Genomic DNA, 144179 nt, shown 5'->3' with positions numbered 1-144179 from the left:
TTATTCTGCTGCTTGCCATGGGCATGCTGGGAACCATCAGAAATATAACATGCTCTTAACTAACGTGCCCTACTTTTCAAACCCCGAAGGCTGTACCGAGGGCCTCATCCATGGTAGGGAAGTGCTGTGCCCACTGAGCTGTATCCCCAGCCTTCTTTTTGCTTCTTGAGATGAGCTCACCTGTTGCCTGGGTGGGTTTGAACTCACCACGTAGTCCTAGTCAATCTTGAACTTCCCAAGGAACTATAGTTCTAGACCTGTGGCCACCAGGCCCGCTATAGTTTCTTCTCTCAGTTTGTTGGTAAGAGTAACTCCCTCAAGGGTTTTTTGTTTGTTTGTTTGTTGTTTTTTTTTGTTTTGTTTTTGTTTTTTCGAGACAGGGTTTCTCTGTGGCTTTGGAGCCTGTCCTGGAACTAGCTCTGTAGACCAGGCTGGGCTCAAACTCACAGAGATCCGCCTGCCTCTGCCTCCCGAGTGCTGGGACTAAAAGTGTGTGCCACCATCCCCCCGCTTCCCTCAAGGTTTTTTTTTTTTTAATATTTATTATGTATTCAATATTCTGTCTGTGTGTATGACTGCAGGCCAGAAGAGGGCACCAGACCTCATTACAGATGGTTGTGAGCCACCATGTGGTTGCTGGGAATTGAACTCAGGACCTTTGGGCAGGCAATGCTCTTAACCACTGAGTCATCTCTCCAGCCCCTTCCCTCAAGGTTTTAATGTAAAGGCTAAACACTGTAGTAGAAGAAAGGACATGGCCCCGGCCCTGGGGGATTTTAGGGACTCAGTGAATGAGTTCTAAATGCAGCATCTCCCTGATCTAGAAGCTCACACCAATAAAGAAATGAGAAGACAGATCCAGAATCTGAGTTTTCTGCATCTGGAAAAAGCTCAAACTCCTGCACTAAGACGCGGGTAAATGCAAATCATGTTTGCCTGTGTTCAAAGCAAAGACTGCTTTAGATGAAGGAAGCATTTAAATGTGTCACTACTGGGCTGACATTCAGCTTCTCTGTTGTTCCAGCATAGTGGATGACAGACTCCTTGGGGTTGTTCCTAGCACTTTTCTCACACATTTCTTCCCAAACCCCCACACACTCACGGCCCCATCTAACTGCATCTTCTTCTTTCCAGAAGCATCTTTGTGAATCCCTCCCGCAGACCGCAGACCTAGGCTGCCCACCGGCCTCAAGATTCATGGCGGGCAGCAGGAAGGGGCCACGCACTGAAAGAGACGGTTGGCTTCTAAACAAACCCAAGTCTGAGAAGGCAGCGGTAAAGAGTGCAAAGCAGAGTGAGTGGATTTTCTGGTTAGCGGTTCCTTACTCCACCTTCCACCCCTCCCCCAAGTCTTCTTCCTACTGCTGAATTTAGAGAGAGCCACGTGCCGACTGCTCAGCGCCCCAGGGAGGGAGGATCCGAGCGAACTGGAGGATCTGCCTGCTCGGCCTGCTTTGCGCAGTTGGCCGCCGAGGTTTAATAAGAACACACCGACACATCAGAGATGCCTCTAGGTACTGATGACCTAAAACTCTGAGCAGTGGATTTGTAAGACTGAACTGAATGCAGACAAACCAGCCGTTTGGGTCACTGTTTCTGCATTCCTCTGCCTTGTCCCTCCCTCCCCTTAACTACCAGAAGCCAATGGACATTCCTTCCTCTCTCCTTTTTTTTTTTATTCCAATCCCTCTCTTTAAATAAAATTACCACAGCTTCACAAATCTGTAATGTTTGATCCCAGAGAAGCTCAAAACCCCTTAAACCTAAAACATTACTATTTCCAATCTTTTGGGGCGATGTTTTACCCGATTCCATAAGAAAATTCCTTTGGGCTGTTTCCCATCCTCTCAAAGGATTGCCTTATACCTAGCTTTTAAAACAAACAACAAAGCAAACAAACAACAAAGATGTCTTATGAATAGAAACAAACGTTTATTGAAACTACTTAGTTTGAATATAGGGATTCAGTAGTGCTAGGTAAATTCTGTACTATTCACGTTAGATCTCAAACCCAGGACAAAAGGGTAACTGAGGGGCTCATTAACATATCAAAGTGATTCCTGGCAGCCAGGATCTTCTTCCATCCTCAATCCCTTTCTGTTGTAATAGGAGCGTCGGGGCTGCCTCCCCAGCACCCCGGCCCCTGGCTAGCTTATGCCCTGAAATAATTACACGGAAACTGTATTCTTTTAAACACTGCTTGGCCCATTTCTATCTAGCCTCTTCTAGGCTAATTCTCACATATTAATTTAGCCCATTTCTAATTATCTGCATAGCACCGCTAGGTGCGCTTACCGGGAAGATTCTAGCCTACGTCCATCCTGGGTGGGAGCTGAATCGCGTCTGCCTCAGAGAGCAGAGCTGTCGAGTCTTCCTGTTAGAGGGTCCTCCCAGCTGGCATACTCCATCCCGTACCCTAAACTTCTCCAGTCCAGGAGCTGGGCTGTCCTTACTTTCGCTAGATAATCCAGCCACTTTAATTTCCTGGTCTTTTATTTTAAATTTATTTATTATGTATACAGTGTTTTGCCTGGGTGTATGCTTGTACACCAGAAGAGGTTGTGAGCCACCATGTGGTTGCTGGGAATTGAACTCAGGACCTCTGGAACAATAGTCAGTGTTCTTAACCTCTGAGCCATCTCTCCAGCCACAGATTTCCTGGTCTTTTAAACTACCCTTTACCCCCTGGCTTCTTGATCTGACTCTCTCTTCTCTCCTCTCCTCACATGGCCCAGTTCAATCTGGTCCTGTTCACTCTGGACTCTCCCAGATGTCCCTACCTCTGCCTACAGTCTTCCTTTTACAATAAACTTTCTCCTCCACCATACCTAGGAGCAGCCATGTTTTTTTTCTTTTTTCATTCAACTGAGTTACAGCTACAGCCTCTCCTGCTGAGAGCATAGACCCCAGCCCCTAGCATCTATCCCAGCCCCCCAGGCCAGAGAGTTGTATTGGTCTGGACTCCAAATCCCAGGTTGCCAGGTCCTGACTATTCCCGCAGGGTATTTAAATGAACTCCCAAAAGAGGAACACTTGGTCCCTTTTTCTCCCTCCTGGTGGTCCTGTTCTTCGTCTCCCGGTTCCCCCTCGGGACCACCCGAGAGGGCAGAAATCCCATTAAACCTGAATATTTTTTAATTTGGTTTGTTTTGATTTGGCTTGATTGAGAATTTGCGTTGGCAGAGAGCTCGTGTTAGGAAAAAATTCCTAACACCTCCCATTTAAAGTATATATAGATATTGATTTATTTGTTTGTTTATGTGTATAAATATTTGCCTATATAATTATGTATGTGTTATATGTAGCTGAATGTTTGTATTATGTTATGTGTACATAATATGTTATATGTATATAATATAGAATATGTATATAATATATGTATACATTACATGTATATATAGTATATTATATGTATATGTAATATATAATATATGATGTAGCTGGACGTTTCTCTCCTGCTTGCCAGTTCCTGAATAATCACTCAGAGTCTTAATATTAATTATAAATGTTTGCCTCAGGTTTATTATTAACTAGCTCTTTCAATTAAATTAACCCATTTCTATTAGTCTGGGTTTCACCATGAGGCTCATAGCTTATTATCTCACATCTTGTTTCCCTGGTGTCTGCTGGCATCTGCTCTGACTCCACCCTTCTTTTTTGTTCTTTTGGGACAGGGTTTCTCTGTGAAAGTCCTGACTGGCCTGGAACTCATTTTTGTAGACCAGGCTGGCCTCGAACTCGCAGAGATCCGCCTGCCTCTGCCTCTCGAGTGCTGGGATTAAAAGCGTACACCACCACAAAAATGAATAATTTACTTTTATGTGTAAAGGTGTTTTGCCTGCATGCATGTCCATGCATTACCTGACATCTAGGAAGACAAGAAGAGGATGTTGGATCCCCTAGAACTCGAATTTCAGAGGGTTGTTGATGTGGGAGTGTCATATATCAATCTGTTGATTTCATTAGCTAAGCAATAAAGAAACTGCTAGGCCCATTGGACAGGCCCACCCTTAGGTGGGTGGAGTAAACAGAACAGAATGCCGGGAGGAAGAGGAAGTGAGGTCAGACTCCACAGCTCTGCTCTCCTGAGCAGACGCCTCAGGAGAGACGCCATGCTACCTGCTCCAGGGAAGACGCACGCTATGAAGCTCCGACCCAGGATGGACTTAGGCTAGAATCTTCCCGGTAAGCGCACCTAGGGGCGCTACACAGATGATTAGAAATGGGCCAGAGCAGTGTTTAAAAGAATACAGTGTCCGTGTAATTATTTGGGGCATAAGCTAGCCGAGCCGGGCAGGCGGCCTGGTGGCGGGGACACAGCCCTGCCGCTCCATATTACTACAGGTTGTGAGCCACCACGTGTGTGTTGGGAATTGAACCTGGATCCTCTGGAAGAGTGCCAGCGCTCAGTAACCACTGAGGCGACTCTCCAAGTGCTCTAGTGTATCTTTTTATCCTGCTTCCGTCTTGGGCTAAAATTAGCTAGATTCAGTTCCATTTTTAGCAATGCTAAAGCAGCCTACAGTCAGAATTACTAAGAACCTTAAAAAAATGTGGCCTCCACCAGGCAGTGGTGGTACAAGCCTTTAATCCCAGCTCTTAGGAGGCAGAGGCAGGTGGATCTCTATGAGTTTGAGGCCAACCTGGTCTACAGAGCAAGTTCCAGGACAGCCAGGCCTGTGGGGGGAGGCTAGTGATGTAACTTAATAACAGAATGTTAGCCTAGTCTGAAAGAGGCTCTAGATTTTATCCCCAGCACTAGAAAAATTAAAATTAAAATCTGGGCACTTGAATTCTTTCCCAAAGTATTGAATCTAACTTCTGGGTACACAGTCCATGAATTTGCATTTTCTTTCTTTTTTTTAAAATATTTTTATGGTTTATATAACTTTATTTTATGTGCATTGGTGTGAAGTGTCAGATCCCCTGGAACTGATCTTCAGACAGTTGTGAGCTGCCATGTGGGTGCTAGGAATTGAACCCGGGTCCTCTGGAAGAGCAGTCAGTACTCTTAACCACTGAGCCATCTCTCCAGCCCTGCATTTTCATTATAACGATAAGCATCATAGTCGGCAACCCTCTAATTTAGTGAATAAACAGCAAAGAAGAGCTGTCATCCTCCCCCCCCCCAAAATATATAGGTAATTTTTTTTTTTTTAAAGATTTATTTATTTATTATGTACACAGTGTTCAGCCTCCATGTATGCCCTCAGGCCAGAAGAGGGCACCAGATCTCATTACAGATGGTTGTGAGCCACCATGTGGTTGCTGGGAATCGAACTCAGGACCTCCGGAGAAGCAGTCAGTGCTCTCAACCTCTGAGCCATTTCTCCAGCCCTATAGGTAATTTTTAAAAAATATTTATTTATTTATTATGTATACAATATTCTGTTTGTGTATATCTCTTCAGGCCAGAAGAGGGCACCAAGTCTCATTACAGGTGGTTGTGAGCTACCATGTGGTTGCTGGGAATTGAACTCAGGACCTTTGGAAGGGCAGGCAATGCTCTTAACCACTGAGCCATCTCTCCAGCCCATATATATAGGTAATTTTTAAAAAAATTGTTAGCACTCCTGTTAGAGGCTGGGAACCATAAAGGCTAGAATTCATTCTTCTAAGTTCTTTTCTTTTTTGGTTTTTTGAGATGGGGTTTCTATGTGTATCTTTAGCTATACTGGAACTCACTCTATAGACTAGGCTGGCTTCAAACTCACAGAGATCCATTTGCCTCTGCCTCCTGAGTCCTGAAATTAAAGGTGTGTGCACCCAATTCTTCTAACTTATTAATTTAACAATTGTTTAATGCAGGCTGTCAAGTGTGTCCAGCATGGGAAAAACCAAACACATTGTTTTTGAAATGTACCTCAAGGAATGGCAAAGACTGGTTGAGAAGGAGATTTGAAGGCAGTGGTCAAAGTCAAAAGCAATCAGCTTTGGACTGGGAAGGTCAGTTGGTAGAGTGCTTGTCTAACATGCATGCTGCCTTGAGTTCAATGCCCAGAACCTCAAAAGCCAGTATGGCGGAACATGTCTGTAATCCTGTCACTTCGGGGGAAGAGAGAAAAGGATTAGTAGTAGCTGGGCAGTGGTGGCACACACCTTTAATCCCAGCACTTGGGAGGCAGGGACAGGCAGATCTCTGTGAGTTCAAGGGCCAGCCTGGTCTACAAGAGCTAGCTCCAGGAAAGGCTCTAAAGCTACAGTGTAACCCTGTCCAAAAAGAAAGAAAGAAAGAAAGAAAGAAAGAGAGAGAGAGAGAGAGAGAGAGAGAGAGAGAGAGAGAGAAAGAAAGAAAGAAAGAAAGAAAGGAAAAGAAAAAGAAAGATATATTTATTAACCTGGCATGGCAGTACACACTTTGTTAGCAAAACACTTAGATTTTTCTTTTTTTTTTGTTTTTTTTGTTTTTTTTGTTTTTGTTTTTTGAGACAGGGTTTCTCTGTGGCTTTGGAGCCTGTTCTGGAACTAGCTCTGTAGACCAGGCTGGTCTAGAACTCACAGAGATCTGCCTGCCTCTGCCTCCCGAGTGCTGGGATTAAAGGCGTGCGCCACCACCGCCCGGCCACCTCCTTTCTTAATAGGGCGCTATGCTAATCTTTGTTCTAGTGCCTTTTGCTGTTGGCTAGCTTCCGCATATATGCACAAGGCCAGTGGTTTGGTTGATTTGGCTAGGGAGCGGACTTGACAGAATGAGCCCAGATGCTGATGAGGTAGATATAGGAGGAGAGGAAATGGGTCGTTGGTTTTAATTATTCTGCTATATTCATTTTGGGGGCTCTCTAAGGAACAATGGGGAATGTGGCCATATAGTGTCTGTGTTTGCTATAACTGGACACTGAAAAAAAAAAAAATATATATATATATACTTGTCTTGCACAGGTTAATTCTGTGAGGTTGCAAAAGGTTTCTTTTCTCTCCTATGTTATTCAGAGGCTCATCCTGGGTGTCTTAGGGTTTCTACTGTTGTCACACGCTCATCAAAAGCAACTTGGGGAGGAAAGGATTTATCACTCACACTTACATATAGCAGGGTATCATCAAAAGCAGTTAGGCAGGAACCTGGAGGCAGGAGCTGATGCAGAGGCCATGGAGCAGTGCTCTTTAGGGCTTGCTCCTTGTGACTTGCCCAGTCTGCTTTGTTAAACAACGCAGGGCCAGCAGCCCAGAGGCGGTATTATCATTAAAGGCTTACCTATAATTCAGCCTTCTGGAGGTATTTTCTCAACTGCGGTTCTTCCTCTTAGGTGATTCTTCATATGTCAAGTTGACATAAAAATGTAATTCTGTATGAGTGATAAACACTAAGAAAGAGATTAATTTCTTCTCTCTCTCTCTCTCTCTCTCTCTCTCTCCCTCTCTCTCTCATTTTCCGAGACAGGGTTTCTCTGTGTTACAGCCCTGGCTGTCCTGGAACTCACTCTGTAGACCAGGCTGGCCTCTAACTCACAGAGATCCGCCTGCCTCTATGTCCCAAGTGCTGGGATTAAAGGCTGACACCACCACCACGCAGCCTTTTTTTGTTGCTGTTGTTCTGTTTATTTTTCTTGGTTTTTTTTGAAGTATGTAAATCTTATCTGGATGTTTCCTAAAAGCTTCAAAGTCTTTGCAAAACTTGGCTGTGGAAGGACCCAGAAAACTGAGATGTCCTGTGACTGGGAATATTTGGCTTTAGTCTCTTTGGGGGAGCTTCAGATAAAAGGCTTTGGTATTCAGAATTTGATTTGCTAAGGTGTAAATTGCATAACAATAAAAAATCATCCTAGCCGGGCGATGGTGGCGCACGCCTTTAATCCCAGCACTCCGGAGGCAGAGGCAGGCGGATCTCTGTGAGTTCGAGACCAGCCTGGTCTACAGAGCGAGTTCCAGGACAGGCTCCAAAGCCACAGAGAAACCCTGTCTCGAAAAAAACCAAAAAAAAAAAAATCATCCTAGAGTGACCCCATGAACCGAATACCCGACACAACACACTTATTTTTAGTTCTGTGTAGACATGCGTGTCTGCAGGTGGGTATGTGAACGTGAGTGTAGGTGCTGGCAGAGGTCAGAGGCTTCACATTCACGGGAGCTGGAGTTTCGAATAGTAGTGCGCTCCCTGATGTGGATTGCTTGGGCTGGGAACCAAAGACAGCAAGCACTCTTAACTTATAATCCCTACGTTATTTTTGTGTGCACATAGCTTATCATTTCTTTGCGTTGAAAATGTTCAACATATCTATTCCAACGACCTTGGAATATACAATTAGTTGTTATCACTATAACGATCCCACGGTGTTGTTGAACATTAAGTTCTGTGTGGGGACACACTTGAGAGATGACACATCTATCGATCCTTTCAGAGTGCTTGTTGCACCATCAGGGCCAGAGCTTTGCATGCAAGATGGGTAACAAGTCAGGTGTCACACAAAGTCTTGTGCATATACACATGCATATACATTTATAGATATACATACACACAGATGCATAAATAAAAAAAATTGTAGCTGCTCATTGTACTTACTTACCTGTGATCCCAGACTTTGAGAGGTGACAGCAGCAGGAAGTTTAAGGTCATCTTTGGCTACACAGTGAGTTTCAATTCCATCTGGGGGTGGTAGCACAGGCCTTCAATCCCAACACTGCAGAGTCAGAGGCAGGTGGATCTCTGACTTCAAGGCCAGCCTGGTCTACAGAGCAAGTTACCTGACAGCCAGGGTTACACAGAGGAACCCAGTCACAAACCCCTGCCCCGCCCCAAAAGAAACAACCTGTAAACAAAAAACAAGGGGCTAGAGAAATGGCTCAGTGGTTGGGAGCAATGGCTGCTCCTCCAGAGGACCTGGGTTCAATTCCTAGTACCCACATAGCAGATCAGAGCTGTCTGAAACTCTAGTTCCAGGGCTTCTGATGCCCTTACACAGACACATATGCAGGCAAAACACCAATGCACATGAAAGAAAACAAACAAAAACCAACCAAACAAACAAAAAAATGAGAACGAAGAAAACAAGAAGAACACCAAAATCAAACCCCCAAATCAGTACCTAGTAAACAACTTTCCAAGCCAGCCAATATTCCAGCACAGAAGTCCCACCTATCCTCTGCTGCCTAGTTATTGGCCATTCAACTCTTTATTAAATCAATTCTTTTTTTTTATATTTTATTGATTTATTATGTATACAACATTCTGCCTCCATGTATGCCCACACACCAGAGGAGGGCGCCAGATCTCATTACAGATGGTTGTAAGCCACCATGTGGTTGCTGGGAATTGAACTCAGGACCTTTGGAAGAGCAGGCAATGCTCTTAACCTCTGAGCCATCTCTCCAGCCCTATTAAATCAATTCTAAGCTGCCTCTGCAGAGTCACATCTTCAACAGCGTACAAAAAGATTATCCTACTACACTGCCCAACCCCATCGTGGTTCTTACACTATGGGAGCCATAGCAATAAGTAGTAGGCACTGGGGCAGAAGCAAGACTCTAAGATATCACATTTTCAACTACAAGCATGAAGCAGAGAGAAAAGTGGAAATAGGGTTAGACTACGAACTCTCAAATCCCACTACCAGTGATATACTTCCTCCTGCTAGACTGTACCTACCAAATCTTCACTCACTGAGATCCAAGTGTTCAAATGCTCGGGTCTATGAGGGACATTTCTCATTTAAGCTACCACAGGGATTTAACCCTGGAATCTGCACTCTGCCACTGATGCTTTCACCATGGCTCATGTCCATGGGGCTCTACATGGGGAAAAGAAATTAAAAAAAAAAATAAGAGTAGAAATCTTAGTCCTATTGGAAGGTATCTGATTTCTCAGGAGGGTGTCCATTGCCCAAATGTCGGGAACACCAAATAGGAGATTGCCCAAAACCCAGGGGCAGCAGTGTGGCTAACTTGGCTGTCTGAAAAGTGATCCTAGAACCAGTGAGGGCCTCTCCAGTCTTGGTAGCTCTGCTGGAGCCCCGTTTACCATACCCCAGGTGAGAGTGACCGGGCCACACAAGAACTGACTGCACAAGACAGACAAGGATTGTGTCAGGCAGCTTGGCAGAGAATGCCATTGGTTACGGTTCCCCACCAAGCTACTCCCTGCTGAAAGCTGCCGACCAACTCCTCAGCCCCAGGGAGTACGTTTCAAATGTGCAAAGCCTGATTAAAGATACCACTTCTAGATGTACCATCTGTGCTTGGTAAAGCCCAAAGAGGGAAGGAAGATCCCACATAGGATCTGGGCCTAAAGAAATGGGCCTATGAACTTTGGGAGCTGGTCTTTACTAGAATCTGTCCTTCTGGTTTTTCCTATGAATATTTGCTGGTGTTTGTAGACGCCTTCTCAGGATATGTGGGAGCCTACCCTGCCCACTCAAAGATGGCTCCAATAGTTACTAAGAAACTTCTACAGGAAATAATTCCTAGATTTGGACTGCCCCTAGGTTTGAGCTCTGACAATGGTCTGGCCTTCATGGCCAAAGTGTTGATATTTCTGACAAAAGAGCGGGGCAATGGTGGTGCCTGCCTTTCATCCCTTTCATCCCAGCATGGGAAGCAGAGGCAGGTGGGTTTCTGAGTTCAAGGCCAGCCTGGTCTACAGAGTGAGTTCCAGGACCGCAAGGGCTACACAGAAAGACCCTGTCTCAAAAAAAAAAATCTGTCAAAGGTATTAAATATCAATCAGAAATTACACTGTCGGCATATAGGCCACAGGGCTCAGGTCAGGTACAAAAGATGACTGGAACTCTTTAGGATACTCTGACCAAATTGGTCCTGGAAACTGGCAAAAATCAGTCCAGCCTCCTCCAGTCCTCTCTTCTTTGCCCTGCTCAAGGCTCTATGCATTTCCTGCTGGGAGAGACTTATTCTTTTTGAAGTTTTGATTGGAAGACCACCTCCAAACCTCCACACACTCCAAGATATTCTCCTGGTAGAAATGTCTGATTAAGTTCTTGCAGGTTTTATAGGGAGCTCCCCAGGCCTTTGACCAGACCATCTCCCACCTCCAACCCCACCTACCAGTTCCAGCTAGGAGACTTGGTTTGGATAAAGACTCTGGAACCTTCCTGGAAGGGACTCTACCCAGTTTTCCTCCCACCCCAACTGCTGTGAAAGTGGCTGGTGTCATCCCATGGACTCATCACTCCCAGCTGAAGAAGGCTGCTAAGGACTGTGGCAGATAGGCTGTCCAGTGGACTTCAGACTCTTAAGGATAAGACTGACCTGAAATCACTAATCCAGAATAATATACTCATTCTTTTCCTTTCTCTTTGTATGGAGACAGGAACCTACAAGCCTCACTGTCATCATCCCCTACCCACAATCTGGACCTGAGAATTTAGAAGAGACATAGGGAAGGGGATAGGCAATCCATATAGATCTTTTTTTAATTAATTTATTTATTCTGTATATAGCATTCTGCCTCCATGTATGCCTGAACACCAGAAGAGGGCATCAGATCTCATTACAGATGGGTGTGAGTCACCATGTGGTTGCTGGGAACTGAACTCAGGACCTCTGGAAGAGCAGTCAGTGCTCTTAACCTCTGAGCCATCTCTCCAGCCCTAGACCTTTTCTTTTATGCCCACTTTTGGAGTGGGCATAAAAGGGACAGTTGTGGAGGCCTATCTTTTGAGAAAGAAATACAGGTGTCTCTGTTTACCTGGCCCTCACGGCTGATGACCTTACTGTCAGCATTAGCTGGACCATTGATTCTTTTTTTTAAAAAATATTTATTTATTTATTACGTATACAATGTTCTGTCTGTATATATGCCTGCATGCCAGAAGAGGGCACCAGACCTCATTACAGATGGTTGTGAGTCACCATGTGGTTGCTGGGAATTGAACTCAGGACCTTTGGAAGAGCAGGTAATGCTCTTAACCGCTGAGCCATCTCTCCAGCCCTGGACCGTTGATTCTTATCCTGCTCAGGCTAACAGTAGGACCCTGGCTCTTTAACTGTATAGCTGACTACATCAAACAGAGTATAAACTCAGTTGAGCTGCTGGTCCTAAGGATTGACTATACCCCCAGAACAGCATGAGTCAGTAATGTCACTCATGCCCACAGAACCAGGAGAGAATGTGATAGGGCAAGACAGTATAAAGATTCTTCCATTTTGCATGCTTGTTGAGGCCATTTTAGGTTTAACTAGAATTTGATCTTTTTTTGTTTGTTTGTTTGTTTTTTGAGACAGGGTTTCTCTGTGGCTTTGGAGCCTGTCCTGGAACTAGCTCTGTAGACCAGGCTGGTCTCGAACTCACAGAGATCTGCCTGCCTCTGCCTCCCGAGTGCTGGGATAAAAGGCGTGCGCCACCATCGCCCGGCTGATCTTTTTTTTTAAAAAAAATATTTATTTATTATGGATATAACATTCTGTTTGCATATATGCCCGCAGGCTAGAAGAGGACACCAGACCTCATTACAGATGGTTGTGAGCCACCTTGTGGTAGCTGGGAATCGAACTCGGGTCCTTTGGAAGAGCACACAATGTTCTTAACCGCTGAGCCATATTTCCAGCCCGAATTTGATCTTTTTGATGGGAAACCCCATCGAAAGAAATTTAACCAATTCTATTCTAGGAACCTGAGGACAAGATGCTTCAGTTTGCTGGGCGGTAGTGATACATGCCTTCAATCCCAACACTTGGAAGGCCGTGGCAGGCAGTTCTCTGAATTTGAGGCCAGTATAATTGGACTTCTTAAGGGACTGACAGCTCCCAAATAATGACACTTGTTATTAGTTATGGAAGCTTGGCCTTTAGCTTAGGCTTGTCCCCAGCTAGCTCTCATAACCTAAGTTAACCTGCTTCTGTTAATCGACATTCTGCCGCATGGCTCTTTATGTCTCCTCTGTTCTGTACATCCAACTCCTGTGTCTGCTGGTGAAATCCACTATGTCCCGCCTACCCTCTTCTTCCTAGCTATTGGCCATTCAGCTTTAAAGCCAATCAGGTGTCTTAGGTAGGTAAGGTAAAATAGCGACACATCTTTAAACAATTTGATCAAATATCCCACAACAAGCCAGCTTGGTCTACACAGTGAGTTCCAGGACAGTAAGGACTATGCAGAGGGAAACCTCCCCTCCCTCACCCCCCAACATATACACACATGTACCCCCCCAAACAAAAAAGCCCAACTAACTTTACTTAGCTTCTGTTAAACTGCTTGCAAAAAACTTTCCCCTGCATTGCTAAGTGAGATACAAGGATGTGGTTTTTGTCTTTAAAAACTCTTACTATGCTGCTAGGTGGTGGGGGGGAATGCCTTTAATCCCAGCACTCAGGAGGCAGAGTGGATCTCTGTGAGTTCAAGACCAGCCTGGTCTATAAGAGCTAGTTCCAGGACAGGCTCCAAAGCTACAGAGTAACCCTGTCTCCAAAACCCAAAAACTATAAACAAACAAACAAATCTAATCCAAAAAACAAAAAATGAAACTCTTACTTTGGGGCTGCAGAAATGATTCAGAGGTTAAGAGCACTGATTGTTTTTCCAGAGGAGCCAGGTTCAATTTCCAGAACCCACATGGCAGCTTACAACTGTCTGTAACAGGGGATCCAACATATGTTGGATCACAGACATAAATGTAGGCAAAATACCAATGCACATAAAATAAAAATAAATTATATAACTATATATATTTTATATAAGTCATATTTTCTATAAAGTATAAAATAATAAATCTATTTTATAATTATACTGTTATTATATTTTATAGTAATAAATTATATATACATATATGTATATAAAACAAAAAAACTTTCATTATAAAGACTTGGTGGCACACTTGGGTGCCAAATGTCTGAGTGTAGTTGCAGTTGCCTGGAATAAAGACTTATAATTGGGTATAGACGGTGTCTGAGTGGTCTTCTCTGGTGGGCACCCCATAGTCGTGCAGTCATAAACAGAACACTCAGTAGGATGAAATTTTATGGGTACTGCCTGTGATAGTTTGAATGTAATAGGTCCCCGTAATCTCACAAGTAAAGACACTATCTGGAGGTGTGGCTTTCCTAGAATGGATAAGACCTAGGTGGAGGAAGCAGGTCACTGTGGGGGTGGGCACTGAAGTTTCCTATTTTCAGAATACCACCCTCTGAGTCAGTCAACTTCCTGTTGCCTGCGCTCTCAGCTCCAGCACCACCTCTGCCTGCATGTCGCCATGCTTCCCGTCATGTTAATAGCCTGAACCCCTGACACTGTAAGTGAGCTACCCCTAAATGTTGCCATGGTGGCCGGCCAGTTGTAGTAATATGGGCAGCGGGGCTGCGTCCCCAACACCCAAGCCGCCTGCTTGGCTAGCTTATGCCCCAAAATAATTACACAGACACTGTATTCTTTTAATCACTGCTTGGCCCTTAGCTCTAGCCCTTACTGGCTAATTCTGATATCCCAATCAACCCATCTCTAATAATCTGTGAGCACCGGTCTTACCAGGAAGATTCTAGGTCGGAGCTTCATCGCGTGTGTCTGCCTGGGAGCGGGGCATGGCGTCTCTCCTGAGGCGTCTGCTCCCGAGAGGAGAGGTGTTGGGTCTGACCTCACTTCCTCTTCCTCCCAGCGTTCTGTTCTGTCTATTCCTCCCACCTATCTTCTAACCAATGAAATGGGCCGAGGCAGTTCCTTTATTAGCCAATGACCTTCCTCCATCAGCCAGTGGTGGTGCACGCCTTTAATCCCAGCACTTGGGAAGCAGAGGCAGGTGGATATCCTTGAATTTGAGGCCAACCTGGTCTACAGAACTAGTTCCAGGACAGCTAGTGCTATTATTACAGAGAAGCCCTGTCTCAAAAAACTAAAAGAGAAAAACCAAAAAACCAAAAAACCCTGACTTTTCTTATGTATGGTGATGAAGAGAGGCAGGGATAGCTGGGAGAGTCCAGAATGTGCAAGACTCTGAGCCAGAGGCCATGTTTGGGGAGGGGGAATGGATGGGAGAGGGGAAAGAGGGCAGGTGCAGCAGCTCAGAGATCCAAAATACAAAGATGGCGTGTAACCAAAATGGTTGGATTATATAGGGAATAGCAGCCTAGCCCCCGGGACGGAGAGTTTAGGGTAGGGGTGGGGTATGTTCCAGGAGGACCCTGAAACAGGTAGGACGGGGGGGGGGTGGCGGGGAGAGGTGTGGGGTGTGGGGGGTTGTGATACAGGAAGAACCAGTTGGAGGGTCTGCTTTGATATGTTAAATAGGCACCTCATTCACTTATCCCAGGTTTGAAACCTAACATCCCAGCCTTTTTGTTGATAAATCGCAAATGAGAAGGGGCCAAATTTAATCTTCTCTCTGACTACTTGCTGTTGACAGCAGGATGTCATTGTTCACTGGCTGGGCGGGGGCAAGAAAGCTGAACTGCTGGTCCAGGTGAAAGACCCTCAGAGAGGACCTTTCCTCTCTGATGAAGACCCCAGAACCAGGACACTCCGAGACCAGGCCACAGGATGCAATTAGCAAGAGGTTTATTGAGTAAACACAGGTACCTGCGGGCAGCAAGTCTTTCGGAGGACTTGCGCACCTGCCAACTGGAGGACGGGCTTTTTATAGGGAAGAGCAAAAAGCAAGTTTACAGAAGCAAAAGCGTGGTTATCGATCGACCGGAATGAGGCGGGGGCATGAATGGTTTCCCCTCTTAGCATGGGTGTCAGCAAGAAGCAAGTTTACAGAAGCAAAAGCGTGGTTATCGGAATGTGGCGGGGGGCATGAAAGGTTTCCTCTCTCAGCATGGATGCCTGGCAACAGTCATCCTGTTCCTATCTTATAACTAACCTGCTTTGTTGACATCCTATCTTATTGACATCTTGCCTTGCAGTCTTCCTATCTCTATCTCCTGTTCTCTCAGGCACCTGGGATGTTCTTACGGGAGCAGGCTGGCTGCTGATCCGGAGATTTGTTTAAAACAAACAGGACGTTCCCCCGGGAGCATGCTAGCTGCGGGTTTTGAGGAGGGGGTCTGTAGGGTCTTTCATTTCCCCCTTTTTCTTTTGTTAATGAGTTAAATCTTTTACTCAAAGCAATTACAGAACCTCGGTATCTTGTTGTGGTAACATGTGATACTGATGGGTCAGTACTAGGGCCTGAATGACTGACAGCCTATCTTTTATAAACTGGACCAGGCGGTTTAAGATGCAAGGCCCAAACAGGAGAATCAGAAGGAGGATAATCAAGGGACCCATCAAAGAAGACAATAGAGTTGTAAACCAGGGAGACTTATTAACCCATCCGTCGAACCATCCTTGTTGTGATTCGAACAGCTTTGTCTCTGTCTTAACCTCTCTCTAAGCTTGGTCATGGATCTTCTAACCAATCCAGTATGGTCAGCATAAAAGTAACATTTTCCCCTGAGTGTAGCACAAAGACTCCCTTTCTTTAAAAGCAACAGGTCCAGGCCCCTCCTGTTATGGAGCACCACCTCTGAAAGATTTGCTCAGACAATAGCCATATGAAAACTAGTACAACTGATGGGACAAAATAACTTATACTTTACAGAGCAGTATTGGGAGAAGATAGTAGAACATCTCTAGGGTGTACATAGCTCTTAACAAAATTATCTGAATGAGGCTTGAAAGTAACTACATGGTAGACATTGTGAACCACTGTAGACCCGAGAATAGCACCCAACACTGTGGCAATAATAGTCTATTGACTACAAAGAGCTTAACTCAGCCCTAAGAAACACATGGATGCCTTCTCATAAGAGGCAAGTTCAGTATTATGAATACAAATCTCTTTTGCTGTAGACACCGGGAGTGTTGTTCCTCAACTCCAGAGAATGTGCCGGAGAGGTCAGTTTTGGTCCAGCTGGCACCACATGGCATTTACGGGTTTCCATTGCATCCTGTAGCATCAGCTTTATCCAAATGTACAGGGTTGTGTCCATTGTGAGAACTTTAACAAACAATGAGAGAAAATGCAATACAGAATGACAAATGTTTAAAACAAAACAAAAAGCCCTAAAGCCAGAGGACAGCGAATGAGGACATAAATATCTTTTTGAGACTGACTTACTCAGGCTTTACATTTGTAACTACAGCATTAAAAAAAAGTTTTAACATCCCATTGATATCTATTTTATCATATATTAAACCGTATCTGTTTATCTTTTGAAAGCCATATCATTTCATAACCCCACAGATTAAAACAAGATTTTCCTGTAGAAAAACAAAACCTATCAAGAGGTAAGGAAGCTTTAGGTGTGTTTGCTTTTTCTCTGAAGTTATCTGCACAAAACGGTCTGATCCGGAAAAATCTCAAACTGTAAAAAAATAATTCCTGTCAATAAGTCCCAGACACACAGTGGAGGAACAGAACAGAATTGCCTTTTGCTTCTGCTGTCTGATATTGTGCTTCAAAAGACCCTAAAGAAAAATGAGCAGAGCCCTGTGGGTTTCTGACTCTAGGAAAGAAGAGCCTAAAAGGTGATATAAGCCCACCTTATAGCGGATGTGCCTGCCCTGTGTAAGCCTTGAGCTCAGGATTTCATCACCAGGGTCAGCCACTGTCAGCGGATACATGAGCAGCAGCTAACTAGCCAGGCAACAGAACTAGTGGCAGCGATTGCCGGGGTGTTTTGAACCCAGGACAGGACAGGAGGGAGGGAGGTCTGTCCAGTCATTTTTGCTGGTCTCCAGGGCCAATTATGTCAATTTGTTCTTTTAGAATCTTATTTATCCTATCTATCTGACCTGAGCTTTGGGGTTGGTAAGCTTAAGTTCCAATTGATCCCCAATGTCTTGGCCACACCCTAACTTACCTGGGCAACAAAGGCAGGTCTATTATGGGACATGATTACCTTGGGCATCCCAAACCTTAGGATGATTTTTTTTTTTTTTTTTATGATCTTCTTAGCCATTACATTGGATGTCTCAATCTTGGTCAATGTATGATGGCTGTCTTCTTTGGCAAATGTGTGGCCTCCTGGAGGCTCAAAATTTCAGCAGATGTCAACAGTCCTTTTTGTCTGTATATTGCTTTGAAGCATACCTGCTGTTAGTATAGACGTTCCCTCTGCCATCTGTAGAGCTTGTATCAAAGCCACAAGTTCAGCGTTCCAGTCGGGCCGCCATCCCTGAAGGGAGGTTACTGGCCCAGATCATTTGCTTCCTGTCCACCAATGTTGCCCCCGCCTTCCGCTTACCTTCAGTCTTGTGTACCTGCTTAGCTCGGACCGCCAGCCTTGTGCCCCTGGCAAGCTTCGCCCTCATTTTCGGCTCTGCCTGGCACAGCTTAGCCTGCCATTTTGCCATTCGCCTGTCCTTTATGCAGATGCTGGCAGGATCCATAGTCCATCGACGTCAGCCCAGCACAGGAGCAGTAGTCTGGCACAGGAGGGCACCTGTGGTAGCATGGTGACTGCTGTATCACAGTCTGACATGGGTGAGGGGAGCAAGACTGTAGAGTGAGCAGTCAGAGCTCATGCAGGCTTTAGAGCAAGCACAGCACCAAGGCAGTTGCTAGGAGGTGAGGATTTCTTCAGCGGTGATGGCAGGGAGAGGTGGTCATCCTGGTGAGGAGGGCGTGGTAGAGGCAGAGGCAGACAAGCAGCCTGCGTCTCCTGCAGAACTGAAAACAGCAGCGAAAGCAAAAGTCCCTCGTTTGGTCAACAAAAGGCTTTGGTCATACATTCAGAAGTGACCAGGGAGGAACGAGTCATTTATTTGTCTTTTTCCCAAATTTCTAGTTCGTAAGGTGTCCAATTTGTATTCTTTACTCAGTTCCAGTGTTCCTCTTCATTTGTCTTTGATCTTCTGTTGCCCAGGCTCCTAATCTGTCTGAGTCCTATCTTTCTTTTGCTTCCCGCCTCTCTCTCTCTCTCGCTTCCCTTTCTCTGTCCCTCGTTTAACATTTTTTTTTTTTGGTCTCTCCAAATTTTACTAGGTATAATCTTGTGACCTATCTACTTGCTGTAACTTTTTCTTATATCTGATGTTGCCTGTCCTATGTAGGCCATGGCTACTGCTGTCTGCTGACCTCCAGAGGTTGGGTAAAATGCCTGTAAACTTTTATTAATCATTTAAGGAGCATAGATTGTAACTGGTCCTGGAGAACCTCTCTTACCTTGGCCGAATTAGTGGGGTGCCTTGCAGCCCCCCCCTGAGATTTGCCATGAGCCCAGCATTTTGACTGTCAGTTTCTCCCTTTAAGAATTAATTAGACATTATCATGTAGAAGAATGAAGATAGATCCATATTTATCTCTATGCACAAAACTGAAATCCAAACAAATTAAAGACCTTAACATAAAACCAACAATATTGAACTTTTTATAGAAGGAAAAAAAGTTTAAAATTCATTTTCAAACACAGCCTCAGTGGCATAGACATTGAGAGAAACAATCAATAAATAAGATTTTTAAAACTGAGACACTTTTTGTATAGCAAAGGATATAATCAACGGAATGTAATATCAACCTGGACAGGATTGAGTACAGACCAGTCAGTTTTACAGCCCAAACCATGTAGGAAGAGGGCTGGGCAGCTCCACAGCCATTCCAGGCCTGGGAACCTAAAGAAACAAAGGGTTCCAGCAGGTGAGACCCCACCCCCACCGCGGAAATGGCCTATAGTCTCTGCGGAGAGAGGTGTGGAGGCCTTCTAGAGAACCTCCTGAATATAATGAATGGGGAGGTATCATGAGACATATAAGGAACTTAGGAACTTAATCCTCATAAAAACAAATATTTCAGTACAATTATGTCACAGACCAAAACTGTAAATTCTCAACAAATGAACTTGAAATGACTGAAAGATATTTAAAATTTGCTTAAATATAACATCCTTAATCATCAGGGAAATGCAAATTAAACAATTCTGAGATTTTATCTTATTCCTGTAAAACTGACCAAGATTAAAAATATCATTTGACAATTTATGCTTACAGCTACTTTGAACATTAGCATGGTGGATTTTCAGAATTAGATAACATATTACCTTAAAAACTTAGCGACATCCTTTATATTATCATTGACAGAATCTGAAAACAACCCGAAATGCACCTTTTTTATATTAATAATAAATGAGAATCTTTGCCATGTTTTTTTTTAAAATAGCCATAAACATTATAAAGAGTCAAAAGGGCCATTTTAACTCAACCTCATCATTCAGTAACACCCCTTTTGCCATCGTAGTGGGGTGAGAGGCTTTAGCAGGTCTTTGCCTTGTGGGGCAACTCGGGGCCCCCACCTTATCACAAGCATTGTGAGCAGACAAGTGTTAAATTCAGATCTAAACATGGGCTGGCTTAGAAGCTCAGCTGGGCTGTTCATATGGCCCTGGCCCTGTGCCAGGCCTTTTACAGCAATAGTTCTTGAAGACAGTGTAGTCCTGCATCCATCTAAACAGAGCTGGGAATTTACTTTCCTCTGGACACACTGCATAGTAAGAAATATAGAAACCAACAATCTGTAGGTTTTTTTTTTATAAGCATATTATTTTAAAGTGACTTAATTTAATTTTCCCAATTTTTAAACCAGAGGCTTTTACCTGGATGCAGCACATGATGACTGGTATAGAGCATCCCCGGAAGACAGATGTTATCAGGGCTGGTAGGCCCTTTTAATGTCAGCTTACTCCATTACCTGAATCCACATTCACCATTTACCAACAGCCACAGGGATATTTACTTGCAATCTCTTGCCCTACTGCCAAAATGGAAAGGTCCAGGTTCTTTAGGGGACCTTTGCTTTTTAATAGGGTATCCGACCCCAGAGAAATAACCTACTGTAGGTTCCCAGGCTTACTGGGTCCTGTGGGGAGGAATTAGCACCAGCTTGGACCCAACTGGCTGGCATGTGTCTCCACAGGAGGCCTTAGTTCTGTGACCCTGGCGTTAGCACCAGCTACTTCCCCTGGGCAAGGGCCACAGATCTTTGGCACAAGGTTTTACATGGCATTTGCAGATGGGGGCTGCCATTCAATCTCTAGCACCTTATTTTCCAGGGAAAACAAGCCTTCTCCACAGGGAACCCCACTGGGGATCCTCCCAGGACCTGGCTTCAGTCTCAGCTCTGTCCATAGTGAGCTCCTAGTTGTATAGCACAAGCTTCCCATACCCCACCTCAGTACTCACAGCAATCTAGCAGCTTTTCTCTGAATGGGATTCCAGAGGCCCCAGGAGGAATTCCCTCCAGGGAACTTGTGAGGTCAGGATTGGTCCACCGTCTGGAAGCCTCAACTCAGTTCCTCTTTAGCCCTCACACTGCCAGTAGCAGCTGTGAAGACCTTTGCACTGGCTGTAGGGGGAGGGAACACCTTGGACTGTCTAAGGCAGCCCTCCTCCCCCAGTCCTCCCCTGCGGTGCTGGTGGACTTCAGGTCAGCAAGAGAGGACGTCACTCTCAGCACAGGGATTTCAGGGGGGCCATGGCTGCCCCCTTCTCTGACTTGGGCCAGGGTTGCTGCCATGCCCTGCCCTGCGTCCTGCTGAGAAGTTTGCTCAGAGGCTGGTTGCCCGCCTAGGCCTGGCCCCAGGCTGTGCCGCAGGAGATCACAGCCCTGTTCCCTCCCCCTTGCAATAGCAAGCAGGGCAGCTCAGCAGCACAGCCTCAGCAAGGCACAGCCTAGAGAAGTAAAGGAGGGGCAGACTGTCAGCGTTCCTTTTGGATTTTCATAGAGTTGGGGTCAAAGAGGTGGTTATTTACTGCCCCATGGTACCAGATTTAGACTCGAGTACAAACAGATATACAAAACAAAGAACATATTAAGCACAAAAATACACAGACAATACAGATGCGCCGGCGCAGATTCGGCGTAATGCCGAATTTCAGACGGAGACAATGGGAGTCCAGACCTCCCTTCTCCAACCAGATCCACGTATCTTTCCGACACGGGTTGAGCCCCGAAGGCTCCAGACGCCCCTGGAACGTCTTCCAAAAGGCTGCGAGGGAAAGTCCGAACTCGTCAGTTCCTTTCTACCTCGCCAGATTCAGAGCACTCAGATCTGAGCGTACAGAGCTTAACAAAGAACACAAATGACACAGACACAGACTAACGAATGGGTGCTGGCCAGCTTACCTCCCGGTGGTGGGTCGGTAGCTCCTGGGTGAAGGTCTTCAATTCCCGGCCAACGCACCAAATGAAAGACCCTCAGAGAGGACCTTTCCTCTCTGATGAAGACCCCAGAACCAGGACACTCCGAGACCAGGCCACAGGATGCAATTAGCAAGAGGTTTATTGAGTAAACACAGGTACCTGCGGGCAGCAAGTCTTTCGGAGGACTTGCGCACCTGCCAACTGGAGGACGGGCTTTTTATAGGGAAGAGCAAAAAGCAAGTTTACAGAAGCAAAAGCGTGGTTATCGATCGACCGGAATGAGGCGGGGGCATGAATGGTTTCCCCTCTTAGCATGGGTGTCAGCAAGAAGCAAGTTTACAGAAGCAAAAGCGTGGTTATCGGAATGTGGCGGGGGGCATGAAAGGTTTCCTCTCTCAGCATGGATGCCTGGCAACAGTCATCCTGTTCCTATCTTATAACTAACCTGCTTTGTTGACATCCTATCTTATTGACATCTTGCCTTGCAGTCTTCCTATCTCTATCTCCTGTTCTCTCAGGCACCTGGGATGTTCTTACGGGAGCAGGCTGGCTGCTGATCCGGAGATTTGTTTAAAACAAACAGGACGTTCCCCCGGGAGCATGCTAGCTGCGGGTTTTGAGGAGGGGGTCTGTAGGGTCTTTCACAGGACGAGCAGGCTGCTTCGCTGGGTGTCCAGGCTCTTCATAACCACCTGGGGCTAGCTGCTTTGAAGCTGTCCAGGATGCGGATTTTGAGGGAACACCTGGAGCTGGAGCTGCAACAGTCTACAGTTGATCTGAAATCTGTAGCACGCTTAGACTGGGGAGAGAAGGTTAAGTTAAGGAATTCAGGATGAAATCTTGGGTGTACATTTGAAACTTCCAGGCTCAAGGTCCTGGTTGTTGTGGGGGGCAGTCCCAAAACCTGGGAAAGGGGCAGAGATTAGGGATAGGCAGTAGGCAGGAAAACTAAAAGTTGTGTACCACCATGCCCTGCCCCTTTTGTGAATTCTGTTAAAATTTTTTCTTCAGAAGTATCACACAGGCCGGGCGATGGTGGCACACGCCTTTAATCCCAGCACTCGGGAGGCAGAGGCAGGTGGATCTCTGTGAGTTCGAGACCAGCCTGGTCTATAGAGCTAGTTCCAGGACAGGGTCCAAAGCCACAGAGAAACCCTGTCTTGAAAAAGCAAAAAAAAAAAAAAAAAAAAAGAAGTATCACACAATTTTTTGATGCAGGGTTTGAAATAGCCTTGACTAACCTTTATTAAAATCGCTATACATCAGAGGACGACTTTGAACCTCTGATTTACCTCCCTCTACCTTCCTAATGCCAGGGATTAGCAGGTGCACTTTGCCGTGACACTAATGCTGCTCTGGGAACCAAACTTTGTCGCGCTCCATGAGCTAGGCTAACACTCCATCAACTAAGCAATATGCCAGCCCAAATTACGCCTTATTATTATTTGTAGCCCTGGTTGTCCTGGAACTCATTAGATAAACCAGGCTGACTTCGAACTCACAGAGATCTTCCTGCCTCTGCCTCCCAAGGGCTGAGATTGAAGTCTTGCGCTACCTACCATGAACAACTATTATATCCCATTATTAATACATAGTTGTACAATGAAAATTCTCTTTCTAAAGAAGTGACTTAGTCTGCAGGATGACAAAGAAGTTGTGGAGGTGGATGTGTCCACTTTAAGGTTTGTGAAGGAAGAGATGGAGGAGGTAATTTGGTTGTGGTGAAAACTTGGGTGGAAGAGGGGGGCCATAAGGGTAAAAGAGGTGACAAAGAATGAATTTTGAGGCACTGCTCTGAAGCATCGCAGATCCGGGGCTTGCAGGTAGGCTTTGTGCATGCTGTAGTTCTGGTTCTAGGAGAGGGCAATAGTGATGGTGGGCCAAGATATGGAGGTCACACGGGAGCGGGTGGCTGTGGCAGCAACAGTGAAGGGGGAAGTTCTGGCGGTGCTAACAATGGTGCAGGTGGACACTGTAATAACTCTGGAACTGACAGTGGACAATCGTGATCACATTATGGACTCTGAATGGGGTAGCACTACCTATAGTGGTGGTTATCAAGCTGGTGAATGAGATAGTATGTTATTTAAAAACTATGTATTTTCTTGGAGCCAGAGAGGTGATTCAGCTGTTGAGAGCACTGGATAGTGCTTTTCTAGAAGTTCTGAGCTCAAGTCCCAGCAACCATATGGTGGTTTACAACTGTTTATAATGGGATAGACTTATTTATTTACTTATTTACTTACTTGTTCTGGAGACAGTGTTCTGCCTGCATGTATGCCTGCACACCAGAAGAGTGCACCAGATCTCATTACATATGGTTGTGAGCCACCATATGGTTGCTGGGAATTGAATTCCGTACCTCTGGAAAAGCTGTTGGTGCTCTTAACCTCTGAGCTATCTCTCTAGCCCTGGCAAAAGTTTTTTTTTTTTTTTTGGTTTTTTTTTTTTTTGGTTTTTCGAGACAGGGTTTCTCTGTGGCTTTGGAGCCTGTCCTGGAACTAACTCTGTAGACCAGGCTGGTCTCGAACTCACAGAGATCCGCCTGCCTCTGCCTCCCGAGTGCTGGGATTAAAGGCGTACGCCACCATCGCCCGGCATGGCAAAAGGTTTTGAAATGAGTAAGAGAGCCAGAATTGGTAGAGAATTGGGAGAGAAAGGAAGCAGATGTCAGGAAGATGCAGGTTACTTTAAGATCATTGTCATGAATACATTAGACCAGTGTTTCAAACCTTCCTAAGGTTGCAACCCTTTGTTTTTCTTTTTTTTTTAATTTTTTAAAAATTAATTTATTTAATTATTTATTTATTATGTATACAATATTCTGTCTGTATGCCTGAAGGCCAGAAGAGGGCGCCAGACCTCTTTACAGATGGTTGTGAGCCACCATGTGGTTGCTGGGAATTGAACTCAGGACCTTTGGAAGAGCAGGCAATGCTCTTAACCACTGAGCCATCTCTCCAGCCCTACCCTTTGTTTTTCTAACGGGGGGGGGGTGGGTTAAGACAAGGTTTCGCTGTAGGTATCGATCCTGTTCTGGAATTCACTCTTGTAGACTAGGCTGGCCTCGAACTCACAAAGATCCCCATGCCTCTGCCTCCTGAGTGCTGGGATTAAAGGCGTGCACCATCACCACCTGGCTATGCTGCAACCGTTTATACAATTCCTCATGTTGTAAAGACCCCCAGCCATAAAATTTCTTCATTGCTACTCCATAACTGTAATTTTGCTCTTGTTGTGAATTGTAATGTAAATATCTGATTATAGGGTATCTAATATGTGATCCCTGTGAGGTCTCAACCTACAGGCTAATAACCAATGCATTAGAAACACTTTAAAAGTCTGCCACAGAAGGAGTGATTGTCCACAGTCAGGTAAATTTCTTCCACTTGGATAGGAAACCCTTCTTGTTCAGAACTGTCAGAACAATAGTTGGTCAAAAAACAACAAAAAAATGTACAGCCTTTTTTTGTTTTGTTTTGTTGTTTTTGGGAGGGGGCGCCGAGGCAGAGTTTCTCTGTGTAACAGCTCGGGCTGTGCTGAAACATTGCTTTTTAGACCAGGCTGGCTGGCTGGCTTTCTTTCTCTTTCTTTTTTGATTTTTTTGAGACAGGGCTTGTCTGTGTAACAGCCCTAGCTGTCCTGGGACCCACTATGTAGACCAGGCTGGTCTCGAACTCACAGAGATCCGCCTGCCTCTGCCACCCGAGTGCTGGGATTAAAGGCGTGTGCCACCACTGCCGGGCCATTGCCGTTCCACTTATAAACTGTTACATTTTACTGGAAGGGAGTATTGTACAGCCTGTAAAAATGATGGACACCTACATGTCTTTTCTTAATCTCTCTATTTGCTTTTGCCTTGGACGTGTAACTAAAGTCTAGGATGTTAAAAAAAAGAAATTCCTTGGTAGAAATGAATATATTTCTCTTTGTTCTACCCATGAGTAAAACTAAATATAACAGTCTCAGTAAGGTAGCAAGGACCAGCATGGAAACTTGCAGCCATTTCAGTTTTCAGCAAAAGCTCTTGGGTTCAAAAACCTACCAACTGACACACAGGAGCATACTCATCCTGTGAGTATAGGAGCCGCCGGGTCCTCTTTGAGTAAGTATTGCCATGGAAAATGATACCTCTTCAGTCAGAGACTTACATTCTTTTAAAAGATCAGATTTTTGTGAATTTCCTATTATCCCAGCGCTCCAATCACTTGGATGATCAAGGCAGGAGGATCAAGAGTTCCAGGCTAGCCTGAGCTACAGAGCAACCCAGCCCGATCCAACCCAACCCCAACCAATTTCTTTGTATTTCTTATTATATGTCTCTCTTTTGTCCCTAAGCCATCACGAAGATTCCATTAGGAAAGTTTTATTCCGTGTGAGCACTTCATGACTAGCCTAGGCAGAGGGATGAATCAAGCTCTCGTTCTCCTGAGCTCTCTTCAATGTGTTTCAGAAAAGAGAGAGCCCACTCCTCTTGGCTTTTCCTGTTTTGACAGCACGGTTCTTATCCTCTAAGTCAGATTCTCCCGTTCCTGCAGAGGAAGCGAAGGATGACACACAGCAGTTGCAGGTTACCATGGCCCATCTTCCCAGGAGAGCAACCACGTTCTTGAAATATCAAGGGACTTTCCATTTTATGTCCTCTTGCCCAGTTGTCTTGATTGAAGACCGTTTCGTACATTCCAAATTCTGGAGTGACGCAACTCCAGTCTGGGTTCAGGTTCCTCACCAGCCACTCAGTATCTTGACTTAAATTAGTCTACGTCAAATGACCATACTGAAATGTTAACTTTGAAAGCAATGGAGTAGCCGGTGTCTAGGATCCTGCCCCATTTTGTTATTCTAATGACAAATAATGATTGGAGCATCTTCAGTTGTTGGTTCTGTCTTCAGTACCACCAGTGGATCTGATTTGAAGGTTGGAAGTTGGTCCTTGGTAGTCTCTATCCTTCCCCTCTTGGCAAGGTGTTGGTTTTTCCTAGAGATAACTGTCCCGTTTTCTTCTTAGTTGGGATTCTTCATGCTCAAAGGTTCCCTGAGAACTTCAACTCATCAACATTTTCTCTTTTTAGCAATATCTCTGTAGTCAGGGGTAGGGTGGTGATGTGCACCCCTCATTGTCATTTCACCTAGTCCTCCAAGCAGTCCTTTCATTAAGACCTTTCATCCTGCCATCATCCCTTGGTCATGGTCCCTTTAAGGGAGCGGCCATAGTTGAGTGGTGGGAGCAGCTGCTGGCAGCAAACAGACGAGCAGGATTTGGCCTAGTCTGGGCCACTCACCGCGCACGCTCAGGACCGGGAGCTTGGTGGGAAAGGGAGGAGGGGCTTGTAGTGCGCCTGCGCACCAGGGACGCGCGCAAGGGGCTGGTTTGGAGATCCCTTTAAGAAACCACAGGCGGAGGAATTTCTCTGAGAGAAAATAATCCTACTCACGGGGCCCCCTTGGAGGCCATTAACCCCCCGAGTCCCGGCCCCCCTGCCCCGGCAGGCCCTCGTGCCCACGCGCGCGCCAGTGGGACCCCCAGGAGCTGCGGCCGGCGCGCGGGCCTCCGCCCCCTCGTCACTCCCGCGTCAGGCGCAGCGGGGGCGAAGGGGACCGGACCGTCGCGGGTAGGCGCCGTGTCTGCAGTGTGGGCGGGGGCCGAGAGGGGCCGCGGCCGCCGCGCCGGGAGCTGCCGCGGTTCCGAGCGGGGCCCAACATGGCGGAGCGGGAGGTGGAGACCGGCCCCCGAAAGAGGGTAGGTGAGGTGAGGCCGCGGGCGGGCTCCGGACTGCGGGCGGGCGGGCGGCGGGGGGCGGGGCGCGGCCAGCCCCGTTCAGCCTCGGGCTCGTGGGTGGCGCGGTGGTCGACGGCCCGAGGGCGGGGCGGCCCAAGGCGGCCCGGGGGTCCTCTCTGCAGGTGGGACAAAGCTCGCTGGCCAGCGGCGAGGGGGAGGGGTGGGGGCCGTGGTCCGCTCGAGTCCCCTCCCTTTCCCTGCTTGGGGGCGGTGGGTGCCTACTCTGCGAGCCTAGGGGACGCAAGGTGTCAGGCTCCGCTTCTGCATCCTCGAGGGTAACGGAGTCCGTGGAAGTTTCTCTGGGGAGAGGTCAGGTGGGGGCAGCGGTGGCGGGAAGAAGTCGTGGAGGGGCTGCTGCCTTCTGTGCAGTCACCGGGAGGGTGCTGCGGGAACACCGACAGTAGCCAATTCATCTTCCTGCTATCTCTCCCCTCCCCCTTGACCGTTATCAAGATCCAAAGTGGACACGGTACTCTTCACCTCGGAAGAAGTTGGGCTGTCTCTTGATGTTGGAGGAAGGTTTCTTTTCTTTTCTTTTTTTCTTTCTTTTTTTTTTTTTTTAGAACGAGAAATACGTTGTAGTCTTCTAGCTTCTTTACCTGTAGTTAGGAGCGTGGAAGAGTGGCAAGTTTTGTCGTTAGGAGGCTGTACCCTGCCAGCCTGCCTGCCTAGGTGAAGCCTTGTCTACGTAGGAGTTGTTGGAACCCTTGTAAAAGTTTCTCTTGAAACTTTTTTTTTCTTAATATATTTGCAAGTGGTTTTCTTCAGATGGAGAGCAATACTATCGATTGAGCAATAGTTTTTGAAGGCATTTCTTTTACTTCCCCTTGCCAGCTTGTTAAAGCATCAAGTCGCCTATCTGGAGTCTTCCTTTTGGAATTGGCCTCAAATGATGGGGTAGTTGTTAACGCAACCTGATTAAAACATTGTCATGGGACCTTAACTGAAATGCTTCTTCCTTCAGCATAAAACAAGTGTCGCTTTGAAGATAGATGCTGTTAACACACTGAGTGCTGACTGTGTGCCTAACCCCATGTGAAGTGCTTTGTGAGTTCAAACTCATAGTTAAACCAGAAACACATTAGTCGCCGAGGAAATGCAGTTTTTTTTTCTTGTGTTACGTAATTAAGTCTGCAAAATCCAGGGTTTTGATCTGTGATTTGAATACAGGGTTGCCCTTGAGTTGGATTGCCACTTAGGAGTTTCTGTCTTGTCTTTTCTTTTTTTCCTACTCCTTAATTTTATTTATTTTTATCCTTGTTCTTTTTTAAAATTCATATTTATTGAGCTCTACATTTTTCTCTGCTCCCTTCCCTGCCTCTCCCCTCCCCTCTTCAATCCTTCCCCAAGGTCCCCATGCTCCCAATTTACTCAGGAGATCTTGTCTTTTTCTACTTTCTACTTCCCATGTAGATTAGATCTATGTAAGTCTCTCTTAGTGTACACATTGTTGTCTAAATTCTCTGGGATTGTGGTTTGTAGGCTGGCTTTCTTTGCTTTATGTTTAAAAACCACCTATGAGTGAGTACATTGTGGTAATTGTCTTTCTGTGTCTGGGTTGCCTCACTCAAAATAATGTTTTCTAGCTCCATCCATTTTCCTGCAAAGTTCTTATTTTTTTCTGCTGTGTGGTACTCCATTGTGTAAATGTACCACATTTTCCTTATCCATTCTTTGGTCGAGGGACATTTAGGTTGTTTCCAGGTTCTGGCTATGACAAACAAAGCTGTTATGAACATAGTTGAGCACATATCCTTGTGGCACAATTGAGCATCCTTTGGATATATACCCAAAAGTGGTATTACTGGGTCTTGAGGAAGGTTGTTTCCTAATTTTCTGAGAAATCGCCACACTGATATCCAAAGAGGTTGTACCAGCTTGCATTCTCACCAGCACAACCTTTTCCCCACAATCTCTCCAGCATAAGTTGTCATCAGTGTTTTTGATCTTGGCCATTCTTACAGGTGTAAGATGGGATCTCAGAGTTGTTTTGGTTTGCATTTCTCTGATGACTGAGGATGTTGAACATTTCCTTAAGTGTCTTTCAGCCATTTTATATTCCTCTGTTGAGAGTTCTCTGTTTAGGTCTGTACTTTTCTTTTTTTTTATTTTACTCTTCCAGTGCTGGGCTTTAACATTTGGGATACAAGCCTCTACCACTGAGGTTCACTCCTAGCCCTAGGGAATTTGTTTCTCCTCTTGAAATCATAAACGATACGCCAGCAAATGTTTTCCCTCATAGTTTATTAGGAAACTGTTTATAACTATCAAGAAAAGTAAAACTACAGCTTTAATTCAGGGTGCAACTGCATACTCAAACTCCTAGGTTCTACTATTGACATTTTTTTCTAAATGCTTGTTTACCATATTCTTTTCTTTTTCTTTCTTTCTCTTCTGGTTTTTCGAGACAGGGTTTCTCTGTAGTTTTGGAGCCTGTCCTGGAACTAGCTCTTGTAGACGAGGTTGGCCTCAAACTCACAGAGATCTGCCTGCCTCTGCCTCCCGAGTGCTGGGATTAAAGGAGTGTGCCACCACTGCCTGGCTGTTTACCACATTCTTATTCCATCTAGCAAAAACTCTTTACTCAGTCATTAGTGTTTTAAGTACATTGCATTTTAGTATTTTTAACAATTAAAATTTAATGTTGGGCTGGATGGTGGTGGCACAAGCCTTTAATCCCAGCACACAGGAGGCACAGAGGTGGATTTCTGAGTTCAAGGTCAGCTTGGTCTATAGACCGAGTTCCAGGACAGCCCAGGCTACACAAAGAAACCCTGTCTCAATAAACAAAACAAACAAACAAACAAAAAAATATATGTAAATATATAAAATAAAGGTAGTCTTAGATTTGCAAAATGTTAGTTTCTCTTAGCCAATCATAGAATGGATGAAGCTGTCTAATAGTATGTTCTAATAATTCATTTAGAATATTGATATTGAGTGCATATGTTTTGAAATTCTGAATTGTTCTTCAATTTGTGACCATTTGTAAAATGAGTCTTCATTGAGTGTGTTTAACATGTGGTCTGTTATTTGAAATAATATAGGATAAGTTAACTGTTATGTAAATTCAGAGATTCATTTGCTACTCATTCTGTTGTCATTTGCTCTATAGAATGTCTTAGAAAAATCTAAAACCGGGCGTTGGTGGCGCACGCCTTTAATCCCAGCACTTGGGAGGCAGAGGCAGGTGGATCTCTGTGAGTTCGAGACCAGCCTGGTCTACAGAGCTAGTTCCAGGACAGGCTCCAAAGCCACAGAGAAACCCTGTCTCGAAAAACCAAAAAAAAAAAAAGTGCTTTGCTAACAAATTAGACTTTTTAAGTATATTCTTTATCATGGGTTCCATTCAACAAGTGAAAAAGTGATTGTTGTCATCAAAACTTTTTGTTGTTTTAAGCAGGAAATGACCATGGCTTTAATCTCAGGACTCAGAAGGCAAAGGCAGGTTTGTGAGGTCAGCTTGATCTACACAGCAAGTTCCAGGCCAGTCATGGCTGCATAGTGAGACCCCATCTAAAAAGTGACATCTTTTTTCCTTTTTGGTGCTGGGGATTGAACCCAAGGCTTCATGCATTACCTTTGGGCCACATCCTAGATTTCAGACATTATTATTACTATTGTTTTGTTTTCAAGATGGTTTCTTTTTGTAGCCTTGGCTGTCCTGGAACCAGCTCTGTAGACCAGCCTGGCCTCAAACTCATAGAGATTCACCTGCCTCCTGAGTGCTAGGATTAAAGGCATGCACCACCACTGCCCAGCTCAAACATTATTTTTAACATCCACCATAAAACACATGGAACACCTGCACAGCTTTTTACATGATAAATTATTGAGGATATTTGTATTCAATATATATAGATTTCAAGATTTGTTATTTTGGCCAGGTGGTGGTAGCAGCATACGCCTTTAATCCCAGCACACGGGGGCAGAGGCAGGCTGAGCTCTATGAGGTTGAGGCCAACTTGGTCTGCAGAGTTCCTAGATAGATAGCTAGGGCTACACAGAGAAACTCTTGTCTCAAAAAACACACAAAAAAGAAAAATTTAAAAAATTTTTATTTTATGTGTATATGAGTCTTCAGAGTGTATGTGTGTCTGTGCATTGTATAGATACATTGTCCACAGAGGTCAGAAGATGTTGAAATCCCTGGAACTGGAATTATAGGTGGTTGGAAACCATCATGGGTGCTGGGATTCAAACCCAGGTCATTTGGAAGAGCAGCCACGTATTTTAAGTGTTGAGCTTTCTCTTCAGATGTCCTGCCCAACATATTTTTTAAAATGATTAATCTGTTTTTATTTTATAAGTATTTGCCTACATGTATGTGTGTGCCACATGCATGCATGGTACCTTTGGCGGCCAGAAGAGGTTATTAGATAACTTAGAATTGTTGTTACAGATGGTTGTGAGCTGCCATGTGGGTGTAGTTAACTGAATCCAGGTCCAGCCTACATTCAATATATAAATCTTTTTAAAAAATTTATTTTTTATGTGTATGAGTATTTTGTCTGCATGTATGTGTGCACTACATTACAGTGCCTGTGGAGTCCAGAAGAGGGAGTTGGATCAGTTCCAGACAGTTGAGAGATGCACGTGGGTGCTGGGAATTGTGCTTGTGTCCTGTGGAAGAGCAGTCAGTGTTCTTAACTGCTGAGCCATCTCTCTGGTTTTATATCTGATATTTTCAAAGTCTTTTGCATCCATAATCCATTTTATTGTTGATGTTTGTTTGTTTTGTTTTTTGTATTTCGAGACAGTGTTTCGCTGTAGCTTTGGAGCCTGTCCTGGAATTAGCTCTTGTAGACCAGGCTAGCCTTAAACTCACAGAGATCCGCCTGCCTCTGCCTCCCAAGTGCTGGGATTAAAGGTGTGTGCCACCACTGTATTTATTTTCATGCTCAAACTCTATGTAGTAAATATGAGATACTCTCAGTATGCATAAACACTATGTTTACGTGTTTGTAAAAATACACTTTCCATGACAATGTCTATGCTTGCATATATATGAACTTATTGTGACTGACACTTTTCAGGCTGTTACTTTATTTTTAGGGGATAAAGGTAGAAAGACAGGGGAGTGTAATAATAACTTTGTGAAAAGAAAAGTTAAATTATGTTAGGGGCTGGAGAGATGGCTTAGAGGTTAAGAGCACTCAAGAGGTCCTGAGTTCAATTCCTAGGAATCACAAGCTGGCTCTCGCAACCTTCTGTAATGTAGGCACACATGCAGGCAGAACACTGTATACATAATAAGTAAATAAATCTAAAAAAAGTATATTAGGGTAATAATGTTTTTTTTGATTTTCGAGACAGGGTTTCTCTGTAGCTTTTTGGTTCCTGTCCTGGAACTAGCTCTTCTAGATCAGGCTGGCCTCGAACTCACAGAGATCCGCCTGCCTCTGCCTCCTGAGTGCAGGGGTAATACATTATACAGACTAGAATGGCCCAGCAGTTAAGAGCATTGACTGCTTCTCTAAAGGACGTGAGTTTGGTTCCCAGCACCCATATGGTCTTATAACCATTTATAGCTCCAGTTCCAGAAAATCCAGTGCTGACTTATACTTTGCAGGTGCCAGGCACACAAGGTTCATAGACAATACGTGCAAAACACCCATCTGCATAAACTAAAATAGGTGATAGTGGCGCATGCCTTTAATCCCAGCACTCTGGAGGTAGAGGCAGTCAGATCTCTGAGTTAAGTCCAGCCTGGTCTACAGAGCAAATTCCAGGATAATTAGAGCTATATAGAGAAACCCTGTTTTGGAAAATAAAAACAAAACAAAGGAAAAAAATCTTTTGGACTAGAAAGATGGCTCAGTTGTTAAAGGAGTGTTACTGCTCTTCCAGAGGACTTGGATTTTAGTATCTGCATCAGGTGGTTCACCAGTCATAACTCCAGGTCCAGAGTATCCAATACCCTGTTTCCTTTTTGGGCATGTGGTATACTCTTTGGGGGTTGCCACCCAGCTCCCAAATAAATACTCAAGAGGCTTAGTCTTATTTTCTTCCTTCCTTCCTTCTCCTTTTTTGCTTTTTCAAGATAGGGTTTCTTTGTGTAACAGTCCTGGCTGTCTAGCTGCCCTGGAACTCACTCTGAAGACAAAGCTGGCCTCCAACTCATAGAGATCCACCTGCCTCTGCCTTTGGAGGTTAAAGGTGTGTGCTACCACTGCCGGGTAGCTTATTCTTTATTATGAATGAGGGGCTTTAGTTTGGCTTATTTTAGCTAGCTTTTCTTAGATTATCCCATCTGTGGTCTACAGAGTGAGTTCCAGGACAGCCAGGGCTACACAGAGAATATCTCATGTACCTTTTGTCTGTGGGTTCCCTCTGTTGCTGGTTATGTAGCTGGGTTCCTGACCCCTGATGTTCTCTCCCCCTTTTCTTGCTCCTAAATTCTCTCTTCCCAAATTTCTCCTCCTATTTGTTCTCTCTGCCTGCCAGCTCCGCCTGTCATTTCTCCTGCCTAACTATTGGCCGTTTAGCTCTTTATTCAATCAGGTGTTTTAGACAGGCAAAGTAACACAGCTTTGTAGAGTTACACAAATGTAGCATAAAAGAATGCAACACATCATTGCATCATTAAATGTTCCAGAGCTCAAACAAATGTAACAATCTTCAACTAATATTCTACAACATAAGCTTACATAAGTACACATACACATTAATAATAAAATGAAACTTAAGGAATATGTATTACATAGTATACTATGTAATATAATTCATGAAAATTTAATATATAAAAATTGAATTTCATGTAGACAGGAATAGGAAATACAGGAATAGATCATGATTTTTGATTGTATTATAAATTTGTTTTATATTTGTTTTAATATTTTATGATTAAAATAACTAAAAGGTTAATTTTTCTTAATATTTTATTTCCATTTATTTTTGTTTTAGATAGGGCTTTTCTTTTTCCTTCCCTTTCCTCCTTTCCTTTCTCTCTTTTTTTCTTTTTCTTTCTTGTTTGTATGCTGGCTGTCTTGGAACTCACCATGTAGATCAGTCTGGCCTGGAACGCACAGATTTATCTGCTTCTACATCCTGAGTACTGGGATTAAAGACTACCTTGCCCAGCCTCATTTTAATGATTTAAATAGTTAATTCATGGGGCTGGAGAGAAGACTTAGAGTTTAAGAACACTGACTGCTCTTCCAGAGGTTCGGAGTTCAATTCCTAGCAACCACATGGTGACTCACAGCCATCTGTAGTGGGATGTGATGCCCTCTTCTGGCATAAAGTCATATAGGCAGATAGAGCACTCATATACATTAAATCTTTAAAAAATGTACAATTCAATGGTTTTATAAGTATATTTATGGTGTGATGAAACAGTTACCACTTATTTTAGCCCAAATAGAAAACTTACATACTAAGCAGTCATTCCACGTAGATCTCTTCCCATCCCTGACAAACTCTTATTTTCTGTCTCTGGTGGATATTACATGTAAGTGGAATCATGCATTTGTCCTGTCACGTCTGATTGGTTCACTCAGGATAACATTTTCATGGTTACACCAGTTGTCACATGTGTCATAATTTCCCATTCCTTCTTACACCTGAAAAAAGTCCCATTGTATATATCAGATTTTATTTTTTCATTCATCAGTTGGTCTTGTAGGTTTGTTGTAATGCTTCTGTAAACATTGTTATAAAGTATCTGAGCCCTGCCTTTTTTTTTTTTTTTTAGAACACATACTCGGCATTTGCTAGGTTATCTAGGGTTCTATGTTTGTCATTTTGAGGCACACAGGACTATTGTACCTACTTGCTGTACTGTTTTCCATCCGGAAGGAGTGTATGGAGACTACAGCTTTCCCATGTCTGCATAAGCACCTCATTTTCTTTTTCCTGTTCGGCAGTGACCATACTAGTGAATATGAGATAGCATCTTATTATGACTTGGATTTGCTTGCTTCCTTGTTTTTTTTTATTCTTGTAAAGGCATCTTTTTTTTTTAATTTATTTTTTTTTAATTTATTTTTTAAGATTTATTTTATTATAGGTATGTATATTGGCTAGTTTTACGTCAACTTGACACAAGCTAAGAGTCAGAGGTGGGAGCCTCAGTTGAGAAAATGCCTTTTTAAGATCTGGCGGTAGGCAGGCTTGGAGGGCATTTTCTTTTCTTTCTTTCCTTTTTTTGATTTTTTTGTGACAGGATCTCTCTGTATAACAGCCCTAACTGTCCTGGAACTCACTTTGTAGACTAGGATGGCCTCCAACTCATAGAGCTCCGCCTGCCTCTTCTGGGTTTAAAGGCGTGTGCCACCACTGCCCAGCTTTTTTTTTTTTTTAAATCTTTTTTAAATGAAAGATTTATGTATGTATATGACTATGTTTTCATCTGCATACTAGAAGAGGGAGGCAATGGCTCCCATTATAGAAGGTTGTTAGTTGCCATGTGAGTGTTAGTACTCAGGACTTCTGGAGGAACAGCCAGTGCTCTTAACCACTGAGTCATCTCTCTAACCCCTGAGCATTTTCTTAATTAGTGATTGATGGCGGGGGAGGGGGTGGGGGTAGGTGCACCTAGCCCATTGTGAATGGTGCCATTCCTGGGCTGGTGGTCCTGGGTTCTCTGAGAAGGTTAAGCAAGCCATGGAGAGCAAGCTAGTAAAGAGCAATCTTCTGTGGCCTCTGTATCAGCTCCTGTCTCCAGGTTCCTGCTCTGTTTGAGTTCTTGGCCTGACTTATGATGAACAGTGTCTATGCAGTGTGAGCCACATAAACCCTTTCCTCCTCAAGTTTCTTTTGTTATGGTTCATCACAGCAATAGAAACCCTAAGGCCACATGTGTGTAGTTAAGTGTGTGTGAATGCAGGTGTCCAAAGAGGCCAGAGGCATTGTATCCTCTAAGAGTGAATGGTTGTGAGCTGCCTCAGTGTAGGTGCTGGGAATTGAACCCGCTTCCCTTTATTTTTTTATAATTTTTTTTATTTTATGTATATTGGTATATTACTTGCATTTATGTCTGTGTGAGGGTGTCAGATCTTGGAGTTACAGTTGTTAGTATGTGTTTATCTGGGCAGCCACATGGCCAGTGAGCCCTCAGGGATCCACCTGCTTTGCCTCCCTATTACTGGATTACAGGTAAATGCCACCATACCTGGCTATTCTTTTGTTCGTAGGTCCTAGGGGTTGGAATTCAGGTCTTCTTACTTGGAAAGCAAGCACTTTACTGACTGAGCCATCTTCCCTGTGGTAATATTTAAAAAGATATTATGTGATTTCCTTCCCTTTTCTTTGCTTTTGTTTTGTTTCTGTAACAGGAGGAGTGGGCTGCTTGTTGTCCAGGCTAGCTTGCACCCGAAATACACCCGAAATAATCACACAGAAATTGTATTAATTAAATCACTGCCTGGCCCATTATCTCTAGCCTCTTATTGGCTAACTCTCACGTCTTGATTTAACCCATTTTTGTTAATCTATATATTACCACTTGGTAGTAGCCTACTGGGAAAGATTTGGCATGTTTGTCCCTGGCAGCTCCATGGCGGGTCTCCGTCTGCCCTTCTTCCCAGCATTTAGTTTTGTCTACTCCGCCTACCTAAGTATTGCCCTATCAAAAGGTCAAGGCAGTTTTTTTATTTAACCAATGAAAGCAACACATAGACAGAATAATCTCCTACACCATGTTTCTAAAACTCAAAAGTACAATTCCATCAAAGTTTACCCTGGGGGAGCCAGGGAGTATTAAGGTTACTTACTTAAAGAGCTTGAAGTTTTTTCCTGGAGCATGAACCCCAAAAGTAGCCATGCTGAAAAGTCTTTACCCAGCATAGGGTGATGGGTTTCTTTATAGCTGCATAGATGGAACCCTTTCAGTTAACCCTAGCCCATACACTTTAGCACCTCTGGAGACCCTGAGGCCATTTTGCAGTTGGGACTATGTACAAATGGCTGGGAGGAGTGTCTGGAAAGTGAAGGTTCAGTGACTCTCCCTACCATGTCCTTCTATGAAGGAAGGAATGTCAGCAGTTGGTTTAAACTTGATTGTGGTAGTCTCTTGTAAGCAGACACAGTGGTCTGATGAAAATGGCTCTTTTGTGCAGAGATCCATTTTCTACAACAGTGGCCCATTTAGGCATTTGCAGGAAATATATTAATTGTTGGGTAGTAGGTATGCAGATTGTAGAGGTTAAGTTCACTCTCTTTTTCTTTCCTAACGCCTCTGGTTTCCTTCTTCCATATAAAACCAGTGAAACTCTTGTAATTCAACTTTGCTAAATATGACTGTAATTGTCTTTTAAGTTTTTTTTCTTTTTTTTTTTTCTTTTTCCGATACAGGGTTTCTCTGTAGCTTTGGAGCCTGTCCTGGAACTAGCTCTTGTAGACCAGGCTGCTCTTGAACTCACAAAGACCTGCCTGCCTCTGCCTCCCAAGTGCTGGAATGAAAGGCGGGTTTCACCAATGTCCAGCTCCTCCTCTCTTTAAAGATAGCATCTCCCAGCATATTCCAGGCTGGACTTGATTTCACCATTCAGCAAAGGCTGGTCTTGGTTGTAGATCTAGTGCAGTGGTTCTCAGCCTGTGGGTCATTGCCCCTCTTGGGGTTGAATAACCCTTTCACAGGGGTTGACTATCAAATGTCTTGCATATCAGAAATTTATATTACAATTCATAACAACAAAGTACAGTTAGGAAGTAGCAATGAAAATAATTTTATGTTTGGGGGTCCTCACAGCATGAGGAACTGTATTAAAGGGTTGACAGCATCCCTGTGGTTTAAGAACCACTGATCTAGTGGCAGTAGAATTGTTTTTTGTTTTTTTTTTTTTTGAATTTTCGAGACAGGATTTCTCCGTAGTTTTTGGTTCCTGTCCTGGAATAGAATTGTTAATGAGTTTTGAGGTGAATGAAAATCTTTCTGGAAGGCCTTTATGTCACAGAAAGATTAAAAACCCAGGACTTTAAAGAAAAGAATGGCAGTTCTTATGTTCAGAAGGATAAGTTATTTCTACTGAAGGTTTGAAATTGTTAGTTTCATTTTGTTACAATCACTTTATTGTGTTTCAAAGTCACATTTTTTTTCCCCTCAGTAATTGCTGTTACTCAGGTAAGGAAAAAAAAAACCAGTGAAACTGAATTCAATCCTGATTTATAATTTAGCAGTTCCTGTAATGAGCAGTGAGTGTTCAGGAACTGACTAGTACATCAGGCTGGCTTCAGACTTACAGAGATCTGCTTGTGTTTGCTTCCTGAATGCGGAATTAAAAGTCTGTTTGTGAGTTTGTTTGCTTTTTGGTTTTTTGAGACAAGAGTTTCTTAGTGTAGAGTTTGTTTGTAAGTTTATGGCAAATAGTCCTCTGTTCTTCTTGAATGTTATTTGATTTGAGCTATGTATCTAAATTTATTTTCTTCTACAACTGCTCAAGAATATATAGAGAATCCTTATAGCCTTTGTAACCACCACTACTGCTTTAACAATGAATGAAGTGTATTCTGTGTGTTTGCTTCACTTGAGCCATGTAACCATACCCAATTACAGGTGATAGTGAGGTCACCTTTAATGCCTCTGCATGCCAGGCATTATTACCACTATGGTTGCTGTTTGGGTCCTGTACTATATATATAGCCCAGGGATACAACCCAACCAGGTTACAGTTCCATTGTTTCTGTCTCTTGTGATGACAGCAGGGGACAAAAAGCATATAGTATTTGAATATGGAAAGTTTGATATCAAGAGTTAGAAAAGCTGGGCAAGGTGATGCACACCTGTAATCACAGGACATGGGAGGTGGAGGCAGGTCTGAGCTACTTAAGTTCAGTCAGCCTGGACTGCATAAGACTCTGTCTCAATCCTCCAACCCCAACAAAGTATAATTAGGAAACAACAATGGAAAAGTAACTTTAAGATATAAATAGAATTCTAAGGCATATAAAATGGTAGGTTTTATATGATAACAGGTAGCTACTGCTGTAACTAGGGTTGAGATAGAGTAGCAAAGCTGGAGTGCATTTGGACAATGCTTGACTTCCTAGGCTTGAGTCTTGAGATTCAGGTCTTGTTGGAGAGTGTGAAGTCCACTGGATGCTGGAGAGGTTTGAGATTCTGCAGACTTTTACTGGCAAGCATGAAACCTCCCACCAGGGTACTACAAGAGTTACTAAAAAGCTATGTACTAAATTTGGCTAAGTCATCAGTTGGGGCTTTGGCAGAATTTCTGGGCAGCTCCTGCCATATCAGCAACTGGTGAAATTGGTGAATAGTTGCTCTCTGGAGGGTCTAACAGTTTTTGAAACTACTTGAATGCGTGTGTGTGTATCTTGACAGAGAGAAATACTGTCTTGCTGGGGAGTTGGTGTCTGGGAAAGCCATTATTGGAATAAGCAGGTAAACATAGTATAATGGAAAGAGAGGACCCTTCTGGAACATTCTTCCAAATACTATTTACTTATAAAGTTAACACTTTGCCAGATGGCAAAAGGAGAAGGTATAGAAGGGCTAATTCTGCTATATAAAATAAGGCAGAAAAGAATAGCTTTCAAATTCCAGCACTCGGGAGGCAGAGGCAGGCGGATCTCTGTGAGTTCGAGGCCAGCCTGGTCTAGAAAAGCTAGTTCCAGGACAGGAACCAAAAAAGCTACGGAGAAACCCTGTCTCGAAAATCAAAAAAAAAAAAAAAAAAAAAAAGAATAGCTTTCAAGTTGAGAGAAAATCCATGTACCCGATCCATCATGCATTTACATTATATTTTTAAGGTTGATCCTAATTTCCATATATTATATTTTCCTTGCTCACAAACAATTTTCCTTTAATACACAAATAATACAAAAGATGACAAAATCAGGCAAAAAAAGGAAAAATGCCATTTTTTATACAGACCTGCTAGTATTTAATTCTTTTAGCTTTTAAAAATTTTTATTTTATACATATTGTTGTGAACTGCCATGTGGGTGCTGGGAATTGAACTTGGGTCTTGTGGTAGAACAGCCACTGAGCCATCTCTGCAGTCCCTCTTAGTTTTTATATGTCTGAAAAACTGTCATTTTGCCTTGGATTTGATTTTTTTCCTCCATTAAGTATTTACCCTTCTGTTGTTTTTAATTTATTAATTTACTACTTGATTGCTTCATTTATTTATTTTGAGACAGGTTTTCTCTGTGCAGTAATTCTCGCTGTCCTGGAACTTGCTCTGTAGGTCAGGCTGTCTTGGAAGTCACAGAGATCGTCTGCCTCCCAAGTGCTGGGATTAAATGCTTGTGCCACCACTGCCTAACCCCTTCTGCTATTTTTTTTTTTTTTGGAATGGTTTCTCTGTGTAACAGCCCTAATTGTGCTGGAATTAGCTCTTGTAGACCAGGCTGGCCTCGAACTCAAAGATCTGCCTACCTCTGTCTCCTGAGTGTTAGAATTAAAGGCGTGTGCCCCCACTGCCGGGCTCTCATTTGACTTTTTTAAAGAAATGTTTTATTTTATCTATTTGCATATGTGAATGTCCTTGTGTGTGTACCACGACACACATGTAGTTGGAAGTTTCTTCTGTGTGTGTTTTGGGAATTGAACTCAGGTCATCAGACTTGGCAGCAAACCCTTTTACCTACTGAGTACATTGTTGGTCTCTTAATTTCTAAAATCACATTTATTATTTATTTTTACTTATGTGCTTGAGTGTTTTCCATGTATGCATGCAATGTATGTATGTATGTATACAGTCTTTCTGCCACCCATAGAGACTAGTAAAGGGCATGGGTGCCAGTAGAGGTAATGGAATTTTCTGGAACTGGAGTTATAGACAGTTGTTAGCTGCCATGTGGGTTCTGGGAACCAAACCCAGGTCTTATGCAAGAACAACAAGTACTTTTAACAACTAACTCAACTTTCAGCCCTATTTACTGTGTCTGTCTATGGATGTACATGTGCATGTGTGTAGGGGCCAGAGAAGGGTTAGTGGATATCTTTCTCTATTTTGCTTTGTAAATGGAAGTTTCTTTCCCACCTGGTCCACAGCCATTCAGTTTCAAATATACAGAGTCTTATATTAATTATAAACTGTTTGGCCTATTAACTCAGGCTTATTATTGCTCTTACAACTTAAATTAACCCATAATTCTTGTCTGTTTTTAGCCACCTGGCTTGGTATCTTTTCTCAGTAAGGCACCTTGCTTCTTCTGTACCTGGCTAGTGACTGCATCCTTTTGCCTTTCCTCTTCCCAGAATTCTCCTAGTCTGATCACCCTGCCTATACTCCTATACTTCCTGCCTGGCTATTGGCCAGTCAGCGTTTTATTAAACCAATACAAGTGACGAATCTTTTTATTTTTTGGTTTTTCGAGACAGGGTTTCTCTGTGGTTTTGGAGCCTGTCCTGGAACTAGCTCTTGTAGACCAGGCTGGTCTGGAACTCACAGAGATCCGCCTGCCTCTGCCTCCCAAGTGCTGGGATTAAAGGCATGCGCCACCACCGCCCGGCTCAAGTGACGAATCTTTACAGTGTACAAGAGCATCACAGCATTGCTTACCACCTTTTTTTTTGGTTGTTGTTGTTTTTTTGAGAGTCTTTTACTGAATCTAGAAGCCCTCAGTGATTCAGAAGCTAACCATTTCAGTTAGATCTGCTGTCCAGTGAGCTCCTGGGATTTTCCTGTATCTGTGTTCTCAGTGCCCAGGTTACAACTTCTTTTCATGATGGCTTTTATTTATTTATTTATTTTGAATTTTTCGAGACAGTGTTTCTCCGTAGCTTTTGGTTCCTGTCCTGGAACTAGCTCTTGTAGACCAGGCTGGCCTCGAACTCACAGAGATCCGCCTGCCTCTGCCTCCCGAGTGCTGGGATTAAAGGCATGCGCCACCACCGCCTGGCCCATGATGGCTTTTATATAGGTGCTAGGATTCAGACTGGATTCCTTTGTGTATATAGCAGCAGTGCCTCATTGCTGTCTATTTTTAAATTTTTTATTTTATATCTGTTCATTTTATTTTTATTGATTGTTTTGTCTCTGTATATGTATGCACCATGTCATGTCTTGTGCCTGTGGAGGACATCAGATCCCTGGCCACTCTGTGAGCATTAGGAGTCTAGTCCTCTGCAACAGCAGTAAGTGCTCAAACCATTGTGCTATCTTTCATCACCCCCTTCTCCTCAGGGAATTTCCTTTGGTCTAGTCTGGCCTTGACTTTCTGTGTAGCTGACACTGGCATTGCTCCTCATCCTTCTGCCCCTGCCCCCCACAAGTGCTGTGATTACAGACATACACTATTACTTTGCTTAATCTGTTAATTTGATAATCAATCCTCCTGTAACTGTTGGAAGGTATAACATTCTCTGTGGTCTGCTTTAATTGCAGCACAAAACTTGTGGAAAGTTTTGTTTATTTCCTGAGCATCTTTCCATCCTAGCTGCCCTGGAACTCACTCTATAGACCAGGCTGACCTCAAACTCACAGAGATTCACCTGCCTCTGCCTTTTGAGTGCTGGAATCAAAGGCATGTGCTACCTGTGCCTGGCGGTAACAGTATTTTTAACTAACAAATTTTGACATTATTATCTTGTTAGTGATTCCCAAACCTCTGAGGTGAGATAATACATTTCTTTTTTCCCGAGAAAGGGTTTTTCTGTAGCTTTGGAGCCTGTCCTGGAATTTGCTCTGTAGACCAGGCTGGCCTTGAACTCACAGAGATCTGCCTGCCTTTGCCTCCCAAGTCCTGGGTTTAAAGGCATGTGCCACTACCGCCCGGTTTACATTTCTTTTAAAATCAATTATTCGATGTTTTTCTGGTCTAGCATGTGGTACATTATCGTGCTCTTTCTACATAGACTTAAAATGTATGCTATAGCTGTCTGAAATGATGTTTCTACAAATACCAATTAGGGCAAGTTGATTGATAGAAAGTATGTTTTTGATTTTTTTTATCATTCACTAACAGCTGGCAAGTATTGTATATCTAGTAAACATAGTTGGAGGTTTTTGCCTATTTTCATTTTAATGTTTTCAGTTATTTTAAAGTTGTGTTAAACCTTCATGTTATAGAATTATGTCTTAATGATTATTATTTTTTTTTTTTTGAGTAGGAGCCTTTTTTTTCTTTAAATATTTATTTATTTATTTATACAATGTTCTGTCTGTATGCCTGCAGGCCAGAAGAGGGCGCCAGACCTCATTCCAGATGGTTGTGAGCCACCATGTGGTTGCTGGGAATTGAACTCAGGACCTTTAGGAAGAGCAGGCAATGCTCTTAACCACTGAGCCATCTCTCCAGCCCCTGTCTTAATGATTATTATACTAAATAATTTTATACCTGTAAAACTTTCTTTCATTAAGTCTACTTTATTTATTTATTTATTTATTTTTGTTTTTCGAGACAGGATTTCTCTATGGTTTTGGAGCCTGTCCTGGAACTAGCTCTTGTAGACCAGGCTGGTCTCGAACTCACAGAGATCCGCCTGCCTCTGCCTCCAGAGTGCTGGGATTAAAGGCGTGTGCCACCACAGCCCGACTTAAGTCTACTTTATCTGACATTAATAATACAGACATATCATGGAGATGTTGTGGATTTGGTGTCATAGTGGGTTCTAGGTTTGACTGGGTTTCATGAGACCCTGTCTCAATAAAAAAGTAAGAAAAAATACCTAGGCAAATAAAAATAAAGCATAGTAGTAAATCAAAAGAAGCGAAGGAAATAATAAAGCTACAAGACAGCCATATGGTAGCTCTCACCTCTAATTCCAGCACTCAAAAGGCCAAGGCAGCAGCACTACATGAGCTCAGGCTCCTCTGGCTGCAGAATGAAACTGTCTCAAACAGCAGCAGAGAGCAGCTGGATGGCTCATTGGGTAAGAGAGCTTGTGTGAAAGCCTAGTGACCTGAGTTTAATCCCTGGGATCCATGGTGAAGGGAGAGAACTGGGTCCTGAAAGGTGTCCTCTGACTTGTGTGGATGCTTGGTTTCTCTGTGTCTAGACCCACCTACTTAAATTAACACACACACACGCCTTTAATCCCAGCACTTCAGAGAGGCAGAGGCTGGTGGATCTCTGTGAGTTTGAATCCAGCCTGACCTACATAGTGAGTTCCAGGACAGCCAGAGATACACAGAGAAGAGAAACCCTGTCTCGATAAACAAACAAAACAAAACAAAACCACACAAGCCGAGCGGTGGTGGCGCACGCCTTTAATCCCAGCACTCAGAGGCAGAGCAGGCAGATCTCTGTGAGTTCAAGACCAGCCTGGTCTACAAGAGCTAGTTCCAGGACAGGCTCCAAAACCACAGAGAAACCCTGTCTCAAAAAACCAAAACCAAAACAAAACAAAAAAAAGAAACAAATCAAATAGGAAGCATAAAACTTTAAAAATTAATGATTCCAGAAGTTAGTTTTATCAAGATCAACATAAAATATAATCTAGCTAGACTGATTAAAGAAAAGGAAAATAAAAGCACAAGAACTTTATTAGAACTGAAGAGGAATAGTTATTAGTAACTATGTAGTTAATTCACCTACTTTAGATAGACAAATGCTTCAGTAGACCCAACTCACTAAAAATAGGACAAGAAAGTAAAAGGTTTATATCTATTACTGTTTACAGTATATTGATTTGAACCTAAGATCTCACATATCCTAAACAAGTTATGTTCCCCGCATACCAGAAATCCCATGTTTTAATTTTTTTTTTGAGACAAGGTCTTTCTATGTAGCCTTGGCTGGTCTGCAACCAGGCTGACCTCCAGTTCATAGAAATTTGCCTGTCTCTGCCTCTTGAGTGCAGGGATTAGGTTTTTAAAAGATTTATTTATTTATCATGTATACAATGTTCTGTCTGCATGTGTGCCTACAGACCAGAAGAGGGCATCAGATCAATTTTGCTGGGAATTGAACTCAGGACCTCTGGAAGAATAGCGTCAGTGCTCTTAACCTCTGAGCCATCTCTCCAGCCCTTTAATTTTTTTTAAAAATATTTATTTATTTATTATGTATACAATATTCTGTATATGTGTGTATGTCTGCAGGCCAGAAGAGGGCATCAGACCTCATTACAGATGGTTGTGAGCCACCATGTGGTTGCTGGGAATTGAACTCAGAACCTTTGGAAGAGCAGGCAATGCTCTTAACCTCTGAGCCATCTCTCCAGCCCCAGCCCTTTAATTTTTAAAAATTACATTTATTTATTTATTTTTTTGAGACAGGGTTTCTTTGTGTAGCCCCTCTCTGTAGACCAGGCTGGCCTCTATCTCTCAGAGATTCTCCCGCCTCTACCTTCCGAGTGCTAGCATTAAAGGTTTGTGCTATCACCGCACATTTTAGTGAGTGTGCACACATACATGTATGAATGTGCATTGATGTATGTAGATATTAGAGGACAACTTTTAGGTTTCAGTTCTTCTTTTTTTTTTTGCTCACCATTTGGGACCTGGCAATTGAACTTGAGTGGTCAGGTTTGTCAGCAAGTGGCTTTACCTGCTGAACTGTCCTGTAAGTCTCCAGTTGCTTTCTTTTGTTCAGGGAAGGAATGTGTCAGGATTGAGACAGCCATACAGAGAAAGTTTTAAGGGGACAGGCTCAGATTCCATCCTTAACCTGGCTCTCATTTCCTTGCTTGAGTCAGGTCTACAGCTACTTTCTTCAGCACTGTAAGCAGAGGTTGGGAGCGAAACAGCCTTTCAGATGCCATGTCCTAGCAGTGAGAGGGCATTAGAGATGTTAGGGACTGTTTTTGAGGGTGCCAGACCTGTGTTATACTTAGTGTATGCCAGGGGTTTGTATCTGTGTTTGACCATTATAGTAATAGTTCATCTGGGTCAGGGCCTGGGCTTCAGATGAGGTTAAAGAGCTCAAAATACTTGTTCATAAAGATCTAATAGGAAAAGTCAGTGCTGGGTGGAAAGACATCTGGACTCTGATAGGTGACATAGCACTCAGTACCTATGTGGCATAACCACTGCTGTTATTCAAGATGAGTGCTTAGGCTTCCATGGCTCTCAGCTGTTCTTTAAAATGCCATTCTCTTAGGCTTTACATTACAGTTACACTGTCCATTGATGCCCACAGTTACTATAACCCTTGGTTTAAAAAAAAAAAGAGTACTTTTACCCTAAATTAAAAATAAGGCAAGGATGTCCAATTTTATTACTTGTACTAATATAGTACCAGGGGATAGCTAATTCAATACAGAATAAAGTCATAGTAATCAGAAAGAAGTAAAGCTTTTTTTTTCCCCCTCTCAGAGACAGGGTTTCACAGTTTCTCTGTGTAACAGCTCTGGATGGCTTAGAACTTGCTCTGTAGACCATACTGGCCTCAAGCTCACAGAGATCCATCCACCTACCTTTGCCTCCCAAGTGCTGGGATTAAAGATGTGCACCACCACTGGCCAGCAAGCTGTTTTTATTTACAAGCAAAATAGTTAAATATATAGATAACCCTATGAAATCTCCAAAATACTTTTAAAATTAATGAATTTCACAAGATTACAAGTAAAAATTTAGTTAATTCTTTTTGTATACCAGTAGCAAGCCATTGAAATGAAATACTTTTTTTCAGTTATATATGTTATGATAGGAAACAAAAGTGTGAATGATTTACAAAATAATGATGAGCTCTGGACACTAAAAAACTGTAGTAGAGGAAAAAAGACCAAAGTAAATGGATAAGACTCTCATGCTCATTGATTTTATAGTATTCATTCTCTTTGAATTGATTTATGGATGAAATATTAAATTATAAGATATATTTAAGTTTTATCTCTATAATGTAGAGAACCTGGAAGTAGTCCTTCCTATTACAGTATTCAAAATGTACAAATCATAATGAAAAATTTAAGAACATTTTAATCTGCCTTTAAATTTTTTATAACACACTAATTGAAAATCTCTGAACTATAGAAAGTTTGTCTTTTGAAGATTTCTTCAGAATAATTTATATTATTATGGCGGTTGTGAATTAGAGGATTGAAGACTAGAAATGACCATAAAAACAGAAGCCAAAGAGTGTCAAACTTTCTGCAAATTTCAGATGATGTTAGCTGACAAATACAGATAATGTCAGCAATAGTGAGAGGGCAAGAGAAGGAGCACTCAGGTGGAGGATGGAGTTAGGATAGATATTTTGGGGAGCAATTTTGCAAATACCCACAAATATTTTAACTATCAGTAACTTTTGATACAATTATTATGCTTCTATAAATTTATCTTACAACTTCCCTTAAAGAGATACATACATACAATAGTACCCATAATAATAATGTGGAAGAAATGCTATATGAATTAAGTAAAAAAACTATCCAGACAATGGAGGCACATGGAAATACCACACTCACACCATAATAATTCTTATAAAAATGTTTACTAGCCGGGCGGTGGTGGCGCACGCCTTTAATCCCAGCACTCAGGAGGCAGAGGCAGGCGGATCTCCTGGTCTACAAGAGCTAGTTCCAGGACAGGCTCCAAAACCACAGAGAAACCCTGTCTCGAAAAACCAAAAAAAAAAAAAAAAGTTTACTAATGTGCTCTCTATTAATTTTACAACAGTAAACATAAAATTGTCCTATTTTTTGAACTAAAACCAAGTTAGTATGTACTATGCATATTATTTTTTTTTAAATATTTATTTATTTATTATGTATACAATATTCTGTCTGTGTGTATGTCTGCAGGCCAGCAGAGGGCACCAGACCTCATTACAGATGGTTGTGAGCCACCATGTGGTTGCCGGGAATTGAACTCAGGACCTTTGGAAGAGCAGGCAATGCTCTTAACCACTGAGCCATCTCTCCAGCCCCTATACTATGCATATTAAATGAAGAGTTTAAGGCATATATTCAAAATTATTAATAATTCTGGAGTTACGGTCAGTATTCAGATAACATTTAAAATTTTAGAAATATATTCTTTTTTAAAAATATTTATTTATTTATTTATTATGCATACAATATTCTGTCTGTGTATATGTCTGCAGGCCAGAAGAGGGCACCAGACCTCATTCCAGATGGTTGTGAGCCACCATGTGGTTGCTGGGAGTTGAACTCAGGACCTTTGGAAGAGCAGGCAATGCTCTTAACCACTGAGCCATCTCTCCAGCCCCCTAGAAATATATTCTTTATTTTTGATAATTTCATACATAGTAATCAGTGTATCTTTTTTAAAAGATTTTTATTATTTTGAGAGACTTAGTGTATTACCTTGGCTATCTTGAAACGCACTATGTAGACCAGGCCGGCCTCAAATTCATAGAGATCCCTTGTCTCTGTTTCTGGAGTATTGAGATTAAAGGTATGTGCCATGTTTCGCTGTACGCATACACACAGTCTCTCTGACTCTCTCACACACAAACACACATATTTATTTAAATTTATTCCTTTTATTTTTATGTGTCTAGTGTATGAGTGTTTTGCTTGCATACATGTTTGTTCACCTAGTGCCTGTAGAAGCTAGAAGAGGGCATTAGATACTCTGGGACTGGAGTTACAGGTGGTTGTGAGTAGCCTTGTGGGTGCTGGGGATCAAAACCTTGTCTTTTGGAAGTGTTCTTAACAACTGAGCCAGCTCTTCATCCCCTAAACAGTGTACTGTGATCACATCCACTTCTATCATCCCATGCCTACTTCACCACCACTCATACTTCTTTCCGGAACTCACTGATCTAATCAATAATGTCTGTTGGCACGGTTTTCACTACTGATCTTGAGCAGTTAGCTGTAGTTGTTGTGAGTTCGTGAGTGCAATGGCTATGCCAGATCATGATGACTATTTTAACACTGGACTGGTTAGCTAGTTTCGTGTGTCAAAATGCCATAACCGAAGCTCAGTCCCTAGAACTCACATGGTGAAAAGAGGGAACCAGCTCTTGAAAATTGTCCTCGGATTCCCTTTTCCTTTACATAAGCAAAAACATGGTGTTTTTTTCTGGTTGGTTTGTTTTGTTTTTGTTTTAGACAAAATTATAACAAAAATCGGTGGAAGAAGCTCATGAGATTTCTCAGTATATTAAAAACAGTCTCTCCATGTAAAAAGCCAGATATAGCTGGGTGGTGGTGGTGTATGCTTTTAATCCCAGCACTTTGGACACAGAGGCAGGCAGATCTCTGAGTTCAAGATCAGCCTGGTCTATAGAGTGAGTTTCAGAACAGCCAAAGATTTGAAACAGAGAAAAAACAAACAAACAAAAATAAAAGGAAGCAAGCAAAACCCCATAAAGCCAGATGTGGTTGTATTTGTAATCCCAGCACTTAGTGGTAGAATGAAAGGTGGTTGGTTATAAGAGAATTGTTTAGAAGTTCAGTAGCCAGTTAGCCTGGAATACACAGAGCAGCAGTAAACAAGGTAGAAAGGGAAATTTCCAACTCCTGAAAGTTGTTCTCTGGCTGCCAAGCACAGTGGCACACATGTCCTTGTACACTAATAATAAAAAATGGAAAGAAATTCTAGACATAAAAGAACACAGAGTGTAGCGCACGCCTTTAATCCCAGCGCTTGGGAGGCAGAGGCAGGAGGATTTCTGTGAGTTCAAGGCCAGCCTGGTCTACAAAGGGAGTTCCAGGACAGGCTCTAAAGCTACAGAGAAACCCTGTCTCGAAAAACCAAAAAAAAAAAAAAAAACCAAAAAAAAAAAAAAACCAAAAAAGAACACAGAGTGTAGTGCAGCTTCTTGATAGGCACCTTTTTTTTTTCCTGGATGGGCTCTGTTTGCTGGCTCCTTTAAGAGAGGTCTTCCTGACTCAGCATTGACAGTGAAGACTGCCCAGCTTCTTTAGGGGAGGGCTTTCTGGTTCATGCTAGTTGCATGATCAGCTCTGGCTCTTTCAGGAGGCCGAATACTTAAATGGCGTCTGTGAGCAGTGTGTTACAAATTGCTTAATGGTAACATAGACCTGTTCTGACCCTGGAGCTGGGGCAGTGAACATGCCTCTGCCATGTAGGACTGGGCGGAAAGCAGGGCCACAGAGTTGGTCCTAGCCGTGCTTGCTTAGCATTAAAAAAAAATGCTCCTGATCAAAAAATTATTATCAATATGCATACAATAAAGACAAATTCAGATAAAAAACACCTCTAAATGAGTCACAGAGCTGGATAAATGTGAGTAGGCTTGAAAGAGAGAGAATTTATAGATAGTTATAAGAGTACAGTCATAGATTAAAGGAGTAATAATAAAATGAATACTAAACTTGTAAAAAAGTAAGAGTGGGCTGGAGAGACAGCTCAGAGGTTAAGAGCATTGCCTGCTCTTCCAAAGGTCCTGAGTTCAATTCCCAGCAACCACATGGTGGCTCACAACCATCTGTAATGGGGTCTGGTGCCCTCTTCTGAATTGCAGGCATACACACAGACAGAATATTGTATACCTAGTAAATACTTAAAAAGTAGTAGAGTAAAAAGATAAGGCCACATAAAGAAATATTAACAGAGAGTCTAGATTACTGTGTTTTCTTTAAACTTTTTGACTGTAATTGAGCTAAGTACAGAGAGATATTTTATTGTATGGGCTGCTAAGCTAAACCAATGTATATATGTTTTAAAGGTATCTTGACTTCAAAAATTGAGTCTAAGGGTATATTACTGTTAGAAAAGAGGTTCTGCTTTTGTTTCCACAGAGGATAAAAAGCTATAGTTTCCTTACCAACTAATATGGTTTGATCAAACAAGACCCGCTAAAGCAATGGACCAGATGATCCAACATCCATGACAGCTTCAAGACTGCTGCTGTCTAAAATGGACCTACCACACAGGATACCTCATAAAAGACCTGATTAATAAGTAGTCTAAAAATCAATGCCCAAATTGCCTAAATGATTATTTGTAAATGTTTATTATAACAGTCAAAGGGGGATATAATATAGAGATGAATACTTTGCGTTGGTATGGATCTTGGTTTATTAATACAAATTTAAGGTCAATTTTGTTATGTATATTTCTGCTCTTGATTAAATAAAGTATTGTGTTTGTGCAGCTCATCTAAAAATGTAATGTATAGTTCAAAAAATACAGATGAATAGATAGTCATTTATAATCAAGCTTGTAATCATGCTAGTTAGGTTTTCTAGATATACAGAGATATATTTCAGATGAATAGGTATTCTTTAAACCTTTCAAAGACTAACAGAATATGGTATTTAAAATGTTTTAAAAACTTAGGACTTTTCATGACAAGTGATACTCATCTCCTGGAAGCAGCATCTACTTCAAGAGGATGATGGGCATCGAAGAGGCTCCTTATGGAGTTTGTCAGCCATTTGGGCAAGAAACTGCTCTTGCTGGGACTGCTTGATGGTACGCTGTATAAACTGGACATGTAGGATTCACACACACACAAAAAATGACTGCTAAAGTTGCCTAAAGAAGGTGAGACAGTCCTTCTGCGTTCCTGCTTCATATTATCTGCCAGACATTCTGCAGGACACAGGAAAAAGTGACTGACAAACTGCCAGTATTGACAAAACTGTCTTTAAAGCTTTCTGCTTCATTAAAAAGTCTGCCAGATGCTATGAGCCTGTAGGCTAAAGATAGATGCCCAATGTTACAAAAAACTTTGGGTGACTGTCTAGGCAGCGAGATGTCTCTGTCAATTCTAGAGATATTAAAGTTGCTTACAATGCACTTCCTGCTTACGTAGGTAGTATTATATGCTTCTAAAATCTTTAATGGAGCTAAAAAAAAGATAGTTATAATTATAAAAAGTAAATCTAAAACTTTAGACTCACAAAAATAAGATAAATAATATTTTCTGTAATTTGCCAAATGTAAATGGACTAAATATTTTAACTATAATTCTTGCTTTATAACTGTTTTCATTATATGTAATTTTAGTATGTTAAAGTTAAAACCTTCCATTTTGTTTAGACAGAAAAGGGGAGGTGATGTGGGGTTCCTTTCAGTATGCTGTGAATATGTTTTATTACCATTGGTTAATAAAGAAGCTGCTTTGGGCCTATGGCAGCACAGAATAGAGCAAGGGGGGATTTCTAAGCAGAGATAGAAGAGAAAAGAAGGGGATTCAGGGAGATGTCATGTAGCCGCTGTAGGAGACAGATGCTGGATGGAACCTTCGTATAGGCCACAGCCTGCTACCACATCTGACTTTTTTTTTAAAGATTTATTTATGTATGTATTTTATTTATATGAATGCTCTATTAGCATGTATACATACATGACCGAAAAGGGCACCAGACAGAAGTCAACAGATCTCTTTATAGATAGGTTGTAAGCCACTTGTCCTTGCTGGGAACTTGGATCCTCTGAGGAGCAGCCACTGCTCTTAACTAATGAGCCATCTCTCCAGCTCCAATTTTTGTTTTTATTTATTTATTGGTTTTTAAAGTAAATTATTCATTATTAGCAAATATTTGATTTGTACACTTTCTTATATACCTATGTACTTAGGGTCATATTAAAAGTTCTTAGACAAAGTGGTTCACAAAGTAGCTTTTTTTTATTTATTGAGACTGTATAATGTTCTGTCTGCATGTGTCCCTGTAGGCCAGAAGAGAGCACCAGATCTCATTACAGGTGGGTGTGAGACACCATGTGGTTGCTGGGAATTGAACTCACAACCTCTAGAAGAAACAGTCAGTGCTCTTAACCTCTGTGCTATCTCACCAGCCCGAACTTGTTGTTTTTAATTGATAATTTTTTTTTCATACAAAATTTTCTGATTGTGGTTTCACCTCATCATTTTCTTCACCCATCTAGCTCCTTGTCCCCTTTCTCTCTTTATTTAGGAAAAAAAAAACAACCAAAAACCAAACCAGGCATATAAAACAAACCAGAATTATATATATATATATATATATATATATATATATATATATTTTTTTTTTTTTTTTTTTGGTTTTTCGAGACAGGGTTTCTCTGTGGTTTTGGAGCCTGTCCTGGAACTAGCTCTGTAGACCAGGCTGGTCTCGAACTCACAGAGATCCGCCTGCCTCTGCCTCCCGAGTGCTGGGCAGAATTATATTTAAAAAAACAAAAAGCATGAACAAATACATATACAGAGAGACACACCCATACACAACAAAACTCTTAAAAACACAAAATTGGAAATCATACCATACAAGCAAAGGACCAGTAAGGCCAAAAAAAAAAAAATTAAAAAAAAAAGTACCTGAACAAAGCAATATGAGACAGAAAATTTCTAAAAATACCATTGAGTTGTATTTTATATTGGCCATCAACTGCTGGGCATAAGTGTGTTATATATATCTAGAGAAGCTCAGTTGGAAGTGTGTTATGTATATCTAGTGAAACTCAGTTGGAAAAGACTAATTTTTCCTTTGCAAATGATAGTCAGTTGAAGATAGCTCATGTCCACTTCCTCTTTCTGCACTGGAATTCCATCTGACTTGGCTGTGTGCAGGCCGTATGCATGCTGCAATAAACCTGTGAATCCATGTGCATTAGTCCTGTTGTGTCTACAAGACCCTGTTTTCTTGGTGTTCTCCTTTTCCTCTGACTGCTTGAATCTTTCTGCTTCCTCTTGCATAGTTCCTGGGCCCTTAGGAGAAGGCTTTGGCATACCATTTAGGACTCAGTATTCTAAAGTCTTTCACTCTGCACATTGTCTAGTAGAGGTTGTTTGTTTAGTTCCTGTCTACTGATAATGACTGAGACACAGATGGGTTTGTAGAATGTTTTTGCATATTACATGGTACTAATACATATATTTATTAATATATTTGCCTATGTTACTGGCTGGATTTTTACATGAGGTAGAAAGAATGTGGTTATTTTTCTTTTTGAGATTGTCAAGCCTTGCATTATACATGGTATAAGTCTGTTCATTTTCTTGGAAATTTTAAAATTTTTTCAGAGCTGAATAGTGTTCTATTTTATATAATACAGCAAATTTTCATTATCTATTTGTCTGTTGAGGGATAAATAAGTTAAGTCTAATTTTTTGCTATAGTGAATAAAGCAATAATATCCGGGCTTACAAACATTGGCTTGCAAATATTTCTCTATGGTAGGGCATGGAGTTTTTTGGGTGTATGTTTGAGAGTGAGATAGGTAGGTCATATGGTAGTTTTTTTGATAAATTTCCAAACTGCTTTCTACAGTTGCTATATTAATTTGTAACTCCATCAACAGTGAATAAGGGTTCTTTCTCTTCATAGCCTCTCCAACATTTGTTGTCAGGTTTGTTGATGGTAGACAGCCATTCTGACTGGGGCTATCTCAGAGTAGGTTTTCTTTTTGCTTTGTTGTTGTTTTTTGAGGCAGTGTTTCTTTGTGTAGCCATGACTGTTTTTGAACTAGCACTGTAAACCAGGCTTCCTCGAACTCACATAGTTCAGCCTGCCACTACCTCTCAAGTGCTGGGATTAAAGGCATGTGCCACCACTGCTTGGCTTTTCCCTTTTTTTTTTGTTTTTTTTAAATGTTTATTTTTATTAATTAATCTCATACTACATTTCAATGAAAGTTTACTCTCCTTCATGTCCTCCCAGTCCCTGTCATAGGTATTTCCTCCCCCAACCCAATTTAGTTTTATATTTCCATTTCATTGATGACTAGGGATTTAAAAAAATGCTTATTGACGATTTGTACGTGTGTCTGTGTGTGTACTTGTGTGTGTTTTATTTATTTATTTTTATTATTTTTTTTTTTTTTGGTTTGTTTTTTTTAAGATACGATTTCTCTGTATAGCCCTTGCTGTCCTGGAAATTGCTTTGTAGACCATGCTGGTCTCAAACTCAGAGATCTGCCTACTTCTGCCTCCTAAAACTGAGAATAAAAGTGTGAGCCACCATGCCTGACAGCCTTGTTTTACATATGGGTCCTTTATTATATTCCGTTGGTCTACCCCATGCCAGTATCAGACTGTTTATCACTTTAGCTCTATAGTATAATTTAAGATCAGATATTATAAAACCGCCAGTGTTATTTTTACTCCTTAAGAATGCTTTGGCTATTTGTGATATTTTGTGGTTCCATATGAATTCTTGTATTTTTTTCTGTACCTGTGAAATATGACATTGGGATTTGACTTGGTATTGCATCAAACTTGTAAACTAATTTTGGTAGTATAGCCATTTCACAATATTAATTGTACCAATTTAGTAGCATGGATTATCTCTCTGTTCTCTAGTATCTTCCGTGTTTTCCTTTTTTAGTATCTTGAAGTTTTTGTTTTTAAAAGTCTTTCATTTCTTTGTTTAGATGTATTTCTAAATACTTCTGTGGGGGGGGTTATTTTGAATGGAATATTTTCCTAATTTCTTTTTCTTAAATATTTATTTTATATGTATGAATGCTTTGTTTGCATATATGTATGCACACCTAGTATCCAAGGAAGGCAGAAGAGGGTATTGGGTCTTCTGGAAGTGAAACTAGAGGTCTGAACCATTGAGGCATCTCTCTAGCCCAATAATTTCTTTTCTTGAGAATAGACTGTTGGTATAAATGAAGGCTACTGTTTTTTATTTGTTTTTTTAATATTGATTTTGTGTTGTAATAGGAGCGGCAGGGCTACATCCCCAGCACCCCGGCCGCCTGCTAGCTTATGCCCCGAAATAACAACACACAAATTGTATTCTTTTAAACACTGCTTGGCCCATTATATCTAGCTTCTTCTCGGCTAACTCTCGCACCTGGACTAGCCCATTTCTAATAAAGTGTGTAGCACCGAGGTGCACTTACCGGGAAGATTTTAGCCTACGTCCATCCTGGGCTGGAGTTTGATCATGTCTGCATCAGAGAGCAGAGCTATCGCGTCTGCCTGGGAGAGGGGAGCATGGCGTCTCTGCTCCAGAGCAGAGCTGTTGAGTCTGAGCTCACTTCCTTTTCCTCCCAGGATTCTGTTCTGTTTACTCCACCCACCTATGTTCTAACCAATAAAATGGGCCAAGGCAGTTTCTTTATTAGCCAATGACCTGCCTCCATCAATTTTGTATAATTGATATTGCTTGCCAGATTCAGTTAATTATTAATGGATGTTGGGAGTTTTGATAACATCTATATTTTGTAGGTAAGATTGCTATGTGGTTGATTAATGATGGAAAGAAAAGTTGGGTAGTAAGGGACAGTTAGGAGCCAGGTTTTCCTGTTTTTAATATTTTCATATTAAATTTGAAGATTCTAGTGTTTTAAATATATTGTGCTCAATGTACTTTGTTAAATCCCCAGAAAATACTTCTGAAAATCAGAAATTGCCAAATAGCATAGTTATGTAGAATTAATTTGGAGTATATTACTAAACAGTAAAAGTGGCTTCATATTGAAATACACAAAGGTGACCTGATATCAGTTTGTATTGCTTATCAGTGTGATTCTCTCCCAAAAATGTTCTATCATTAAGTCTCTGAGAAATGTTGTGGCTCATGCTTGAAATCCCAGCACTTGGAAGGCTAAAGCAAAGCAGAGTACCATGAATTCTAGGAGTAGTGGCTTCTGCTTCATTCCAGCTCCTTGTCTGTTTTAAAGACCTAGAATTACTCCATACTTGACTCTACTCGACTAGGTCCCACACGCTCAGCAGTAGCCACCACTGTAACATGGATGACTTTGATTTTAAGAATACCAAATTTCAGGGCTGGAGAGATGGCTCAGTGGTTAAGAGCATTGCCTGCTCTTCCAAAGGTCCTGAGTTCAATTCCCAGCAACCACATGGTGGCTCACAATCATCTGAAATGAGATCTGATGTTCTCTTCTGGCCTGCGAGTTGACACACAACAGAATATTGTATACATAATAATAAATAAATAAATAGAATACCAAATTTCTTCCGGTGAGTATAAAGGGATTCCAAAGAGTAAGATTGAAATATTTGAGAATAATGATATTTTTTTCTCTCTTTTTTTTCAGTTTGAACAGAAAAGTGATGAAGTTTTTGATGAAATTGTAGAGAATTGTAAGTACTATTTGAGAAAAAAAATGGTTATAGTTAGGCTATTTCTGGATTCAGCATTTAACCATTAGGGTGTTTAGTTAGTGTTGAATTGTGGGATGGTCCAGTTCGATTTAGCCTCAATGTCATTATGTTGAGGTGTTTAGATTCTTTTTTATTTTTTGCAAATATTCTTTCAGTTTTTATTGTGTTAAAACATAACAATACTGTGCTGATATGGATTGTATAGCTTGTACTTTTTTTTCTCTTTAAAGCTTTTGCTTAGTTTGCAGTCTTTTTAGATGTTGTGTGATAGATTATAAAAGTAATACATTCAATTGCAGTACAGAATGAATAAAGTGGAAAGTAAACATATTACTATTTTCAAAAGATTTAACTAGCTTTAAGAGTTTAATATATATCTTTCCAGACTTTTTCTATGAATGTATACATGTGTATGCTATATGAGGTTTATGTTCAGGAACCACATGAATATTATTCCTGCTTTTTTTGTTCAACTGTATAGACATCTTTCTGTGCTCATGGCTATAGACCTATTGTATGTATCCTTTTAATTGCTACTGAGTATTTCATTACAGGGCTGAAATGTAACCAGCTTCCTTTAAATAAACATATAAACAATTTTAAATTTTTGTTATAAACAATACTGAATATGTTTTGCTATCTACACTGCTTATTTGTTCAAATACTTTTGTAGGATAAATACAAAGAATGGAATTGAGTTTTACAGGATGTTCATACTTGTTTATGTATGGCAAATTTGTCATCTAGAATTCTTTAGGGGAATGCATTTTTTTCTTTACATTTACCTGCTCTTCCATGTTTCTGAGTACCTTCCTTCTCCTTACAGTTAGTTTGGTAACAGTTTTTTTTTAGTGGTAACTAATAATTACTAATTCTCCTAGTCTATAATGGGTTTAGCTATTGAATGTTCTTTTTGCAAGCAGTAGAGTCTAGCTAGAAGAAGCATCTGTCTGTCTCTCTGTCTGTATCTATCTATCTATCTATCTATCTATCTATCTATCTATCTATCTATCTATCGTTTTGAAGATTAAGTCTAGGACTTCTCATAAACAAGTGCTCTGCCATGGAATGATACTACTTCAGCCTCAGAAGAGAAATTTTAGATGTACAATGAAATATTTCACAGTATTTAATGAGGAAGTAAAGAGCAAGTCTTCAGCAAAAGATCATGGGCGTCGTTTCTTGTAGTGTTCCTGGAAAGCAAGTTTGTTTGATTGACTTTTTTTGAGACAGGACCTTACTATGTAGTTTGGGCTTCTCTGGAGCTCAGTATATGTAGACTAGGCTGGTCCTGGACTTAAAGAATCTTGTCTGCCTTTGCCTCCTGAGTGCTGGAAATAAAGACATTTACTAGTATGCCTAGCTTGATCGACTTTAAGCAAAGAAAGATTTATTCTTAATTTTGTTTCTGTGTGTGTCTTTGTATGTGCACATGAGTGCTGGTCCAGAGGAGTCCAGAGCATCAGATCCTTCTGAAGCTGGAGTTTACAAGTTGTGTAACATAGGTCATGGGAATTGAACTCAGGTTTTCTGCAAGAACGGTACATGCTTTTAACTGCTGAGCTATCTCTTTAACCACTTGATTGACTTAAATTGTTTTATTTTATGAATATGGATATTTGGCTTGCTTGTATATCTGTGTATCACATGCATGTCTGTATATGTTGGATCCTCTGAAGTTAGGGGTGTTTGTGAGCTGTTATGTGTGTGCAATCAAGCACAGGTTCTTGGAAGAGCATTCAGTGCTATTAATCACTGAGCCATCTCTCTGGCCTCTGGAAGTTTATCCTTTTGGAGTTCTAGATTAATTTTATACATTGTGTTCAAAAAATTTTTGTGTTTTTATTTGACGGTATGACAAAAATCACATATTGTAAAAGTAAGCTTAAGTCAAAACATTAAGCAGTCCTTTCAGTTTGGTAATTCAGTCAGCTAACAGAAATGACAGTATTGTAAACTCATTTGATACTGTTGTCAGTTTCAGTAAAATAAATAATATCCATATATACTAGAGTGGTATGAATTGATTTCTAGAGTAGAAATTTCCTGTCTTTTTTGTTGTTGTTGTTGTTTTTTTTGTTTTTCGAGACAGGGTTTCTCTGTGGCTTTGGAGCCTGTCCTGGAACTAGCTCTGTAGACCAGGCTGGTCTCGAACTCACAGAGATCCTCCTGCCTCTGCCTCCCGAGTGCTGGGATTAAAGGCGTGCGCCACCATCACCCGGCTCTTTTACTTTCTTATATGTATATTAATTTAAAAAGATTATGATTGAACCACCTTGATTTTTCTGCTCATCTTTGAACTCATCGTTGGTGGTCAGGAAGACAACCAAATATTAAAACAGCAGCTAGAGTTCATCCCTCCACTATTTTTTTTTTTTTTTTGTGGTTTTTCGAGACAGGGTTTCTCCGTGGTTTTGGAGCCTGTCCTGGAACTAGCTCTTGTAGACCGGGCTGGTCTCGAACTCACAGAGATCCTCCTGCCTCTGCCTCCCGAGTGCTGGGATTAAAGGCGTGCGCCACCACCGTCCGGCTCCCTCCACTATTATAGCTCATTTTCACTGCTTTTTTTTCTCTACTACATTTTTTAACCAAATAACTTTTAAATACCTCCTGTAAATACACTTTTGTTTGGGTCTGTGTATTATTAATAGAATTCCTACAATAAGATCTGCCTGCCTCTTTCTCCCAAGTGCTTGGATTAAAGACATGCACCACCATGCCCAGCTTCCATTAAAGATTTATGTTCAGGGGCTGGGGAGATGGCTCAGTGGTTAAGAGCATTGCCTGCTCTTCCAAAGGTCCTGAGTTCAACTCCCAGCAACCACATGGTGGCTCACAACCATCTGTAATGAGATCTGGCCCCCTCTTCTGGCCTGCAGACATACACACAGACAGAATACTGTATACATAATAAATAAAAAAAAAAAGATTTATGTTCAGTAAAAGTTCTTGAGGTACCAGCTCATCATTGAATAACTGCTAATATCATTGATAGAGTAAGATTCCTTGAGAATAAACTTGACAGATTTCAAAGGAAAAATGAGAGCATTGCTAATTTGTCATGAAATAGTCACTTACATTCAGAACATTTGTTTTGATAATTATACTAGTTTGTTAAAAGCTATATGTATATCTTTCTCGTTTAAATGGTAAAGAACAGTTTTATTTGGAAAATAAAGATGACACACAACCTTGGATAGTTAAATCATAGAAGAGTCAGAAATATACTGATGTCTTTGAAGATTTAGATTCCACTTACATACTTCTCATTCTTTCAAAAATTCTATTTTATTAATAGGAAAATAGTGAGTTTCACTCTTGTTATATATTTCTCTTATTTATTTTTAATTATAACTTAAATTTGTTATTGTATGTCCAGAGTAGGGACCAGGTGTATCACTGTACACATGGGAAGTGCAAAAGACAACTTTGGATTTGATTTTTTTTTTTTTCTGTTCACTGAAATGTGGGTTCTAGGGATCAACTCAAATCTATAGACTTGCTCAACAAATGTCTTTCCCTGAACTACCCAACTACTTCTGTCTTGTCTTTTTGAAATAAGATCTCACTCTGTATCTCAGGCTGTAGCCTCGAACTGTATAACCTAGACTGGTCTTAAAGGCTTGCCTCTCTTGGATTGGAGAGATAGCTCAGAAGTTAAGCGCACTGACTGCTCTTCCAAAGGTCCTGAGTTCAGTTCCCAGCAACTACATGGTGGCTCACAACCATCTGTAGTGAGATCTGGTGCCTGCTTCTGGTCTGCAGGCATACATGTAGGCCGAATACTGTATACATAATAAAAAAAATAAATCTTAGAAAAAAAAAACTTGCCTCCAGTACTTCTACCTTAGCTGCTGCTTCTTCTTTGTCGTTGTCTTTTTTTTTTTTTTTCCTGAGACAAGGTTTCTCTGTAGCTTTGGAGCTTGTCCTGGAACTAGGTCTTGTAGACCAGGCTGGCCTCGAACTCACAGAAATCTGCCTGCCTCTGCCTCCCTAGTGCTGGAATTAAAGGTGTGCTACCACCACTCGATTTGTCATCATCTTCTCTTTTTTTTCCCCTTTTTTCTTTCCCTCTCTTGTTTTTTTTTGTTTTTCGAGACCTGGTTTCTATCTATATATATCCCTGGTTGTCTTGGAACTTAATCGGTCTACCAGGCTGGCCTTGAACTCAGAGAGCCACCTGTCTCTCCTTCTTGATTGTTGGGAGGTTGGATCCTCCTCCTCCTACCCCGTTAATTGCTAGGTAAGAAAATGCCCTCCATGGTGGTAATGCATTCCTTTAATCCAGCAATTGAGAGGCAGAGGAAGGTGGACCTCTGTGGGTTCAAAGCCAGCCCGGCCTTCATTTTTTCCCACCAGCCATTTGAAATGTGAAAACAATGTAAGAGAATATTAGGTGTTCTTGAAGTTTTCACCAGGTTTTGTTTACTTACTTCCCTTTGTAGGTGATTGCGTATAGTTTAGGAATGTAAATTCTCAAGTTTTGTAGGAATACAAAATTCAAATCCAGTAGAGCAGTGGTGGTGCACACCTTTAATCCCAGCAAAGACCGAAGCAGTTGGATCTCTGTGAGTTTGAGGTCAAACTGGTCTATGGGACTACACAAAGAAATCCTGTCTGGAAAAACCAAAGAAAGAAAGAAACAAACAAAATTAATTCCTGTGAAAATTTCATTTGTTTACACTTTTGGCATTTGTTGTCACCTTAAGTCTGGCGCATACTTATATGTCAGACTTGAAAAATATTAACAAAATGGGTGTTACAATGTAACTCACTTTATGTGTTGTTATTTATTTTACATTTATTTATATTTGTGTATTTGTGCAGTGTGTGTTTGTTCCACAATGTATAGACAGGAGCCAGCCTCCAACTTGTAGGTATCTGTTTTCTTCTTTTACCATGTGGGTCCTGTGAATCAAACTCAGGTCACCAGGCTTGGTTTGGTTTCAGGTACCATCCTGCTTGTCCTTCATTTTGTTTTCAATTTGCATTTTCTTGATTAGTAGTCATTAATAGTTTTTCATGTATATTGCCATTTTAAAATTTTATGAGATGACTTTTTAATTTGCTGCCCATTTTCTGTTGTTCATCTTTATTGGGTTATGGCAATTCTCTAAATATATGGTACAATGGACGTTCTAGTTACTGCAGTAGTGTTTTTACCTCTGTGATATACTTTGCATATGTTGAATCTAATTTTAATGTAGTTGAATGATAATAAATGGATTAATATTTTTCTTTGTGGTTCAGATTTCCCCTTTGTTTTATTTTGGATAATTCTGGTTTTAGTTTGGAAAATCCTGGTTTGGAAAGGTAGATATAGGGATTTGAACTATAGTGCAGCTGGTAGAATACAAACTTAGCATGGCTGAAGCCTTAGGTTTATTCTCCTGCACTGCGTGGACCAGGCATGGTGATATACACTTGTAATCAACATTTCCTAAGTGGAGGCAGGAGGATCAGGAGCTCATGGTCATCCTTAGGACATAGCAAGTTCAAGCCTAGTCTTAGATATAGGAGATTTATTTAAAGCTAAATAAATAAATTAAGCAAGATCAGTTATATTTCAATCAATGATCATTGGTTTTGCCTTTTTTATTTTTATTTTTAATTAATTTTTTTTTGTTTTGTTTTTTGGTTTTTCGAGACAGGGTTTCTCTGTGGCTTTGGAGCCTGTCCTGGAACTAGCTCTGTAGACCAGGCTGGGCTCAAACTCACAGAGATCCTCCTGCCTCTGCCTCCCGAGTGCTGGGATTAAAGGCGTGCGCCACCATCGCCCGGCGGTTTTGCCTTTTTTAAAAAAAGATTTATTTATTTTATATGTGTAGTGTTCTGCTTGCATTACATGCCTCCACACCAGAAAAGACATCAGATCTTATAGATGGTTGTGAGCTACCATGTTGTTGCTGGAAATTGAACTCATTCCCTCTGAAATAATAGGCAGTGCTCTTAACCTCTGAGCCATGTCTCCAGCCTGGTGTTGCCTTATTTTTTTGTTTGTTTTGTTTTTTGATGCAGAGTTTCTTTGTATAGTCATGACTGTCCTGGGACAGCCTGGGTGTATACAGACCAGGCTGACCTTGAACTCACAGAGAACCACCTGTTTCTGCCTCCCGAGTGCTGGTATTAAAGGCCTGAACAGTCACACCTGGCTTCTGATAAACTTTTAAATTTAGTGTTGGGTAGGATACTTTTTCTTTTGTCACAATGTTAATGAATTTTTTTAATTACTCTGTAGTAGTAGATACCTTCTTCTTAATGACGTGCAAAGCCACTGCTTGATTTTTATTTGTACCAGTACCAGTCAAAACCATGTTAAGTTACTTATATAATGTCATCACAGTCTGATGAGAAACATCCCTAAAAATTGAGCATTTTGTTCGTGTTCATAATACATTTTGGCTAAATTTTGTAGTTTGTTTGAGACAGGGCCTCAATTGGCCTCAAACTTGCTTTTGTGGCAGAGGACAACCTTGAATTTCTGATCCTCCTGCCTACATTTCCTGAGTGCTGGACTTACAGCTATGTGTCTTTATAGTTGGTTTATGTGGTACTGGGGTGAATCTAGCGCTGGGGTTTTGTGTATTCATGGCCTGAACTCCTCTGGTCGAACTGAGTCCTCTTGCCATGTTCTTAGCAAAACAAAACCATAAAACAGCAAAAATGTACTAGAATTTGGTTGGATTTGTCTTAAGCGTATGTCTGTCTGAATCTTGTCCATGAACTTGTTAATGTCTTGTAGATTATCTAAACGTGATGCCTTGTAATTAAAAAAATATTCTGTAAAGAATTTTATGATACTCCATATCAGGGTGGGGATATAGATCTGAATGGTAAAGTGGTTGCCTTCCCCACATGAGACACTGGGTTGGGTATCCAGTAAAAGAAGAAAACAGAAATTGTAATTCTCCTTGACAGTGTTATGTCCAGTCTGTGGGGACCCCAAAAGACCACCACGAGACCCACTCACCGAAATGCAAAAGCAAGGTTTATTGTGTGCATGATCCAAGCCAGCAGGGACTTCGTCAGCACAGCTGTGAGAGGAGATACCTCGCCCTTCTAGAGGTCATTATTTAAAGGCAAAATCCAGAAAAGTTACATTAGCAAGGTGTGTGGTGGCAAGTGATTCTGTCTACAACGGTTGGAAAGTTAGGAATTTCCTTTAGATGGTCTGTTCCTGGGTGGTGCATGGGTAGTCTCAGTTTGTGGTTTTTCTTGCAACCAGGTATTGCCTTAGGGAAAACTACTGAGACTCAGGCCTCTTTTGAGCTTGTCATGTCTGGGTCCTACAGAAACAGGTATATACTTTTCTGAAGAACCTATGGTTTTCATTTATATTGTATTTTAGTGGAGTCTCATGTTTCCCAAGGTAGTTTTGAACTTGCTATGTATCTGAGGACGATCTTGAATAACTGACCCTCTTGCCTATACTCTCTGTGTGCTGGGATTGTAGGTGTGAGCCAGTGCACCTGGTTTTGTTGCTAGGGATCAAACCTAGGCTTCATGCTTGCTACATGAGAACTCTACCAACCAAGCTATATTCCCAGCTAGTGAATTAGTGTTTTTATTATATATTTTTACTAATAGCAGGTTACATGCTATGCTAATTTTATTATAAACACCTTTTTAATCATTAAAGTTTTGTGATTATTTTGTTCCTATTACAAGAATGGTCTAAATAACTCATAATACCCTTAATAAATGTAGCAAGATTTTATTTTTTGTTTTTTAAAAATATTTATTTATTTATTATGGATACAAAATTCTGTTTGCATATATGCCTACAGGCTAGAAGAGGGCACCAGACCCCATTACAGATGGTTGTGAGCCACCATGTGGTTGCTGGGAATCGAACTCAGGTCCTTTGGAAGAGCACGCAATGCTCTTAACCGCTGAGCCATCTCTCCAGCCCCCTGTAGCAAGATTTTAAAATAAATTTGTCTATAGTGATGTACTTTAGAAACATCTAATTTTTTTTCTTTCAATGATTGGTCAAATCTGTAATGGAAAAATTAAAAATGCTGAGGATTTCCGGTGGTGGCAGGCAGCAGAAACGCTAAGGTCCCTAAGCGGACCATGTGGCAGCAGGCGGGCAAGAGACAGAGACATGGATAGGCACACCATGCAGAGTGAGGTTGGATATTTATTCAGTGGCTTATGGAGGGGTTAGGGAGAAGAGGAGGAGAGGGGGGAAGGGAGAGACAGAAGAAGGAAAGGGGAGAAGTGGGGAGAGGCAGAAGCTGCCTCTTCAGAGAGGGAGAGAACTCAGGCTGGAAGCTGAAGGTCAGCCTGTCTCAGCAGACGGGAGGGAGTGGGTGTGGCTTGTCTCTTAACGAGACAGAACAGATCATTACAAAATCACATAATTTCTTTTTTGTTTTGTTTATTTTCAGTGCTGGGAAATTAAATTCTTCTTACTCTAACTTTTAGGACTTCATTACATAACATTCAAGGTAATAGTCACCTTTGACTGATGATTCCACTTGAACTAGTTCTTAACATTTTGTCATTTGGTGATAATTGCTGTTGATTTTTTTTTATCAAATAGGTTCCAGGTGCATGCCTTCAATCTCAGTACTTAGGAGGCAGAGGCAGGCATGTCTCTGAGTTTGAGGCCAGTCTGGTCTGTATAGTGAATTCTAGGACAACCCTGACTACATAGAGAGACCTTATCTCGAAAAACTGAAGCCCCAGAAAGAACCAACGAGATTAGGAAGATGGTTCAGTGGGTGAGAGTGCTTGCTCTATAAGCGTTAGGACATTAATTAGACTCCCTAGTATCCACATAAAAAGCTGGGCACTAATGCCGGTATTTGGAGGGGGTGGTGACTGTAGACAGGTGGATCCTTAGAGTTATTACTGGCCAGCTAGCTTATCCAAAATAGTGAGACTTCTGTTAAGTAAGAGACCCTATCTCAAGGAAATAGCTGAGAATGATAGGGCAAAACACCGACATCTTGCTCTGACCTCTGTATGCCTATTTACTTGACATTCATATGTATACCATATACACCTTCCCACCACTACATCTGTATACAAAATCAATTACATTCTCAATCTACTCCCAGGAATGGCTGAAGATTAATACATTTATATTGTGTATCTGTTAGTTATCGTCTTAAAGGATTTTCTTATACAATTTGTATAAAGTTGAAGTATAAGGTTCTGTGTGGTTTTGATCAGTCTGCCTCCTATGATCAGCAGATTAATAATTACTTTTTGATTAGAGTTTGCTGATAAAACCGAGGGAGTCTCTGTCCCTCCCCTTCTTTATTCTTTTCATTCCTTTTCCCTTCTTCTTTTCTATTTCACAGGACTTTGTAGTTCAGGCTGACCACCAACTTGTGATGCTTCTGTTTCCATTTCCTAAGTACTAGGACTGCAGGTCTATGCCTTTTTGAGATTCCTTTGCTTAAAATTATTTTTAAAAATTATGTTTACTTTTGTGTGTGTGTGTGTGTGTGTGTGTAGGTCGCAGGATAATTTATGGTAATTATGGTAGTTGGTTATCTCTTTCTACCATGTTGGTCCCAGGTATTGAATTCAGATCATCAGGCATAGCAGCTAGTGCCTCTACCTGCAGAACTATCTTGTCTTACTAGCCATGAAGATTTTAAATTGTGAATTTGCCTTTTTTTCCCTGTGGGTTTTTTGTTTCTTTCCTCCTCCTCCTCCTCCTCTTCTTCTTTTTTTTCTGAGACAGGATTTCTATGTGTAGCCTCGACTGTTCTGGAATTAGCTCTGTTTGTTCAGGCAAGTGAATGAGATAAGAGTGGCAAAACAGGCAAGAAAGGAGACATCCTTAAAAGAATTTTCAGGAGCATCATAGGAAGGACAAGGTGGGAAAGAAAGGCTTAGGAAAAGGGGCCATAAATAGGAATCTTGCCAGGGTGAGAATTCCAATAGTATGGGAAGGGGTAAGTGCTATGGTGACTTGTCAATCCAAGGGTGTCCCTAAATGGGAACAGACTTGTCAGATGCCCAGGATTTCCTGGACAGGTGTACTTTGTTCATGGGGTAGGACACTCAAGAGGGTGTAGGGAGGATACCTGACATACCAATCTGACTTTTTTGTAGTAAGTAATAGAGAGACAGAGTAAGGTTCCAGAAAGCCAATGAGAGACAAATCAGGCAGCTTCTAGAGGACACTTACTTGAAGAGTTGAGGAGAGATGAGTGGATAGAAGGGGTGGAAGAGAGAAGGGACTGAAACGACAGACTCTAAAATTTGGAATCAAATATCGATGGTGGCAAGAGCCAGCAGAAACAAATGATCAGTTCCCAGGAGGGTCAGTTTGGTTCAGTTAGGAGAGAAAGGTTCTCTCTCTCTCTCTCTCTCTCTCTCTCTCTCTCTCTCTCTCTCTCTCTCCCTCCCTCCCTCCCTCCCTCCCTCCCTCCCTCCCTCCCTCTGTAGGCGTAGAGGGTGGGGATGCAGCAGCACTGTCTTTCCTAGGTTTTATCGTCAAATGTAAGCAAGAACACAGTGAAACCACCAAACTTGGACCATTCCACGGGTAGAAAAAATGGTTTATTGGGGATCTATCTGCCAAGACTAACTCTCACTTTGTATGTGTGTACATGCATGTATGTGTGTGTATGTATATGCGCACCGAGCACATGTGTGTACAAACGTATGTATTCGCAGAGAGTAGCAAAATGATGGAAAAGCAAATGGGTGGGAGTCTTTGAGCTGATGCAGGCTGTTTGGATTGACTGGGAACTAGAGTCCACTGCTGAAGGGGTAGGTTAAGGGAGGTTCCTGGAGGACAGAATCTTTAGACTTCTGTTTACCCAGTAACAACAACAGTCTTTCTATTTAAGACATTTTTACTAGCACTGCTATTTTGGGAGGCTGCTTTGGCCCTAACACTGTGTATTAGGGTATTGATATCCATGTTCCCCTTTGTTTTTTGTTTGTTTTGTTTTTTTTGAAGCAGGGTCTCTGTAAAAAAAAAAAAATGAGAAAAGAAAAAGAGAAAATGATGTCATTTTAAATTCCCTATTGACAAGGGAGAAAAATTTAAATGAAGAGCCAGCAAAAGTGCTTGATGTGTAAAGCACTTGTCATATAAGCCTGGCAGCCCAAGTTTGATCAAAGGAATACATAAAAGTGGTGAAAACACACTCCCAAAATTTGTCCTCTGACTTCCACATACAAAGTGTAACAAGGAGCCTGGCATTAGAGGCACATGCCTTTAATCCCAGTGCTTGGGAGGCAGAGGCAGGTGGATCTCTGTGAGTTCGAGGTCAGCCTGGTCTACTAAACAAGTTCCAGGACAGCCAAGGGCTACTACATACAGAAGCCAAATATTGAAAAACCATAAACAAACAAATAGATATGAAAACAACAACAAAAAAAGGAAGCATTCATTGTGTATCCTGGCTGGCCTAAAACTCACAGAAATCCACCTCTAAAGGGTGAGATTAAAGATGTGCGCCACCACATCTGGCCACCTCACTTTTAAAAGTAACTGTGTAATAGTCTGTCAATGTATGTACTGTAATTAATTTGCTTCACTGGTGAAAAGAAATGTTTCCAGTCTGTTTGTCTGCCGGTCTGTCTATCTGCAAAAATTCTTATGTAGCTCAGACTGGCCTTAAACTAACTTTTTTGTTTATATTCATTCCTATCATCAGTATTTAACTGTAAGGGTTGGGAAATATTCTTTGCTAAGGATTTAACAGTAAAATATTTTAGGCTTTCCAAAGTCCACATTTAATCTCTGCTACAGTCTTTTCTCTCTCTATTTTATGGTTTGGGGGTCATAGTTGCTAACCTTGTCCTGTAGCATTCTTGTCTTACTGTCATTCTGTAGCTCATTGTATTATTAATTGACATTTCTCTTCCTATGTGTGGAATGTTTATTAAAATTCTTGCTTTTATATGTTTTGGTTGTTTATTGCCCTTTGCGATGCAGTACAGTGAAGTCATTTTAACTTTTATCCTTTGTTTTTTGATTAATTTTATTAGTGTTTGTAGTCGCATTTTTATTTTATATTTTTATTCAGTAAATTTGTGTTTTATACTGATACTTTTTGTCATTAAAATATTGGCTATTACCTTTTGACTTAATAATTGTAACATGGCTTCTCTTATTTTTCTTTTTTTTTTAATTATTTATTATGTATACAACATTCCTTCCCTGTATGCTTGCATGCCAGAAGAGGGCACCAGATCTCATTACAGATGGTTGTGAGCCACCATGTGGTTGCTGGGAATTGAACTCAGGACCTCTGGAAGAGTAGTCAGTGCTCTTAACCTCTGAGCCGTCTCTCCAGCCCCCTCTTATTTTTCTTTTAATGTTTGAACTTAGATTTATCTGGAAGTTATTTCCGGGTGAGTTTCATGACAAGTTTTTCTGAATGCCTGTCTCTTTCTGTCCTGTTACCTGTTAATGTAAATAGGTATCAAAGTTTCTTGCAATATTATTTGTTAGTATTGATTTTTTTATTTATTATAGAACTTAAATTGATTACCTTATTACATGCATTTCATTCATGAAACAGTTTGAGAGTACATAGTACATGGCTTGCTCAATAGAGAAGATGACTTTAGAATGCTTATAGCTGGTAGAATGCTGGGCTAATCTCTTTCGATGATGTTTTAAGCAATTGGAAAACAAGGCTATGAAAATATCTCCAATTTTGTTCACTCTGTGCAGTCTTTCATTTCCTGCCTGTCTCTGCTGTGTGCCATGAGAAAGTAGGCATGTTGATGCCTCACCTGCGAGTTCTTTATTGTACATTTCCCCTCAGATTTTAGTGTCTGTCTCAGGTGATAGGATGCACATCTTCCATTTCAGCACTTGGAGGCAGAGACAGGTCGAATGAGTTCGAGGCTTCCCTGGTCTTCCAAACCAGTTCTGGGACAGCCAGGGCTACATAAAGAAATCATGTCTCAAAAAAGAAAAAAAAAAAAACAAAAGAATTTAGCATTCTTTTACCATCTATTGTATGATTTCATTTTAAATTATTTTATTTTTATTACGTGTGTATATTGGTATTTTGTCTGCCTATTTTTCTGTTTGATGGTGTCGAATCCCCTGCAGCTGGAGTTACAGGCAGTTGTTAGCTGCCATATGAATCCTGGGAATTGAACCCAGGTTCTCTGGAAGAGCAGCTAGTTCTCTTTAACTGCTGAGCTAATTCTGTAGCCTTTATTTTAAAACAGAATCTCTCTGTGTAGTCCTTGCTGTCCTGGAACTCTCTATGTAGACCAGCCTGGCCTCAGACTCACAGAGATCCACCTGCTTCTCCCTCGCAAGTGCTGGGATTAAAGCTGTTTCTGTTTTTTGAGTGCTGATATTAAAGGAGTGGGCACTACACTTGGCTCTAAAGATTTAGTTTTTAAATTTTATTCCAATGGGTGTTTTCATGTATGTAAGTGTGCTACATGAGTGCCTGGTGCCTGCAGAGACCAGAATGGGACATCAGATTCTGGAACTGGTGTTACAGATGGTTGTGAGTCACCATATATGTGCTGGGAACTGAACCCAAGTTCTCTATAAGTGTATTAAGTCTTCTGCAAAAGCATCGAGTGCCCTTAACTGCTGAACAGTCTCTCTAACCCTTTGTGAACTGTTTTGAAAAGCATATAATTAGGATTTTTTTTTTTTTTTTTTTTTTTTTTTTTTTTTTTTTGGTTTTTCGAGACAGGGTTTCTCTGTGGTTTTGGAGCCTGTCCTGGAACTAGCTCTGTAGACCAGGCTGGTCTCGAATATAATTAGGATTTTTCCATTTTTTTATTTCACACTAATTATCAAGCATTTTACTGATGTAAACATATAAGGGTTTCTGTTTTTATGATTTTGATTTTTATTATGAACTCCAATCTTGACACCCCCCCCCCATTGTCATATTGTTAGTAGGTTCCCCCCCCCAATCATCTTTGTAGCTTTGTAAGTAACAGCAGCCATTATCAGAGTTGTTACCTTTATATTTTGTCCTTTTAACCTGTGGTAGTACTTACTTACCATATATGTGCTATGAATGGCTGTGGCTTGCCTTATAGAACAGGGGGCTGTGGGAGCTCATCAAGGGTTATGGACTAACTTACATTTTAGAAACATGCCTTTGGAGACGGTATCTTGAAGGAAATTTTTATTTGGACTCTGCATAGTTAAATCGTGATTGTAAATAAATAAAGGATTTTTATCAGATTATAGATCCAAGTTAAAGAGCTAACCACAGAGAGCTTTTTGAACTGATTAAACAAATATGCTATTAATATTTTCTGTCTTGACTTTACTTTTGACAAGATCATTTTTGCCTATTCTTGGACCAATTAAATGTGATTTAGGCATAGGAATTGTAAGGATGCACTTACTTTGTAGGTAGTTATGTGGATTTAGTGCACTGAAAATATAGTACAGGAAGAGATTTGGACTGTCAGAATTAGGTACTGAATAGAAGATATTAATTTTAGAGACATGAAGTAATATCATTGATAGAATTTATTCATGGGAAAGGGGAATTGAAATAATTTTTTTCTCCTGAATAATTGTTGGTGAATCATTTACTCAAGTAAGGGAGAAATAAGAACTGCACGTTTGAAATGAATGAATGAGTTTGCACTTAGGTAAGTTGGAGTTCCTTAGGGGAGGAGAGCTAATTAAATGTAGGTACCTAAATCTACCTTGGGATCTATTCATTCATTCATTCATTCATTCATTCATTCATCCATTCATTCATGTTTATCAAGACAGGTTTTCTCCATGAGTCAGTCTTGGTTGTCCTGGAACTCGCTCTGTAAACTCACAGAGATCCACCTGCTTCTCCCGCGCAAGTGCTGGGATTAAAGCTATGCTCCACAACCACATGGTTCTATTTATTTTTATATTATGTGTGTGATTTTTTTTTGTCTGAGCATATATCTGTGCATCCAGTAGAAGGTATTGGAATCCTTTGGAACTAGAGTTACAGAGGTTTGTTAGCCACAGTCTGGGTGCTGAGAATCAAACCCATGTTTTCTGGTAGAGCAGTCAGTGCTCTTAACCACTGAGCCATCTCTCCAGCCTCACTAAATCTATCTTGGAAGAAAAGAGGACGTTAAAGTTGGGGTATATCTATGTGGGAAAGTGCTTGCCTAGAACGCACAAGCTTCTGGCTTTCATCCTAAAGTACCATGGTTCCAAAAAAGAAAGAAAAAGTCAATAGCACAGGTCAAGATATATACAAATGAATAAAATAATTTAGTCTGAGTATGTGAAACAAGAAACTTGGAATCTTGGAGAATATTGAAGCCATGAACAGAGTATAAAATAAATTAATATGTAGGAAGAAATACAGTATCAAAGAGATAAGCTTTTTACACAGTCAGTTGGCTGTGACTCTGAGGTTGTTGTGGGCAGTTCTAGTGGGAAGTTCTGAGACCAGTGAACTAATGCTTTGTTGTTAAAGTAAAGCTAGGTAAAACTTGTTTAAAAAAGAGATGTGTGAAGGAAAGCTAAATCTTTGTAATAGGACAGACCGACTTAGAGTTATGAAGGGTAGCATGTTAGCTAAATTTATTTTTATGTTTGCATACTTAGCATAGTAAACTTTTACTTTATTGAATCTGTGTGAGTGCAGAGAAAAATGGGATTCTGGGATTAAAGACCTGCATTATATTATTATGAATGTTTTAGTCTCAGCTCTGCAGAACACATATATTAAAAATTATAATTATCACTTTCGTATTCCTTTCTGTGTTTTAATTTGTGAGGAGCTTTTTATAAATACTGCCATTAAACCTCACCACAAGACTAATTTCCAAGGTGAGTATTAGATTGTTTTATATACAGATGGAGAATTTTTTTGCTTTGTAATTTCAATGCAAATAGGTCTGTTTCGGGAGTTGGTGCTCCTTTCTCAATATCATGTTGTTTTCTTTGTAACCTGAAGTTGGTCTTTCAAGTTTAGGCTTCCTGTTTCCTTAAGTGTCAGGGATATTCTCATCAGAGATGCTAAATGATTACTGTTGTAATATTACCTATATTTTGTTTGACAAAAAGAAATATATTGGTTTAAATGGCAGACAGACCTTATAACTGCGGGCATCCTCAGTACTTTCACTTGTCTAAACAGTTTCTTACTTTTTAAGGTGGTGTCATGGATACAGAAATGTCTGAAGACACAGACCACAACTTAACTCCTACCCTTGCCAGCATGTCTTATGGAATGCCGAATCAAACAGGATCTGAAAATTCATTGCTGGACGAAGATGATTATTTTTTGAGCTCTGGGGATCTTGCAGGAATTCCAGTCGTTAGTAGTGACAATGAGGATGAACAGGATTTTAGTTCAAAGGACAATCTGGTTTCTTCAATTCATACTGATGATAGTTTGGAAGTAGAGAGAAGAGCCTCTCATCATGAATCAGACAATGAAAACGAAATGCAAATTCAAAATAAATTAAAAAAAGACTTTCCTAAACAGTTTGATCAGGTTTCTGTCTTTAAATCAATACGGAAAGATTTTTGTTTAGTAAGAGAAAACAGCAAAGAGACATTTTCTGGAAAGGAGAAAAATAGAGACTTAACTTATCATGAACGTGAAAAACGGTTGGATAAACCCCATAAAGGTTTGGATTCAAGGTTGAAAAGCAGTTTTTTTGATAAAGCAGGTAATAATTATTGGAATAGAACCATAAAGCACAATAACAAAGTACCTATAATGGAGCTTTTATTACTTGTAATGTTAAATGAAATATGAACAGTTTTAAACTCCTTGTAAGCTCTCATTTTTATTTTGTCCTTATTCTTCAAAGTGGTTGAATTTCTCTCCATAACATTTAGTTGTGGTGTAAGTGGTTGAAAAATAGCTCTAAGCCATAGTTTTTCCCCTTCTTTAGTTGCAATATTTTGATGAAAGGCAAGATGCTTGTATCACCTGTTTATTTTCTTTGGTTGAATATTAGAATCTGAAATTGGACTTAGCGTCTTTGTGCTGTAAGCACTGAGTTAAATTGCTATCCTATCTATTAGTCTAAACTAGAGAGTTGAAACAAAGTGCCCCATTTTCTGTTTTAGTTCATTAAAGTTCCTTTTGATTCTCTTTGCACAAGGCACCCTCTATTCTAGATCTAGTCCTGTTCTTTAATGTATCACACATTTCTTGTATGCTTTCCTCTCTTGATGTTTCATTTTTACTCTCTTTGTATATATACACCTTTAAAATTACTTCTTATCCATTGAAGCATAATTCATAAATCTTTCCCACTTTGTAGTCATTCCTAAGAATGGTTTTCTTATATTTCCACAGAATTTTGTTTTACGCCTTATTTATAGTATTTATTGACTTGATTCTTGAGAGTCAGTTTGTATCTTACTCATCTTTGTATTCTTAGGACTTTTCCTTTTACAAGAAGATCCTTTCCTAAATGTTAAATTGATATTTAGGAAAGCAGCTACACCATATCAATCCATGTACTTCTTCAGACAATCTAAGGAAATAAATTGCAGAAAGAACAAATCAGTGTTTTGAAGAAGCGTAACTGTTTAGCTGAACATTTATTATATACAAGATTGTTCAAGGATGTATTATATATTTTACTATCTGTTAATGGATATTGTTCTGGAAGTCTTTTCTGAAGGAGCTTGTCTAGTAATAGAAGAGATTAGACAGTTAGAAAGTAGAGGTGCTAATGATGAGTTGAATAGTCCAAGATTGTATGTGTAAGATAAGATAATAATAGAAGAGTAAATAACTGGGGTGTTAGTTAATGTGATTGCTCTTTTCACTTTTGAGACAGAGTCTTAATCTTCAGCTCAAGCTGGCCTGGAACTCACTGCAGTTCTCCTACCTTGTCTCCTAAGTGTTTAACAGGTGTGTGAGCCACCACACCCAGTCTGAATTTGTCTAACTCTCTTACATGCTTTGTATTAGACTCCAGACCTTTTGGCGTGTTAAGACAAGTGCTTAACCCCTGAACCACATTCCTAACTCACTTGAAATTCTTAGGAGAGAGACTTAGTGGACAAGGGATGTTTTCCTATAGAGGTGAGTTTCGAACTGAGCAGAGTCTGGAAACTAAGTATTAGAACAGAAAGCAGAGACTTGGGGAACTTAGCAGAGTGGCAGAGGAGAACAAACAATTTTCAGAGCATAGTAAATCAAGTCACCATTCTGTTTGAGCAAGGGAAGCTGTGTGGTAAGGCTAAATGGTAGGGGAGAGCAGGTTGTGTGGAACTTTGAATGAAACTTTGTGTTCTTTGGAACTTAGCTCACTCATTCTTTGTTGGAATAGTGAGATGATTTCAAATAATAGTCTTTTAGGTCATTCTTTATAAGATTTGTTATTCATATACATGTGTTTGTTTGTTTGTTTTCTTTCAATAGCTAATCAAGTTGAAGAAACATTACATACTCATTTACCACAAACCCCAGAAACAAACTTTAGGGTAAGTTTTCAGTGTGTATGTAGATTGCTGTTTACCGTGGCAAGTGTCAAAGTTTTCTTTATGTCACTTTCAAAATTCTGCTTGTGTTAGAAAAAGCACTGATTTTTTTTTTTAAAAATATTATTTGCATAAGGCCATCTTTGGAGATTTTTTTTTTTAAAAACCTTGGCTTTTAGGTTCTTTATTTGCATTTAATATTTAGACCTATAGTTCATCAGCTTTTAGGCATAGGGACACTGATGTCTGTCCATAGAATTAATTTCCAGTGAGCTTTTCTTTGGGTATTAACCCTGAGGAGGAATAATTTTTAAATTTGAATATTTATTAATCCTTTATATTGTGTTTTAGGATTCCAGCTATCCATTTGCCAATAAAGAATCCATTGGTTCGGAACTGGGAAATTCCTTTGCGTCAAATATTAGAATTAAAGAAGAACCTTTGGATGATGAGTATGACAAAGCAGTGGCGCCTCAGCAGGGACTACTAGACAGAGTTAAAGATGAACCTGAAAATGCTCAAGTAAACATTTGACCTTTCCCCTTGTTTCGTTTTGTTCCACACATCAACTTACTCATTTGAAAGAGGAAGTGCTTAAGTAAATAGTTTATTGACAGGATGAAAACAGTTTGTGATTGAAGCAACTTGAATTGCTTTGCAAGGCTGTAGCAAGAATTACATGAAAGTGTTCCTGAAGAGTAATTAAGACTTGTAATTTTCTCTGTGTTTTAATAGCACTGTGGGTTTTGTGGGCATTTTAGTACAGAATTGGGAGACTGGTGAGTCTTTGAGGTTTCAAGACTTGAGACAGCAGAAGAGGCTGAAAATTTAGGAGGAGGGTGGCACATGGGATGATTTAATTCATAGAGCCTTCTACTACTGATAAGGTACAGGTTAGGTATGCCTTTAGCTGTCTTTCAGGAGGGCTAGTGGACAGAAATATCTTTGGAAGGGTTAATTAATTGAAGAACCAGATTATTGGAAAAGAGGCATTGGTGAGTGATTTATGATTCTAAGTTTAAGATGGTTGAGTAGTAAGGACAAGGATCTAGCTGTGCAGTTTCAAGACTGCTCTGGAAGTAAGTCATAGGAGTCCTGCAAGTGAAATTCTGCAGTCACTTAAGTTACCCATTGATGGCATTGCAGTGGTTGGAATGGAAGAAAGAAGCTACACCACAGGCTGTAGTTACTGTGAACTGTAGGAAGGGATTTAAGCAATGAAATATAGTAGCAGCTATTTGAAGGTAGGCTGTATTCAGATGTCATGAACTCAGAAAGTGAAAAATAGAGAACACAGATTAGCTGTTTCTATGAAATAATATCTAAGAAAGCTTACCTTTTCCTTATTTTGCTGTATAAGGGATTTGTGAATGAGACATGTATAGAAGAGAATTTTTTGTGAAGTCTTCTTTGAGCAGGATTTCTCACCCTTAGCATTACTGATATTTGGAAGAAGCCCGTTCTTTGTTAATGACAACATGCTCTGTGTTGCCTTCTACCTCTCCAGTTGAAACAGAAATATTTTCAGACACTGCCAGATATTCCTGGGGAGCACCCCTGTTTCAGATCAAGAGAGAAAAGATTAGGCAGCTATAGAGTATAAGATACAGAAGGAGTGGCAGGTGGTTTGTGAAAGGCCCTGACACTTAATTGCCTGTCAGAAATAGTGTTTGTTTTGGGGAGAGTGCACCATGACCAGAGGAGCCATGTGAGGTAGACCATTCAAAAGTCACAATACAGTATATCATAAACAGCATATTAGGACTTTAAAGGAAAAGAGAGATGTCCTTTTAAAGTTTGGAGAAGAGCTTCATTAAAGATAGTTTAAAAGTAGGAGTAAGCGGGGTAGTGGCACACACCTAAATTTAATCCCAACTCTTGGGAGACAGAGCCATGTGGACCTCCGTGAGTTCAAGGTCAGCCTGTTCTCTACAGAGTGAGTTCTAGGACAGCCAGGACTACACAAAGGAAACCCTTTCCTGAAAAACCACCCAATCAGTCGATCATTAATAAATAAATGAATAAGTGGGAGTAGGAGAAATAGCTGCTAGGACATGATGAAAGGAGAAACCTAGAAAAGAAAATCTTCAGAGAAATCACCCCAACAAAGGAAAATCTCTGTTTTTATATCTTTTCATGGGGTGGCAGCAGGTTTCATAATACGTGATTTAGCTCAGCATAGCATATGTGGCAAGGACCATGGAAGATCCAGGTACCATAAATTAGGAATTGTTCAACCAGAGCGTGGCTCATTAACTCCAGAGAGAGAGTTCAGTGAGACCTATCCTATTTCTTCAGTCTGTGGGGTTTGACCTCTTAAAGGAATAGGCACACAATTTTTATTGAGGTAGTTGACAACACAGACAAGAATTCAACAATACTAAAGAACAGGTAGAGAAATGAGGATGGTGATAGACCTACAGAAATTGGGTAGATATGAGTGCAGTTGGCTCAACAAAGACAGTAGAATGAATTTGAAAATATTTCAGTAGATGTTAGATTAAAAGTAGTTTGTAGAAACAAGAGAAGTGGAAATCTTGGGTATTTGAATTAGTTGTAAATGTCCTGATTGCCTGGGAAAATTCATGTGTCCTTGTGTTCATGTGAAGATTATAACCATTTCTAATCTCTCATATCCCCATGTGGACAAGGAAAATTCATAAGAAATCATTATGCTGGAGAGTACTGAAGGCTTTTCTTTCTTTTGTATGTGACCCATTGAGCTTTCCTCAGGATAAAGGGTAAAGTTAAATAAGTAGGTAGGGGATAGAAGGTATTGGGAAAATTATTAGTATTGTTTTTTTAAAGCAGAGCTTCCAGTGGCTAGAGAGTATCAATAGGATGTAATGGATAGAGGTGCCTGTATTCTATACACATACTCAAAGTTACAAAATATGTTATAAAATACTGGATATTGAGTTTTTTTAAAATTTTTATTTATTTATTATGTATACAATATTCTGTCTGTGAGTATGCCTGCAGGCCAGAAGAGGGCACCAGACCTCATTACAGATGGTTGTGAGCCACCACCATGTGGTTGCCGGGAATTGAACTCAGGACCTTTGGAAGAGCAGACAATGCTCTTAACCTCTGAGCCATCTCTCCAGCCCCTTGAGTTTTATAATGATTATGGGGAAGAACTGCTTCAGGTGCTCTCTACTTATTTGTTTCGTCTCTTGAGAGTAGGCAGTCCTGTGGGTAGGTTCTGATAGACACAGGGTCACAGAATGGTCTTTGTCCTGTCTCCATAGTAGACTAATCACAGCACATGAGTGGCTAGAGGTGGGTTTCCCTGAGCAGTTGTTTCTGTTTTCAGTCAGACTTGTGGTAGTTCTAGAAATCCTGCAAGGGAAGAGGCCAAATATAGCTAACTCTAGATGCTGGTTCTTTCCTTTTTACTCTCCCCTTCCCGCCTACATTCTACCCCCTCATTTCCCGCATGCTTTCTTATACCCCTCCCCAATCACTGAAATCCAGATTTCTTCCTTTTTCAGTACTGTGTAACACTTTATTAATTTTACTCATTATTAATAGCCCAGAAGTAGGAATTACAAAATAGCATTTATTTGGTGTCACAAACAGTACTCATAACGTACTGACAGAATTTGTGCCTCTGGTTACCCTTTTCTTTAATCATCATGTACTAGTGACTTCTCTCTCTGCTTAGTTCTGTAGTTTTGCTTTTAGTGTGCTTTTTGCTGTTCAAGTTGGTCTACATTCAGACCACTAGGTTGCTGAAATGTCCATATATGTATCTCAGTTTTACCCCATTGTGTTTAGTTACCTGTTAGTCATTTTCTTCTTTTACCTAGCATAAAATTATTTCGCTTTTCAGATTCATTTATTCATTCTAATCTCATTGCATTTTATAATAGTATTTCTGTAGTTTAAAAAAATAGTTGTTGATTTTTTTATATTTATTATTTTGTTTTATCTTTCTAACAACTGTGAGTGTGTGGTCTAAGTACAGAATATGTTATCCTGTGTCTACATTAGGAAGCTAAATGTCATAGCTTAATTTAGTTATTCAAGGCCAAATGGCCAGGAAAAAATCAATCTAGGTTGATAATCTAGGTCTTATTTTTGTTAGACTATTTTTCTGTAGTTAGCAGTTTGATTTAAAAAGGGGGGATCTAGATAAAGTTCTCAAAGAGAAACTCTTAAAGAGAGCCAAAGATCTCAGTTATTTTTCCATAGCACCTGAAATTTAGATAATACTAATGTTTATCTTTATTATTTTCTTTTCTGCTCACAGTAATGAAGAGAGAACTAATTTTTGTAGTCTTTCATTGAAGTAAATGAAAATGGAAAAGCAAATTGCCTAATTATCACAGTAATGGTTCATAGAATATGAAAGTATAATGCAGTTGTGCAAATGTTGGAGCTTTGCTTGCATTATGCCATTCATTTTGCTATAGGAGATGTTCATTTTCAATATCACTTACCCTGTGGCATTCCTTTGTGTTCAGCAAGGGAAAGATAAGCAATTTTTATTTGACCTCTGGTTTTTAGTTAGTTGTATTTTATTTTGTTTTTGAAAGCATTGGAGTCATCAGGTATTTTTTTTTCTTACAAAGCATGGATTATTAGTCATTGTAGGGGATATAGACAGACCAAGCGCTCTGGAGTTTTCTGGGATAAGAATTTTTGTATTAGGGGGCTGGAGAGATGGCTCAGAGGTTAAGAGCATTGCCTGCTCTTCCAAAGGTCCTGAGTTCAATTCCCAGCAACCACATGGTGGCTCACAACCATCTGTAATGAGGTCTGGTGCCCTCTTCTGGCCTGCAGGTATACACACAGAGTATTGTATACATAATAAATAAATACATATTTTAAAAAAAAGAATTTTTGTATTAGAAATGTGCTTTCAGATATATGCATAGGTATGTCAGGATATAAGTTAATATTAAAAAAAATTAGTACTTGCCAGGTATGGTAGGTAGTACTTGCTTTTAATCCCTATACTTGGAGATAGGCTGATCTCTGTGAGTTTGAGGGCAGCCCCTGATTTACATAGTAAGTTCCTGTCTATCCAGGGCTATACAATGAGATCTCATCTTAAAAAGAAAGTGACAGTGGCACACACCTTTATTCCCACCACTCAGGAGAACTTTGAGTAACTGTATCTACCAAATGATATATCACATAATTCATGATACATTTCTTATGTATATTCTGTTTATTGTGGCAAGGAAATAACTATGCTAGCACAAATTTTGAATTTGAAAGCATAATTATGGGAACCTTGTATATTAAAATAATAAAGATTATTGATCTTAGCTTTTTTTTAATATATTTATTTATTTATTATGTATACAATAGTCTGTCTGTATGTATGTGTGCAGGCCAGAAGAGGGCACCAGACCTCATTCCAGATGGTCGTGAGCCACCATGTGGTTGCTGGGAATTGAACTCAGGACCTTTGGAAGAGCAGGCAATGCTCTTAACCACTGAGCCATCTCACCAGCCCCCTGATCTTAGCATTTTTACTTTGGCACAACACATGCTAATGTATTATAAAGGGAATTAGAAGAGAATGTAATAGAAATGGGAAATAAAGTAATAATTTTATCAGAGTATTAATAGAACTTGTGATAGTTAAGTGGAGTTGAAGGTAAAATAATAATTATAGAAAAGTCAGTAATACAGGCGGTGGTGGCGCACGCCTTTGATCCCAGCACTTGGGAGGCAGAGGCAGGCGGATCTCTGTGAGTTCGAGACCAGCCTGGTCTACAGAGCTAGTTCCAGGACAGACTCCAAAACCACAGAGAAACCTGTCTCGAAAAAAACCAAAAAAAAAAAAAAAGAAAAGAAAAGAAAAGTCAGTAATAGTTTCTATGGATCAGTTTCCCAGTTGAGAGCCAATATTATTAGTAGCAGCTAAAAAGTAGATAAAAGATGACTTGAATGAATGGTGAGACTAGTTTTTAAAAAGGTGTAAGAATTGTTAATGGTGTCAACTATTCTTAATGATACAGATATCATAAACATACTGGTGATTAGGTTCTGATGGTTTGAGGAGTAAGTATACACATATACATATATGATGCATACATGCTTTCAATTGTATTTGGAGAGGTTGAGTGGAAAACCGTGTAAACAGTTAAACATTGTATAGTTTCATCAGAATAGTATGCAAGTTTAATCAGACTGATGATAACAGCATAGCCCATGAGAATTTTTTTTTCAGGATTTAGTATGTTGTATTGATTCTGTTAAGACGAAAAAAATTCTATGTAGTCAAAGAAGCTTACCAATTCCAAGTGAACTGTAGCTAGCACTGGAAAGTTATCAGTGGCTAGTCAAATCAAATCCACCCTATTTTTAAGTCTATTGTTCAACCACTGCTCTTAGAAATAAAGTTTTATCAGAACTTTGTCATGTTCATTTATTTACATGTTGTCTGTGGGTGCCTTTGCTCTATCAGGGCAGAGTTGGGCAGTTATGATATAGATCAGACCATATGGTTTGCAAAGTCAAAAATATTTACTATCTGGCCCTTTGCAGATAAAGTTTGCTGATCCCTGGATTAAAGGACTGTATTATAAACAGTGAAACCACTTCCTTATTATTTTATTATGGAAGTAAAACTTGGTAAGAGATAGAAGAAATCACAAAGGTAAAGATTGTCAAAATTTTGGCATTAATGGAAGCCTCTTAGTACATAAATTAACTCAGAAGAAATGTTGATGAGAAATGCTATCTAGGTTAATATTGTAATAGCATAATGCACTTGTAAGTGAACATTAAAAATAGCTACAAATGAAAACAAGTACAAAAAATCTTTTAATTGTTCTCCCTCCCTCCCCATTAGTTATTGGAGTCAGAACAGTTTTGTTTGATAGCCAGACATGGTGGTGTGTACCTTTAATCCCAGTACTAGGGAGGCAGAGGCAGGTAGTTGTCTGTGAGTTAGAGGCCAGCCTGGTCTACAGATTGAGTTCTGAGGACACTCAGGGTCACACATACACACACACAAAAAAAAAAAAAAAAAAAAGAAAAAAAGAAAAAAAAGAAGAAAGAAAAAACCAAAAAGGAAAAAAGAAAACAAATCATCAACCCAAAACAACCCAAAAATCAGTTTTGTTTGGATAAAAACAATCTTATAATGTCTCAAAAATCTTTAAGATGGATCTTGTAACCTAGTAATTCTACTTGATAAAAGATATTTATCAGCAGGGTGTATGGAACACTTCTTTAATCCCAGCAGAGGTAGGTCGATCTTTGTGTATTTGAGGTTAACCTGGCTTTACAAAGCAGTTTTCAGGACAGCTAGGGTTTTTGTTACACAGAAAAACCCTGTCTTGATAAACTGGGGTGGGGGTGTGATATTCATCATTGCATTCCTTCACTCATTGTGCTGAATATATGTAAACATTAAATATTCCAACATTGTTGCCATTACTCGTCAGTGCCATGCATCCCTGTATTAGAGCCTGAGGAAAAGGCAGGAAATGGTGAATAGTACTGATGCTGACTTTCTTAAAAGTTACAATGCTATTATATTAGTCATGGAGTTTTGCATAAGTTTTGATTTTTTTTAAGGGATATTCTGTATTATTCATTTGCAGTGGTACTCACCTGTAATCCCAATCCTTGGGAGGCAGAGGCAGCATGTTTGGGCCTCATTTGGTCTTTTTAGCAAATTCCAGGCCATTCAGGGCTGTACAGTGAAACCCTGCCTCAAAAACAAAAGTAACACCAAAAGAACAATGCTCTCATAATTGTCAAGGATTTGGGCACTCTTTGTTCTGTGCCTGAGTCTCATGTACATATTTCATGTCAGCTTCAACTGTTTAATCTGACTTGTCACTGTGTATATATAATAAATATCAATAGTCCTTCTGGTTGTGTAGTGTATTGTTATACCCACCACCAAAAGGAAGTATGTCTGAGATACCCACAATTCTAATAATGGGTCTCTGTATTATTTCGCAAGCTTTGTTGTAATAAGTATGTTAAAATGATAAAACAACTATTACTTAGTGCTGTTACAGGTGACAAGTATAATTGTACAGTTAAAGAATAGCCCTGAAAAATATATACTGGAATTCTGGTGTATGATGTCTATAAGTGACTAAAAAATGTTTATTTGTATTTAAAACTTATTTAAGGCTGGAGAGTTTGGCGCATAGGTTAAGAGTACTGGCTGCTTCTTGAGAGGATATGGGTTTATTTCTCAGCATCTGCATAGTGGGGCTGACAAACATATGTAACTATAGTTCCAGGGGATCCAGTGTCCTCTTTTAACCTCCATGAGCACCAGACATGCATGAAGTGTACATATATTCAGGCAAAAACTCATGTATATAAAATAATAAATAAATCTAAATTTTTTTCTTTTAAGTTATGTCAGCAATATAGTGTTTAAAATGTTTTTTTAGAATTCTTAGACTACCTAGGCTACTGGTTCTTGGACTCAGGTCTTATAAATGCTGATATTTAACCACTAGAAGTTATTAGAGAAATATGCAAGAATGTATAATAATTCCAATAATCAGAACATGAATTCATAAGAAAAATTATTTAGAATAATTATAACTGTAATGAAACAAAACTTTTCTTTGACTAGAAAAGGGAAAAGACTGGAAAGAAATATACCACAGAGCCACAGCAGTCCTTTTGAGGTGATGAAAATCAGAATAGAAGTTTTCTCTTTATTTCTAAATAAATGTTCTATTGTGATTGTGTATTACTTTTATAATAAAAATTTACAGTACTATAATATTAAAGAAAAATTTTAGAAATAATTTAAAAACGATCTAGTAGTGCTACATCAGGCTATTTCGGTAGCTAACATTCATTTTTTCCGTCCTTATTCTAAGCATATACAATCAAATTTGCCCTTGTTAGTTATAAGTTGTTTACTGCTTTGTGTGTCATTATTTATTAATGCTAATGTTATAAACATTTTCCACTTCTATGCAGCAACAGTAAAATGTCTTGATTTCTTTAGAATTTAGTCTTTTCTCTATATTTATTTATTTATTATTTTTCTTTTTTAAAGGAATATAGTCATGGCCAACAGCAAAAAACTCCAGAGGGGGAACTGAAAATTAGTGCTGTGTTTTCAGTCAGTGGCAGTCCTCTTGGTAAGAATCAGCCCTGGATAAATGAATTGTGTTTATTCTGGCCAACGTAAATCAGATGTTAATAAACTAGGCTGTTCTTTGTTCATTTAGAATCCTTTATATTGTATAGTCCATAGTTAATACCAGGTTCCAAACTAGCTCTAGAAAAGTACTGATGCATAAAATACAAGATCAAAAGTAAGTTTTTTCCTTTCAATGTTCTTTTCCTTTTTTTAAAGCTCCACAGTTGACTACTGGCTTTCAGCCTTCTCTGGCATCACCTGGCATGAATAAAATGCTTCCTTCAGTTCCAGCCACAGCTGTTCGAGTTTCCTGTTCCGGTTGTAAAAAAATCCTCCAGAAGGGGCAGACTGCTTATCAGAGGAAAGGGTCTACTCAGCTCTTCTGCTCCACACTGTGCCTCACTGGATACACAGTTCCACCTGCCCGCCTGCCACTTCCTCTTACCAAGAAGACTTGTTCAAGTTGCTCAAAGTATAACAGAGTTCTAAATTATCTTTTCTGTTCCTTTGTTTCTCTTAGTGTTTGTTTTTTAACCTGTGTGTTATATTTGAATTTTTACTGTGGTTTCTTTTTTTAAAGGAATACCACAGAATTTAGTGCCACCATGTTGTTGCTGCTTTCAGTTTTTTTGAGTAGGAAGTGCTCAGCTTTCTTTTAGTTTAAGGAATGATTTTAAATTAACTCTTTCCTTTTTATTTTCCTTACATTTTACTATTCTAGCACCACAGCAGTTCTTTCTGCAGTTGTGGATAATAGATCCTAGGTGCCACACATATTTACAGTTAGGTTTCCTATGTGTTATATAGTTGCACTATATTTAAATTTTTGTCTAACTTTAAATGACTTCTCATATGTGCATACATGTGCGTGCACACATACACTTACTTTATCTAGTATCTCTGAACCTTTAGAAGTTCTATTGAAATGTTAAATAGCAAAAAGGTGTATGAACCTTGGCTTAATTAAAATTTTCTTGATGTTTTGGGGAAGTGCTAAGATCACCCTTACAAATTTTATAAGGTGTTAGTAAATTATTACTAGAGCAACTCAAAAAATGAGATGCTGGGTGTAGTAGCACATTCAGTAGTGGAAGATGGATCTCTGTGGGCTACATAGAGAGGCCAACTTCACCCCCCACACAAGAAAAAGAAAAAGTAATGATACTTTTTTGGTGTTTTGAAATTTCTTCGCCTCTCTCTCAATTTAAACTATAGTTTATTACTCATCTTTCAGGGTTTACACTTGTTCAGTTTTCTTGTCTTCTGAATTGGTTAGATCATAGACTTAACAGAAGTTTGAGTATATGTAAATACTTTTCCATAACTTGGTTTCATACAAATCTCTTTTAAACTTTTAAAAATTACTGTTTGTTTTATTTTCATGGGCGTTTTTACCTGCATGTATATCCCTGTACTACATGTGTGTTTGGTGCTCTCAGAAGTCCGAAGAAAGTGTGTAATTGGAGACACAGACCATCGTAAGCTGCCATGTGGGTGCTGGGAATTGAACCCAGATCCTCTGGAAGGGCAGCCATAACCACTGTGATATCTCCCAATCATCTGTGTACATCTGTTTTTATTCACCTCTCAGGGATAACTGAAAAGTTACATTTGGCTGTATTATCCAGTAGCATTGCACTTTAAATTACTGTGTTTCATGTATCTCAGTGTAGACTGGACAGTGTTCTCCTTTGGAAGTTGTAGTTTTGTTTGTTTGTTTTGGTAACCTTGCTATTCCTTACAATAACAAACACGACAGCTTTTTGTTGTTGTTGTTTTGTTTTGTTTTGTTTTGGGATTTCCCTTTAAGGTTATCCAGTTTGAGACTCACAAATAGAAATCCCAGTATTCAAAACCTTTTGAATAATAAACGTACCCAGAAATTTTGTGGTTTTGAGCATTCTTAAGATTTTTCAGATCAGGGATGCTTAACCAATAATATTTGTGCAAATATTCCAAAATCTGGGAAAAAATGTGAAAGTTGAAATATTTTAGTGATTACTGTTCATTTAGGGAAGGGTGTATTCAGTTTGGAGCAGTTCTTCAGTGCTTATAGTTTTATCTGGTGAATGTCTCTAATACTTGTATGTGACTAAAAGTGATCTAGAGCCATGTGCTGTGTTTGGATAGGTTAGGAAATTTGGTCTAGTTTTGTTTAAAGTTAAAATTGATTCAATAATGATATTGGTGTTTTTGGTGATTTACAATTTAAGGAATAAATTGAAGCAATTTATTATGGAACACAGTGATTATTGCTAGTATATTTTAAAGTTCTTTGTTCAAAAGTCAGGTGTGAGCCGGGCGGTGGTGGCGCACGCCTTTAATCCCAGCACTTGGGAGGCAGAGGCAGGTGGATCTCTGAGTTCGAGACCAGCCTGGTCTACAAGAGCTAGTTCCAGGACAGGCTCCAAAACCACAGAGAAACGCTGTCTCGAAAAACCAAAAAAAAAAAAAAAAAGAACAAAAGTCAGGTGTGGTGCCACACTTCTTTAACCCCAGCACTCTGGAGGCAGAGGCAGTTGCATTTCTGAGTTCGAGGCCAAACCTGGTCTAGAGGGAGAGAGTTCAGCACAGCCAGAGCTACACAGAGAAACTGTCTTGGAAACTAAAAACAAAAAATCAAAAACTAAACCTCCACCTTTGGACCGGAGAGACTGGTCAGAGGCTAAGAGCTCTTCCTGAGGTCCTGAGTTCAATTTCCAGCAACCACATGGTGGCTCACAACTACCTAAAATGAGATCTGTTCTCCTCTTCTGGTGTGCAGGAATTCATGTAGACTAAACACTGTTTATATACTAAATAAATAAATCTTAAAAAACAAAACTCCACCTTCCCCTTCAAATTGAGTTCATGTATTCTTACAATATATAAGTAACTTTAGCCATTTGACCATAAAGATATGCTTTAAATTAAAACATAATATTATATGTAGTAAATACACATTATCACCTGTCAGTGTTCAATGAAAATAATGTAGAGGTATGTACTTTGTTGTGCTTACTTCTATATAGTTAATCCAGTAGATAACTAACATTGAATGATTTATTTAGTGACCTGAAGTTTAGAGAAAAACTATTGCCGGGCGGTGGTGGCGCACGCCTTTAATCCCAGCACTTGGGAGGCAGAGGCAGGCGGATCTCTGTGAGTTCGAGACCAGCCTGGTCTACAAGGGCTAGTTCCAGGACAGGCTCCAAAACCACAGAGAAACCCTGTCTTGAAAAACCAAAAAACAAACAAACAAAAAAAACCCACAAAAACTATTATAATTATAGCCGTATCTTATATAAGGCAGTGTTTAAATTGACTTTCACTACTATTTCTGGCAAGATTAATTTACTCAAAATAGAGTTCTTTGTTTTTGCTGTTTTGGTTATAACATGTGCTTTTATAAGTGAATACTTAGGCTGTTGGTGGTGGTGCACGCCTTTAATCCCAGCACTGAGGCTGAGATAGAGGCAGGTCTCTGTGAGTTCAAGGCCAGCCTGGTCTACAAGAACTAGTTGCAGGACAACCTGGGCTGTTACATAGAGAAACCCTGTCTCATAAAACAAAATAAAACAAAAAACCAGCAAACAAACAAACAAAACTCCGTATTCTGAGTTTTCATATTCTAGTGTAGGTATGTTCAAAATTATTATATGATTAAATTAGATTGAAAACAATAATTATTTTGCCTTTTATTTTTACCTGTCTTGTTTGCTGTTTTTTTAATTATGAAATAAATCTGATTGTCTGATATAGTAACTTATACATCCTTAATCATTTTAGGTGTCAGCAATTTCCAAGATGTTAGTAATTCTTTCATGAGAACCATAGATACTTCTTTAAAGATTTATCACTTATTTTAAAATTACCATATAAAACTCACATTGGTATACAGAAATATGTCTCCATACACACACCTACACACACACTCACATATATATATTCCCCTCCTCCTTTGGTTTTTCAGAACAGGGTTTTTCAGTATCTTTGGAGCTTGTCCTGTAACTTGCTTTGTAGACTAGGCTGGCCTTGAACTCACAGATAATCCGCCTGTCTCTACATCCTGAGTGCTGGGATTAAAGGTCATCACCACCCGACCCATGTATATATTTTTAGTGTGTATACATATAGGGGAAGTTATGTATGTGCACATACACATGTGTACAGGTGTCTGTATGCATATATATGCACATGAATAAAGGGCATTTATTGTCCTCCTCAGGGATTCTGTATACTTTCTTTAAGACAGAATATCCTGGGACTGGACAGATAGATGGCTCAGCGGTTAATAGCACTGACTGCTCTTCCAGAGGATACAGGTTCAATTTCCAGCACCCACATGGCAGCTTAACTGTCTTTAACTCCATTTCCAAGGTATCTGATACATTCATACCAATGCACATAAAGTTAAAGAAATTGAAGAGAAAAAAAGACAGGGCTGGAGAGATGGCTCAGAGATTAAGAGCATTGCCTGCTCTTCCAAAGGTCCTGAGTTCAATTCCCAGCAACCACATGGTGGCTCACAACCATCTATGAGATCTGGTGCCCTCTTCTGGCCTGCAGACATACACACAGAATAGTGTGTGTGTGTGTGTGTGTGTGTGTGTGTGTGTGTGTGTGTGTGTGTATAAACTACTCAAAGAAAAAGATAATGAGCCGGGCGGTGGTGGAGGCAGAGGCAGGTGGATCTCTGTGAGTTCGAGACCAGCCTGGTCTACAAGAGCTAGTTCCAGGACAGGCTCCAAAGCTACAGAGAAACCCTGTCTCGAAAAACCAAAAAAAAAAAAAAAAAAAGAAAGAAAGAAAGAAAGAAAGAAAAGAAAAGACAATGTCATTGACTCATTGACCTGGAGCTCACCAGTTACTCTAGGCTGACTGGCATTTTTTCCTAGGAATGCTCCTTTCCTAAGCACCCTCCTGTCTGGACTATTTTAGCTTTGGTGTTAGAAGTGCTAACCACCACTTTTAGCTGTTTATTTGGATTCTGGGCATTGAACTTAGGTCCTCATGCTGTCAGGGCAAGCCTTTTACTGACTGAACTGTCTTCCCAGCCACATGGTTGGTTTTATATTTCTTTATATTCATGTTCATGCATGTTAGTTTCATCTGCATTTATGATATTTCTCTGTCCTTTTGTGGTTATCACTGATCTATCTGAAGACAGATTTTTCTTCCTACCTGTCAGAAATAACTGTTTCTGACTGGGGCTGGAATGGTGACTCAGCAGTTGTGAGCACTTGCTCCTCTTGCAGAGAACCCTGCTTAAGCTCCCAGGACCCACATGATGAGTCATAACCATTTGTCACTCCAGGTCCAGGGGATCCAATATTGCCTCTGGCCCCCTCAGGCACCAGGCACGCAATGATGCACATACATACACAGAGGCAAAAGTTTTTATATATAAAATAAAAATAAAAAAATACATAAAATAATAGTTGAACCATGATGCTTGTGTTTTTGCCTTACACCTCAAGGTTTTCAGTTTTTATCTGTTTTACCTCACTCATTTAGTCTTCCATCTATTTTTATTCTTTACTCTCCCATTTCTATTTTTCTGGGTTTTTTTTTTTAGCACTGTTTATTTACCAACTTGTCTTCTCAGGATTTTTAATTTTGCTTTATCCTTTTCCATGGACCTTTCATTTCCTATTTGTCACTTGACCTTCCTCTCTTCCCTCTGTTAATGTACATAGTCATTAGAGCAGTACTGCCCCTTTGCTGCAAGGATCTCTGAGCCTCAGATGTGGAAACTGTGTTGTCAATGTATTAGTTCCTACTGGACACCACTCAGTCTCTTGTTCCCTACATTTTGATCAGTTTTGATTTTTTCCAATGATCTTTGTCCATTACAAATGGAAGTTTCTTTATAATGAGGAAAAACTGCACTTAGCTGCAAGAATAAATATTTAGAATGCAGCTAGGGATTATGCTGGTGTAGTTAAGTGGCAGATGTAGGTTCTCATCTGAGATCCATGACTTCATTAGGCCCTGGTAGTTGGCTAGATTTCCAGTACTAGACATCCTTTTCTTCTTGTTGAGCCGGCCGTAAGTGCAATTAGATAGCTGCTTGTTACCACCAAATGTATGTGTGCCATTATTGAACCCTTAGGATTATCATGCTGAATTACATTTTTGTTATTGTTTAATGTTTAGTTTTTTAATAAGAAGAACCTAAAAATTTTTTATATTAATTTCAAATCTTAGATAAATAATTTGGAATATAATTTGTGGATTCTGTTAGATCACATTTTTGTTACGATATTCATAGAATTTTTCTGAATTTTTTGTAGCTTTCAGAATATATGTGATTATTTCCGTTTTTTCTGTCCATAAGAATTGGTCTGTAAATTTATTGAGATGAATGAGAAATGTTTCTTTCACACCTTGATAGATGCTGGAGTGGTAGGAAACCTAGTCCTTAGGGATTCTTTCTTCATTGTCTTCATTAATTTACTAATGGTTATATATTAAATTTTATTAGCTTTGGACATCTAAGTAACAATGCTTAACTCTTATCACATAGGACTGGGTAAATAGCTTATTTGTAAAATGGGGTGCCCTGTGAGGAGCTGAGTTCAAATCATCAGCACTGGAGAAGGCAGAGAGTAGTACATCCTCTTAACTCAGTGGACAGCCAGTCTATCCAAATATCTTTAAGTTTCAGGTTCAATGAGAGACTCTGTTTTGGAGGTGTGCAAGATGGCTCAGTGAGTAAAAGTACTGGCTCCAAAGATTTAGGACCTGAATTCATGTCCTGGAACCCTAAGTTGTTCTCTGACTTCAGCCTTTGTGGTGTGCACACATTGAGTATACTGGCACATAAAAAACAAAAATAAAATGCAAAGAAGGTAGAAGGAACAATACACATAGAGATGCACACACACAAGATCCTGCACATAATATTTGAAAATAATTTCATATGTAATTGTTTTTTATTGAATACTTTGAAAATACAGATGATTTTAAAGAAGAAAATTAAAGTGTTCAATCTCCTCTACATTGAATGCAATTCATCAGTACTCTTCATCTGTCCGGGTCTCAGCCAAGATTGGTCTGGAATTCAACTCACTGTGTTGACTGTGTGGCCATGTTTAGCCTTGAATTTGCAATCTTCCTGCCTCAGCCTCCTTAGTCAGCATTCAGAAGTAAACTGGCAAGAACCATTACTCATGGCTCCATTCCATGTATTTTTTTAATTTTGAAAACATTATTGTTATAATACTTGTATGTAGTAAGTGGTATGTTACCTATATAAGAAAGGACTCAACGATCTCTAAATTTATTGAGGAGAACTCTAAACTTATTTCACAGTTTAAATTCCAGGGCTGAGAAATTGGCTCAGTGAGTGCTGTGTCCATCGTCAGTGTTCAAGGAAAAGCCATTTGGGCAGCAAGGTTTTCTCATCCTAGTGCGGCAGGGTTGGGGGTGGACCTGGGTTAATCTGTAGAGGTTGCTGGCCAGTCATTGAGATCCAAGTTGAGAAAATAAGTGGAGATGGATAGAAGAAGACACCAATGCATCTTTCCCCTTTGCTATAAGCCTGGTTATATTTGGTTGCTTTACACACAAAAGTAAATGTAATATCCTGGGACTTAATTTTATCTTTGTTATTATTTTAGAGACATTTTAAATCCAAAGGATGTGATCAGTGCGCAGTTTGAAAATAGTACCTCCAGTAAGGATTTTTGCAGTCAGTCATGCTTGTCAACATATGAACTGAAAAAAAAACCCATTGTTACCATAAATACAAATAGCATTTCAACCAAATGCAGCATGTGTCAGAAGAACGCTGTTGTAAGTTACCTCTTTATTCTTGGGGGAATAAGTTTATTGCTTATGCCTAGAGAACAGTGTTTGATTCTGTGTTTGTTGTTTCGGTGTTACTTTGTTCTTAGATTCGACATGAAGTTAATTACCAGAACGTGGTCCATAAACTCTGCAGTGATGCCTGCTTCTCTAAATTTCGCTCTGCTAACAACCTGACTATGAACTGTTGTGAGAACTGTGGTGGTTACTGTTACAGTGGCTCTGGACAGTGCCATGTGCTTCAGATTGAGGGACAGTCTAAGAAGTTTTGTAGCTCAATGTGTGTCACCTCATACAAGCAGGTATTTGATTGTATTTAATCTTTTTCACTTCAAGGGAGTAAAACCTTTGGGTAGAAATTATTTTTGACATAGTTGTTTAAAATAATGAGATAAGCATTTGATTATATTTTTACATGTAGATGGTGTTTATTAAATGCATATATATTAAATGTTTTGAAATAGAGTTATTTGTCCCAATTTCTGTACATGCATTAAGAAATGCATCTTCCAGTCAGGCGATTGTGGCTCACACCTTATTCCCAGCTCAGAAGGCAGAGGCAGGCAGATCTCTGTGAGTTTGAGGTCAGCCTGGTCTACAGGGTGAGTTCCAGGACAGCCATTTGCTCAGATAAACTGTCTGTAAGAACCAATAAGAAATACATAGGGTGTGGCTTTGGTTTTTGAGACAGGGTCTCATTATGCAGCATGTCTTCCTGGAATTTGTTATATGTTCCAATCCGTATTATTTGCCTCCATCATGCTTCAGTTTGCCAAGAGTAGGAATTATCTGCACTTACTATGCTTGGCTAGGGCATGGCTGTTATTTCAGATGTGATTTGTATTTTTGAATAGTAATTTTAAATAACCCAAGCATAAAGCAGAAATACATCTCCTAAGGATAACCGGTCTTAACTTTTATTGTATATCCTTCTGATCTTTGAAATATATTTTGATATGTGTGTATGTGTATTTATTTATTTTATTTTAATGAAAATGGTCCAGATTGTTTGTGTGTGTATGTGTGTGTGTGTATGCATAACGTATTTTCTTGCAAATGGAATCATATAATTACAGTTGTAAACAAGAAAGTAAAAATCTTAGTAAAGAAGGTTTTTTATTTGTTGTTGTTTTTTGAGACAGGTTTTTCCCTGTGTATCCCTAGATGTCCTGGAACTCTCTAGACCAGGATAGCCTCGAGGTCAGAAATCTACCTGCCTCTGCCTCCTGAATGCTAAAAGAATTTTCCTATGAAATAGAATAAATGAGGGTTATTTGTTACTTTGTGAATTAGAAATTTGCAGAGAATAAACTGGATGAACTCTGTGATAAGGGTCTTTTATGCTGTTTTGTGTTTTGTATCATATTTTACCAGTAAATTTTTGTCAAATGTTAGTTTCGTAATTGGGAGCCCCAAAGCAGTTGTTCTCAATTTGTGGGTCATGACCCATTTGGGGTCAAATGACTCATGGTTCACCTAAGACTATTGGAAAATACAGATATTTACATTACGATTTCATAGCGGTAGTAAAATTAGTGTTAAGAAATAGCAATGAAAATTTTATGATTGGAGGTCACCATAACCTGAGGAACTGTATTAAAAAGTCATAGAATTAACAAAGGTTGAGGACTACTGTTTTAGTGGAATGGTAAACGCTTTTATATTTTGTATTTTGCAGTGGCTTCGTGTTTATCGCATTTGCTGATTGGCCTCCCCCCCCCTCTTTAATACATAGTGAATTTATATATAGTCCACCAAAATCAGGGAATAGTATAGTTAGGTTTTACTATTGCTTTCAATTTTTTTCTTGCTCTCACAGTGTAGCACTGGGTGGTCTGGTACTCGCTGTATAAATTCAACTTTGTAGGGCTGGAGAGATGGCTCAGTGGTTAAGAGCATTGCCTGCTCTTCCCAAAGGTCCTGAGTTCAATTCCCGGCAACCACATGGTGGCTCACAACCATCTGTAAAGAGGTCTGGTGCCCTCTTCTGGCCTGCAGACATGCACACAGACAGAATATTGTATACATAATAAATAAATAAATATAAAAATTCAACTTTGTATTTTTAAAAATATAGGAATTTCACTTTAAATCTAATGTATAATTTTTGAAAGGGTTCAACTTTATTATATAATATATATTAATGTTTTTCTCTCACAAATGAAAAAATATAACAGTTTTAGAAGTCCTTCTTTTCCTGATAATTGTGTCAGACACTAAAAGTTTAGTCATACTTTGTGAAAGGAGAAATAGAATAAAACATCTTACTTTAAGAATGAGTTTTAAGGCTCCAAAGCTACAGAGAAACCCTATCTCGAAAAACCAAAAAAAAAAAAAAAAAAAAAAAGAAAGAATGAGTTTTAAATTTTAATTTTGGAAATACTTCTTGTCTATTAAAATATGTTGGGGGCAAGAATTTAATATTCCCTGTCTCCCACTCTTTCAAAAATACAAGGGCCTAGCATGGTGTTACATATCTTCAGTCTCCAGCAGTTGTGAGTTAGAGGAAGACACATGTGAGTTTGTGGCTATTTTGATTTACATAGTGAGTTTCAAGCCATCTAGAGTTACATATTGAGACTATCTCCATAACAAAAACACAACCCCCCCCCACCCCCCGCCCAACAACAACAGCAAAACACCAAACCAAAGATTTTTGATGTACTGGGTAAGACCCGTCCAGTATGTTCATGTACAATTTTACATGGGGAAAACATGGATTCTAGGTTGTTGTGTTTTGTTTGTTTGTTTTACCCTGATAAAAGCTATGAAAACTATATTGTGTTCAGGATTATGTAAAGTAAGATCAGAAACACTAATACAGATCCTGGCTTGTTGTAGATGGTTATTGCTGCCACTTTCTTTTGTTTTTTAATTTATTTAAACATTGAATCCAGTTCCTGTTTTGTGGGAAGGCATATTTCTGACATACAAATAAACCAGCAGATAAAGATGGTGTGATGGAAGTCTTGTGTACTGTGTACACGAAGAGAACATAGTTGGTGGGACTAGTGTGTCAGCAAAAGTTTCACAAAGATGAGTTCTGACTCATGTCTTTTAAATTAGGTTTGTGTTTGTAGTTCTGATCTGGGAATTAGAAGATATTCCAGATGAGGTGTATGTTAATAATGCATCCATTTTAGTATCAGTTTTACAATTTATCATAGAAAGGGAAAACAATCTTAAAATCTCTTAGTTACAGCTTGAACAGTGTTTTCTTAAGTGTGTGATGGGGTAATAGTATTTACAATTATTTTCTGTTGAGTACTCTGTCAGACTCCTTGTTTACAAGATCTGCCATCTTACTGCTTACAGTGAATGTATTGCTATTTGATGGAGAGGATTGATACTGTTTTTTCTAGTAAGTTTACTGATTTTCTTAAGTTAAAACTTCATTGCTTTTAAATAATAGCTCTTGTAGGAAGTGCTTTACACTTTACAGCTAATATAAAGGAGAGTCGTTGTATTAGTGTAGAAAACAATCTTTTAAAAACAATGTTTATAATCAATTGTCAGATCTTAAATTTGCTAGATTATATCTAACACTTTTCTAATGAAATACGTTAGATATATGAAAGCATAATGTATGTTTCCATGATGTATGTTACTCTGTGAAACGCTTTTCACTTTTGTGTGCATACATATGTAATATACAGACTCAGAATTTCAGAATAACATACGTTCCCTTTGTGAAGCTTTTTACTGAAGATTGAAATGGTGATCATTTGGAAAACTACTGATTTAAAATACTTCATGAGTAAGGGGGAAAATGCACCATGCAGGGCCCTGGGATTGATTCCTAACACCACACATAATATTTCAACAGAGTTAAGTTTAAACATTTCAAAGAATTATGCCTTATGAATTTAGTAAAAATGAATGTTGTTTTATTCTGTTACTAGAAATCAGCCAAAATAACACCATGTGCGCTTTGCAAATCATTGAGATCCTCAGCAGAAATGATTGAGAATACCAATAGCTTGGGGAAGACAGAACTTTTCTGTTCTGTTAATTGCTTATCTGCTTACAGAGTTAAAATGGTTACTTCTGCAGGTAATACTGCTTTCATAAACTATAAAATGTAATAGTTGGGAAATTAGTTACTACTTTTTTGCTGACCCAAATTTTTGTCTAAATTTAGTTGATTTTTAGGGCAATTATATTTCACATTTTTATTGTAAAATATTACCTGTTATCTTATTTATTGCTTACCTATTTATGCATCCCCCTTACTGAATGGATTACAGATTCCCTCTTTAATGTATCTTCATTGTCCACATCCAATATATTTTAATATCCATTTATTTTATAATTCCAGGGTAGATTATGACTATTTAAAAACTTAAAACTTTTAAATGTTCAGTTAGTTTTTGATAGATGTGGCATGATTGAGGTTAGCTTCAGTTCCTATAGCTTAACCTAAAAATTGAATTTTTGTCTATGATACTTAATTCCTCATAGGTTCATGTGTGACTCATAGCTTTTACTTTCATTTGCTAAGGTGTACAAGTTCAGTGTAACAGTTGTAAAACCTCAGCAATCCCTCAGTATCATCTAGCCATGTCAGATGGAAGTATACGCAACTTCTGCAGCTACAGTTGTGTGGTAGCTTTCCAGGTAGGACTTCGGGAATCTTCCTCTTCTTCAGTCAGTGACTCACCTACTGTAGTAGTACAAACATACTGTACCAGGGTTGTCTGTTTCTGTTACAGCTTTTCAGCGTAGAAGTCACTTAACTGTCCTCCATAAAATTAAATCACTGTTGGGAGAATAGTAGTTTTGAAGATTATTAGATTATTTTTCTCTATAAGTGAGGCTTGCCCCATTCAGTTTTAAGGTGTTCAATGCCAAGGAAGCTAGCTTGTTGCATTACTAGAGCCTTGCTTGGCATACATAGGGGCATAATTCCTATTTCTTCAACAAGTGGTTAAAGAGACCTATTTTTATTGTTTTACTTTTTCAGAATTTGTTCAACAAACCAACTGGAGTGAATTCTTCAGTAGTGCCCTTGTCTCAGGGCCAAGTAATTGTGAGCATCCCTACAGGTTCAGCAGGTTCTGCAGGTGGAGGGAATACTCCTGCTGTGTCCCCAACCTCCATCAACAGCTCTGCTGCAGCTGGTCTCCAGCGGCTTGCTGCTCAGTCCCAGCATGTTGGGTTTGCACGAAGTGTGGTAAAGCTTAGGTGTCAACACTGTAATCGTCTTTTTGCCACAAAACCAGAGCTTCTTGACTACAAGGTAAGTGTGAGCTTATAGCTGCTATGGTTGCTTGTGTACATAGGAGTGTAAGGGGGAGGATTGTGAGTTTAAAATCAACTGTGGTTCCTCACTGTGAACCTCTTTCTACAAAATACAAAGGAAATAGAACAAGAAAGTATAGATTCATAAGAGTTTGAATATAAATGGTTATGTCTGTAAATATATTTTTATTTTCTATCTTAAAATTGTACTGTTTGGGCCGGGCGGTGGTGGCGCACACCTTTAATCCCAGCACTCGGGAGGCAGAGGCAGGCGGATCTCTGTGAGTTCGAGACCAGCCTGGTCTACAAGAGCTAGTTCCAGGACAGGAACCAAAAGCTACGGAGAAACCCTGTCTCGGAAAAAAAAAAATTGTACTGTTTGGGTATTTTGTTTTTGAGACATGCTTACTGTGTAGCTCTGGCTGGCCTGGAATTCAGTATGTAGACACTCGCTTTAAATTTCGAGAGATCTGTCTGTCTCTGCCTACTGAGTGCTGGGATTACAGACATGTGCTGCCTCATGGCCAACTTCATACCCTGTATTTTTGAAGGATGAAAATTTTCATAACAGACTAAATGTCTAATTACTACTTAATATTTCTTTACAGGGTAGAATGTTTCAGTTCTGTGGCAAGAACTGTTCTGATGAATATAAGAAAATCAATAATGTAATGGCAATGTGTGAATATTGTAAAATTGAGAAAATTATAAAGGAGACTGTGCGATTCTCAGGTGCTGACAAGTCATTTTGTAGTGAAGGTAAAAAGAAAAGTCATCTTACTTTTGAGCATTGGTCATGGTTTCTTCAGTAGTTGTTTACGGATTACCGTGCCAATTTATCTTGCCGGTTTATCTTTTGTACATGCTTACAAAGTCTTTTGGTAATTTGCTGTTTTTATGTAGTCTTAATTTTATACAGTTATTAAAATGACGTGAAAGAACCCCAAAGTACAATGCAGAAGACGGTAATACAGAATGTTTGACCTCATTAATTTGGAGAACTCAAAGACATTTAGGTACTCATGTCAAGATGGACATTTTTAAGTTTTCATGACATCCTAAATTTGTATTTTTGAATATAAATTGTTTGACTAGGAATATCAAAAGGAAGTTAAATTGTTTTCTTTATTTAGATGATGTGTATGTTTAAGAATGGTTCATTTGACTGTAAAATGGCAGTGTTATCCTTCTTGATCTGTGTAACACAAAATAATTACATTTCATATTACAACCTAGTGTATTTTCACATTTCAAATAAAGCACAAGCTTTATGAAACTTACTATACATGACATATATTTCAATCCACACACACAGAGTTAGTTTTGATCTTTTAATTGATTTCTTGACCTGCCTGTTGGTTAGGTCCCAGGTATGAAGATACAGTGCTATTATAAATTCTTTAAATGTAAGTAATTATTTGCCACATTATTAATTTTATCTTTCCTGACTTCATAGGTTGCAAATTGCTTTATAAACATGACTTGGGGAAACGCTGGGGAAGTCACTGTAAAATGTGCAGTTACTGTTTACAGACATCTCCCAAACTGATACAGAATAATTTGGGTGGAAAGGTGGAAGACTTCTGTTGTGAAGAATGCATGTCGAAGTATACAGTTTTGTTTTATCAGGTAAAAAAATATCATTCACATGTCTGTGTTTGGGGAGAATTAGCATTAGCTTTTCTTAATTTCATGTACAAAGAATCACTTGATTATTAAAATGTCTTTAATATTAAATATTTTGTTTCTTTGCAATTAGTACATGTGGGAGAATTTTCTATAGTAGATACAGCTGACTTATGGCATTAAATATTTTAATGATTTTTCATTTAAATAAACAAATTTGTCTTCTGTATTGTGAAGAACAGAAACCTTGCTTAAGTTGATTTTTTTGAGGTTAAGACTTTGCTGAAATAGTCTCCTTAATTTTTTTTAACTAATTAATTATTATTATTTGGGGGGGGGTTGAGACAGGGTTTCTCTGTAGCTTTGGAGCCTGTCCTGGAACTAGCTCTTATAGACCAGTCTGGTCTCGAACTTAAAGAGATCCTCCTGACTCTGCCTCCAAGTGCTGGGATTAAAGGCATGCGCCACCACCGTCTGGCTTTAAGTTGATTTTTTTTAAAAAAAAATTGTTTTTATTAATTTTTACTTTGTTACATTGATCTATTTTTGTGCACATATGTGTATGCCTGTGTGTCAGTGTAGTTACATGCATGCCTTACACATGTATGGAAAGAGGTCAGGTGAGAATATGTTGTTCCTGGAGATAGAACTCAGGTTATCAGACATGGCAGTAAGTGCCTTTACCTATTGAGCCAACTTGTAGGATCAAAACTTTGTTTTTAAATTGCTACTTACTGTGTGTTCACTAATAATATAAGTTGGTTTTTTTTAATGATGATCTCCCCTCCTTTCCTTGTGTAGTTTTTTTTTAATATTTATTATTTATACAGTGTTCTGTCTGCATGTATTCTTGCACACCAGAAGAGGGCACCAGCTCTCCTAACCGATGGGTGTGACCCACCATGTGGTTGCTGGGAATTGAACTCAGGACCCCTGAAAGAGCAAGCAGTGCTCTTAACCACTGAGCCATCTTTCCAGACCTTTAAGTTGGTTTTTAAAAAGTGATTTTTTTTTAAAATGATGCCATTGGTAGAATTGTAATGCTGCCTCAGTGGCTAAAGTCATTGCTGTACAAGTGTGACGACTAGAGTTTAGATCTTCTGCACTCACATGAAAGCCCCCATGTAATTCCAGTGCTTGGATGCTGTAGCACGAATAATAAAATCTCAGAGCAGATACTGGAGTTCAACGTGAAAATCAGAAAAGCAAAGCAACCAGACACTTGTTCTTACCTCTAACTTAGACTGAAAATGGATGATCCTTCCTTCATAAATCATCAGATTGAGACTGAGAGTGAGACCTGTCTCCTCCTGTTTTATGTTCCTCTCTAGTGCTGGGATTAAAGGCATGCACCATCCTTACCTGGCCTCTATGGCTAACTAGTGTGGCTGCTCAAATTAAAGATGTGTGCAACCACTCCCTGGCCTGTATGGTTAACTAGCATGGCTGCTTTGCACTGATTTTCAGACAAACATTATTTATTAAAACAAATAATATACCACTATAGGATGCAGAGTCTTTCAGAGCAAGCCTAGTACTAATTGATGAGCTCTGACTTCAGTTGAAAGACCACTGCTTCAGTGAATAAGATGGAGAGTGATTGAGGAAGGACCCTCCTGCCAATGTCAGTGTTGGGTCGCCACATGTTTGCCTGTGCACATTCTAAAATGTCCAACCACATGTACTAGACATACACACATACACACATTTTTAAAAAATCATTATTGTAGAAACATTCACCATTTTAGTGTAGTCGGGTTGGGGTTTATGATTTAAGTTTTATGAATAAATCAAGTATGTTATCTTGTCAGATTAAAAATACCCATATAAACAAATAGCATGTTAAATTTTGAAATTAAAAAAAATCTGTAAGTTAAGTTCTAAATTTTCTTACTTGTTATTCTGATTTATTCTGTCAGACTGTAGAGATATTTAGTTTGTTTCTTTTTTTCCCCTAAATTATTTAGTTTTACTTTATTTGTAATGGGTGTTTGCCTGCATGTGTGTCTGTGCTCCGTGTGTGCCTGGTGCCTGCAGAGTCCTGAAGAGGGCATCAAATTCCCTGGAACTGGAGACCATTATGAGCCACCATGTGGGGGCTGGGAATCGAACCTCAGTCCTCTGGAAGAGCAGCCAAGTGCTCCTATAGTTCAGCCATCTCTTCAGCCTCTGATAATTTTCCTTCTTTTCTCTCTTCATTTCTAGATGGCCAAATGTGATGGTTGCAAGAGACAGGGCAAACTCAGTGAGTCGTTGAAATGGCGAGGCGAAATAAAACACTTTTGTAACCTGCTTTGTATCTTGATGTTCTGCCATCAGCAGACTTTGTGTGACCAACCTTTACAAAACAATTCAGGTAAAATGTAACGAGTAAATGAACTTTTATCAGTGGAAGGAGTTAATTACTTTTCTTGTACAGATTAGAATATATACATTGTCAGTAATTTTACGAAATACAAATCTTAACTGTGTTCAAATACCATTAACAAGCCTGTCATGGTAGCCATTAATCCTAATGCTTGGGAACCAGAGGCAGGCAGATATCTGTGAGTTCGAGGCCGGCCTGTTCTGTATAGCCAGTTTCAGGACAGTCAGGGCTGCGTAGAGAGGTCCTGTCTCAAAACAGCAACAGCAGCACGAACGACAATAACAAAACTGAACAAATACTTTACCATTTAAATTACATCATTTCATTGAACACTCAGAATACTCACTCAACCATATTCAACTTTCTGAGAATGAATGGCATTTGCTTTTTTTAATTCTGTATACACCCTGGCTTCCATAATGATAGATTTCAGATTCTAGCAAAAGAAATAAAGACTAAATTACATGGTCCTTTAAGTATACCATATATAGTCAGGTTTGGTGGTATGTATCTCTAGTCTTACTAAGCTAGGTGATCAAGACTTCAAGGAGAGGATGAGCCGCATAGTGTGTCTGAGGCACGCCTGGACTACATCACATAGCAAGAGCTGCACGAGTCAACAACCAACAATATACATATTTAGGACATAAAATTCTAGAAGCTTTATGGTTTGGAGCACAAATTATTGCTATTTTGAAACTCAGAAGAGTCCAAGTATAGTATCCTTGTGAGAACAGGTAAGGGCTTACTCTAGAAACTCCTTAGGAAGTCCTTTACATTTAAAGGGAAGATTTAAGAAACATCTTTCTCTTAAATTCCCATTAATTCTACTTTGTAATTGTCATTGTTTGAAATTATGCCTTTGGCATTTTTGTTGCTTTTAAGTGAGACTGATGCATTTTTATCAAAGGTAAAGTACATGAGAGACTTAAGTTTCACTGATCAAAAACTAGCAGACCAAATCTGAGTAATTAAGTGGGAAAGAAAAGACACTATGCTTTACCTTAGGCAAAAGGTCAGGAAGTGATGAAATAAAATCCGAGTTATTCCTCTACTTTAGACTTACTTACTCCTTGAGGCATTGGTCTCTTCTGGTCTGTTAATTTGTATAAAACATAAGTCACACGAACTCTCTTCTTTCTTTCTCTTTTAACCAGCAAGTATTTCCATGGTTCAAGCTACATCTGCAGGGCCCCCATCACTTAGAAAAGATTCAACTCCAGTTATTGCTAATGTGGTATCGTTGGCAAGTGCTCCTGCTGCTCAGCCCACAGCAAATGCCAACAGCGTCTTACAAGGTATAGTTTGATTTGAACTGGCTTTTTTACCATTTGAGTTAAATTCTCTATATACCTCTTGGCAGCTTGCTGCACCACTAAGGGTGCACAAGTGTTTCCTCCAGTCACATCTTTTTTTTTCTTGTTTTATACTACTATTAGTATAGAAGCAAGCTATTGCTTGCTTTTACTGAATTGTGTAGAAAGTTATAGATGGTCATGACTGATAATTGGCTTTAATACTAATTTTTAAATAATTTTAATGCTTCTAAATTTATATTTTAATCTTTATTAAGGTGCAGTTCCAGCAGTAACAGCGAAAATCATTGGGGATGTAAGTTATTTTATTAATGTTATTGTATATTTCATATATGTGCACTATATATGTCTGGCTAATTATTAACAAAAGAATTGTTGAATAGAATTTCTGTTATCTAATCAAGATTTTTACATGGCATTATTTCTTTGAATGCTTAGTAGGTAATTATAAATTAATTACTGACAGTTTTTTTAATTATGCGTAATTAAAGTAAATGTACAGCGTTTGGTCATTTCATCTTACAGATTGTTATTAGCATTCTTACTCAGTGCTACTCACTCCCATTACACGCTGATCATAACTATGTTTAACTTTCTTTCACTCAACGTTGTCTACGTTGTCTTTAAAAAGATTAAAGAAGAAGATAATGAACAAAACTCCTAAATGAAACAGTGATATTTTATGAAAATGTTCCTAGCCTCTGGGCTAATTTTCATGTTTGAGTTACTTTTTAATTGTTTTTGGTGGCAAACTCTATAAATGCCTGGACCACAGTTACAGCCTTTCCTTCATGTTACATTGAGTGATCATAAGTGACTATGCTTCTAACTCAGTCAGGAAATAACAGCACTCATTTAAAACTCCCCATTGTACTGATTATCAGTATTTTACAGTAAGCTGATATCAGAGTTTTCTTTGATAAGCAAATAGAGTAAGAACATTGAGTCAGGTATGCTCCCTAAAATATTCCTTGATTGCTAGTAATATTTCAGGCATAAAATAAATCTGATTTATTAAATAGCAAATTTGCATGTCGTTTTTACTATGTAATTCCAGTGATAAGTCTTTTAAAGTTAAAATTCTAATAATTACTCAAAACATTTTGAAATTGTTTGGTTTCTGAATTTTTTCTTTTTCTTTTTTTTTTTTTAACCTAGGCAAGTACTCAAACAGATGCCCTGAAACTTCCACCTTCCCAACCTCCAAGGCTTTTGAAAAACAAGGCTTTATTGTGCAAACCCATCACACAGACGAAAGCCACTTCATGTAAACCACATACTCAAAACAAAGAATGCCAGACCGGTATGTTCCTTGGGTTTATTATTTTATTTAAGGGAAGAGATCATTGGCTTACCCTATTAGTACTGTTTTCTAGATTAGTTACTTTTATTTATTTCCCAGTGTAGTTTGTACAATGTGCCTGTGAATAAGGTATTTTTCTATTTAAAACTTAGTAAATTAGCTCAAAAAGAAGATAATTTGCCAGGTGGTGATTGCATACACCTTTAATCCCAGCACTTGGGAAGCAGAGGCAGGCAGATCTGAGTTCGAGGCCAGTCTGGTCTACAGAGTGAGAAACCCTGTCTCAGAAAAAAAAGAAAGAAACTAATTCATAAAACAGTGTTGTTTAGCATTAGCTTTAGAGTAATGTAGGTGGGATTTGAATTCAGAGATGCTTTAGTTTGCTGGGTGATGGTGGCGCACGCCTTTGATCCCAGCACTCCGGAGGCAGAGGCAGGCAGATCTCTGTGAGTTCGAGACCAGACTGGTCTACAGAGCTAGTTCCAGGACAGGCTCCAAAGCCACAGAGAAACCCTGTCTCGAAAAACCAAAAAAAAAAAAAAAAAAGAGATGCTTTAGTTTTTCAGTGTGCTCTTAAGTTTATATAACTCAATACTATTTTCTCATTTTCATATGTGTTCACTTAGTGGTGTGTATATAGCCTTGTGCTTCTTGCATGTAACACCTATCTCCATTTCTTCACATTGTCTTGAAAAGTCAGTTGCTCCAGGTGGTGTTGGCACACACCTTTAATTTCAGCACTTGAGATGCAGAGGCAGGTGGATCTCTGAGTTTGAGGATTACCAACGCTACAAAGAGAAACGCTGTCTCAAAAAACAAATAAACAAAAGTCAATTGCTCTAAGAGTGGTGATGCTTGCCTTTCAGTCTTAGCTCTCATGAGGAAGAGGAGGACAGAGCTCTGAGTTTCAGGCCTGTCTGTTATCTACATAATGAGTTCTTAGCCAGCCAGGGTTACCTGTAGAGAAACCTGTCTTAAAACAAAAAGATCAGTTGCCTTGGAAAGGTTCCATACCTTCTTAGGAGCTGTCTCTACCTCTGTACAAAATCTCTGCACTGCTTTTCTGAGTTCTGCACAAGGTAACGTCGTGTTCTTACTCAGCCTCTCCTAACAGTCATCCTGCTCGGTATGTGATCTGGGGCGAGTGACTAGAATCCCAGTGTTGTTAGCCTGTCTGCTTTTCGTTTTTGCGCAGAACCTCCATCTTGTGAATGAAAACTGATTGAAGAACAACCCCATCCTTCTGCCTACACTCACCAGGAATTTAGCCCCTAATGAGAAATGTTAGGGACTTACCCTTTCCTAGTTAGTTTTTGTTTGTTTTTAGTTTCTATTTTATGTGTGTGAATACCCTACCTACATGTATGTATGTATGTGCGTGGAAGTCAGAAGGGCATTGGATCCCTTCTGAAAGGAGTTACAAATAATTGTGAGTTGTCAGGTGGATATTGTGATTTGAACCTGAATCATCTGCAGAATAACAAGTGCTTTTAACTACTGAGCCTACTCTCCAGCCCTTGTAGTGAGTTTTAAAAGCTTTAATTGTGTCTGCAGAGACAGAGAAGTCCATTCTTCTTGACACAGCTAGCCAGAGTTAAGTAATATTTCAAGTTGTGCTGAGCTGAGCTTAAATGCTGGAGCAGGTAGTCACTGGAATATCATAAACTCACTATTCTTAGAATTAAAAATTTCCAGGCCCCTTTAATTCCAGCACTCAGGAGGCAGAGGCGGGTGGATCTTTGAGTTCGAGGCCAGCCTGATCTACAAGAGCTAGTTCTAGGACAGGCTCTAAAACTATAGCAAACCGTGTCTCAAAAAACCAAGAAAAAACTAATTTCCATTTGTTTTGCACATTCAAGACAGTTGCCCACAAATTCTTTTCATAGCCTTCATCTTCTTTGCTTGTCTCGATAGCCTCTCTTAATGCCAACCACAGGTCCTAGAGTTTTTAAACTAGAAAGGAATTCTAGATGGAAAGTTGTCATCATATAGGCCGTTGTTCCCAAACAGTGAATATACATATTCCCTGAAATTTACTTGAAAGGTTTCTTTCAGTAGAGTTGACTCATTCTTTGTCTTACCTGTGTGGGCATGCATGTGCCGTGGAGAGTGTGTCAGAGGACATGCTTCCGTGACATAGTTGGTTCTCTCCTGAGAATTATCATCATATTTTTGAAGAACCTTCTCACTATTTTTCTAATGGTCATACTAATTTGTAGTGCCCACCAGGAATATTAGAGGGTCCCCCCTCCTCAGTCCTCACCAGGATTTTTTTCCTTCTTTTTTGGTAGTAGTCATTCTCGCTGGGATGAAGTGGCATTTCATTTTAATTTTATAAAATTTATTTTTATTTATGTGTTTGTATGCATTCTTATGTTATTTGTACCTAGTACAAATAAACTACCACAGAAGCTAGAAGGGAGCATTGAGTTATCTGAAACTCAAGTTAGAGGTAGTTTGAACCACCTGATGCTGGTGCTGGGCACTGAATCCAAGTCCTTTTTAAGAGCAAGCAAGTACACTTTTTTGCTCAACTGTCTCTCCAACCCTGTTATTATAATTTTGATAGACATTTTCCTGGTGATCATTAGTGACAGTGAATATTTTTTTCATTTTTATTGACATAGTTACTTCCTTACAATGAAATATCCAAGTCAGCTAATTAAACAGAAAAAGTTTATTTAGCACATCATTTTGGGGGTTACACAGGCTTGGGGATGCCACCCACTCCCTGAACTCAGTTACCACATGGTGTGAGTGATATTGAGATGAGTATCTGTGGGAATAAGCGATTTTCCAAGAACAGAGAAACTACTACTGTATGCTGTCTAATAAACGTGTAACCCCCCACCTCATTGATCAAGGTCCTCCTTAAGTTTCCACCGCCCACCAGCAATACCACCTGACCAGAGTCTTCAGTTAGAGTGTGCTCTTGCAGGTTATAACCATTGTGCATCCTCTTAGACCATTTGATCAATTGTAAATCAGGTTAGTTGTTCTTTTGCTCTTTATTTGCTTGAATTTCTTCTATATTTTAGATAGTAATCTTTTGTCATGCGTATAATTTGCAGATATTTTGTACATTATGTGAGGGTTTTGTGTGTGTGTGTGTGTGTGTGTGTGTGTGTGTGTGTTTGGGGTCCCCCCCCTTTTTGTGAAAGGATTTTATGGTAGCTATGGACCCAGTTCTGGACATCATTCTATAGACCAGGCTGGCCTTGAGCTCACTGAGCACCTGCCTCTGTCTCCCAAGTGCTGTGATTAAAGGTGTGCACCACCACTGACTAGCTGTAACTTACAGTCTATTAGCTCCCCAATTGTTTTTCTGTATAACATTTTGAGTTTGGTATAGTCTCTTTGGCCAATTATATGTTGTTGACACTTTCCTTAGGGTCAAACATTAAAGAAAAATCTTTCCTCAGAACAGTATCCTGAATCATTTCTCCTGTATATACTTTTAATTATTTTGCTTGCCTTGCATGAACATTTCTGATTCATTTTGGACTGATATTTTTGCGTTATGACAAATCGAGGTGTTATTCATTCTTCTACATACACATATTTAGTTCTTAGCATCATTTGTTGAATACCTGCCCTTTCTCAAATGTAAATTCTCCCCCTTTTTTGGTTTATTTTTCATTTTTGGTTTTTTGAGACAGTTATTCTGTATAGCCTTGGCTTTCCTGGAGCTCCCTTTGTAGACCATACTGTCCTTGAACTCAGAGATCTGCCTGCTTCTGCCTCTCAAGTGCTGGAATTAAAGGTGTGTGCTGCCTGACACAAATTCTCTCCTTTTAAGATAGAATTTCGTTAAATTGTTTCTAACTCTTTTTCTGTGTGTGCTTTTTTTCATTAGAAGATACTCCAAGTGAGCCCCAGGTTATGGTGGTACCAGTCCCTGTGCCAGTGTTTGTTCCTATACCTCTTCATCTTTATACTCAGTATACTCCTGTCCCCTTTGGGATTCCAGTTCCTGTGAGTAATTATTGAAAGATTAAATCTAATTTAACTTGCATTTTCCTCATTTATAATTTTACAGCTGTGTAATGAAATGTTTTACTTGTTGGTAAAATATACCTGATTTTGTTTGATGGCTGTTATATTCCTGTTGTTATTTATTATGGAGAATGTAGAAGATTTCTTTTGCTCATACTTTATCTTTTGAAAGAACATTATGATGTAGCATGTTGGCTCGCAACTGTAATCCCAGCACTTGTGAGGCTGAGGGAGGAGGATTGAAGCCACCCGAAGGTCAGCCTGGGCTATATAGCATGCTCCACGCCAGTTTTGGTTAGAGTCAGACTTTGCCTCAAAATAACAAAACAAGTACTTGAGAGATTCAGAGGACTTGGGTTTTATTCCTAGTACCCATATAGTGGCGCAGCCATTTGTGAATCCAGTTAGTTCCAGGGGATCTGCTGCCTTCCTCTGACCTCTGTGAGTTTCAGGCATGCATGTGGTACACATACTAATATGTAGGTAAAACATTCATACAAATAAAGTAAATCCACGGTTAATAAAAACTCAGAGGCAGATATTAGTATTAAACCTGAAGGTCAGAAAAGCAAAATAGCCAGCCGCTAGATCTTAACCTCTACCTCAGTCTGAAATGGTGAACCTGCCTCCAGGAATCTCAGAATGAGACTGAGACTGAGAGCTGTCTCCTCCCATTTCATAATCCTCTCTGTTTCACAGATTAAGGTCATACACACCTACCACCTGGTTTCTGTGGCTACTGGGATTATACGTGTGTGTTATTGCTGCCTGGTCTTTAATGCTAGCCAGTGTGACTATTTTACTTTCTGATCTTTGGGCAAGCTTTTTTTTTTTAATTAAAATACAAATGAAATGCCTCTGCATTTCCCTTTTTGTCTAAAATTTAAAAAAGGCTATAACTGATGTAAGAAAAATGATTTACAATAAATACAATAACCAAATACAATATATACAGGCAAAAGTATATCAATATATCTAGTCCATTTGCATTTGATAAATTCAGAGAAAATGCTCCATATCTATCTTATATTGATGAGTCCTAAGTCTTGTACCTAATTTACTTTCTATCACAACTAGCTTTCTGTGTCAGGTAAACAAGGAAAACTATAACTATCTAGTAGTCTTCAACTTCCTCAGAGACCCAAGAAGGAAATAATATTAACTAAGTAAGCAGGAAGTGCAAGCAAGCTACTTCCAAAACATGTGAGTAATGACAGAAACAGCTGGTTGCCTGAACAGTCACCCAAAGTTCCTCTGTAACATTGGGGCATCCATCTTCAGCCTACAGGTCTAGCATATCTGGCAGACTTCTGTGAGACAGGATATTCTGAAGTGCTGTCCTTGTCTTGACAATGTTTGGTAGTCACTTTCTTTAGTGTCCTGCTTGTCTAATTAGGACACCATACTGTTAGCAGTCTAGACAAGGGCATTCTCTTTTTAGTGGCTTGTATGTGCCACAAAAAAGGTAAACTCCATGTGGAGTTTCTTTCATGCTGCCTATTCTCTGAAGTAGATTGGTGCTGTCAGGAGTAGACATGTCTCATTTTCACAAAAAAGAGCCTTTGTTATTAAAACATCTTAAATTGCCATATTCTGTACATCTCTGAAAATGCCATATTCTATACATCTCTAAAGTGTTTGAAGATGAACTGTCTATCTAAAATATATCTTTTTTTAAAAATTATTTATTTATTATGTATATAATATTCTGTGTGTATGCCTGCAGGCCAGAAGAGGGCGCCAAACCTCTTTACAAATGGTTGTGAACCACCATGTGGTTGACTGGGAATTGAACTCAGGACCTTTGGAAGAGTAGGCAATGCTCTTAACCACTAAGCCATCTCTCCAGCCCCCTAAAATATATCTTTATTTGACCTTGAAAACATACCTAATGTGACTATAAGTTTGATTATAATGGGTGACTTATTACTAACCTGCATTTCCTTATTATCCTGAACAGTTGGTAATAATAAACTTTCAAAGACTAGAAATTTACATTACATTGTTAAATGAGCTGTATATAAGAGTAGAAATGTATGTACAGTATGTTTTAACAAAATCTCAAATTTTATCAATATACAATCTTTGTATACAATATGTGAAAGTCCAATCCAGTGTAAAACATTTAAAACTAATAGTTGCATTTTAAAAGTAGATTCAATAATCTTCCTTTTTATTTTATCATTTCTATATCCTCCTTTTTCTTTTCAGAGTAGGTTCCATTATCTATCCTTTTGTCCTGTCATATCTGTATCCCTTTTTTTTCTTTTTCTTTTCAAAACAAGAACCTTGAATCTCATTTCCTTGTGTAGCTTTTTTTCCTGACCATTTTCCATAACAACTTGTAACCAACACACTAAACAAAGAGAAACATCCATAATCCATTTTTTGGGGAAAATGGGCATAGTTTTCTAGACTAATTCCTGCTGATTTTGGCCATTGATAATCTTACGAGGACCCAAAGAAAATTTAGGATTATGTTCACGTCCTAACTTGAGTATTCTGTGAGGCTGGATCATCTCAGCCAGCGGTCTTGAAGCTGTTCTGAATGTAGAACTTAGGAAACTCCAACTGAGGTGCTCAGAAACGTTGGATCATCTGGGCTATCTGCTCCTATCAGATTTTTTTTATATTTATTTATTTATTATGTATACAATATTCTGTCTGAATCCCTGAAGGCCAGAAGAGGGCGCCAGACCTCTTTACATGGTTGTGAGCCACCATGTGGTTGCTGGGAATTGAACTCAGGACCTTTGGAAGAGCAGGCAATGCTCTTAACCACTGAGCCATCTCTCCAGCCCCTCCTATCAGATTTTTCAGAGGGTCTTCCTCATTCGGACCTTATTTTTAGCAAAATCTCTTCTCCCAAGTAACATATCTTTTGACTAAAATTTTGTAGTCAAGGCATTTTCAAAATACATAGTCTGCATTTATAATCAAATGTCTTTTAGCAGCTGTTGCTCCTTCCTCAACAGTCAGAAAATTCAAGGACAACACAATAACATACAATATCCTGATACTCTGTGTATTTTCCATATTTACATGGAAGCTAACCTGGGCAGAAGGGAGCTGGGAGTTCCAGTTTCTCTTCTAAACCCAGGTGGCTAGGTTTGGGTTCGGCTCCGGCCTGTACTAGTGGTTATAAAGCCTCAGGCAAATGACTTTTTTGTGAATTTGTACTTCAGAGGTTGGGTGCCTAATGTAGCACAATTAATAAAAACTCAGAGGCAGATATTGGGGTTAAACCTGAAGGTCAGAAAAGCAAAACAGACAGCCACTGGCTCTTAACCTCTGCCTCAGTCTGAAATGGTGATCCTGCCTCCAGGAATCTCAGAATGAGACTGAGAACTGTCTCCTCCTGTTTTATAATCCTCTCTAGTTCTTGGATTAAGGGCAGGCACCACTACCTCCTTGTTTTTTTGGCAAACTGATGTGACTACTGGGATTAAAGGTGTGTATCATTGCTGCCTGGTCTATAAGGCTGGCCAGTGTGACTGTTTTACTTTTCTGATCTTCGGGCAAGCTTTGTTTATTAAAATACAAATGAAATGCCACTACTAAAAAAGGTAGTGAGATCATTCAAATAGAAAAGAAAAATTTGAAACTATGAATGTTAGAATCCTGAATTATGGGCCAGCATGGTCATTGAACTGGTAATGGTGCTTCCTGTTCAGTTAAGCAAGGCTACTGATCTGAGTTCAGTCCCTTGAACTTTAGTAAAAGTGGAAAGATTGAACTGACTCCATACATTGTCCTCTGACCATGGCACACATTTCCAGAGAACATGCTAAAACATAATGATAATGATGATGATAAATGAAATAAAAATTAAAAGAGTTCTGAAGTGTAGTACAGGTAAAAGAAGGTACCCATCACTATTACTCACTTTTTATTAAATATATTTCTCATTTAACAGTTTGGAAAATGTGAAGCAAGAAATATAAACAAAACTGATTTTTATGTTGTAGAATTATTCTTTTGAAGGATTCAGAAGGACTTCGTTGAGTATCCAGAAAAGTACTTACTACTTATTTATTTATTTTTTAATTGTTTTTAGTTTTCAGAAAGAATTTCAATATGTAGTTGTGACTGTTTGTAGAAACACTATGTAATTCAGACTGGCCTCAAACTCACAGAGGTCCACCTACCTCTGCCTTCCATGTTCTGGGTTTTAAGGCTTGTGACACCCTGCCCACCTTGTTTACTTATTTTTAATCATCTTTCTTGCTTATTTTTATTTTAATCATTCTAGCCATATAAAAATGAACTACCAAGATTCATAATTTCAGCAATGAAAGTATCTTTTTTTCATTATTTTAATATTTATACCAGTTTTTACAGATTCTGACAACAAACCTATTGTGTAAGAAATTCTAGGGGCAGGGGTTGAAGAGATAGCTCAGTGGTTAAGAGCACTGTCTATTCTCTCAGAGGACCCAAGTTCTATTCCCAGCATCCATACGGCAGCTCACAACTTTCTGTGACTCCAGTTCCTGGGGACCTAACACCCACAGGAAAAGACCAATGCACATAAAATAAAAATAAATTTAAAAAAATTTTAAAATATGAAATCCTTAGTGGTTTGGGGGGAGGCTAAGTCAGTAAAGTGCTTGTTATGCAAGCACAATGCTTCACGTTCAAAGTCCAGCATTGATGTAAAAACCACACATAATTGTATCCTATAATCCCAGTGCTTGAAAGTCAGAGACAGGAAGATGCCTGGAGCTTGTTGACTAGGCAAACCAGTCGGCCATCTCTGTGTTTAGTGGCAGACCATGTCTTGTAAAAATATGATAGTGAACAGTTTTGTGTGTGTACACACACGGAAAAAAAGCCTTTGGTTCTTGTTCTTTCAGTTGCCTGTTCCCATGCTTATTCCATCCTCTGCGGATAATGAAGATAAAGCTACTGAGAGTATTGAAGACATTAAAGAAAAGCTTCCAACACATCCATTTGAAGCCGATCTCCTTGAGATGGCAGAAATGATTGCAGAGGATGAAGAGAAGGAGAAGAGTCTATCCCAAGGAGGTTGGTGTTGTCTTTAAAGATTTTTTTAAAAGCTCATCTTTAGTTCTACAATTTACTTTAATCTGAAGTAATTTTCAATTTCATCTTATTTTTGTATTTTAATCCTTATATCCAAACCTATGTTCCATGCACATAATTCCTAATCTATAATCAACAGCATGCTGATATTACTAAACAGAAGCATAGGACAGAAAGCCTGTTGGCTCAGTTGCCTATAGAGAGATCTGATTCTGTTAGTTTGGAATAATGATGATGATAATAGATGACATTTATTCTTGTGTGCTCCTCATAGTCAAGTGTATTGTATGTTTTCCTGCATTTAGTCTTCTGAACCAGCCTGTGAAGGGAGTATTGCCTAATTAACATTTCTCATATTGAAATAGGATGTTAGTTTTGTACTGGCTATTTTATATCTATCTATCTATCTATCTATCTATCTATCTATCTATCTATCTATCTATCTATCTATCTATTAGTTTTGTACTGGCTATTTTATATCTATATATCTATATCTATCTATCTATCTATCTATTTATCTATCTATATATATATAGAGAGAGAGTGCGCAAGTGCGCGAGTGCTAAGAGATGGTTGAACCAGGATTTGGCCCACAACACGAAAGGAACTTTCTGATAGTTTCCCAGAAAGATTTCTAATCTTGATTGTATCATCTTAACTTATAGTTACAGGAAAATATAGAGAAAATTCAGTTGCTGAAATATGAAGCACAAAAGCATTTTCATATGTTATAAATGAACTAAATAATGTTTTTTGAGCCAAATACCATTTTTTGTTTTTCTTTTACTCACTGGTAGATTTTAACAACTAATGAGAGTTGAGGTTTGTTTTTTTTTTTTTTTTGTCTTTTGAAACATGGTCTCATGCAGTCCAAACTGCTCTTGAACTGCTGATCCTTCTATTCCCGTCACTCCCACTGTTACCATCGTTGGCTACCATGTACAGCTAGCTGGTGTGTTTGGTTTTACTTAATAGGTACTAGGAAAATTTTTGAGCATTATTGCACATGGAGAAACAATGCAAAGTTTCCTGTTGTGTTACCATCAGGTTTGAATCTTTCAAAGGTTTGTGGTTTTGTGTTTTGGGAAGGGGTCAGTGAGGTGGGTGGTGTTCTAGTGGTGGTTTGAGACAGAGGTTTTCTGTGTTGCCCTGACTGTCATGGAACTCATTGTGTAGACCAGGCTGGCCTTGAACTGATCTGCCTGCCACTGCCTCTGAAGTGCTGGTATTAAAGGCATGTCCCACCACCACGTGAGGATTTGTGTGAATTTTGTGCATGTAAGTATATGTCTTGTGCATGGGTTTGTGCACTTAAGGGCAATACCCGAGGAGGCCAACAGGATACCCTGGAGGTTGGGTTACAGACATTTGTAGATATTTGGAACTGAACTCGGCGATCTACAAGAGTATAATGTGCTCTTAACTGATCACATTTGTAAATCATACATACTGAATTCATTGGAAGCTTATTTATTATTATCAGTATTTCCTATGATTTTCCTCTTAATATATTAGAATATTATCCCTTTGCTTGAACAACTTTTAACTTCTGATATTATATTTAGTTTAAAAGTTGTTACAAATCATGATGATGATAAACCTTACTTTAAATTTACCTTTTGTAGACAGGCATGATAGCACATATTGATTATTCTAGCATTTGAGATGGTCAGGCAAGAGATTCATATAGGCTGAATTATATAATAGCAAAAACTAGTCTCCACAAAGGGGTGGGGCAACTTCTCCATCATATTGCTATTCAGCATTTGTTTGGGTTCTCTTTATTTTATTTATTTATTTATTTATTTATTTATGGTATTTTGAGACAGGGTTTCTCTGTAGCTTTGGTGCCTGTGCTGGAACTAGCTCTTGTAGACCAGGCTGGCCTCCAACTCACAAAGATCCACCTGCCTCTGCCTCCCAAGTGTTGGGATTAAAGGTGTGCACTACCACCGCCCAGTGGGTTCTCTGTCTTATGATGGATATCTTTGCTTTCATATATTGTTAAGTCAGAAAAGCTTTAGAAAGTAAACTAACTTCAAGATAAACATTTGGAATCACTTTAGGTAAAGTAAAGTGGTTAAGGAATACAGTAAGGAGAAATAGGATTTGGGAATAATTTCCCTTTGGTTTCAGTAAAAAACAAAAAAAAAAGCCAAAATGTTTTCCTGAGTAAGCTGAGAAAGTATTTTTTTTTTTTATGTTGAATCTCTGAACTTCATTTCAAATATCTCATTTTTCAATGAATCATGTTGGTCTCAGTTTTTTGTGCTTAATGCTCATATAACAATTATTTCTATTCTAAGTCTTTTCGGCCTTTAGAGGTAAATGTAAAAGACGTATTTAATTGGAATAATCGGGTTTTTTTTTTGCATGTGTGTCTGTGTACATGTATAACTATATAAAAGGATTTCAAATGGCAAACGAATACAAAATCAAAAGTAAAATTCCTTTCACCATGGCTTCTCTCACATTGCTACTTAGAAGTGTAAACATTGCTGACAGCATTGTTGATTTAACTTCTTTTATTACAGATGTTTCATTATATAATGAATCAGGCCTTATATATAGAAGGCTATTTACCTATTAGTGTGTTTGTCTCTATTGTGAGTAATACTTATCATGAAATCATTTTATTTGAGATGCAATGTGTTTTGTTTGCTTTTTTCTTTAGAATCTCAAACTTCTGAACAAGAACTCTTTCTAGATACCAAGATATTTGAAAAAGGTTTGTACTTACAAATATATTTTAGTTTTTAGAAATACTATGCTTTGCTAACAATAGAAACTCATAAACATTATCCTTGGGTTTAGTATTTTATAATTTTTCCTAATTTATGAGGTGCACCAAGTGACTGTCATGCTAATTTGTAATGCAAATAATAACTGCGTCAAATGTTTTAAAGATTGAGGTGATGCTTTGTGGTGCTCAGCAAGAATAGGAATCCAGTTGTGTGAAGCTGTTAAACAAGATGCTGAATTCTTTGTGTGTGTGTCTGTACATGTGAATGTGGGTATGTGCATGTATGTGACCAGTGTGTATAGAGGTTAGGTGACATTTTTGGGTGTCTTTCCTCAATCACCATCCATTGAGGGACGAATGGTAGTGTTTTCTCACTGGTCTTGAACTAGCCAGCTAGGCTGGGCTGGCTAGCCAGCAAACACCAGGAATTCACCTATCTCTGCCCCCTTGGTGCTAGGATTACATCATGCTATGATGCTTGTCCCTTTGTTTTTTTAAGCGTGGGTTCTGGGGATGAAACTCATACAAAGCAAATACTTACTGATGGAGTCGTCTTTCCAGCTACACTTACTTTATTAGTTGTGCCTGGGTAATTATCTGTCAACAATCTTTCAGTTTTCAGCATGCAGGGGCTCATTAGAGTTTTTAAATATGTCAAGAGAGCATGCTTGTTTTCATCACTTTCAGACCAAGGAAGCACATATAGCGGTGATCTTGAATCAGAGGCAGTTTCAACGCCGCATAGCTGGGAGGAAGAGCTGAATCATTATGCCTTAAAGTCAAATGCTGTGCAAGAAGCTGATTCAGAACTGAAACAGTTCTCCAAAGGGGAAACAGAACAAGATCTGGAGGCAGATTTTCCTTCAGGTTTGTGCAGCCTAACCTGACTACTGAAGGTCATCTATTTCATAAGATTATCAAGGTTCCACATTTGCATCATTAAGCAGTTGTGATGTGTTAGGGATTATCAAGGGCACAAGAGTTTCCTGATTTTATAAATGTAAATGCCTGTTATAAGGTTCTTATATGTGGTTAATTTGATTTTTTTGAAATTTTAAAATATCTTTTCAGCAGTAACTATGAAAGATTTCCTAGATAATGAACTTTTCATTTATGTGTTCAGTTCTTTGTTCTTTTTAAGTGTATAATTGAAGCTCTTTTCACAAGTTAAGAATAGACTAATGATTATTAGGACTTCTCTTTTTCTGGTTTCCCTTTAAATTTGTGTTACATATTTTAATTGTGCTTTTTGTTGGTTACTGCAGAATCCTTTGACCCACTTAATAAAGGGCAGGGAATCCAGGCACGTTCCCGAACAAGGAGGAGACACAGAGATGGCTTCCCCCAGCCCAGACGAAGAGTAAGCGAAGCTTAATTTTTAAAATTTGTATTCCTTTGTTTTAGCAATATTTATTAGTTCTTTCTGTTTACAAAGCTTTGTAGCAGCCCAAACCAAATATTTTCATGTATTGTTTAATACACCTAAGGTTTTTTTGCGCCTTTGTTTCTTAGTGTAAAAAAAAAGTCATTTATTACATTTTTTTTCAAACACAACTTTTTCTTCTGTTTTTCCATTTATAGGTTTTGATTATTATTTTAAAAATCTTTGCTGGGCATGGTGGTGTAGGCCTTTAAGCCCAGTACTTGGGAGGCAGAGGCAGGCAGCTCTCTGGAAGGTCAAGGTCAACCTGATCTGCAGAGTGGCCTCCCGGACAGCTAGGGCTGTTGTTACACAGAGAAACCGTGTCTCGAGAAATCAAAAAAAGAAAAAAAAAAGAAAAGATTTTTTATAGTGGCCTAGAGAGACAGCTCAGTGTGAAAGAGTATTTGCTGCTGCTCTTAAAGAAGACCAAGATTTGATTGTCAGCTTCCACATGACAGTTGAATTATTACTCCAGTGAAGGGGATTAGCTGCCCTCTTCTGGTCTCCACAGACATTGAACACATGTGTTACATAGACATACATACATGCGGAACAGACATAAAAAAAAAAAAGTAGGGGGGGAGCTTTTTATAATCTTTTTTTAATGGGCCAATGAGGTATATTCCTAGAGGATAAAGGTATTTGTCACCAGGCTTCATAACCTGAGTTTGAACCTTGTGACCCACGTAGTAAAAGGAGAAATCTGACACTTGTAAGTTGTCTTCTGACCCCACACACATACATACCATATAGCATGCATAGGTTCACATTCATGTGCAAGCATGATAAAAAGTAAATAATTTTAAGATAGAATAATACCAGGAGCTGGAGAAACAGCTTAGCAGTTAAGATCTCCTGCTCTTGTAGAGGACATGGATTTGATTATTCATGTATGTTATGCAGCTCATAGCTGCCTATAACTGGAACCCTAGGGCTATCAAGTTCCTTTTTTAAAAAAGATTTTTATTATTTTTAAAAATTGTATTTATCTGTTTTTCAAGAGAGGATTTCTTTGTGTAGCTCTGGTTATACCGGAACTCACTCTGTAGACCTGACTGGCCTCCAACTTGGAGATCCACCTGCCTCTACCTCCTCAGTGCTGGGACTAAAGAAAGGTGTGTACCACTGCTACCCAACATCTCCCCACGTTTTTTATGTGGGTACTTGAATTCTCAATTCAGGACCAATTATTTAGGTCACTTTAAGTTTCTCTCAACAATGTCTCATATGTTTATAGGTCTACTGCTTGCAAATTTTTTGTGAGTATTTACAATTCATTTTTCAATTAAAGGTAATATTAATTATATTCTTAATATTATTAAAATTAAGTTGGGTTATTTATTTGTATTAATTATTGTTGGAACAGGGTTTTACTCAGTAACCCAGCTGACCTCAAACTTACTGTTATCCTCCAAATCAACCTTCTAAGTCCTGAGCTTGCCCATTCTGCTACCACACTATACTTTAAATCATACTATTTTTAAATTTTACTTTTGGCTTATAAAAATTCTGAAGGTTTTTTTTTTTATATTCACCTTATTTTCCTAACATTTCATTCCACTAAATTTCTTGGAGTTTTCTACATTACAGTTAGATTATCTGTGAATAAAGTAGTTTAGCTTTTTCTTTCTAATCTGAATACCTTTCCTTTTTTTTTTCTTCCTGAATTGAATTCAGAGATGTTCCTATGTACTGGGTAGTAGTAGAGAAACCTTTGCTTTGTTCCCAATCTGTCTTGCATTGTTCCTTGTAGGTCTTCTCCTCTCCCTCCTCCCCTTCTTTTTTTTTTTAAAAAAAGATATCTATCTATATCTATCTATCTATCTATCTATCTATCTATCTATCTATCTATCTATCTATCTATCTATCTATCTATCATCTATCTATCATCTATCTATCTATCTATTATGTATACAGTGTTCTGCTTACATACCAGAAGAGGGCACCGGATCTCATTATAGATTGTGAGCCACCATGTGGTTGCTGGGAATTGACTTCAGGTCTTCTGGAAGAGCAGCCAGTGCTCTTAACCTCTGAGCCATCTCTTCAGCTCCTCTTGAAGGTTTTCTTTTGATTTTGAGTTTTCTGCAAATTTTCACCCTGATAGACTTTTATCAGTTGAAATTTTTTTAATCTAGTGATTCAATGTCTGTTTTATTGTTGCGTTGTTTCATAGTCTTTTAAGCTGGTGAAATACATTTTCCCTAATGTATTCTTTTTATATAATTTTGGATCAGATTTGACAACAGTTATGGTGTTTTTGATTTTTTTTTTTTTTGGTTGTTGTTGTTTGTTTTAAGACAGGGTTTCTCTGTAGCTTTGGGAACCTGTCCTGGAACTAGCTTTTGTAAACCAGGATGGCCTTGAACTCATGGAGTTCCTGCCTCTGCCTCCTGAGTACTGGAATTAAAGGCCTGCACCACCACTGCCCCGTGGTTTCTTATGGTTTTAAGTTCTTCTATTGCCTCTGCCTCCACATGTGGTGAACATGTACCACTCCACCTCGCCTTGTGAGAAGGTTTTAAATTATAAACCTGATGTGTTTGCATTTAGGTTATCTGTCTTTTTTTTCTATTAGAAGCTTTTTTTACTTTTGTATCTTTCAAGAGTATATATATTCTGGACATTGAACCCATGGCATGCATACCAAGCAATTGCTTTTCCACTGAGTTATATACCCAGTCATTTTAGTTATCTTTGTTTTGAGACAGGGTTATCAATTAGATGCCCATGCTATGCGTTGAATTTGCTCTGTAAACTAAGCAGAGCTTCAATTTGATATTCTTCCAACTCAGCCTGGAACACTGTGTGTGTACATCACTATACTGAGTAAATACTTTCTTTTATTTGTAAATCACTAAATTTATTGGTATAGCAGTATTCTGTGCAAATTAAAAATTTTTATGTTATTTAATTATATAAGTGTTTGCCTTATGTATGTCTGTATACCACATTTATGCTTGGAACCCAAAAAGTCTAGAAAAAGACATTGAATCCTATGAAAGGAGTCACAGATGGCTGTGAGCTGCTATGTGGATACTGAGAGTTACAGCCATGTCTTCTGCAAGAGCAGCCAGTGCTTTTAATTGCTGAGCCCTCAATCCAGTTCCAATATTCTATTTAAATTTAAGCATCAGTTCACAAGTTAAAATTAGCAACCATGTGTTGGTGGCACAAACCTTTATCCCAGCACTCAGTGGGCAGAAGCAGTCGGATCTCTTTGAGTTCAAGGCCAAGCTGGTCTACAGAGCAAGCTCCAGGACTGGCTCCAAAGCTCCATAGAAACCCTGTTGAAGCACGATTAGTAAAACTCAGAGACTGAAATTGGGGTTCAAGCTGAAACCCTGAAAAACAAAACAGCAAGCCACTGGCTTTTACCTCGACCTCAGTCCCAAATGGCTATCCAGGAATCTCATAACGAGACTGTGTAAGAGCTGTCTCCTCCCGTTTTATATTCCTCTCCAGGGCTGGGATTAAGGTAAATGCTACTGTTGTGGTTAAAGGCATGTACCGCCCAGTTTCTATGGCAACTAGTGTGGCTTCTGGGATTAAAGGTGTGTGTCATTGTGGCTACTGGGATTATTACCCTGTCTCGAAAAAACAAAAAGCAATGTTATAAATAATAGTCTTAATCATTTGTCTCTACAATGTTAGTGTTCTTGTTATTTTATATTTTTATTTTTTATTCTAAATCATTCTAGCTGGAGAATTACCAATGTTAATAATATTTTTTCAAAAGATGAACTTTCATTTTGTCAGTTTTTAAAAAAAATATTTTCCCCATTGTTTTTATTTCCTTTGTTTAATGTTTTGATTAGCACATATTAAACATAACAGTGGGTTTCATTGTATTTTCATATAAGCACATGGTGTATTTAGATGACACATGCCCACATGTAAACAGAAGTATTTTGTCCTGCCCACCCTGGCTCCCTGTTCTGGCAGCTGCTTCCAAATTACCACACACAGACTTATATTAATTATAAATGCTCGGCCAATACCTCAGGCTTATTACTAGCTAATTTACACTTATAAGTACTGCGATCTCAAGTGGGTGGTGGTGGAGCACACCTTTAATCCCATCACTCAGAGGCAGGCGGATCTCTGTGAGTTCGAGGCCAGCCTGGGCTAGTTAAAGGACAGGCTCCAAAGCTACAGAGAAACCCTGTTTTGAAAAACCAAAAAACAAATTTAAATAAATAGATAGATAGATAAATAAATACTGCGTTTTCATCTTGCACCACTGTTTTTCAGCGACTTTCCTTCTCTGCCCTTCTCCATCCCATCATCCTTAGTTTGGTTGCCGCCTATACTTCTTGCCCAGCTACTGTGCAATCTATGTTTTATTAAACCAATTTGAGTGACAAATCTATACAGTGTTCCAGAGGATTTTTCCACAGCACACACACATATTCTCACACAGACATACTTGCGTGTGGCACACACCCATTCCCTTTTTGTCCTAGTCTCAATCATTGTCTTCCTATTCCTAGCTAACTTCCCTTCTACTTCTGTGTCTTTTTTTTTTTAATCACCCAATGAGTTCCATTAAGGTTGCTTATAGGAACAATCTCACCTCCCTCGTAGATTGTTAAAGACACATCAATTGTGGGGAGCTGTGGGGCTACATCAGCCCCTTTTCTCTTAATCTTGTTCCCTTTCTTTTGTCATTTTGAGACAGTCATACTTTGTAGGTATGGCTGGCTTCTACTTGCTAAGTCAACAAGGCTTGCCTCAAAATTGTAATAATGCTTCCCAGGTGCTGAGATTTCAGGCATGTGCTGTCATGTTTTGCGTTTTTTTAATCTGGTTTTCTTTTTTCGTTTTTTTTTTGTTTTGTTTTTTTTTAGACAGAAAGTTTAAATTGTGGATTTTATGAGTCTTTTTCTTCTAGTTTGCTTTCCTTTCTTTTGACGTTACTAGTACTCTGAGCTTCACGATTGCTAGGCACATGTTCTGCCTAACTTAATGCCAGAGCTGTTTAAGTTTTGCAGGAGCTTGGGCTGGAGAGATGGCTCAGAGGTTAAGAGCACTGACTGTTCTTCCAGAGGTCCTGAGTTCAAATCTCAGCGACCACATGGTGGCTCACAATCATCTGTAATGAGATCTGGTGCCCTCTTCTGGAGGCTGAACACTGTGTATGTAATTTAAAAAAAAGTTTTGCAGGAGCTTGTAGGTATTTCGAATATCTCACTCATATCACACAAGTACTGCATTAGTTCCATCACAGGGTTTTTTTTAAGTTTTATGATTTTCATTTAAGTTAACAGGATTTTCTAATCATAGCTACAATTTCTTCCTTGATCTATGCAATATTTATAAGTGTACTATTAATTTATGATTTGAGAGTTTTCTTGACGTTTTTCCATTATTGGCTTCAAGTCCAAATCTTGTGAAAAGAATTTATTGAGACCTATTTTATAGTTTGGAATATGACCTATTGAAGTGAGCTTGTACTGTATCATGTGGTAATGGCTATAACCCAGTTACCTAAATGTTGATAATTACTATAGTAATTTCTTTTTTTTTTAAATATTTATTTATTATGTATACAATATGCTGTCTGTGTGTATGCTTGAAGGCCAGAAGAGGGCACCAGACCCCATTACAGATGGTTGTGAGCCACCATGTGGTTGCTGGGAATTGAACTCAGGACCTTTGGAAGAGCAGGCAATGCTCTTAACCTCTGAGCCATCTCTCCAGCCCCAGTAATTTCTTTTTTATATGAATTGGATTTGGTGAGTTCTTGGTGTTTTGAGACAGGGTCTCATGTAGTCCAGGCTGACCTTGAACTTTCCATGGAGCCCAGAATGACCTTGTACTTTTCCTGATCCTCTTGCCTCCACTTCCCAAGTGCTGTAATAGGTGTGCATCACCATGTCTGAAAGTAGATTATTTTTAAAACCCTTTCAGCTCTGAATTCTGAATCTTTAGGATATAAAAATAATTTTCTTATTCAATAGGATTATTCGCTTTGCAAGTCTGAGAACTCAGAGTCTTAAAATTCCAAGGGTGAATTTTATAGTTTGTGAATTTTTTGAATTCTCACAGGGAAGGAAGAAGTCTGTAGTGCCTGTGGAGCCTAGGAGTCTTATTCAAGGAGCCTTGCAAGGTTGTTCAGTGTCTGGAATGACACTGAAGTATATGTATGGGGTGAATGCCTGGAAGAATTGGGTCCAATGGAAAAATGCCAAGGAAGAACAAGGAGATCTGAAATGCGGGGGTAAGTCCTCAGTACACTCTGTGTCAGATAAATACAGGAAATAGAAACAAAGTCATAAATATATTCGAAGAAGGATTAACTCATAAGACTTAGAGCTTGAATCCCAGCACTCGGGAGGCAGAGGCAGGCGGATCTCTGTGAGTTCGAGACCAGCCTGGTCTACAAGAGCTAGTTCCAGGACAGGCTCCAAAACCACAGAGAAACCCTGTCTCGAAAAAACCAAAAAAAAAAAAAAAAAAAAAAAAAAAAGACTTAGAGCTTGGCTTTACTCATCCCATTTCATTATTGTTATTTACCTGTCTCATTTATCCCATCAGGAGGTGAACATGCCTCTCCTAGTCCGTGTTCTGATGCCTTAGGAAGTGTTCAAGACCAGGCACTCTCTCAAGAATCCTCAGAACAAGGTTGTAAAGGTAAATATTCTTGTGTCTCTTTTCCTATCAATTATTTTTAATATTAAGGTTTAAAGAATATTTTATGTGCATGAATGTTTTGCCTATATATGTATCTGTGAAACACTTGCACGCCTGGTGCATGCAGAGGCCAAAGGGGCCATCAGATCCCCTAGAACTAGAGTTTACAGGCAGTTAGTTACGAACCACCCTGTGGTTGCTGAGAACTGAACCTGCATCCTCTGGAAGAGGAGCCAGTGCTCTTAACCATTGAGCATCACTCTGGACCCTATAAGTTTGTTAACTGACCAGATGTATAGATGTGCTAGTCTTAGCATTGTGAAGGATGGAGAAAGAGACTCCCCCTGCCACGTGCCTAGCTTCAGCAGCTATCCTTAACAACAGAGGGAATTTTCACAGCCCCTTCATTCCTGTATCTTTCCTGATTCTAAAGCCAGAACCATATGACCAACAGCATGTCAAGCCGTGCTGCGTACTTGGGATGGAACTTGGCCCCATTTAATAACATTTGCATAAGCTTTCATTTATTGCTAATTTATTTAAAGGTTTTGGTTTGAGATTTTCCAACTATACCCTTTCTCTTACAAGTGGATCACTATATCAGGTTTTGACTTTTGTTGCTAGTAGTCTGTTTGCTGGTCTTGGAGTACACAAGTTCTCATCAGAACAGGCAGTTACTGCTGTTTTGTGATGACTCATAGTCGCTATAAATCAAGTATTACCTTTATGCTCTTAAGGTTCTATAAATACCCTCCTGCTTGGAGGTTGTGCCTGCAACAGTTCCCCTGTTGTTTACTAGTCCTTATTTAAGGAACCAAGAGAGCCAGCTGCAGTGACAGATACAGTTCCTGTATCTTCAGCTATCTGGAGGCAAAGTCAGGAGGAATGTTTGAGCTTACCAGTTCAGTATCAGCTGTGGCAAATTACTGAAACCTCAACTTAAAAAAAAAATGTGCCTTAGCTATTCTGGTGTTTGTCACGTAGACCAATGTGGCCTTGAACTCAAAGGAGAGCTGCCTGGTTCTGCCTCCCACCTGCCCCACCTTCTGTAATTAAAAGCATACACCACTATGCCTGGATTCCTTGTTTACTTTCATAGAATCCCAGTTAAACGAACCTTCTGTCATAGTACTGTTGTACCATGTGCAGTAAATTGTATTTCTCTTCTTGAAAAAAAATCCTTGAGTCAGGATCTATTATTTGGTTGATGGATTTGAGATAGGATTTTTCTGTGTGGCTTAGGCTAGTCCTCTTGCCTCATCTTCTTGAATACTGTAACATCCTGCTTGGTTTACCATGCTTTGTGATCCAGTCTAGTGTTTAGGGCACCGTGGTGCTGGTGTTGGTTCAGTGAAGAGTGGTGTCACTGCGTTTCTGCAGTCTCATGTTTCAGATGTCTTCTCCCTTTACACAGTCCGCTCTATGAAGCTGAAAGAAGATATTCTGTCCTGCACTTTTGCTGAGTTGAGTTTGGGATTATGCCAATTTATCCAAGAGGTGCGGAGACCAAATGGTGAAAAATATGACCCAGACAGTATCTTATACTTGTGCCTTGGAATTCAGCAGGTATCAGTTTCAATAACTTATACATTTGATTGTGGTTTTCATCATCTGAGATAACTTGTGAATTGTTGAAAATAAGTGTATACTGTCATTTATTTGTATAAAACATTTTCCTTACTGAACTGCTATCCCAGTTTAAAAGTCTTTACATATAGCCTTTGTAAACTAAAGTGAGACTGTTGGTAGAATAATAGACGTTGGGAAGGGATCGTGTATTCTGTAGTTAAATGGACGAAAAGGGCATAAATAGCAGCCTACCTAGAAGCAACTAAGGTGACTGCATCTGTACGTGTAAATGTTTTATTTGCACTTTCAAAGTACGAAGTAAATTAATAGATGCACAAGTATGTACATTTAAAAAGATCAGTTGTTGATAAGAGTGCTACATGATGAGAATTCTGCCAGCTGGAGGAAATGCACACTTTCTACAGCAATTTGAGTACAGTATTTAGGAATGTTTTCACCTTTTTTTTTTCCCCTCCCTAGTTGGTTTTTTTTTCTTTTCTTTCTTTTTTTTTTTTCCTTTTTTTGTTTTTTGAGACAGGGTTTCTCTGTAGCTTTGGAGCCTGTCCTGGAACTAGCTCTGTAGACCAGGCTGGTCTCGAACTCACAGAGATCCGCCTGCCTCTGCCTCCGGAGTGCTGGGATTAAAGGCGTGCGTCACCATCGCCCGGCTCCTCCCTAGTTTTTATTTAACATCTCTTCTACATTTGTGTCTGGCTAGGACTCATTTGGTTCATGCCTCTATAATCTTAGAACTGGGCTTGCTGAAGCAAGAGGATTACAAATTTGGGGGCAATTGCATAGTCATAAATCAAAAATCATTCATCACAGTTGAAGTTCTGACATGTTCGTAAAGTTACTGGGTATAGTTCATGCTCACCAAATGTGAGAGTTAGTAAATAGAGCATAGTATCTAACCAGTTGTTTTATTTATAAATTGGAATGTGGGTATGATAGTATATGCCGGCTCTCTCAGCTGCTTGGGATGAAGCAAGGTAACTGCAAGTTCAAGGACAGCCTCGGCTACATAGTGAGACTGCTATCTCCAAAAATAAAAGGCATAGTGATATGAATTCATAGAAGATGAAATAAGAAATGTGTGCAGGGCTGGAGAGATGGCTCAGTGGTTAAGAGCATTGCCTGCTCTTCCAAAGGTTCTGAGTTCAATTCCCAGCAACCACATGGTGGCTCACAACCATCTGTAATGAGGTCTGGTGCCCTCTTCTGGCCTGCAGACATACACACAGACAGAATATTGTATACATAATAAGTAAATAAAATGTAAAAAAAAAAAGATTTTCAAAAAAAAAAAAAAAGAAGAAATGTGTGCAGCCAGACGGTGGTGGCACAAGCCTTTAATCCCAGCACTTGGGAGGCAGAGGCAGGCGGATCTCTGTGAGTTCGAGACCAGCCTGGTCTACAGAGCTTTTTCCAGGACAGGCTCCAAAGCCACAGAGAAACCCTGTCTCGAAAAACCAAAAAAAAAAGAAAAAGAAATGTGTGCAATGGTTGTCTCTGGTTGGTATTAATCTGACCTTAAGCAAGGTGGGGCTTTTTGTTTTGTTTTTTACTTTCAAAAGTAAGTACTAGGTTGACTAGGACACACTTGTCATCCCAGCACTCAGGAGGCAGAGGCAAGATCCCTGAGTTCCAGGTCTAGAACTAGCTTTAGGACCAGGACTACATAGAGAAACCTGTCTCAAATAAACAAAGGAAAGTAACTTTGTTAATATTTTTACTTTGTTTTGCTGTGTGTGTCTGTACCTCTGTCTGAGAAAGGGAGATAAGTACATGTGTGTACATGCATATGTGGGTGCACATGCATGCCCTGGATGTCAGGTATCTGTATCACTTTGCTTCATTCTTTTGAGTCAGGGTATCTCACTGAACCTGAAGCTTGCTCTTTCAGTTAGTCTGACTTGTCCAATTCCAGGGGTCTACCTGACTCTACACTCCAGTTCTGGGGTTTCAGGCACACCTGGCCATGCAAAGCTTATACTTGGGTGCTGGGTATTTAAACTCAGGTCCTTATGCTTATACAGCATGTGTTTTTGCGCCATCTCCTCATCCCTGTTTTACTTTGTTTTTTTATTTAGCAAAATGGGTCCATAAAACATATATTTTGCAACTTGTTCCTGAATTCAAGCTTGTTTTCAAAATCACGGAGATCTGCCTTTCTCTACCTCACAAGTGCTCAGATTAAAGTGCCACTGCCCAGCATTTTGTTTTGTTTTTTTTTTTTAAACAAGGCAGAAAGGATCATGTGAGTTGGTGACCAGCCTGGTTTACATATCTAGCTTAAGCCTGCTAGGACTCTAGGGACAAACTGAGGTGCTGCTTGCATAGCATGTGCTTTATAAACAGTCATCACAGTTCACTAAATTTCATGCATTAGAACATGATAATTGTATATTAATTGAGTATCATGTAATGCCTTGGTAGAAAGGTTATGTTGCATGCACAAATTATTTGGAGAATCTTGTTATCTGACCAATTTAAGTCTTCTAATATCTTTCCATTTACCTAGGTCTTCTGTAATTTTTACCTTCAGTTACAGCTTGTAGTTTGATTTATTTAAATCTTCCCTAGTTTTGTTTTCTTTCTTTCTTTTTTTTAACAGTTTTCATTTTTAGTTGTATGTGCATATATTTATCTAAGGATGGCTGTGCCTCTGAGGTTAATGCCCATGGAGGCCAGAAGATAGCTTTGGAGAGTACTGAAGCTTTAGTTATATAGGGGGTTGTAAACACACATCCCCCTCCCTCTTGCTCCCCGCCCCTAGTGGAGGGAACAGAACTGGGTATCAAACCAAACTCTGTCTTTTTCAAGAACAGCATATGCTCTTTAAACTGCTGATCTGTTCTCTAGTCCAAGTATTTTATTCTTTATGACACTATTTTAAGATTTATTTATTTTATGTATATGAGTGCTGCTCTATTTGCTTGCATGACAGCATACCATAAGAGGGCATCTATGTCTGTGAGCCACCATGTGGTTGCTGGGAATTGAACTCAGGACCTCTGAAAGAACAGTTGGTGGTCTTAACTGCTGAGCCATCTCTACAGTCCCTCTGTATGGTTTTTGTTTGTTTGTTTGTTTGAGACAGGGTTTCTCTGTAACTTTGGAGCCTGTCCTTGAACTAGATCTTTTAGACCAGGCTGGCCTTGAACTCACAAAGATCTGCCTGCCTCTGCCTCCCAGGTGCTCTGGGAGGCAGGATTAAGGGCTGGCCAGAGTATTGTTTTGACTGTGTGTTATCCAAGCATTTCTTTATTTTTTATTCTGTGATATTCTTAATAGTTGACCCTTTCAGGTTGGGTTTACTGGCACATACCTTAAATCCCAGCCATAGGAGGCAGATAGAGCTCTGTGAGTTTCCCGTGAATTATAGAGTAGCCAAGGCTATTTGAGAGACCCTGTCCCCATCAGTCCACTCCCCACCCCAAAAAAATTTTTTCAAAGTGTGGGTCAAAATGTTGAGAACTGTGGTTGAAAGGTCCCATGTAGTTTTTGGTGTTGTTTTGTTTATTTGTTAAAGATTTATTCATTTGTATTTTATGTATATGAGGTTTTTTATTTGTTTTTTACTTACATGTATCCCATGTGCACGAAGTATGTCCATGGGGGACAGACAGGAGTTTCAGATCCCCTGGAACTGGAGTTATAGCTGTTAGCCACTATGTGGGTACTAGGTTCTCTGCAAGAGAATACAGCCATCTCTCTAGCACACCCCCATAAGTTTTTTTTTTTAATGTATGTGGGTATTTTGTCTACATAAATATCTATGCACCATGTCCATGTGTGGTACCCAGGGAAGACAAAAGAAGGTGTCCGATTCCCTGGAACTGGAATCACAGACAGTTGTGAGTCACCATGTGGGTGCTAAAAGTTGAACTTAGGTTCTCTGGAAGAGCAGCTCTCCAGTGTGCACCAGCCCCTTCCCCTGCCTCAGTAAGGTCTTAAATTTGAGTTTGATTTGTTTCAAGAGAAAGTTTGTTTAAGTAGAATGGCAGACAGAGCTCTGTGAGGACATTTGTAAGCATAGTGCATGTCAGGAGAGGAGAGTTGCATCAGTTTCATCAAGAGTAAAGGGTTCTCATTTGGGAAGTTTACTCATTTATGTGTATTTGTTGTGTGTGTGTGTGTGTGTGCGCACACGCACCTGGGTATGACCCCACAGAGGTCAGAAGACATTGGATCCCTTGGAACTGTAGTACAGTTGATGATTGTGAGCTGCTGAATGGGTTCTGGGAACAGAATCTGGGTCCACTGCAAGAACAGTAAGTGGTCTTACCTGCTGCTCCAGGTTCTCGTTTTTAGTATTTATTCTGTACCACCCACACTTTTTTGCAAATTCAGTGCCAAGGACAATGACCAGTTTCCATGACAAAGCATTGGACTTGAATCCTAGTATTTTAACCTACAGTAAAATGCTTAGAAGCTGTGTGGGATAGTCCATTACAAAGGCAGACATTAAGGGAAACCATTTCCTATGATGTTTTCTAATCTTGAGCTTTCTTTATACCAGTATGTGTTAATTCTTTTATCTTTTAGTACCTGTTTGAAAATGGTAGAATAGATAACATTTTTACGGAGCCCTATTCCAGATTTATGATTGAACTTACCAAACTCTTGAAAATATGGGAGCCTACAATACTTCCTAATGGTAAGGGAATTGTTTTTAATTATTTTTATGGTCTACTTTTATAAATTGCTTTTTAAAATATTTTCATATATTGCAATATAATCTGTCCTGATGTAATACAGTTGAGTTGTTGAGATTGTTTTAGATTAATCTATTGTGGAACATTTTAGTAAAATACACTGTGAACAGTTACTATAAAGTAACAAACAGTAAACATAGAGATACTAACACCTGAAAAAAATATACATTGTTATACTTATGTTTCTAGAATGGTTTTGTCTGGTAGAGTCAATAAGCTAGTTGCTATTGATTTATCCATGCACAAATGATCTTTGTCAGTGTGTGCTGAACGTCTTTGCTTGTTCTTATCCATGAATTCTTTAACCTGGTGTCATTAGAGAAGCCTGTGGTTCACTCAGGCTCTGACTGGATGAGTTAGAGTAACAACCAATGTGTGCTTTCTGTTGAGCTCTGGAGCACCTCTGTATCATTCTGAGCTACATGATGAATAATAGAGAGGAGACTTATAGCATAGATTTGGAAATAGTAAAGTCACATTCAGGGATGATCTCCCAAGAATAGAATATGGAAGCAGCAATAAAGAGAGTTCAGGAAAGAGCACTGCGTTAGAGCTGAATTTAAGGGACATGGAGAGCCAGGTACAAGGATTAGTACAGTTTCTTAAGACCATGCTTCTCATACATACAGATTCCAGTCGGTCCCAAGGAACATAGCTGTTAATGTAAGTTAAGAATGAGAGGGAAGCCAGGCGGTGGTGGCGCACACCTTTAATCCCAGCACTCAGGAGGCAGAGGCAGGTGGATCTCCGTGAGTTCTAGGCCAGCATGGTCTACAAGAGCAAGAGCAAGTTCCAGGACAGACTCCAAAGCTACAGAAAAACTCTGTCTCGAAAAACCAAGATAGAGAGAGAGAGATAGCGAGGGGGGGAGGGAGGATGGGAGGGAGGGAGCCACTTGTTCCTCTCTAGCAACTAAACACATGGAACTGGCAAATGGTAAGCTTGATGGTCTGGGCAAGAACTGGTTAACTTCCCGTGGAGCAGATCTGGCCTGTGTCCTGCTTCTGTTGTCTGAGCTAAAAGTGTTTGGGGGTTTTAAATGATTATAAACTTTAAAGAAAATATTTTGTGATAGGGAAATTGAATGAGATTGGAATATGTCTGTAAATAAAACTGTGTCTGGCTCTTTCTGCAACAAAAAGTTGTTCCAAGCAGGTGGCCTTCTGAGGAATGGAAACCACTGCTCACAGGGCAGTGCTTGAGTCTGTCTAGTTGGAGTTCCCTGTCTTGTTCTTCCTGATGCTGCTTCTCTTGCCTGTATAAAGGAGTGGTGGGAGAGAGCAATGCTCCTTCTGTGGAATTTGAGAGGTCACATACTTTTGTTCTTCCCATCCTGTGTAGGTTATATGTTCTCTCGCATTGAAGAAGAGCATTTGTGGGAATGCAAACAGCTGGGTGCTTATTCGCCAATTGTCCTGTTAAACACCCTCCTTTTTTTCAATACCAAATACTTCCAACTAAAGAATGTTACTGAGCACTTGAAGCTTTCTTTTGCCCATGTGATGAGACGGACCAGGACTCTGAAGTACAGCACCAAGATGACATACCTGAGATTCTTCCCACCTTCACAGAAGCAAGAGTCAGAGCCAGGTGTGTAGCTGGAGATGAGAGTTCTGTTGGAAATGCTAAGATAGTTCATTCTAGTCATGGAGGGCCGAAACTTGCTTATAACATTTCAATATTTTTCTCTGTTTTCAAGTAGGTTATAAGCTTTCAAAATGAGAGGACTCTGCCTCCGTGTGTTTTTATTGTCTTTACGTTAGAAATTTGATGTAACCGAGTAAAGCCTCCTGATTTAATTGGGTAAATCCCAAGTAACCTACTTAGAAGAGGTCACTGATTTGCCAGTCAGCAATCACTAATCAAAGGAAACTTGCTTAGCATTTAATTTGTTGGGATTTTGTTTTTTGACTGGAATGTCCTGTTTTAATTAGCATCTTTTAGTCAGTTCTAAAATTCTAAAGAAACTTAGAAGCAGGCCTAAAGTAGACTGCTTTTACCTATGGTAGGCTTGGGTGAGCAGTGACATTTCCAGTAAGTAGATTATGATCATGTGTTTCAAAAACAGACAAAGTAACTCTTTGTCTTTAATGTCTGAAAAATAATGCTGTTATTCTAGAACTAGAAATTAAACTTTCTGTGTTTGGTTTTAGTCTTTTTGAGCCTTATCTTATATGTAATAGCTCAGGCTAACCTTGACCTCAAAATCCTCTTTAGTCAGTCATCTGAGTGCTGGCTTTACAGCAATAAGCCGTCATGCTCATGCATCACATATATACACAAACAAATCCCTTCATTTTTTCAATATCAAGTTCTTCAAGTTGTGTTACTTTTAAGAATAAAATACGTACTTGAAATGTGAAAAATCTATGGATAGTTGTTCCCTATCCATGTACCCTATTCATATTAGCTTGTTTTCAATTGTCCTTTTCACCTGGAGTCTGTCTCTTGGCTTTAGCTTGATGCTTATGTGATCCACTTTGTAGTTCTGTTTTGTTTTTGCTTTTTTGAGACAGCATCTCACTTTGTATCCCAGGCTGGACTAGAACTCAGTTGTATATCCCAAGGTGGCCTCTACCCTGAAGCAATACAATTTTCTTAGCTTCCTAGGGGATGGGATTGTAGACCTCTTTTTCCTCCTGAAGGTCTGCTTTGTATTCATAGGTGATATTAGCTGGATGAATGAGAGGCAGTCAGTTAATATTGCCTCTTTTGATTGAGTGCTTAACAACGTTCATATTAGCCAGGTGGTGGTGGTGCATGCCTTTAATCCCACCACTCAGGAGGCAGAGGCAGGCGGATCTCTGTGAGTTCGAGGCCAGCCTGGTCTACAGAGCTAGTCAAAGCCACAGAGAAACCCTGTCTTGAAAAACCAAAAAAAAAAAAAAAAGAAAGAAAGAAAGAAAAGTTACTTGCAAGGCATTTTTTTTGGTGGAAATTGGAGTGAATTTGTTTTAAAGCAATAGTGGAGGTAGCTAGAGAGAAAGAACCCTAAACTATTTGTCAAGAATGATCACAAGTAGTGACACAGAGACTGTAGTTTAGGCTTGTCCCTAACTAATTCTTAAAACAAATAAACCCTTATTTTTTAATCTGTGTTCCTTCATGTGGTTCAGTTTTTTGTTGTTGTTGGTTTTTTTTTGTTTGTTTGTTTGTTTGTTTTCCAAGACAGGGTTTCTCTGTGGCTTTGGAGCCTGTCCTGGAACTAGCTCTGTAGACCAGGCTGGTCTCGAGCTCACAGACATCTGCCTGCTTCTGCCTCCCGAGTGAGTGCTGGGATTAAAGGCGTGCGCCACCACCGCCCGGCTCTTTATGTGGCTCAGTTACCTTTGCTCTATATTGCCCATCCTGTTTCTTCTAAGTCTGGATAGCGACTCTGCCTTTCTTACTCTCCGAGTCCTCTCTATCCCCAGAAGTTCACCTAACCACTTCCTGCCTAGATATTGGCCATTCAGCTCTTTATTAATTCAATAAAGTCTTCAACATATTTCCCCCTTTTTGTCTAAATAAAAAGGAAAGGTTTTAACTCTAATATAATAAAACTATAAACAGTAAGAAGAATTATCAGGTAAGAATTATATTTACAATACCTATTTCATTTGTACTTGGTGTGTGTATTCAGAGAAAGTACTCTGTTATTAATCCTGTTTGGGTGAGTCCAAAGTTTTCTACCTAATTTACCTTCTATCATAACTAAGGAAAACTATAACTTTACCTATCTTGTCTTCAACTCCATCAAAGGCGCCAGAAGGATATAATATTACCTGAGTAGAGCAAGAAACTTCTAAAACCATAGAAACAACAGAGGCATTTGGGCTGCCTGGACAGTCACCCCAAAGTTACTATGTGATGTTGGGGCATTCATGTTTGGCCTACAGGGTTAAAATATCTGACAGACTTTTCTATGAAGCAGGAATTTTGAAGGACTGGCCTACTTTGTCTTGGCAAAGTTTGCCAGTTGCCCTATTTTGTGTTCTGCTTTTCCAATTTAGACAGTATACTGTCAGCAGTTGAAGCAAGGGCAGTTTCTTTTTTTTTTTTTGCAAGGGCAGTTTCTTATCCAAATGACTTGCTTTTGCTATAAAGAAAGCAAACTCCATATGGAAGTTCTTCAGTGCCCATCATCTTTTTTTTTTTTTAAGTAAATTGTTGCTGCCAGAAGCAGACATGTCTCCCTTTCATGTAAAGTTTCAGGTTATTAAAACATTTTAAATGCCATATTCTTAGGTCTTTGCAAACATGCTTAATATGTAAGACAAGTTTGTTATAAATGACTAACCACTAACCTGCATTTTTATTATTCTAAATAGTTTGTAGTAATAACTTTCAAGAACTAGAAATTTATATTACATTGCTAAATAAGCTACACAGATATACCTTAAACAAGAGTAGAAACGTGTACAGTATGTTGCAACAAAAATAACCTTAAATTTATATTAATATACAAAATTCCATAGCAGTATAAAATATTTGAGATTAAAGATTGTTCAAAAGTAGAGTCAGTTATCTACCCTTTATCTCATTATTTCTGGACTATATTCCCTTTTTCCTTTTAGAAAGAGATCCTTGAATTTTTGTATAGCTTTCTGACTATAACCAGTAACAATATGTAACCAACCCCAACTAAATAACGATGACAAACATCCATAACCTAATGAGCGACCAAAAACCACTCATCCTACCTCTTGGGATTTTTGGTGTCAGGGTTTTTGTTGTCATTGTTTGGTTTTATTTGTTTGTTTTTTGCTATTTTTGTTCACTTTTACCTTTTTTAACTGTTTCTTGCTGTTCTTCTTCCCTCCCTTCATCCCTCCCTCCCTTCGTGGTTTTTACATGCTTCCTGCTGTCTGTAGCAGTGACATCTTTAGGAAACTTGAGAAAAATGAGATAACTGTCAAGTCCTGAGAAAACTAGCCATAACATATGTTGTCCTGTCTCTGTGCAATTGAAAAACTCAAGACTTTGTGTAGTCCTGACTAGAATAGTCTGAAGCTAGACCACCTCAGCTATCAGAGGGAGCTGTTCTGAATGCAGAACTCTGAGGAAACTGTAGCAGAGACGCTCTGAGATGCTGGATCACTTGGACCACCTGTTTTCATTGGTGTCTGGTCCTCTTGTTCTGAAAACAAACTTTCAAAGGTAACATGCATATCTGCAGTAACACAAGTGTGAACTGTGTATTATACACAAGCCAGCTAAAGATGATTTTTTTATTTGTTTTATGTCTAAGCAGGTAAAATACACATCTCCTGTCTTGTAGTTTTTAAGGTTCACTTCTTTATATTTTTTTTGTTTTTTTTTTAAAGATTTTATTTATTTATTTATATTTTTGTAGTCTGGATTTTCAGGGGTCTTCCCTGATGAAGCCTGATCTCGACCTTGAAGGAATCCACAGCTTCTTTTTTTCCCCCTGTGGAAAGAAACAAAAGAATAACCTCTTCCCCAAAGCAATAACTTTTCTGCCTTTTTTTTTTTTTTTTTTTTTTTTTTTTGGTTTGGTTTGGTTTGGTTTTTTTGTTTGTTTTTCAAGACAGGATTTCTCCGTAGCTTTGGTGCCTGTCCTGGAACTAGCTCTTGTAGACCACACTGGCCTTGAACTCATAAAGATCCGCCTGCCTCTGCCTCCTGAATGGTGGGATTAAAGGCATGCACCACCACCGCCCGGCCTGACTTCCATTTTATTTTTTTATTTTTTTTTATTTTTATTTATTTATTTTTTTTTGGTTTTTCGAGACAGGGTTTCTCTGTGGTTTTGGAGCCTGTCCTGGAACTAGCTCTTGTAGACCAGGCTGGTCTCGAACTCACAGAGATCCGCCTGCCTCTGCCTCCCAAGTGCTGGGATTAAAGGCGTGCTCCACCACCGCCCAGCTCTGACTTCCATTTTAAAGTTAAGGTATTGTAGCTGGGCAACAGTGATTTATGCCTTCAATCCCAGCACTTGGGAGGCAAGGCAAGTGGATCTATTAGTTAGAAGCCAGCCTGGTCTACAGAGCTAGTTCTGGGATATCCAGGGCTACATAGAGAAACCTTGTCTCGAAAAACAAAAAATTAAGGTACCCTTAAACTTTGTAGGCTGGTTTAATCTAGCGGTGTCTGTTAGAATCCGTGTTCTCAGCGGCTGTTGTTTACTCACCAGCAATCAGATAGCAGTTAGGATTCATACTCTACATCTTTATATGTCTTGTCCTTTTCATATTATTTTATTCTCTCTTTAAAGACTATCTTACTATTCATAAACTATTTTTCTATGACTATACCCATTTTCTTTTCTTTTTTAAACCTATGCACATTTTTCAAAGCACACTATAAGCTATTTAGTGTTTTTTTCCCTTCTGGATCTGTCCTTGCTGAATACCTGCAGAACTCTTTTTTTTCTGCTTGAGACAAATCTTAAATTGCCATTTTAGCTGCCACAAGACTCAGCTTACCACATGGTGGTGGCTTAGTTATCTTTACTCTATAACTGCCTATCCTGCTTCCTTTGTGTCTGGTTGACAACTTTGCCTTTCTTACTCTCTGAGTCCTCTCTGTCCCTAGAAGTCCTGCCTAGCTAATAGCCCTGCAGCTCTATATTAAACCAATCACAATGACACATCTTCACAAACTGTAAAGGAATATTCTGCAAAAGGACGCTCTTCCAGAGGGCCTCTATTCCCAGCATCTACATGACAGCTTACAGATGTTTGGAACTCTGCTTCCAGGAGGTCTGTTGCCTTTTTCTGGCCTCTGTGCTCCCTGCATGAAGATAGTACACAGATATACACGCAAGCAAAACACCCACACATATAAAAACCAATTTTCAAAAATGGCTTGGAGGCTGGGTGTAGAGGTGAACACCTTTAATCCCAGCATTCAGCGGCAGACCAGGTGGATCTCTTGAGTTCAAGGCCACCATGATCTACTGAGTGAGTTTCCAGGACAGCCAGGGCTTCCCAGAGGAACCCTGTCTTGAGAACCATCCCACAAAGAAAAAGAAAATTAGGTTGGGGATGGGGCTCGGCATCTGAAGTGCCTAGTGTGCACGAGAACCTGAGTGAAGACTCCCCAGCACTTGTAAATCAGAGTGGCCGTGCATGTTTGTCACCCCAGTACTGTGAGGCAGGGACAGGTGCATCTCAGACGCTCCCGGGCCAGCCAATGGAGCGTAGGACTGAGCTGCCAGCCAGTGAGAAACCTACCTCAAAAAAAGAAAATGGAGGTTCAGCAAGATGTCTCAGCAAGGGAAAGGTGGTTGTTGCTTAACCCCGATTACCTAATTTGATCCCCTTGCCCATGGAAGGTAGAAGAGAATCAGTTCTCTATACTTGTCTCCCGACCTCCTCATATGTATACAATATTGCACACTCACACAAACACATGAGTCCACCTAGTAGAACTCTGTTTATACTGAGTGGACAGATAAGAAGTAGCAGCTTCCCTCCTATGCCTGCACCCTGTATTGTCTAAGAGCCCAGCCCCTATAGAGGCCAGTCCTATCACAATGACCAACTCTGCTGAGACTTTCTTTTCCTAAGATGTTGTTTCTTAGACCACACAAGGAGAAGGAACTTGAGCAAGAACTGACTCTATGCTAGTGTCCCAGAGGAGAAACAAGTCCAAATAGAAAGAGGGCAACTCTTCCTAATAATACCTGAACCATGTACCTAATCCAGTCTATTAACAAAGCAAACTCCAAAGGAAGGTATACCACCAACACTGTCCCTTTTTGCCACATCACTGTTCTTTGTTGACGGGGAACATATGTGTTATAGTACAAGTATAGTGTTCAGGGTATAAACCAAACACTTTGAATGACACCTAGCACATTAGGAGCTCAGTGAGTGTTGAATAAATGAAAAAGGGCAGGAGTGACAGGATCTCTGGCCATGCAGCAAAGCTCAGGAGGTCTCTTGGCACATTTCTCTTATACAAACATTTGATTTTTTTTTCCCTCAAGATAAACTAACAATTGGCAAGAGGAAACGAAATGAAGATGACGAGGCTCCAGTGGGTGTGGAGATGGCAGAGAATACTGACAACCCACTGAGATGTCCTGTTCGACTTTATGAATTTTACCTGTCAAAATGGTAAGGGCTCTTTCTGTGCTCTGAGTACAGTGCACTCACCACCCAGCACAAGTCCTTGGAAACCAGAAGCATAGTTGGCCTGTGGTACTGGATCTGCCTCTGATTTCTGTTATCTCCATCCTTTTATCTGCCTGGATGTGGAGCTAAAAAGCAGCCCTTTTCTCACAAAGTTTTTCTCCCAAAATGTCTCCCAAAGCAAAATTTATTTCTCATTTGATCCTTGCAGTGTTGTAGATTCTAATCTCTAGTGATTTATTTTTTTGTATAGAAAACAAGATCTGAGATTGGTTTTTGTTAAACCTATAAGGGGAGGCTTTACAGGTACTCAGTTTTGTATTTTAAAGAGCTGGAGTCTTTCCAAGCCTATCACCATGTTAGGCATGCTCTCCCACTTAGCCATATAGTCTTAGTCCAGACTTGAAAGTTTTCAGTGAATCTCTCAGTGTAATATGTGACTCATACTAAAAGTCCTGTTTTTGATCAAAGAAATAATGACATTTGGTGACCTCAGGATTCATTTTTCTTGAATTGACATGCTTTACTCCTACCAGCATTTGAAATGAAGGACCTGGTTTATCTTTCATTTTTGTTTTTTGTTTTGTTTTTGTTTTTTCAAGACGGGGTTTTTCTGTGCAACAGTTCTGGCTGTCCTGGAACTCACTCCATGGACAAGGCCGGCCTTGAACTCAAGAGATCCCCCTTCCTCTACCTCCAAAGTGCTGGGATTAAAGGCGTGTGCCACCACTTTTTTTTTTTTTTTTTTTTTTTTTTTAAGGCAGGGTCTCCTGTATCTCAAGCTGGCCTCAAACTTTGAACTTGTAATCCTCATTCGTCCACCTTCAGGTACTGGGACTACAGGTGTCTGCCATCACATCCAGCTGTGCTTTCTCTCTATTAAAGTCTACCACTTGGCATTCAGTTATAGGTTACTCTTGGGAGGAGAATGTCTATGTCCCTATCTACTCCTGTGGAGAAGTTCAGAACCATTATATAAGAAAAAATGATGTGTGTTTCCTGTGTTCTGATCTCAGCTTCCCTTCTTCTCTTTTGTTTTGTTCGTTCCCTTAGTTCTGAAAGTGTGAAGCAGAGGAATGATGTGTTCTACCTTCAGCCCGAGCGCTCCTGTGTTCCCAATAGCCCCATGTGGTACTCCACATTCCCAATAGACCCTGGAACCCTGGACACCATGTTGACGCGCATTCTCATGGTGAGGGAGGTCCATGAAGAACTTGCCAAAGCCAAATCTGAAGATTCTGATGTTGAATTATCAGATTAAGAAGGAGTAAAGTTCCTGTTTTCATGCTCTTTGGTGTGCACCAAGCTGTGAATGCACTCAGCTGTCCGGAAGATGTATAGCCCAAGTCCTCTTGACTCGCTTGTGAGGCGTGAAGAACAGGCAGCTCCTGAGCCACAGTGTGGCTGCAAGTGAAACCCGAAGGGAGGAGTGTGAATGATTGGCAGGGAGAAAGTTCGTAGACATCTTCGAATGACTAACCAGTTTCTGAGTGGTGCGTAATCTTATTTTGTTTGGGAATAAGAAATTATGGAATATTTTTAAGGAAAACTGTTGTATAAAATTCTACTATAGTAACCTTAGTTAGAAAGGGGTAGCTTTGGAGTGAGACCCTGCTGTTTGAGCAAGTTGTCCATGAGTCAGGAGGGAAATCAGTACAGAGCTGAGACTGACATCAGATAAGGACACTGGGACTCAGCCTTGAAGATCCAATAAAAATACTCATGTTTTTGTAAAAAGACAGTGGTCTTGATTGATTTACACTGCCAACCCACTTATGTGAAGGATAGAAGCCTTTGGTACTTTGACTGAAGGCCCCTCACATGGGGAAACGCCCTCCACTGCTGTTAGTGTGCCCCTTTTTATTTTAGTCTTACCTTCTCAGATGTGGGTGATTGAAGGTAAAAGGATAATAGTCCACAAGCTGATTATGTACACAGAAAATCTGTGGAGCCCGTTAGACCCCGGGTGTCTTGAACTTTTTATAGAAAGCCCACTAACAGCCTCCTTCTGGGTGCACACTGTTATTGCTGCTGTCTCATAGCCTCAGCTCTGCTGCACAGAAGTGGAGGCTCCTTTTCTTCCCAATTTTCCCCCAATGGCAGCTTTTCTTCCATTGTTTTACTTTCTTGTTTCCAAGTGACTCTTCTTGTCCTTTGCACCAGCTTCTGTAGGCCCTTGTCATTTCAAATGGAATAATCTGTCTCCACAGTTCTGACAAACGTGGGAGGTCCCACAAAGACACAGTATTACGTAGCTATCTGAATTAAGGTAGGGAAGGTCATAGTAAGCATTTGGAAGTTGACCTTGTTGCCCTAAGGACTTGAAAATTAGGGATGCTGGGGTTAGAGTACAAGTACATATCCATAAGCAGCATTATTCCAGAGTCTAGCTGTCTTAGTTCTGGGAGGATTGCAGGGCATAGGTGTGTGTGACATTATCAGGCTCCATTTTCAGTTTCTTCCCTACAAAATTTTGAATCAAGCTTTTAATAATGTTGGCTAATTACTGAGCTTCTTTAATTGAAGTTAATTTGAGTTTACAGCGGAACTGAGAAGTCATAAGCTTCTTCTGAAGTGAAAGACTTCAGTGTGGTCCCATATATTAGGTGGGGGTAGCAAGTTTTGTTTTGTTTTCTTTTTTTTAAACAAATAAGTCATTTAAATTCAGCAGAATTTTAAATGGGCCTTTTGACATTGTGTACTTGGTGGTTCTGTCCTCTGCCTGTAATGAATCTCCTTTTTGTTACTAAGAACTGTGTGGAAGAAGTAAATCTGCCCCAGTCTGTATGGCTAATTCCATCTGTGTTTGTCATTTTTGATGGGAAACTGCTTCCTTCCAGACCTTGTTTGATTGGAGGGAAAGCAGTTCACCTGTCTGATAAGTCACCAATAAACCATCCAGAAACACCAGGTGTCCAGTCCCGGTATATCAGTTATGATTTGTGTAAACACTAACATTTCCCATCTATAGTTGTATGCAAAACAAATATTGTTAGCTTAGTAGATAAATTGTTATGAAATACCAGAGAGAAATGTATTTTAAGAGAACAATCACTACCCAGATAAACAACTGTATCAGGGCTTCAGCTGCATGTTCGTGCAGGGGCTTCAGACCCTAAACTACTTTCAAACTGGTTGATCATCAGTCATTCCTCATGAATGTAGCTGTTTGTTGCGTCAGGTTACTTACTTTTTGTTAAAATTATGTAGAAATCACACTCCCCCACCCCCAGGAGGGTGAGAAAAAAACACCAACAAATAGAACCTGAACTTGTCCTATCCTGCTGTTCCTTGGTCTTTAATTGTCTTTGGATTTTCCTTCTGCAGGAACCACAGCACTATTCCCATAGAATAAAATAGTATATTTGTATTTGATGGGTGAGTTCTTTGTCTTTGTGACTTCAAAGAATTTTATTTATATATATATATATATATATATATATATATATATATATATATATGATCTTATTGGTATGATCAAAGAGATGTAAAATTACACATACACACACAAAAGGAAAGCAATTTTCAGAAAAGTTCCTTGGTTTTTATTGAGAACAGTTAATGCATTGTTCCCCTGCAGTCTTCCCATGGCTTGCTTTCTTTCTCTCAAGACTTGTTTCCATTTTAGGACATTTTTAACTATATTAAAAGTCCCAACAGCCAGAAATACCAAGTGATATGTATGCCTCCTTTCGGGCAGACCTCTTCAAGACTGTGTTTGAGATGGTAAGAGTCACCAGGCATTGGTGGAGCACACCTTTAATTTCAGCTCTTGGGAGGCAGAGGAAGGTGGATCCATGAGCTAGAGGCCAGCCTGGTCTACAGAGCGAGTTCCAGGACAGCCATGATGGCTATACAGAAAAATCCTGTCTCAGGAAACTAAAAGAGAGAAGGGGCTTGAGGGTAAGTGTCTGACATTGGCTTACTCTCATATGTGAATGAGAATCACATTGGGGATGTGGGAATAAAGTGTGCTTTTTCTAGGTCTCTAGAAATGTCTTGGTATTCCACCAAATTCTACAGAGTCCATTTGTGTATGCCCTATGACATTCCTAAGTTTATAAAATTCCTTTCTCCCAAATGGAATGTATAAAATAGGCTTCTCAAATGAGTTTCAGTTTTTCCATGTGAATACAAAGGTCCTTTATAGTGGCCATTTGAAAGCTCAGGCAATTGTGAATGAGGCGCCAGTGTTCCCCACCTCTATACTAGCCTTGTCCATCCTGGTACTCCATCACCCACCATTCCTGAGATATTCTTAATTGTGAGGTATTGTAACTTACTGGGAGAGTTGCAGGCTTTGGGGGTCTTTGTGCTTGCTGTTTCTGTAAAAGTAAACGAAGAAACCTCTGTTTAACTTTCTCTGTGAAGTGAAACAGTACCAACTCTAGTTGTTGGACCTGGCACATGGTAGACTTTCAAATGTAAAATGGCTTTTAAGACCTTACCCATCTCGTGTGTGCACACTTGCCACAGTGTGGTGTGAAGGTGGAAGACATCTCTCCTTCCAGATCATGTGAGTTCTAGGAATTGGACGCTGGTGTCAGGCTTGCTGGCAAGCACCTAAGATCTGTTGAACTGTCTTGTCAGCCCTTTATATATAGTTTGTGTGTATGTGTGTGTGTGCGTGCATGACACCTGCAATAGCAGTGCATGTGGTGGTCAGAAGACAACTTGAACCAGTTCCCTCCTGTTTTGTGTGTTCTGTGGAGAGCTCAAGTGCTCAGCAAAAGCGCCTTTACCCACAGAGTCATCTCACTGGCCCCAAAGGTAGGTAGGTAAGTAGGTGGGTAGGTATATATTGTATGTCTGTGTCTGTGTGCCATGATGCATGTCTAGGAGTCAGAGGACAGCTTGGTGTAGTCAGATCACTCCTCTGCTGTGTGTTCAAGATAGAACTCAAGTCATTGCACTGGGCCACAGTACCTTTACCAATTAAGCTATCTCCTTGGCCCCAGATTTTTAAATTTATAATATACACAAATTGCTTGGTTTTAAATACATGTAGCCCTTACGTTCAACATTGTAGATCCTGCAAAGTGTTACTCTGTAGATTATTTCTGCATCTCAGAATGAAGTATTCAGTATGACCCGTGCTGTGGTAAAAACAGCAACAGTAAAGTCATCTTCAGCCAGCCCAGTCCCCGCTGCCCCACTCGCGCTGCAGTGAGCTGTCGGCCTCCCCAGCACTCTTCCCGGTCTCCACTGTCTGCCATCTGCCTTAGAGGCAGTGTCTCAGTACACTGTCTGCCAAGTGTTGAGAGGAGGGAAGT

The 144179-nt window shown here is 39.5% G+C and overlaps 1 protein-coding gene across 5 annotated transcripts; it reads left to right on the top strand.

Moving 5' to 3' along the window:
- The first annotated feature begins 27455 nt into the window (after positions 1 to 27455).
- LOC142834129 (zinc finger MYM-type protein 4) lies at positions 27456 to 142281 on the top strand. 5 transcript variants are annotated; one of them, XM_075946255.1, is made up of 30 exons: positions 27456 to 27744; positions 57510 to 57555; positions 73657 to 74178; positions 75894 to 75955; positions 76304 to 76474; positions 84960 to 85044; positions 85263 to 85518; positions 92651 to 92825; positions 92927 to 93139; positions 96740 to 96890; positions 97339 to 97454; positions 97801 to 98076; positions 98687 to 98837; positions 99535 to 99707; positions 101910 to 102060; positions 103230 to 103370; positions 103646 to 103683; positions 104547 to 104691; positions 108548 to 108666; positions 113544 to 113715; positions 116408 to 116461; positions 117164 to 117343; positions 117742 to 117836; positions 123951 to 124122; positions 124440 to 124535; positions 125950 to 126101; positions 130656 to 130767; positions 132167 to 132415; positions 138762 to 138891; positions 139960 to 142281. In XM_075946255.1, exons 1-30 carry the CDS (start codon positions 27697 to 27699, stop codon positions 140165 to 140167), a joined length of 4659 nt encoding a protein of 1552 aa, XP_075802370.1. In that variant the 5' UTR covers positions 27456 to 27696; the 3' UTR covers positions 140168 to 142281. The 5 variants fall into 5 exon arrangements, with proteins under 5 accessions (XP_075802370.1, XP_075802365.1, XP_075802369.1 ...); XM_075946250.1 differs by having other exon boundaries at positions 27569 to 27735; XM_075946253.1 differs by lacking the exons at positions 27456 to 27744; positions 57510 to 57555 and adding an exon at positions 65970 to 66029.
- Positions 142282 to 144179: the final 1898 nt, after the last annotated feature.

The sequence above is a fragment of the Microtus pennsylvanicus genome, chromosome 13 (assembly GCF_037038515.1).
Source record: "Microtus pennsylvanicus isolate mMicPen1 chromosome 13, mMicPen1.hap1, whole genome shotgun sequence".
In the NCBI taxonomy this organism is placed as follows: Eukaryota; Metazoa; Chordata; class Mammalia; order Rodentia; family Cricetidae; genus Microtus; species Microtus pennsylvanicus.
The sequence above is the reverse complement of the archived record's forward strand: the minus strand, read 5'-3'. Positions and strand labels throughout refer to the sequence as shown.

Bases quoted from the DNA above. Each gene is read 5' to 3' on its own strand.
- LOC142834129 (XM_075946255.1), top strand. From the start codon at position 27,697: ATGGCGGAGCGGGAGGTGGAGACCGGCCCCCGAAAGAGGGTAGGTGAG. The intron at 57,556-73,656 runs GTAAGTACTATT...TTACTTTTTAAG, and splicing joins TGATGAAATTGTAGAGAATT to GTGGTGTCATGGATACAGAA. The intron at 132,416-138,761 runs GTGTGTAGCTGG...TTTTCCCTCAAG, and splicing joins GAAGCAAGAGTCAGAGCCAG to ATAAACTAACAATTGGCAAG.